Here is a 109,587-nt window from a genome sequence, read left to right as displayed (position 1 = left end):
CCTCATTCCCAGGGAAGCAAAATGAAGGCTCTCTCTGCCCTCTGTTGGGCAGTTCTTGGTGGGAGGGGATGGTACCATTACAGCAGTAGGACCTGGCATGGTGCAGAAGCCTTTACTGAGGACAGGGTGGGAGAAAGTCAGCTGCAGTAAAACTGTATGTATGTGTAAAAATTAGTATCATGGGGAAAATCGTATAATCATCATGATGCAAACACTTGCTACAGTAATAGAAACTTTTCTGTGGATGGAGACTGTATTATAACTGCACTGGATCCCAGCCATTCTGTATTGCTGGCTGGGGCCCTCACAAGTGTGAGGCTAGAGACTTTGCTTAGAAGACATCACTGGTGATGTCACTAGGCACCTCGTGATGTTTGCCATGGTGTGATCTAACTGGATCATCAAACAGTCCGTATGTCCCTCTGCACAGGACAGCTGTGCTGGCTGGAGCAGCAGTTAGACACCTCCTCTTTCATCTGCATCAATCACCATGGGGATTCTTCCTCACTCCTCACCAAACCACTATGCAGGGTAGAAGGATACTGATTTCCTAACCAGGGTCTCCTGAAGGCCACCACCACAATATTGTAGTGCCTAAAAGGCAGAACTGAATTTGTGTTTGCAAATGTGCATCTGAGTTTGTGGAAGGGTGAAGTCATTGCAGTTTGCATGCAAGGGCAACCTGACATACAGAATATAACACTAAGTGATCTTTTTCTCTGTGGGTACCACTTTGAGACATGCAGAGAATATTTTTCAGATTATTTAGCATTGTGCTACATTTATTAAGGTCAGTGATATACTCTGGACTTTGGTTCATGCAGCCTGACAGATATTGATCAAGAAATAGAAAAGAACAGAGGATACTTGTCATGGACACCTAGAAAATGAGGATGCAATTAAGGATCACTGCAAAGCCTGTCCCAGGGGCTGAGGCAGCACCACAAGGGGATGATGTGCTGCAGGGGGATAGAACCCTGTTCTCCATGCTCACACACCACTGTGTTGTCAGACCATCCTTGCCACTCTTCGGTGTCCATCTTCTACCTGCTGTGACAAATGAAATCCTGTGAACAACAGCCTCATTTTCTGTGTTTCTGATTCACACTCATACAGATCCTCCCAGTGTCCTGTCAAGTGAAAATTTTGTTGGACGAGTTATTCTTTTTATAATAAAAAAATCAGATTGCACAAAATCCTTCTCATGTTTATAGCATACAAATCGTCCCAGTCATGCCACTAGGTGGCTTTGCATGGAGCACCTGTGTCAATATCACCTGCATTACAGAGGCTCAACTGATGTTTTCCTCTTGGTCTTGACGTGTGCAGCACTTCCTAGCCATACCAGTAAGCCCAGGGGTTTGGGTTTTTGGTTTTTTTTTTAATATACTTCTGAAGAAATGTCATAATTTTAAAGCAGTGGGACTTTCCCCCCTGAGTTCCACAGCATTTCAGTGACTGTGAAATATGTAAATTTACATCCCAGAACTTCCCTGCCTGAACTCCTACAGTAAATGACACAGTCACAGGATATATAACATGAATAACATTCTTTATTGTGTCATGGATTCTCTTGGGTAATAGGGTTTTGTCCTCTTCTTTTTCCTGTCCTTCTTTTTCACTACATCCTATTCTCTTCCCTTCATGACAATCTTGTGCCACCTGGTGTCCAAGATTCACCAGTGACAGCAAAAATGAAAGGACCAGGGTGTATAGGAGCAGAAAGGCATGAGATACATGAAAATGTAGTAAATACTGTGTGCTGTGATGTATTAATCTCTTAAATTAGAGGGTCAGGATGAACCACGCACTAGAGTGGTTTCTCCTTAAGCATTCCTTATGCACCCAGAAACCACTGAGAATGTTTTGTCACAGGAGCACCTTCACAGCATGTGGAGCCGATCTGTCCTCATTTAATAAAACAAGTGATTGTGAATGTAAGAGAAATAACCTGTAAATGCCAAAGGAGAGCATGACCCAATATCACTGTTGGCAAAAAGATTGTTTGCTGTAGTTTTTCCACTGCCTGTAGTGCATCCAGTGGGATCTGAGGAGCTGGCAGGGCTCCAGATCCCCTGTTCCCTGTGCACTGTAGAGCACAAACCCCACTAGTTCCAGCTACCTGTGCAGCACAGAGCTCCAGCAGCATCCTTAAAACACAGACTACCTTGGCTGTCCAATATTATTGCTGTGGTTTTTTAACATACCCAGAAAATTCTTGCAAATATTTCTCTATTTCAGATACTTGCATGTTTGTACCGAAGCTGCAAAACTAACAATGCTCTGAGCCACAAAGGAGACAAGGCGAGACTGTGCTGATGAGCAAGAGCAAGGACAAAGAACTTCTGCTGTGCTGTTGTCTCTACAACAAATTTTAATACTCTGGAATTACACATTCTCCCCACAGAGGTGCCTACAGGTACTTTGGGGAAAGCTTCAAAGCAGAAGAGTTGCTATAAATCCCTTTTGTTCTGCTAACTTGACAACACCCCCTCTCCCCCCAAATATTTTTGACCTGTATCTCCTTAGAAAAGGGATTTACACATAACATAGGAATTACTCAGGGATCCAGATGTGTGCAAGAGAAGTAGTCATGCAACTTTGATTATTCTTCAGCTGGGGTTTCACCGTGTCCTCAAAGAAAATAGCCCAGTGCAGGGTGGTAAGGTCTCCTCTCAGTCTGTGACAGGACAGACATAATCCCTTGCAGCTCAAAGAACAGTGCTAAAAATGCCCATTTATTTTCAGTACTTAAATCAAACACTTGGAGAATTGATCTGTTATGCAAATAAATAGGTTTCCTTCCAGTAGCTATGAAAGAGTGCAAAAGAGTCTAGCATTCATAATTTTTCTAGAATTTATAATTTTTCCACAAATCCTCTGCCCTGTATCTACAAATTCCCAAATTCTCCAGACTGTCAGACTTGTTCCTTCAGCCCTCAGCATCAGACATCCTGAGCATTCCACATGGGTGGGAAACAAAAGCCCACCATGTCTCATTTATCACTTTCTTCAGGCTTTCTCCAAGCAAAGTTAAGGGCAAATAGGAGCACAAAACACAGAGAGGTACAAGAATTCTGACAGAAAACTGCATCTTTAACTGAGGTATGGGCAAGGCAAGAGGAGTTATCCACTGTGTTCTCATTAGATTCATTCCCATTCATCTGCTGGGTACCACCTGGACAAGTAGAAACTGTTCAGTGGAAAGAGGCTTTTGGGACCACCAAAGAAAAACCAAAGACAGGCAAAGAAAACCCACAGTTCTGTGGGAATAAACCAGGAGCCTCTCATTGAACACACAACTGGCTGCTTCCCCTGCAGACAATAATTTGGATTTTATTTTCTCTTTCAGATCCAGAGCTAGGACATGGCAAGAAAAACCCCACCAGAAGTGGTGCTGAAAACCACACCCCAGGAGAAGACTCTCTCAGGAAGAGCACAGTGACAAAACATCCCACCCATCCTCACACACTGGGGCCAGCTCCATGGGATGACCCCATGCTACATTTACCCAGAGTAGTATCCAGCTGACAAGGCTTTATCCCTTCTCTGAGCACCTGCCTTATATTTGGTGAGCAGTGTGGTGGCCCTGAAGAAGCTGTTTTTCAGCTGTTTCCAGCGAACTCCCTGCTGAACATGTCAGGCTGAGGAGAGAGGGCTGTACTCCAGCTGTGTGGGGACCAGGACAGCCTGGGCCATGGCCCTCTGTGTGGTGGAGGAGGACCAGAACAAGCACCCCACCTGTTTGCATTTTTGACTGTTGATTATGGGAGGCCTAGATGCTACCATAGTCCCCAAACCCACTGTAGGTGCTGCTCTGGGACAGAGAGTGCACCCAGACTCTGGCAGATTCTGTATCCTCCTGAACATATCTGTAAGTCACAACACAGCTTAGTTCACAGCTGAAGTCTCTTTTTTGTAGGTACAAACACAGAAAATAAAATGGCAGGAGCTCAAATCGTAGCAAATGCCACAAAAAACTCCAAAACAGAAATTTCCCCAAGGGATGGATAAGGCTCTGTGCCACACTTGCCACTAACCTTCCACTGTGACTTATTTCTAACAGAGTTATCTCATATCTGAAAGCTGTGAAAGGTAAATCTCAGATGCAATGCATGCCCTGACACCTGACACCAGGGAAAGGCAGGGAGTAGCCACAGGCAGCAACCCAAGACCCAGCACCATGTCACAAAGGGCCCTTGCACACCCCGCCACCTGCCCTGGGGCTGCCCCCAGCCCCCCCAAAGTGGCCGAGGTTGGAAGGAATGCCTTGCCCCAAGTGTCTCAGACAGCCCAACAGGATCTTTAGGAATGACTCAAACATAAGCAGACGCTGCCCTGCTCTGCAGGCTCAGGGCAGATGAAGGAGCCCCCGTGACTGCCGAGGCAGCCGCAGCGGGAAGGGCAGGGGCCTTCTGCAGCAGCTGGCACGGCCTCCTCGGGACATGTCCCACATGGTGGCCACGCTGAGCGCGGCCGTGTGACACAGACAAGGAACGTGTGGGCCAGGGCACGAATGCTGCTCTGAGCCCTGGGGCCCGGGGAGCACTGTCATCAGCAGGTGTGCCAGAGTCCCCACTGAAGCAGAGTCCCCCCGAGCCCTGGCAGTGCTGGTGCCCATCTCCTGCCCCAGAGACCTCTGCCTCCAGAGGGCTTCTCTGCCAGAGGGCAGCCAAGGCCAACGTGCATTAGGGGCTGTGCTCCATCCTACAGGGCTCTTGGTAGGAGCACCTGGAGGAACTGTTGGCAACACTTGGTATGTGCCAGATGATGTTGTTCCTTCCTGGAATGATTTTTTCATGGAAGGGCTTAGCAGTAGCACAGAAACACCAACAGCTACTGAATTTCACAGGACAAAGAGACTCCACCAAAACACTGTCAGGTTTCCTTGTGCTTTTCTGTCTTTCTTGCACTCTGAAAGAAAAAGAACTGGCCCAGCCTCTGCTATTCAACCCTCCACTTGCTGTGTGTCTTCCTGTGGCAGCTGACACGCAAACACAACTGGCTGCCGGCTGACCATGGCAATGGAGGCCATAAACAGGGAGGTCCCCAGTGAACATCAAGGCAGACACGTGGGGAAGTGCAGAGGATAGGGATAACTCTGGGAGGAGAAGCTGTTCTGTGTCTCTGATGATGGTGCCAGCCCCCTGAAGGAGTGGCCATGACAAGTGCTGGAAGCAGCCATGTCCTGCTCTTTTCTGCTGTCACACTCACACAGGACAGACTTGTTGCCCACAGGTCCACCGCTGGCGCCGGGCTCGGGAGGGGGCAGCGGGCCGGCTGCTGCCCCAGGAGCCGCGGTGCCACCCCACTCCACAGCCCAGCTGGGCCGGGGCTCCATCGGCACCCGGCTCGGTGCCACAGGAGCCTGGAGCAGAGCTTGTGGTGAAAGAAGTTGATGAAGAGGTAACTCATATATGCATGATTCAAGTATTAATGGACAGCAAATACTGTTATCTTTTTTTTTTTAAGGTTGCAGAGTTAAAACAAGTTGGACCAGTGCTCTTAAGTTAGCTTCATTGTTAAGAGTTCTTCTTCAATTACCTGTTAATGGTTGGTGATTAACCATTGTCCCCCTGATGCTTGCCAGGGACCCTGCAGGTACCAGGAGAATGGGAGTGGAATCAGAGCTAGTATGCAGATGAGAAATGCATTGCACTAATTTTTGCAGTTTTCCAGGAAAACCCCTAAAAATAATGAGCCAACATAGAACTGAGTGACCTAAGTGATGTCTAAGGATGGGACCGTAGTCCAGTACCTGCTTGGATCCTTTTTTGCTTCTCACCCTAACCTGAAAAGATGTTGACTAGAGAGACGACCCGAGGTGTTGGACCAAAAAGGCAGAATCTCCTAATCTCTCGTGAGGACGGAATCCCCAGCTCTGCCTGCAGATCTGCGGACAAAGCCGCATCACCCTCCTCCTCCGTGCCACTCCTGGGAGCAATGGCGGCGTAGGCGCGACCCGTCGATTTCTCCCCACCTGAGCTGATTCTTTTTAATAAAGGCATTTAAAAGGAGAAAGATCTCCTGCCCATTTATTTCAATACCAAGCAGAATCCTAAGAAACAAGATGTGCTTTAGGCATTTTAAGATTACAGAAACAGATTGCACCATGCTAAGAGGAACAGAATGTGTTGAAACCACTGGACCAGCCCAGAAAGGACTGCACATGCTTCAGAAAGAAAGCTGCTAGTGCAGACTGGATAAGACTGCTGGCCTTCATTGGAATGACCCCAGTGTAAGACTTGGAGCCTTCCTCAGTGGCACCACCAGAGTACACTGAACTTGCTGTCACATAGGCTAATGATATTAATGATTAATAAATATGCTTGAAATGTAACCATATATTGTGCTGTGAAAAGTGCTGAGTGTGCCTGTTGGGAGATCCCAGCTCTACAGAGACGGGGTAACTGAGAGGCATTTTAAATGATTTTATTCCATTACCAGTCTCATAGAAGGATGAGACACAAGAGATGTAAAACTTAACACCATTCTATCAGATGCCACCCTATTTCCTGGTTATAATACCATATAAATATTTTTCAGCCTGTTAGCTTTTGCCACACAGTGCTGCTAATACTTCTAACACCAATCACCTATTATTTTACCCCACATGGTCTTGCTACAATGCATTTTTCACAGTTCTAGTTTTCAAAAATATCTGTTCTTTTTGCAAGGCCATAATTTGAAACTTGTTTACAGTTCAGTCTCTCAACAGAGTGTTGACACTGGTTTGGAGCTGTATTTTCTGTGGCTTGATTGTTTGTTCTGTCATCCTCCACCCTAAACATTTCCAGGGTGGGATTTCTTGTATTTTTGATGTAGAAATTTCTAATCCAGTGTTTTGAACTTCAGTGATGTGCTGTCTTGAGTCTGTTCCATTTCCTTTTTAGTTGGTGCTGCAATGAGTAAATCACCCATGTAATGTAAAATCCTTGACTGTAGGGTGTTTTTGTTGGGCTGGAGACAAGGCTCATGCCACAAAATATTGACAAATTGTAGGAGAATTTTCCATCCTTTGTGGTAAAAATGTCCAGTGATATCTTTGCAATGATTGTCCTCTACTGATGGCTGCAACTGATCAGGCAAATCAAGGAGCATCTTCTGGAAGCAGTGGAATGTTGAAAAAACAGTCTTTTAAGTCAATGACAACAAGAGGCCAGTCTCTTGGAATCATTGAAAGAGAAGGCAGTCCAGGTTGCAGGGGTCCCGTGTCTTCTACCACTTTGTTGATCTTTCTCAAGTCGTGGAGTAATCTCCAGGAATAAGAAGTTTTCTTGTGAATGACAAACATTGGGGAATTCCAAGGGCTATTTGTGGGCTTGATGTGACCTTTTTTTAATTGTTCATTTACTAATTTTCTGAGGGCGTTTAGTTTTTTCTCTGCTGGAGGCCACTGACTCACCCAAACAGGGTTGTCAGTTTTCCATGAGAACTTTAGAGTGGCAGGTGCTGCCGTGGCACCCATCAAAAACTCACTTTTATTTTGGTTCCCACTGGGACAGTACATCTCTCCCCATACTCTGATGGGTCTCTGCACCACGAAGGGACGGATGATTCCCTTCAGGACCTCTAACAGCAATCATGAATTCACTTTGCAGACACAGTGTGACTCCTCTAATTCCTCTGAGAGCACCCATGGCTGCCACAAAATTCCAATCACTTGGCCAAAACACGAGATATTATAGTGACATCTGTGCCAGTGTCCAGCATGGCTGTGAGGTGAACTCTTTTACCACCATGTGTTAGACTGCAAGTCAGCTGTGGCTGCTGGCATGTTGTAGCCAAAGGACATCAGGTGTCAGGCTGAACTCTCAAGTGGCATCTCTTGGTATACAGCTCGCTTAGTTAAAAGCGGAGTTCCTCCATATATGTCTTGCTTAGCTATAGTCATTGGCAATGTAACAGCAATAGCTGTTAGTGGTTTATGTTGAATTACCACTGGAGCACTAGAAGCAAGAGCTAAATCCATCAGCTCTCCATTACAATGTACTGAAACAACAGCAGGAAAAATGGAAAATCCAAGAAATATGTTCCTGTCTTTGCATATAATTAAAAAGTTTTGTCTCTGTTGTAAAGTACCAGTAAATCCTATGGGTATGAATTCATGGTTAAAGTCTTTTAAAAAGTATGTTAATTTAGAAGTTGCCAGTTCACATCGTGCCCCTGGAGGTAATAAGTGGGGAGGATCACTTGGGAGGTGACTGATGATTACACAAATTGGTTTGGGTTGCCTAACTTTCTTGAAATTGAGCTGTCATTATTTGTTTTTTCATGTGGTGGTGCTGCATGCTCTTTTTGAAGTTTCTGACAGACTTCCCTTCTATGTCAAATTTGGAGTGACAGTGGTTTGCATAATGCCTCCCTTTTCTGCACCAAGGGCAAGTATCAGGTAATTTTGCATTTTTCACTGCCTCATAAGAGTCCTTTTTCAAATGACCAGGTTTTCCACAGTTAAAGCATAGCCCTTTAATGGGCTCCACTTGTGAAGCAGCGAGGGTTTTCTCAATAGTTTTTGTCTGAGCCTCAATAGATCTTTTTAATTTACCATGCACCACTTGGACTTTATCTCCTCCTTATTATATGCAGAGACTCAGACTGGGCAGGACCTGCTCGGTTGGTGGAACCTCGGGTGTTAACTAACCAGGTGGCCTTTGCTAAATGCTGCTTCCAATTTTAGAAAGATCCCCCACCCAGTGCTTTCAGCTGCGTTTTTAATAGTCTGTTGTGCATCTCCACTTTGCCTGCAGCTGGTGCATGGTAGGGGATATGGTACACCCACTCAATGCCATGGTCCCTAGCCCGGGTGTTGATAAGGCTGTTCTTGAAATGAGTCCATTGTCTGACTCAATCCTCTCAGGGGTATTGTATTTGTGGGGTGCCCTGAAGAAGGAATCCTGGATTCTCACAATCCTGGGTAACCTGGGAGATGCTGTCCATGCTTAGATCCACCCCTGGGTCTCGTGCCCACCTATAGCAGGTGTCTCTGCCCTGATGGCCTGAGGCATCATGGGCCCATGGAGCTGTGAGCAACTGTCCCTTGTGTTGCCAATCCAAACCTATCTGTAACACCTGGATTTCTGCAGCCTCATCCACCTGTTCATTCTTTCAGTGCTCCTCATGAGCCCAACTCTTGGGCATGTGGGCACCCACATGACAGGCTTGCACAGGCAGCTTCTCTTCCCGAGTGGCAATGTCTTGCCATTTGTCTGTAGCCCAAATTGCTTTTCCCTTATGCTGCCATTTGGCCTTTTTCCACCTTTCCAGCCAGGAAAGGCCTCCACAGAGCATTGTCTACCATCCATGAGTCAGGGCAGAGAGAGAGTTCTGGCCACTTCTCTCCCTCAGCAATGTTCAGGGCCAACTGGATGGCTTTGAGTTCAGCAAGTTGGCTCGATCCACCTTCTCCTTCAGCAGCTTCTGCAAGCTGTCACGGGGGGCTCCATTCAGCTGCTTTGCACTTTCAGTTCATCCTTACAATGCGACAGGAACTGTCAGTGGAAAGAGCGTAGCTTGTTTCTCCTTGTGGTAGTTGGCTGTAAGGTGGAGCTTCCTCAACACCTGTTCCTGCTCCTTTTTTTCCAGTAGACCAAAGTTCTCACCTTCAGGCCAATTCATAATTATCTCCAACATGCCAGAGCAGTTTGTGTTTCCAGTACTGGTGTGCTGTGTGATGAGGGCAATCCATTTCTCCATGTGGCATCGGGGGCATGGTGGCTACAGGGAACCTTTCCTTTTAACATCCACCCCAGCACTGGCAGTCATGGTGCCAGGAGAAGTTGTACCTCTATGACAGTCACCTCTGATGCAGCTTGAACTCCTTCATAGGCTGCCAGGATCTCCTTCTCTGTGGGAGTGTAGTTGGCTTCAGATCCTCTAACTTCAGCTCCAGAATCCAAGTGGTCAACCCCAAATCTCCCCAGGCACCTTCTGCCAAAGGCTCCATGGCAAGCCATTGTTCCCAGCTGCAGAGTAAAGCACATTCTGCACCTCTTGTCCCATCCTGACTGGGCCAAGGGCTACTGCATGAGTCATCTCCTGCTTGATCTGGGCGAAGGCTTGTTGCTGTTCAGGGCCCTGGTGGAAATCGTTCTTCCTGCGGGTGACCAGGTAGAGAGGGCTCACAGTCTGGCTGCACTTAGGAACATGCATTCTCCAAAGGCCTATGGTGCCTAGGAAAGCTTGGGTTTTCTTCTTGATGGTCAGTGGAGACAATGCTGTGATCTTGTTGATTACCTCAGTGGTGTCTGGCATTGTCTGCCCAATTTATTCCCAGGAAGTGGATCTCTTGGGCAGGCCTTTTGACTTTGCTCTTTTTGATGGTGAAGCTGGCTTCCAGCAGAATCTGGATGATTTTTCTCCTTTCTCAAACACTTCCATTTCCGAGTTCCCCCACACAGTGATATTACCGATGTACTGCAGATGTTCCTGTGCTTCCCCCTTTTCCAGTGCAGCCTGGATCTGTCCATGGCAGACAGTGGGGCTATGTTTCCCCCCCTGGGGCAGCTGGTTCCAGGTGTACTGCACATCCCTCCAGGTGAAAGCAAACTGAGGCCTGCATTCTGCTGCCTCCAGAGGAATGGATAAAAATGCCTTGGCAATGTCAGTAGTGGGGTACCACTCTGCTGCCTTGCACTCCAGCTCGTACTGGAGCTCCAGCGTGTCCGGCACAGCAGCGCTCAGCAGGGGAGTCTCTTCATTCAAGGCACAATTGTCCACAGTCAATCTCCATTCTCCATCAGACTCATGCACAGGCCAAGTGGGGCTGTTGAAGGGTGAGTGGGTTTTGCTGATCAACCCTTGGCTCTCCAGCTCTCAGATCATTTTGTGATCACAGCATCTCAAGTGGTTCTGTACTGTCGACGATGCACTGTGGAAGTGGCTATTGGTACCTGTTGCTCTTCCACCTTCAGAAGCCCTACTGTAGATGGATTCTTGGACAGTCCAGGCAAGGTGTTCAATTGCGTGACGCCCTCTGTCACTACAGCTGCTATCCCAAAAGCCCACCTGAGTCCTTTTGTGTCTTTAAAATACCCACTGCAGAGGAAATCAGTGCCCAAAATACATGGGGCCTCTTGCCCAGGCACAATAAGATGTTTCTTCCACTCATTTCCAGTCAGGCTCACATGTGCTTCCACCAAAAGCAAAATTCCTCTCACACTAGCAATAGAAACAGATTCTGCCCCCACATGTCTTGATGGGATTAGTGTGCATTGTGCACCAGTATCGACCAAAGCTTTATGTTTTTGTGGTTCAGATGTGCCAGGCCAATGAATCCATGCAGTCCAAAAACCACAGTTTTCCCTAGCCTCTACCTGGCTAGAGGCAGGGCCCCTCTAAGCCTGATTATCCTTCTTTCCTTGGGCATATGTCCTGGAGGTTCCTTCAAGGAGATTGAACCTGTCATCATCATCATCATACCTGGCAGCTTGGTTATGGGCCACTGGGGCTGCTTTCCTTTTGGTGAACTTCCTCTCTGAGCCTTGTCTTCCTTCAATTCACACACCCTGAGCACCAGTAGATTTCCATCCCACAGCCTCATGTTTTCTCCACAATCACGCAGAAAGAACCACAGCTCAGCTCGTGGGGTGTACCTTCTCTCTCCATCTGGGGAACGTCTGCGTTGGGTACCAGAACCTCTGATCTGTACTGCTGAGATTTGGAGAAGGTCTTCTTTAATCTCCTCCCTGAGTTTCTTATGATTCTCCTCTACCTTCTCTTCTAATTTCTGCAGACGTGTTTCCACCGCTGTGATTCTGGCATGTGTGGGGCCATGTACAGCATCTGCATAAGCTCGGAGCTTCTTTGCCATATCAAGCAGTCTCTTCACTGTCATCCCGCTTCAAGATGGCTAAAGCAGAAGTGTATTCTTGTGGCCCAAGTCGTAAAAGTTTTCGCCACATCACAGATATACATGGTACCAATTCTGGATTTACAGTGTTTATGTCATCTGAGAAGACAATCTCTGCCACTGCCATTTCTCTCAGGCATTGGATCCCTTGTTCTATGGACTTCCACTGGGTTTTCTACATAGAGAGACCACCTGCACACAAATATCTTTGTGCTACACTTTCCAGGACCCATGCCCAGAGGCTGTGAAGGTTAGCCCCCCCTCATCATTCCTTGGTCGATGGTGGGGTCATGTGACAGGGATCCCAAATGCTTTGCTTCAGTGCCGTCCAGAATTGTAGCTTCACCTGCAGCATCCCAAAGATGGACTAACCAAGTAATTATAGATTGATCAGGTTGTCAAGTGTAATCCTTTATTAGGCCACGAAGGTCCTACAAGGAGTAGGACTCAGTGGTGGCTTCTGATCTCTTTGACTCCTGATTTTATGTTAGGAAGCGTTGAGGGTCCTTCTCCTGCATCATCATCCACTGGTGGATTGGTCTTGTCTGTGCACTTTCTGCTTCTCATGCTAGTAGCAACAGCCGTTGGTTGAGGCTCACTGTCTGGTTTAGCTACTGGCTTTGAGCCTGGGGTGTTGGCTGCAGCCTGACTGGGGTAGTAGCTGCTGATTTATCTCCCTGCTCCCCTTCCTCTGTCTGCTGCCTTACAGTATCTAGCAGTGTGCAATAAGCATATGCCAGGGCCCAGCTTACTGCAATGAGGTTTTTCTCCTTAGAGTCATCATGGCACTTCTCTTTCAGGTATTTCGCCACCTCAGCTGGGTTCTGAATTTGTTCAGGTGGAAAATGCCAGTCTACAGGGTCAGAGAATTCCTTCAGGGTTTGGCCCATATCCTCCCATTTCCCACACAACTCAGGATTTTCCACACCTGGGTCTACTTCTGGGTCAGCAGTCTCATCAGCCCCTCTAGAAATCTCAGCCCTCATTCTACAGAAGCTGCAGACTGTACAGAGGAAGCTTACCAGGTTAAATACCAGAAAGATGGTCTCTTTAACATTCAGGGGAAACTGAACATTCTCCAATAGTGATGTAACAGATTCAGAGGAGAAGAAGGAAAGCAAAGGCTAAAAAGCCTCATCCCCTGTTCCTCCTCCAACAAACTGGGTGCATAACCATAACCATGAACCACGCACACCTGGAACAGACCCCAGCACCTTTATAAACAGCCCAGAAGTCATTATCACCAAGCCCAGCCCAATAGCTATTCTAGTTGGTGCCCTTCTTCTGCAAAAACTACATATTAAGGACAATACCTGCCGCTCCTCCCGGCTAGCTGATGACAAGAGGCAGGCAGCAGATCCCCCCTCGAGCCCCATTGAATCCCAGCTACCAGTGACAGCGCAGTGTAAAACACAGAGCAGCACACCTGTCCTGGGGTAACTTTATTTGATGGTAAAACTTCCCCTCTTCTGCGTCCCAGGACCCCAAACAGGGGGCAGACAGGAGCTTATATGTGGGGGCAGATCCAAGGGGAGGATGCAATCTTTAACAAATCAGGAGAATTGGGAGTAAGAAACCAGGTGGGGAATACAATGTATAAACCAATAAAATTCCCAAGGGAGGAGAACAATTTCAGTGAACTAATAAAGTTTGGAGAAATACAAAAGTGACAGGGAAGTTTCTCGAAAGAAGGCAGGCTCAAAAAGAAACTGGCATCTAATAAAAAAAAAAGACAAAAGTTCTGAGAAAAGGGCAGAAACAAAAAGGAAACAAAAGAAGGACTACAAAATTACAAATCAAACAATAAACCTACTAATAAAACAAAAAACACACCACAACAAATACCATGATGGTTTTCTCCTCGAGCTAGGTCTTATGGGCTCTTAGAGAACCTATCACACTTGAGATAGCTCAGCTACCTCAAATGGCATAAAATTAGCAGGATGGCTTCTGAAGTAGTGTTGGAAACAGAAAAGTTTTAATAAAAGGCAAAATAACAAAGCTCTTACAGAGAAAAACTGAGCCAGGGGCTAGAGGTTCTTGCTCCTGCTAAAACACCCCACAAAAGCGATTAGTTCCTTTGTTCTCTTCTTTTTCTAGTGAATTACCTAGGTGGGACCTTTTGGCCTCTGTCCGGTTGGGTAGCCCTAGGTTTGAGGTGAAGTCCCAAAGGTCCTATGATGTGTCTCTTTACCAAATTGAGGAGAGAAACCTCTGGGCTTTTTGCCTTTTTAAGGAGACAAAGGATGATTTGGTCACTCCATCAACAGGGGGCACATTCCTGCAATACCAGAGCTATTTCTGAATAAGAAAATAAACCTAGAGACCATAGAGATGTTAAGACCTCAAAAAAACCTTGGGACCAGAAACACATTCCAGCCTCCACCCCAAGAGACATCATGAATTCAAACAACATGGCTACTAACTGCTTTATCCCAATACAGAGTAACTGCAACCAAAATGCAATCAGAACAGGGTTTTTTTCCACTCTTTTGAGCCACATGTTGGTTGCCAAAAATTTGTCCTGGTTTAGGGTAAATTTGGGAGAAAACCTCCAAAAGGGGGCCCCCCAAGAAAGCAAACCCACACACCCAATTGGTTCAGGAAAAATTTCCTCAGAGAGAAGTGGAAAAAACCTGTTTATTTAATAGGCAAAGCACTCCCCAGCACAAAAAATGAACAATACCAGATGACAAAACTTATTCACCGCTCTGAAGAGATGACAAATTCAGAAAGTCTCTCCTGTGGGTGGTTGCTCTGTTATCAATCCCTCTGGCACTGGGAAAGGCTTCTGCCCCAAGTAAGCCCTGGTGGGCCACAAAGTGCAAGCTCTTGGTGCTCCCCAGGTCCCAGTCCGGAGGGGGTTCCAACAGTTCCCAGCAAAGGGAAAGAAAAAAAAACAGTCCAGGGAGAACTCTGCCTCAGCTAGCTAAACTAGCTAAAAAGCAAAGTTGTGCTCTGTTCTGCGCTGTCCGTGCCCAGACAACACAGTCCCAGGGCAGAATGTGGAGGAGTGAGTGCAGTCTCTGATAACAAACTCCGTGCTTCTTCTTCTCCCTGCCTTTGCTCTCAGAACCAGTCTTGAAGGCACAGAATATAATATCCAATATAAACAGAACACACAATTCGGGATACAAGCATCATAACGTCACCCTAGGACAGAAAGTTAAACAGTGCAATGGAATAATTAAGACTACCCTGAAGGCACTTGGCAGGGGAACATTCAGAAATTAAGAAATTAACTTAACAAAAACCACCTGGATGGTCAACACCCGAGAGTCCACCAGTCAAACTGGTCCTGCCCAGTCTGAACCCTTGCACACAGTAGATTAAGTCCCTGTGATACACGTGAAAGATGTTTTAGGAAAGACTGTTGGATTAGTCCTACCTCAGGCAAAGACAAACCCATCCGTGGGATTGTTTTTGCTCAAAGACCTGGTTACACTTGGTAGGTAATGCCGAAAAATAGAGAAGCCCATTGTGTACCACAGCAAAACCTAGTCTTAAGTGACAACTGTGTGTAAAGTTTCATCCCATAGAGTTTATTGATTTGGGTATGATACAGATAGCGATAGAATAAAGGGTGAATAATATCTTAGGTTGGAAATGCAAGATGTGGCTGAGGGTGTATATTCTATTGCCATCTGTTAGATGTGGGGCAGTTATATTCTGTTAATTAGGCCACCTGTTAAAACCAGGTGGGGCAGTTTTCTTTATCTCTTCCACAACCAATCCTCCCTCCAGAAAATATCTTCTGTTAATGGGCTAGTGAGTGTCACTACATGACTGATAAAATTACATCATCCCATCATGAGGTGCTCAACCCAAGAGGAGGAGCCAAACATTCCTACCTAGATATAATCTGAAACTTGGAACACCACAGCAGCCTTCTCCCACTGAATTCCCAGAGGACCAGCTTACTTCTCCACTGGACACATAGAGGAAGACCAGGCCCGTCTACACCACCACTAGACCTTCAGAGGAAAACTCCACCCTTCTACAGGATCACTGCTCCAACAGAACCACACCTGCCATTCCAGGAGGGCTGCAGCCACCATTTAATCAGACTGCAACCAACGGCCTGACTAACAGGGTGTCAGGTTGTATTCTGGCTCTCTCAGTGTTGTTTTGTGTTGCTGCATTTTTATTTTTCTATTTTCTTTTAATTGTTTTATTTTTTCCTAAAAAAGAACTGTTATTCCTACTCCCATATCTTTGCCTGAGAGCCCCTTAATTTCAAAATTATAATAATTTGGAGGGAGGGGGTTTGCATTTTCCGTTTCAGGAAGGCTCCTGCCTTCCTTAACAGACACCTGTCTTTTCAAACCAGACAGAAACAAAATAGTATAGATTACGAGTCAATGTAATTTACCACCAAATGATGATGGTGCTCACAGAGTTCTTTCACTCAACCCTTGAAGGAGTAACTGCAAGGCAGCATCCCAAATCTGGGTAGAGACCCCCACATATTTTCAGGGAATGTGCAGAAAACTTCTGCTTTGTGCAAGTTTGATGTAGCTTACATAGTTTGTAAAACAGAGTCAGTCACTAATTGCAGCTCATCTTTCCACAGCAAGAAGTTTACTGTCAGCTACAAGTGTCAGTTCCATGGTGCCTGATGAGACAAGTGGTCTTTAGAGAGTTATCCCACCAATTAGCAAGAACAAACAATAGATAAGCTCTCGTGGCAGGGGAGATGCCCTGCCACAACAGGGCACTCTGATGCATCTTGCCCGGTTTCTTACGGGCAGAGCCCAGCAGGTGCACGGCCTGGGCTCTGCTCCAGCTCTCAGGCAGCCCTGTTGTTAAGGAAACTTCCCTGTCTGAGCATCCCCGAGGCACTCTGGCAGTCACACTCCCACCACCAGACTGTTCCTGATGGGACCAAATCCCCTTTGCAGTGGGTGGCTCAGGTGAGCCAAAGGGTGCCCCCATTGACTCCCTGCACTCCCCCCACTCTCACACCATCAGACCAGGTTTCCCACAGCAGTCTCACATGTCTGGTTCCACAAAACAATTTATTTGCGGTGCAGGAACACAGACACAGCTCGAGCCAGTGCCTCCAGGGAGGGACCTTGAACCCCTGGGCTGTTACACCTTCACAGTCCGAGCAGAGCAAAGTCTCAGCTCTCCCTGCCAAGGCTTGGCATCTGCCCTGTCTCTGAGTGGCCACTGACCTGGCTGTGCCACAGGTCCTGGGGCTCTTTGTCCTGCCCAGAGTCAGCAGCTCATGGGCTCTTGCCTGGGGCTCCACCAGCCAGGGCTCAGCCTGGAGCTGGCAGTGCAGCTGCAGCCTGAGCTGCCTGCACCAGGTGCATTCCTCAGCTCCTGTGCTTCGCAGCAGCCGAGGAGCTGCACACAGGGTGTCCTGCTCGGCCTCCGGGAGCTGGAGCTGCCCGAGCACTGCCCAGGCTGGGTGTGCGTGAACGCGCTGCGGGGCTCACGGCCCTCGTGGCTGAGCAGCACCTGTGGCACAGGGAAGCTGGGGCACAGCCGATGCTGCTCCTCCCCTGGCCGAGATGGAGAAGAGCTGCAGCTGGAGCGTGTGCCAGAAACTGCTTTGGGAGCAGAGGAACGCCGACCCTGGGCTGCGCCCCTCGCTGTTGCCCAAGAGCCCCATGGTGATCAGTCACTGCACCTGCAACAGATTGCTCTGCCTGTCTCCTGCCTTTGTGCAAAAAGCGAGGCTGCCAGGGCTCTGCAGTGCAAAAGCTGCCCCAAGGAACCCGACAGGCTGGAGGAACGGGCACCAGAGACCTCACCAAATCCAGCCAAGAAGGGGCAGGAAGTGAGAGTGTCACCAAACAGGAAAAAAACTTATCCAGTACCAAGATGTGACCAAGCAGATGTGACTAAGCAGACACTTCTTTATTCAGCCACTAAGAACACAGGGACAACTCCTCTGGAAATGTGTTCCACTTAACAAACAAAACCCATCCATTTTAAATACTTTTTCTGCTGAATCATCATTACGTGCATTCTTTTACATACTGTGCATACTATGTCCACTCTTAAATTTAACCTTTACATTGATTGGTTCTAATAGTTAATGACTTCATCAATATTCTTATTCTAAAACAATCATTGGTCATCTCTCCTGAGGTCTACTGACTGGAATCCTTAATATTAAAATCAAGACGGGAGGGATAGTGGTTTTCCAAGCAGTGTTACTGGTAAGCATGACTGCAACAGAAGGGGCCGGTAACTTCCTGGGGAGGTTTCTACAGTTACATTCCAAACACAGCACTCTTGATATTTCTAAACTTATATTTTACAATGGTCTATTTATAATCATAGCTAACCCTTTTATATTATCTGACTATTTGATCAAAACATTCATAACAAAATCAGACAGGAGCAGCAGAAGCCAGGGCAGGGGAGATTGGGAAGGCGGCAGAGGGATGTCTGGGCTGAAGGGGATCCTGAGGAAAGGGGAGGAGAGGGCTTTCCCTCAGCCTGTGCTTTTCTTCTGTTTCTCAAAACACAACCAAGGAATCTCATGTTGCCAGGGATGGGCCAAATATCCAGTTCGCTGCAATTTCCCCAGTTGTGGCTGCTTGGCCATGACAGGGAAGAAGGTCTAAAAAGGGAAAGGGGGAAAAGCAGCCCCCAAACTGGGCATCTTTGGAGTGGCAATTCCTCCCATTCCTTCCTGTTGGTGAGGAAGGTTTACCTGACAGAATGACATGACAGGGAAGGGGGAAGGGGCCTGTGGACAGGAGCTCTGACAGGTGGGTCACACGGACGGGGTGGCCCACAGGGCTGTCCCAAGAGGCCTTCAGGTGGGCCCCCCTCCCCCCAGGTGTGGTGGGCAGTTTCTGTGTGACACAATGTCAGCGTGGTGATGTGACAATGCAGTGATGTGACATCACCATGATGTAACAATGCCCCATCGCTGGGAAACCTCTGGAGCACGAGGAGTCAGCGTGGGATTGCAGCACCACGAGAGCTCTTGGAAGGAGCTGTAGAGCACTGCTCAGCATCACAGCACCATGAGAGCTCTTGGAAGGAGCTGTGGAGCTCCATCTCACTGCTGGTGTCATGTCAAAAAGCAGAGGCACTGCTGAGTTCACTGAGAATTACAGAGAGGAGAGCAGTGGGCTGATAGAGCTTAGCTGGGAGGCCTGGGGCTTGGAGGTCTGCTCCAGTGCCTCAGGACCCTCAAGACCCTCAGCTCCTTCTCTTGCACCTGCTGTGCAGGGGGCTTATTGAGCTACTGCCCAAGTGTCTGTGTCTTCCCAGCTCAGCCCCAGAACTCTGCACCTGGGACACTGAGCGACCAGGCTGATGGATTACCTGCTGGACCTCCCACTTGGAGTCAAGATCTATGTGAAGCCCAAGTCTGTCTTCTGCAGGGAAAAGCTGGGGGAAAAGGTAAAGGAAGTAAAAGAGTGCAGAAAAGCTCTCCTCTTTCATGGGGTCCCCATCATGCACAGAAGTTCTTGTGGCCACCTCCTCTACAGCAGGAGCTGCAGCCCTACAGTCAGGCAGGACTGGGCAGCAGAGGGAAGCTCCAGACTCCCTGGAACACAGAGCAGAAGCGCTTGTCAGTCTCCTCACGGATTTCAGGCCCTGTGCATGTGTGTGGCCACGTCCCTGCCTACAGCAGGCAGCTGTGTTTGTCCTGGTGCCAGGGCAATGAGCCCCTCCAGCTCATCCTGCCATGTGGAGCCAGGCTCTGGTGCACCTTTGAGGGAAACTTCCACCTTCTCCTGCTGATTCTGTTGGCATATTTGGATGAGCTTGGGTTTCTCTGGTTGGGGAATGCACACACTGCCTCCTCCTCCTCCAGCTTGCACTGTACCTTCCCAAGGCAGAGACTCGCCAGAGGCCAAGGCAGAGGCAGCTGACACAGCCCACGAGCCTGCCTAGCCCAAGGAGACTGATTTCATCCGCTCTCCACTGGCTGCATTTGAAGCACTGGGCCTGACCTTTTCAGTTGGAAGGTTCACTTGTGGGTGGGTCAGCAGTTCTTCCTGATGGCCTAAGGTGTCTATTTGCTGCTGGGGTTTGTCTTCTCTCCCTCAGCCCATCCCATCACAGCCCAGCCTGGCCCAGCACGGCCCCACAGTCTTTCTGTGAGGGTCTCTGTGTCTTCAGAAGGATGGAGAAGAGTGTTGGTTTTCAAAGTACCTTGCTCTTCTCACAAGTACCGCATGGCATCTCTTTGCTGCTCTCCTGCCTTCTTCATACTCTGAGAAATGTCTCTTACAGCTTCACTGGCAATGTCCTTCTTTCAATCTGGACGATCCGTACGTCCACCACCTGAACCTGCAATACAACTGCCTGCATGACCCCCACCTTCAGGACTACCACAAGCGCAAGGACATCCTGCGGATGCTGAAGAGACAGGGCTGCATCACCAGTGACAACAGTGTAGGTTTGGACATCAGGCTGATCAAGAACAGCCCTCTTCAAGCGGGGCTCCCTCAGCCCTGGCTGCAGCCGCCTGCTGCTGCCAGAGGACAGGGCTGTGCGCTGGTGTCCCTGGGAGCAGAAGCAGTGCCACCATCCCCCGGGCAAGCCCCAGTCCTGCCCTTCTCAGCCTGCCCCACGCTGCCTGTTCAGCCCTGGCTGGGGGGACAGCAGTGGCCCCAACACCAGGGTATGGGGGAGGGCTTGGGGGCAGCCCCTCTCCCACTGGGGTCAGGCTGTTTTAGGGAAGGCCGACTGCATGGCTTGACAGTTTTTGGGGGATTCTGCCCTTGTCCCTCCATAGGTGATTTGCTCTGTGAAGGAGTTCAATGAGTACAGGCAGTACCTGACCTGGACCAAGCAACAGTCAGAGCAGATCTTGGGGCAGCAAGAGGTAGGCAAAGCGTTGTGTTTAGAGGCATGGGACTGTGCAGGGCTGTGCTGCTGGGCCAGGCACTGTGGCAGGGAAAGGACTCCACGGCTGGGAGCTGAGCCAGCGCAGGGCACTGAGCTGGGCACGGGCAGCAGGGCCATGTGCAGCACACACCGTGCTGAGGGAAGCCCTTCTCTCCTGCCCTCGTGGCCTGGCTGAAGCAGAGTGCTGGCCTGGGCCCACGGGAACCCTCAGCATGCAGGGGCTGAGTGCTTGTCCAGGCACCATGACCCACAACCTGGTGTCACCTTTCAGGAAGGGCTTCCGCCACTTTTGGCCAAATTAAAGGCTGGTCCCAAACTGCCAGGAACCACTGACACTTCCTGCTGGGCAGAGTGGCAGCCACAGCCTCAGAAACCTTCTTGCCCACCTCCACAGAAGAGCAAAGAGACCCCCCTGAAATCGAGGAGATTTAGAAGAGGGAAAGTAGCTTTAGATGAGGGCCAAACCTACGCCACAGCTGAGCTGGGTCAGGAAGATGCCAGCAGTGCCACTGACTCCCAGAGGAAGCCGGACAACGCTGCTGACGGCCTCTTTAAAGCTGTCTTTGAGCAGCTGACCACAGCAGAAGCCCAGAGGGTCCAAGAGCTGGTTGAGACTGTTGTGTACAAGGTGTTTGCGAGGCTGAAGGTTCCTCAGGACCAGCGTGTCAACTTTTTACGGAAAACTGCTCAGGGGATCAGAGAAAGCTTTTTTGGCAGCTCTGTGAGAACAGAACCTGCAGAGACACCTCTAGACCGCCGACAGGAGATAGAACTGGTGGCCAAGGAGCTTCTAGCAATGGTGTTGGAGATCTTGGGGGACCATCTGGAGTCCAAAGCTTCCGAGCCAGGGAGGGCCGCCAGGAGGAAGGAGCAGCCTGTTGATGGAGAAACCACCCAAGCAGACAAATCCAAGGACGCTGAAACAGACAGAGCACGTTTACACGCTTGCCTTGACAATCTCACCACCCAAGTTGTTAAGAATGTTCACTGCCTCTTGAAATCCATGATAGCTTTTCAGTTTGGAGGAGATTCCAGCTGTGAGTACACCGAAATCCTGAAGCTTTCCAAGGGTAAGGTCTCCAACAGACAAATGCAGCCAGGATTCCCTGGGGCATCCAAAGAAGAGAGCCAGGAATCAAGCACAGGAGTAAAGCTGCCTGCCTTAGGACCACAGCTCCATGCAAAACCGACTGGATATGCCAAAACCATGGAGCCTGAGAATCCTGCAATGGTGAAGGGGAGCTTTGTGAGAGAAAGGAATCCAGCAACCTCAGGCAACACTTTGGACATAGGGACCATGGCAAATTGGATTGTTCAGTCTGTGTTGGGGCATGTTGTTCGGCATAGGCATGCACCAACCTGCAGACAGCATTTTCAATGACCTGTCCCAAACCCAGCCACATCCAAAGGCGGAGAGGAGAGCTGTGCTGCTGAGGACACTCTCCCCTCCTTGGACCCACAGTTTTCCCGACAGCCCATCCCTCCAGAGGATCCGAAGCCTCCTGCCCAGGCCAGAGCATGGTGCAGATCAGTGCGCCTAAAGTTCATCTGAGGCGAGTGAGGCATGTGGCAGGAGAGCTAAAGGGCCTCTAGACAGCAAACCTCACACCTCTGTTCCATCAATAAAGTGTTTACTCCTAAGGCCTTGCTTGTGCTTCCTCCAAACCAGGCCAAACTGCATCCATGCATTTTCCCTGTTCTGCCATATCTCCCCTCCCAATCTCCTCCCACAACCTGCCCAAAAGTCCCCAGGGTGCCCCAGGACATCCCCAGAGCCACCCAGGACCCACCCAGGACCATCTACTCTCCTATATCTCCCACCCAGGTCTCTGTACTACCCCTACGCCTCCCATATATCTCTTCCCAGACCCTCCAGGACTGCCTGAAACCCCCCAAGGAGTCCTCAGCTCCCTGTGCCTGTCATATCTGTCCCATACCTCCCCTCCATGACACCCCCAGTATCAACCCCCATTTCCCCACCCATATATCCACTCGGGACCCCCTAGCTTCCTGTATCCCCTCATATTCCCCCCCATATCTCCCCTTATTTCCCCTACCAGACCCCTGAAGGACCCCCTCAGCCCCCTCCAGACAGTCCCATATTCCCCTAGCCCTGCCCCAGGACTGCCCCAGGATGACTTGTACCTGATGGTGGAGAGCCAGTGTTCCCCATATCTCCCCTCACAGAGCCCCCAGGATCCTCCCCAGCAGTGGAGTGCCACCCACAGAGGACGAGGGTGTGGGAGGGGGGTGGAAGACCATGGAGTAGCTGGTGGTGGGCAAGGGGCTTCCCCCTCCCCCAAGCCCCAACCAGTCCCAAGGGCTCCCCCCTCACAGCGGGAACTGGAACAGCTCTGAGGAGAAAACTTCTTCAGATGTGCAGCCTGGGGAGGCTACCCCAAAATCAGGGGGTCTCCAAAATCAGGAAGGGACCCTGGACCCTAAGAAGCTGGGACTCCTAAAGCCCTCACCCAGATGAGAGGAGAAAATGGCCTCAGCTCTGTGGTCCCCCCACCAAAAAATCAGGAGGGCCCTCAAAACCAGCCCCCTCCCCACCTCCAAAGATATAGAGAAAGTCACCCACCAGCCACCTCAGCCCATATCTCCCCTATTCCAAATTTTCTCCAGCCCCCCAAATTCCCCTGAAGGTCTCCCGGTCCATTCAGCCCTCCCCAAAGCTCCCCAGACCTCCCCTCAGACTCTCTGAAGCTCCTCCCCATCTCCAAACAAGTAGACCCAGTTGTCTCCCAGCCCCTCAAAACTACCCAACCACCCCCCCAAATTCCTCCAGCACCTCCACCCCCCCAGCCCCCTCTGTTCTGTAGAACCCCAAACTTTCCCTAAATGCCCCTAGAACTCCCCTCAGTGCTCCTCCTGACCTCAGTGCTCCTCCTGACCTCTTCAGTGCTCCTCACTGCCAACCCCAGCCCCTGGACTGTGGCAGTGTGTTTTTCTGAGTTATTTCAATGTTAATGGTTTGATCCTTGTACCCCCGTTCTGTCCCCTCACAATGCTTTCTCCCAAGTTGTTTACCCCTAAGTTTCCCGCCGCTGGGCTGCCACTCAGGAGGCCTGTCCCACTGCTCCACCCTTTCTTCCCTTATAAGAAGTTGTCAATCCCAGTTGTGCTGTCTCCTATCCCTGCCTGTCAACTCAGGTGCACCCTTTTTATTCTCGAAAGTTCGATGTCACTCACCCTGAGTATAACACTTGGTTGGTCCCAGCAGCTTCCCCCCTCCCCTGTGGTGATTTCACTGGTCCTGCTAAGCTCCTTGCTCCTCCCTGTGTGTGATCCTGTTGGCTACTTTATGTTCTCCACCCTCTGGGCAAGCCCCCTTTAAAAACCTCTGACACACCACTGCCGTCTTGTCACTCGTTCCTGACCCATCCGCTGAATAAAACTTCTTTGGATAGCACACGAGTGTCCTCTCCCTCGCCTCTTTGCCTCGGGATCCTTGTGGTATCCTGCCACAGCGTCACCCACGCCACTGCTCCAACAGCCACCTGAAAGGCCTCGGCTGAGGCTCAGGGGCAGCCCCTCTCGTGTGTCCCTTCGGTCACACAGGGAGCTTGCTGGCTGGCTTTTCGAACGCTCCGTGGCCGCAGGAGAACCGCACTAGACACCACCATCTTGCCCCCATTCTGAATTTTCCCTGACTCCCCCAAACTCCTCAGGCCCCTGGTCTTGTAGCTGCCCCAAATCCCCCTACAATTCACCCAGGACCCCCTGAGCCCCCTCCCCACCTCCAAAGATATAGAGCCACTCATCCACCAGTGCAGCAAAGGTTGGGGGTCTCTGGGGAGGTTTTGGGGGTCTGGGGAAGGTGACACAAGAGTTTGGGGGGCTCTAATTAGCTTTAAGCAGACTCTGGGTGGAGAAGTTGTTATAGATAGATAACGTGATGGATTGGCTTTTGCGACTAAGGGATGAAAATTGTATATATGTTAAAACATATGCAGTTATATTATCATAGTCTTGTTTAGACATCCTCTGTTCTCCCCATAGTCCACTTCCCCCCGCAGTATTATTGCTGCCAGACAGCCTTGGTTGTGAAGTTCTTGTGAAGGGAGGCCATGTATGTGTCCCTTGCATGGGATGGGAAAAGCTTGTTGCTAGTGGGCACAGCATGACAGCACCTCACCTCCAGTCTAGTTGCAAGAAAGTCTCCACCAACAGACGGTGAAGAAGAGTTGACAGACAGACTTCGGGAGGGGCCAGGACTGGCTGACGCAACCCCCAGGAACTGAAATATTTATTGATGAGCACATGGCAGTTTGGTTCCTGGCTCACAGCTCTGCAATTTTTCCTTATTCAGTCTTGTGAGAAACGGAGTCAAAGAATTTTTTCTAAAGTTTAATAACGGATAAAATAAGAGACAAAAATCCAGTGCTGAGGTGCTCCTGGCCAACAGCTAAAGAATACACTGGTATATACAGACAGTATTATTTTTTTACAGTTACATCACTGAGATACATGCATATTCATGTGTTCTGTACATTATTCAAACATTCCTTCGAACTTTCTGATGTTTTGGGAACTCCTTTGTTTGATTTCTTCTCACTCTGGCTTATCTGCATGACATCCTGGGTATCAGGACAATATATTTTATTTCTTCTTGTGTCTACATCCTGCTGTTTTACATCCTCTGATAAGGATTTAGTATGTCCTCCTTAAATTTAACATGGTATTCTCTAGTTGTCCTCCGGTGCTCTGGTTTGTGTCACGGTTATCTTATAACTTGGACGGGTTGTCAGTGGATGGCCTTACACTGTTGTTCTTAGTTACACAAAAGCCTTTTCTGTTGTACAATACGTTGATCACACTATTATTTCCATAAGCGATATATATTCATTAGACTACTGTTTCTATGAGCACTACAGTCCATACTTAAACTGATAGATTATATTATATTCACAAGCAGCTAAAAAGAGATACAATTGGTATAATTTCTAAATAGTTATAATCACTGACAACATACAAAAGCTAATTCATAAATGCAACAGCTAATATTATGCAGTCATTTTACACAGTCTTTTATTGTAATTTTGTTAAGGTTTATTAAACCTTTAAAATTTTAAAAGTGAGCATAATTTCTCACAAAGTTACTATTCAAAATCCTATTAAGTCTTTAACCTTCTTCCCTGAAAAGAAGTCCATGTCAATTAGTAAAGGTTTCTAAAATAAATTAATGCGTTCAGCTGATTGAAATGATGATGGCTTGTGCATCTTAACACAGGGCACATACTAAAGGGGACATGGATAGGCGGATGGGGAAGTGCCGAGTACCTCCCAAGCAGCTCGGCCAAGGGGGAAAGGCAGTGAGGAGAAAATGTATCCAGGAAAGGAGCAAAGCAGGCTACATGCTGCAAGGAATTGAGAGAGACCCCGTTGGACACACACGCCTGATGGGTTCTCTCCCTGTATTCCAATCAAGGCACTTTTACAGGACTCCGGTGCCTCCTTTTGGACACAACCCTCTAGCGACGTGAATTTTACACTCTGGGGGGTGGGGGGCTCTGCAGCTGCACTACCTGGGGAAGGGGGAGAATAAAGCAGTACAAACCAGTCCAGACTGGGGCAGCTGGGGAAAGCTCAGAGGCACAAGGGGCCGCTGGCAGCGAGGCAGGGCAGGGGTGGGAGGGATCGGCGAGGGGAGGGTGGGGAGAAGTTCCCGCTCAAGCAGAAGAGTCCTCCAGGAGCTCAGGGAAGCAGCAGCCCTCGTGCTGATGCACAGCCTGGGGAGAAAGGGGTTGGTGGACCAAATGTGTGCTTTGGAAAGCAGAGCTGGGTTCCTAAATCCCATTGGAAGTCTCTGTAACAGACCTGTGGTGGCTGAGGGATGGTCATGGAAAGGGTTTGCCAGCCTTGAACTGGACTTGTTGATCTTCTGAGCTGTGTTGTGTCTGGGAGCCTGTTCCTTTCCCCTTGCCCAAGGGCAGAGTGTTGCTGAGGGCTGGAGTTGGAGGCTGTGTGTGCCCCCAAGAGCCGGTACCGTGGGGCTGCAGGTGCTCCTGGCAGCGTGGGCTTGTCTGAGCCGGGCCTTGTGCCTCTTTCAGGTGTCCCTGCTGCAGTCACAGCTGGCCCAAGACCGACAGCACCACCTGGAGAGCTGTGCAGGGAGCAGGCAGGAGACACAAGGTGCAGAAGGGACCTCCTTGCTTCCTGAACATCTCAGAGAGGAGCCACGGTGCAGCTGGATGCAGTCTTAGACTTAGTCAATAGTTTATGTTTAAAGAATAGTATAGGTGTAATTGAACCTTTATGCCCTGCATCATGCGAGCAAGAATGCTGAGAAATGGGGAAGAAAGCTGAGTACCACACAATCTGAAAACTGGAAAGGCATCCTGTTTGTCAAGCCTGTAAACGTTGAGAGAAGAATAACAAGCTGTCAAAAAGATTAATTTATTATAGGCCTGCAACTGTTTTTGAGCAAACTGCTGAACACAGTTTCTCACACTAAAATACATAAATAATATCTTAAATTTGCAATAAACCAGATTCACTTGCTTCTAGCTTGTGTCTCTCACATTCATATGCCACAGCAGTAGGGAAGGGGGAGAACGGTTAGGGAGCTCTTGAGCCAGGCATACACCAGGTCTAAGGACTGAAGAAAGCTACAGCAGCTGTCCATTGTCTTCAGAAGAGGCTGGCCAGTGAAGGTGGTTCCTGAGAACTTCAGAGAGCATTACACCAGTCTTACAGGTGGGCACAAAGGAGGGCGTGAAGAATTACAGGTTAATCGGCTGCTTTGAAATCCCTGCAAAAGTGATGGAGCAATTCCTCCTGGACACCCTTTCAAGCAACTGAGAGAGAAGGGCATTGAGAACAGCCAGCAGAGATTTACCAGGGGGATATGATGCCTGGTAAACCTGATTGACTCTGCAAATAATGGGAGACCAGGAATGGTGTTGCTGGACATTGCAAAACATTCAACAGCCACATAGTCTCCTTACAGCCAGACTGGTGAGATATGGACTGAGTGAATGGCCAAGGGGAAACTGCCCAAACCAGCGGGCTCAGTGCTGCTTGATCAGGTGTATGAAGTGGCCAGGCTGTGGTGACACCACTCACTCCAGATCATCCCTGGAGCCAGTATTACTGTTGATCAATGACTAATATTTATATACAGAGAATGTCTTGTCTAAGTGAAGAAACTTTACAACAGGGATTTATTCCACCATGATCATATGTATCATATGTAGTTCCTAGCTCATACACCAACATTTCTTTTCCTAGAACTACTTTACCCACCTCTTCCCTGTGGGATCGCGTTGGTTCGCTCTCCGCACCCCCAAGCTTATGTTTGGTATGGTCTTGGGATGTACACTCCTCCTCTCCATCATCCCTTACCCCTCCCAGTTATAGGAATGTATCTATTTAACCTCCTCCCAGACCCCTGTTCATCACTCAGTGGCCAGACCCACCTTCTAGAATCTTCCATCAGATCTGTCAAGTTATTGGTTCAAGGGCCAAGGCCACTCCTTTTCCCTAGTTCTATTGGTTGCACAAGTTGTCAGTAGGTTGTAGGTTACACCCCCCCGAACCTCTGATTGGTTGCTGTTCTCGCTTTAAAAAGCGCTGTCGAGCAGTGTTCAAGGTCTTCAGTTGGTTTCTCCCCTAGTGAATAAACTGGACTGTGTTACCCCTGGAGACCGTCTCCGTTTATTTCTGCGGATTGCAGTTCCTGCCTCTTCGCTGGGAGTCCTCGTCACCTCAAGGCTGAAAAGCCTTAAGCGCTCTCCCAACCCCGTGTGGGCATAGGAGTGCGCCCCTGTGCTGCCGGTGTCGCTGGCCACAGCCAGCCGGGATTTCAGTTGAGGCCAGCCGCCGCTGCAGTCTGGCGCCCAACGTGGGGCAGCTGTGAACACCTCCGGAGCCCACGGACGAGGATTCCAGAATCCCAGGACGCAGTCCGTTGGATTTGGATTTATATCCTCTTGGTCGTCAAACTACCTCTGGGTGAGCAGACCCCGTTTTAGTGGGTGGCGCTCCCCGAGGATTGGGATTGGCAGCTCCTAGCACCCCAGGAGTCGGTCCCGCCGCAGAATCCACCCTCCTCGGACCCTTCCCTGGACCTACCACCGAGTGTGAGTTTTCTTTCTTTCTCTTCTTTCCTTTTCTTCTCACCCCCGTCTTTTTACATTTCTGTTGTATTTTAGTTGACGGTTTCGTCCGTCCGGACCCTTTAGATTAAAATCCTGCAGGTCATTTTCACCAGCTGGCGGTGTCCGGTGACGGGGTTCGGTTTGGTGGTCCCTCCTTTTTTCTTTCCATAGTTCTATTTCCCGAGGTTGGGCAGTTTGGGTTGTGATTTTAACATTCTGAAATGGGTGCCAAGGTTTCCACAACCCACAGGAGACTTGTTGAAAGAGTTAAAGGGGTTCTTGTTGTGGGGGGTTTTGAAAATATCAACAAAAAAGAAATAAAAAGGTTAGTTGCTTGGCTACTCTCCCAATTCCCGGCGACCACCCCTGAGCAGATTGTTAGTCATGTATTTTGGTCCCATGTTTGTCTTAAAGCAGAAAGTATGTGCCGCTCAGGGGATTCGCAAATGCTCAAAATCGCGTTTTTATGTTCCCAACTTCGGGACCTTTTAAAATCACGGACAGAATTGAGGGAGCAGTCGAATACAAGTTGTCCACCCGGTTTTTGCGGTTCTCCTTCCCCAAGCCCTCACTCCTTACCCTCTACCCCGAAATCTGGAATTTTGAAGAGAGCATCTCGTAAAGGCAGCACGCAGGGTTCATACCATCCCCCTGGCTCTCTTCAAAACGTCCACTCCCCCCGCCGGAGGAGTCCTGGCCAGACTCCTCGGGATTCGTCCTACCCTCCTTTTTCCCCAGTTCGCGTTCTCCGAAGTTCGAAACGTTCTGTTCGGTTTTACCCTCCTCCTTCTCCTTCCCCCTCAGATGATTCACTGGCCCAAGATGGCGTCAGTGAATCACAAAATGGCGGGTGCCGCATGGCGTCTCCCGCCAATCCTCCTTCTTCTTCCCATAATCCCTTTTTCTCTCCCCGAAATCCTTTCAATCATTTTGACTCCTCCCTTTCTCCTCCTTCCACTCCGCCCCTGCCTTCTCCTCCTACTCCTCCCACTGTAGCGCCGCCCTCGGAACCAGCCCCTCCCATGTGCCACGCCTCAAAGGCGGGGACATCTCCATCCGTCTCCGCCCCCGTCCTTGGCCCCTCCTCCTCCGCTCCAAGTTCCGGTTCCCACGGTATCCCTTCCGGTTCCCACAGTTCGGCGGGAGCCGGGAGGGGGGTTGGGAGCCGGAACCCGGGGCCGCTGCCCACCCTGTCCGCGGCTCCGGTCACTTACCACCCGGGGGCGGACGGGAGAGTCCAGGCCCAGTGGACCCCTTTCCCAAATTCGACAATCAAGGAACTGTGCAAGGCCCAGAAGGATTACTCACGGGAGAGTGAATTCTTCCGGGGTATCCTGAGGGCCACACTCACAGATGCGGTGGTCATCCCTGCCGATCTACGGCGGATTTTTTCGTGCTTGTTGAATCCCACTGAATTCCTCATTTGGGAGTCGAAATGGAAAAAGGAAATTAGTAAAACGTTACCATCGCTGTGGGACAATACAAGCACCGCCGTAGACTCGGAGGGGGGAATTTTGACCACCGACCACCTGAGTGGGGAGGGGGCCTGGGCGGACGGGAATTATCAAGCATGGTACATCCCCTCAGATGCGTTGAAATCCACTACCTTAGCAGCACAGAAAGCCTTTTTTAGCCTAAAATCACCGTCTACTCCTTCAGTATCTTATTCCAAAATTACCCAGTCAGATAATGAACCTTTTCTTTTATTTGTTGAGAGGCTTCGAAAGGCCATTGACATTCAAGTTAAAGATGAGAATACTCGAGCAGGAATCTTAACAGAAATGGCGGCCGCCAACGCCAACGCCGCATGCAAAGCCGCCATTCTTAGCCTTCCTCTCGACCCACCACCGGAACTCCCTCAGATGCTGGAAGTTTGCGAGAGGAAGGTTGCCGTTCTCCCAGAAGAACCTGGCCCAGCCCTTCGGCCTCCTGCTCGTCGTGTTGCTGCTGCCAATTCCGAGGACATTGCCGCTGCTGTCACTCCCGCCTTCCGACACACTCCACGACCAGTCCGTCGACCACCGTCTGGCACCGATGCACCGTGCCATCTTTGTCAACAAACTGGCCATTGGATGCCTGATTGTCCCTTGCGGCAAGAATTCATAAATTTCAAAAGCCATCAGAGGCCTCAGGGGACAAATCAGCGTCCAAAAAACTAATTGCTGAGCGCGCCTCCTCCCCGCGCTCCGAAACAAATAGGGTAGGCAGTTGTCCATCTGGCGGGGAGGGAGAGAGAGGGGAGAATTTCCATCAGGCTTCCCAACAGTGCCTGCCTGAGTCACAACACCTGTCTGGGTTGACCAAGCCGTTCTTTATGTCGCAACCGGTTTTGACCACTTTTTCGAATTTTTCTCCTTACAGACTTCAACTCACAAAATCACTTCACCTCACCGACTCGGACTTCCACGACGTCTCCGTTTGCCCAAACGTGCCAGGTACCTGGTGGCGGGTCAAAAGTAAGTACGTTGTCGTCGGAGACACAAAATACACGCCAGAGCATGTCACCATCCTACCTGGCCTCCTGACATCCAACATCCAACAGTTCTCCATTGCACTTTACTGCACTCGCCCCCCCGTCTTTCTGCCAAAAGGGCAGGTAATAGCACAAGCTATCCCTGTCCCCGATTTCAACCTACCTCACACTTTACCATCAGCACAGGAATCACACACCGTGGCTTGGTCCCAAGTCGTGTCCAGGGACAAGCCACGATTGACATGTTGCCTGCAGAAAGATGGGGATGTTACCACACTCAATGGGCTTTTAGACACTGGGGCAGACGTAACGATCATTCCCGCAAGGCAGTGGCCGTCACAGTGGGAACTGCAGGACGTGGCAGGACACATCCAGGGTGTTGGAGGGGTCCAATTAGCGAAACAGTCCAAGAACATCGTGCAAATTATGGGGCCCGACGGGCAATTGGCATCTGTCCGCCCGTTTGTTTTAGATTACGCGGAACCCCTGTGGGGAAGAGACCTCCTTGCCCAGTGGGGAGCCACAATTGATCTTCCATCGGCTCCCCAGGTTTTTCGGGCAGCGGCCACTGAGGAGCGCCCTACCCAAAAATTAGTTTGGAAAACAGATGTTCCAGTTTGGGTAGAGCAGTGGCCGCTTTCTAATAAAAAATTAAAGGCGCTCCAGGAGCTCGTGGAGGAGCAGCTGCAGAAAGGACACTTGGTTGAAACCACATCACCTTGGAATTCACCAGTGTTTGTTATTAAAAAACCTAATAAAGATAAGTGGCGGCTCCTTCACGACCTTCGCAAAATTAATGATGTCATCGAGAATATGGGGTCTCTTCAGCCAGGGATGCCGTCCCCAGCGATGCTCCCACAAAATTATCATCTGGCCGTCATCGACATAAAGGATTGTTTCTTTCAAATTCCCTTGCACCCGGATGATGCCCCACGTTTCGCCTTCTCGGTACCTACCATCAACCGAGAAGCCCCAAGGAAGAGATACCACTGGCGAGTTCTCCCGCAAGGGATGAAAAATAGTCCTGTCATCTGCCAGTGGTACGTCTCTTCCTTGCTGTCCCCGGTACGTGCAGCAACAACGGAGACAATCATCCATCACTATATGGATGACATTCTAGTCTGTGCTCCGACCGAAGACGTACTTACTCACGCGCTTGACCTGACAATCAATTCATTGGTTGCTGCAGGTTTCGAGCTTCAACAAGAAAAAATTCAACGGATGCCGCCCTGGAAGTACCTGGGCCTTGAAATTGGCAGACGCACAATTGTGCCCCAAAAAATATCAATTCGGCCTCACATTCGGACTTTAGCTGATGTTCAGCAGCTGTGTGGAGCCTTGAACTGGGTGAGACCTTGGCTGGGCATCTCTACGGAAGACCTGGCCCCCCTTTTCAATTTATTGAAAGGGGGAGAGGAGCTAAGTTCTCCAAGGACTCTCACTCCAGAGGCACGAACGGCATTGGAAAAGATTCAGGCGTCCATTTCTGAGCGGCAAGCTCATCGGTACATTCAAGAATTGCCATTCAAATTCATCATATTAGGAAAATTGCCACACCTCCACGGGGTGATTTTTCAATGGGACCAATCATTCAAAAAGGACCAAAAGGTTAAGGATCCCCTCTTAATCATAGAGTGGGTTTTTCTTAGCCATCATCGGTCCAAAAGAATGACACGGCCACAAGAACTGGTGGCAGAACTGATCCGCAAAGCTCGTCTGCGGATCAGGGAGCTGGCAGGTGTGGACTTCGAGTGCATCCACCTTCCAATCCAATTAAGTTCGGGCCATTTTACGAAAGCGATGCTGGAACACCTACTGCAGGAAAGTGAGTCATTGCAATTCGCGCTGGATAGCTACTCCGGGCAAATTTCCATTCACCGTCCGGCCCACAAAATTTTCAATTCGGATGTTCAATTTCATCTTTCATTAAAATCTGTTCAGAGTCGAACTCCTTTGGAGGCTTTGACCGTTTTCACTGACGCGTCTGGAGCATCCCACAAGTCAGTGATGACTTGGAAGGATCCTCAAACTCAGCGGTGGGAGGCTGATATTAGAGAGGTCAAGGGATCACCTCAAATAGCTGAGTTAGACGCAGTCGTCCGAGCCTTCGAGAAGTTCACTGAACCTTTCAATTTAGTCACTGATTCGGCATATGTAGCCGGAGTGGTGTCCCGTGCGGAGAATGCGATCCTGCAGGAGGTGTCCAACAGCACGCTGTTCGTCTTGCTCTCAAAACTTATTAGGTTAGTCTCCCACCGAGAGCAACCTTATTATGTGATGCACGTGAGGTCCCACACAGATTTGCCAGGGTTCATTATGGAAGGAAACAGGAGGACCGATGCCTTTGCTGCTCCTGCCCAAATGGCCCCGCTCCCGGATGTGTTCGAACAAGCTAAGATCAGCCACCAGTTGTTCCACCAAAATGCCCCCGGCCTGGTTCGTCAGTTTAAGATCACCCGAGAACAGGCCAGGGCAATCGTGGCCACATGTCCCCAGTGCCAAAATCACCAGCTTCCGTCCATCACCTTAGGCACCAACCCCCGTGGACTGAGTAGTTGTGAGGTGTGGCAGATGGACGTCACCCACCTTACTGAATTCGGACGACTCTCTTATGTCCATGTATCTGTAGACACCTTTTCCAATGCGATTTATGCCTCTTCCCACACAGGGGAGAAGGCCAATGATGTTAAGAAACACCTGTTGTTGGCTTTCTCCGTACTGGGCATCCCAAAGTGTATCAAAACAGATAACGGCCCGGCGTATAAATCCAGGGAAGTTCGAAGCTTCCTGCAACAATGGGGAATAGAACACAAGACTGGCATCCCCTATTCCCCGACAGGCCAAGCCGTGGTGGAAAGGGCCCATCAGAGCCTGAAAAGGGTCTTAAGTCAACAGTATTCGGCAATGAAGATGGACCCCCCACAGATCCGCCTGGCGAGAGCTTTGTATACCATCAACTTTTTAAATTGCTCTTTCGGTAACCTAAACCCTCCTATTGTGCGGCACTTTGGGCAAAATGACACCTTAAGACTCAAAGCCCGACCACCGGTTTTAGTTAAAGATCCCGAGACGTGGAAGACGGAAGGGCCCTTCGATTTAGTAACCTGGGGGAGAGGATACGCTTGTGTATCCACCCCCTCAGGATTGAAATGGGTCCCCTCCAAGTGGGTCAAACCTTTCGTCCCCAAAAAACAAACAGCTTTGGGTGTTGTGACACAGGTCGAAGAGGCCTGTTGGAGGCGGAAGCGGAAGCCCTTTTCCGGAGACCTTGATCTCTTCCCAGGACCAGACCAACTCTTTTAATATAATCAATCTCTTTTATATATATTTTTTACCGTTGTAGAGCCCAGAATATGATAACCCAGACAAGATCCATCCTGCCACCGGTCGCTATCACCATCATTGCCTTCTGGTGTGCGACCCTGCCAACATCACAGCCGTGGGTTGTTCCCCAACCCAAGAGGAATGTGTGGAAGACTCTTGCCAGCGCCCTCGGCCAAGACAGCATCTGCCTAACCACCGCGTCAGCAACAGACCCCTTGTCCACCTGCCTTGTGGGGATCCCAATCTCTCAAGATGAGTTACCCGATACCCTTTATCCTTCCCTTGAACCCTTCTTTAATAATAAAATCAATCGCCCCTCCAATCCTAACCCCAATGTCGCCTGGAGAAGGTTTTCCAATCGTTTAAATCAATCAAAGTCTGAACCAATTGAATTTACGTTACTCGGTTCCTCCACAGCCCATTTTTGTTTTCAGTTCTTCCCATTCCCGGGTCAGGACGAGAAGTCATATACACCAGTCATATCATCGAATTACACCGCCGGGAACTGGTGCTCTTCCCTGTCCCAAATTACCACCTCCATCACCTTCAATGATAAACCTAAGTCCCTTCCCAATGGTTTGTTTCTGATTTGTGGAAACCGAGCTTGGCAAGGCATCCCCTCTCGCCTTCTCGGAGGTCCGTGTACTATAGGCCGGTTGACGCTGTTTACACCCAGCAAAAACCAAATTGTTAATTGGCAAAAAATAAAGGTCGCACCAAATTCGAACCGCACCAAAAGAGATTTGAGAAATTTGGATGATACGTGCGACGAGGAAATTGTACATTGGAATAAACTAGAAGAAGTAGCATGGATCACCTTCCTTCCTTGGGTAGCCGTTGCTCAAGCTCTAGGTGAATTAGGCCACCTAGAGTGCTGGGTGGCGAAACAAGCAAATTTAACATCAACCGCGCTCAGTGACCTTTTAGAAGACGAGGAAATAACAAGGCAGGCAACATTGCAAAACAGGGCAGCGATAGATTTTTTGTTGCTGCTCCACGATCACAAATGTGACGAATTTGAAGGGCTCTGTTGCTTGAATCTGTCATCGAAGGCCGAAGATGTCCGAGTCTCCATCAGCAAAATGAAAGAAATGATAAATCAGATAAAAGAAGAGTCTGCAGACTGGTTGGGGAACTTGTTTGCAGGATGGGGGTTGTCTGGGTGGGTGTCTTCCGTTCTAAAAACTGTTGTCTTAGTCTTATTTATTCTATTATTAGTATCTGTTACGATATGCATTGTTTGGAATATCTTAAAAAGGCTTTTGTTGAAGTCCACGTCCCCTGTGGAGATCAACCGAGTAGTAGCAAAAGAAGAAGACGAACTATATGAAGAGGACTTTGAAATCCCGCAGGTGTTGGACTACCCCGGTTGGGACTCTTTTTCAGAGGACAGTTTTTGATTTATTACATTTCCTTCTTTCGATTTTCTTTTAAAACAGAAAAGGGGGAGATGTGGGATCGCGTTGGTTCGCTCTCCGCACCCCCAAGCTTATGTTTGGTATGGTCTTGGGATGTACACTCCTCCTCTCCATCATCCCTTACCCCTCCCAGTTATAGGAATGTATCTATTTAACCTCCTCCCAGACCCCTGTTCATCACTCAGTGGCCAGACCCACCTTCTAGAATCTTCCATCAGATCTGTCAAGTTATTGGTTCAAGGGCCAAGGCCACTCCTTTTCCCTAGTTCTATTGGTTGCACAAGTTGTCAGTAGGTTGTAGGTTACACCCCCCCGAACCTCTGATTGGTTGCTGTTCTCGCTTTAAAAAGCGCTGTCGAGCAGTGTTCAAGGTCTTCAGTTGGTTTCTCCCCTAGTGAATAAACTGGACTGTGTTACCCCTGGAGACTGTCTCCGTTTATTTCTGCGGATTGCAGTTCCTGCCTCTTCGCTGGGAGTCCTCGTCACCTCAAGGCTGAAAAGCCTTAAGCGCTCTCCCAACCCCGTGTGGGCATAGGAGTGCGCCCCTGTGCTGCCGGTGTCGCTGGCCACAGCCAGCCGGGATTTCAGTTGAGGCCAGCCGCCGCTGCACTTCCCCTTGCTGGAAGTCCTTTTATGGTCTTGGAGGGTCTTCTAAAGGGGTCTCTGGTGGTCATATTCACTGTGAGCCCCCAAATTTGGAAATGCTCTTGCCTTGAACTTCTCTTAGGGCATGCACTGTTGTTTCTTGTTACATAACTTTGCAAAAAAACCCACTTAGGTGCCTTACAATCTGTTTTTCCACTGCTTCCAGCTCTATTTAACATCCTGTGTGTCTACTTTACATTATTTTATCTAACTTGCTAGTTGGTCTTTAAGCTGTGTTTTGCAACTAAACGTTCTATTTTCCATGTTTTCTGTCACAGTGAGTGGCAGCAATGCATCTTCCTGGTGGCTGAAGCCACCCCCATTTCCATGGTCCCTGAGGCTGACAGACATGCCACACACTGATGTCATGTCCAGCCTCAGGTCAGCTTGCCCAGACAGGGGAGAAACACAGGCAGGAGAGGCAGAAGCCCTGTGCCTAGGCTGCCCCGCCTTGAAGGCACAAAAGCCTTCACCTTCTACTGGTCAAGGGTCAGGGCACCTGACAGTGAGCCTTCAGCACTGAGTGATGGCATCCCACTCCTGCAGCCTTGGCCCAGTCAGATGACCTGGTCTCCTCAGGAGCTGCCCTTTGACCTTGTCAGGGACCACGCAATGGACATGATGCCATGGCAGCTTGGCAACCCCTGGATTCATCATCACTGTGGTGATGTTTACCTCAGCATAGAATCCCAGACTGGTTTGGGCTGGAGGGACCTCAAAGCTCATCCATTTCCACCCCCTGCCATGGGCAGGGACACCTCCACCAGACCAACTTGCTCCAAGCCCCCTCCAAGCTGGCCTCAGACACTTGCAGGGATGGGGCAGCCACAGCTGCTCTGGGCAACCTGTGCCAGGGTCTTACCATCCCCAGAGGGAAGTTTTTTCTAACCCTGCCCTCTGCCAGTGGAAATCCATTTCCCGTGTCCTGGCATTCCAAGCCCTTGTCCAAAGTCACCCCTCAGCTCTCTTAGAGCCCCTTTAGGCATTGGAAATGTCTCTAAATTCTCCCTAAAGCCTTCTCTTCTCCAGGCTGGACACCCCCAGCTCTCCCAACCTGGTTCAGAGCAGAGGGGCCCCAGCCCTTGGAGTATCTCTTTGGCCTCTCTGGACTCCCTCCAGCAGCTCCACATCCTTCTGATGCAGGACCCAAGGGCTGGCGGCAGCTCTGCAGGTGGGGTCTCACCTGAGCAGGGCAGAGGGGCAGAATCTCTCTTGTCCCCTGCTGCCCACAATGTGGAGTCAGCCCAGGACATGGGGTTTCTGGGTGGTAGCACAAGAGGCTGGGGCACACTGAGATTTTTGTCTGCCAACATGCCCAAGTCCTTCTCCTCAGGGCTGCTCTCAATCCCTGCTCTGCCCAACCCAAATCTGTGCTTGGGATTGCCCTGACCCAGGGGCAGGCCGTGTACTTGGTCTCATACCAGCAGAGTCACACTGGGACTTTGGTGATGGTCTCTGGGCCTGTGGCAGTGACTCCAGCTCGTTTCAATTTGAGCTCCTCTTGTTGCTTCCCCTACCTCATGCCTCCCCTTCCCCATGCTCCCCTTGGTATTACCTCATCATCCTTGTCACAGGTTTGCATGGCCAGGTCTGGGTAGCAGGGGCCTGCAGGGTGACCCTCTATGAGGAGACACCAGCAGCTGCCCCTGTGCTGGGCAGGGCCGGCTCCAGAGAGCTCCAGGACAGACCTGCCACTGGCTAAGGCTGAGCCAACCACTGATGCCAGGAGGGCCTCTGTGATTAGATACTAAATAAGGGGTAAACACTGCTGTGCAACAGCAGCTGGCAGGGAGGAAGGAGAGGATGTAGAGTGACAGCCCTGCAGCAACCAAGGCTGGGGAAGAAGGAGGTGCTGGAGCAGATTCCCTTGCAGCCCATGGTGCAGCCCATGGGGAGGAAGATTTTTGACCCATAGCCCATGTAGGTGAGGAACATATCCCAACAGCACCCCATGTAAGGACCCCACAGCACAGCAGGTGGGAGATGTGAAGGGAGCTGCAGCCTGGGAGGAGACCATGCTCAAGTGGGCTCCTGGCAGGGGCTGTGCTCTGTGGAGAGGAGTCTATGCAGGAGCTGTCAGAACACTGGAGCAGTCTGTTCCTGAAGGACTGTACCCCATGGAAAGGGACCTTGCTGGAGCAGTTCTTAGAGAACTGCAGCCCGTGGGAAGGACCCACATTGGAAAAGTTGGTGCAGGACTGTCTCCCATGGAGAGGGGAATCTGTGAGGAGAAAGGAGCAGCAGAGACAAGTGTTATGAGCTGACAGCAATCCACATTCCCCATCTTGCACACTGCTCAAGGGAAGGAGGTAAAAGAGTTGGGAGTGAAGCTGAGTCTGGAAAGAAGGGAGGGTAGGGGGAGGTGTTTTAAGGTTTATTCTTCTTTCTCATTTTCCTACTCTGTTTAATTGGTTATAAAATAATTTCCCCAAGGTGAGTCTGCTTTGACTGTGACAGTAATTAGTGAGTGATCTCCCTGACCCATGGGATTTTTATCACATTTTCTTCTCCTTTTCAGTCAAAGAGGGGAAGTAACAGAGTGGCTCAGTGAGCACCTGGCTAGCCAAAATTGACTCACCACAGTTCTCCAATCTCCTTCATCACCACCTCCACCTTCAACACCCATTGCCCATGACTTCTTCATGTCCCTGATTCCACTGTCAGTGAAACGCCTACCAGCACTGCACCATGTATTTTGCACTTTATTTACTGCACACTCAAGACATGCCAATGACTCAGGCTACTCTGTGATGTTCAGTGGTCTAGGCCCTTATCTGCTACCAAAACTCCCCTCCCAAGGCTGGACAGTCTGGTATTGCCTGTGGCAGGTCTGTGGCAAGTCCACGGTGCGTCCACTACAGGTCCATGGTGGGTCTCTAATGGGCACCTGGTGGTCCCTTGGCCCAGGTGCTATGTCCCTTGGTAGGGACTTCTCACTTTCTGCCCACATGGTCCTTCAGTGTCACCAGCACTTTTTGTGCCCGCTTCAGGACCTCCTCCTCATCCACAGTGGGAAAGGCCTCACTGGGGGTCATGGGAAAGGGATGGTAGCTTGGGTACTGTGTGGCCTTGCCATCCACACCGCAGTCACACAACCACTGCACATCCAGGACAAGGCCCCTCAGCTCTGGCTCCTCCACCTCCAGCCTTTGGGCCATACCCAAGAGTCCCCTATGGCCCACAAAGGCTTCACCACGGCAAAGCCCAGCCGCCACCAGCGCCTTCTCCAGGGCCTGGTGCACTTTGAAGAGCACCCAGTTGGGGCAGCAGTGCCGGATGTCATTGCGGGCTGCCTGCAGGTCACTTGTGGCTTGACACAGCCAACGCAAGGCCTCGGGGACGGACGGAGTCAGGACCATGAGCTCCTCACTGCTCAGCAAGGAGCCACCGCCTCCCTGTCCATGGTGCTGGGCGATGCTCACAGGTTTGTGCTGGCCCCACACCTTTGGCCCCCTGACACCATGCAGAGGCCTCATGGTTGCCAAGCTGGGATCCTTCCATGGCCCCTCTTCTGCCACAGCTTCAGCCTCCTCCTGAAGCCTCTCCTCTGGCTCTGGTGCAGCCCCCACCAGTGCCACGTTGTTCTCCTCCAAAACCAAGGCAATGTCCTGTGGCTCCTGGCAGACCAGCATTTCACGCAGGACAGACAAAGCACGTGCCTCCAGCTGCCCACCCAGGATGTTATTGATCTCCTGTGCCAGCGTCTCCACCACCCTCAGCTGCTGCCGGTTCAGCGCCATCTCTGCATGCTGGATGTAGAGGAGCCGCTGGGCACCCCCAGATGGGCACACATAGATAACCTGTGACTGGGAGCTGCCCTCCACCTTTGCCCCACTGTGCACCAGCACAGTGCAGATGTCCTTGCAGCACTGCACTTTCACCTGCTCCACTGTAAAGCCACCATCCCACTCCATTCCCATCATAGCCTTGTGGGTCTGCCACTGCAGCAGGGACTCCAGCCCCAGCCTAAACCATGGGGATACCAGCAGGGTCTGCAGACGCCTCTGCGCGGCGCACTGAGAGCCGTAGTGACATGGCTGTGGACCCCCCTCCTCCAGCTGCTTCTCTGTCACCTCTGAGAGCGCCCGTGGCCGCAGGTGTGGTGGCAGCCTTTGCAGCAGCCACCCGGCATTACACCCAGACACTGGCAGTGCAGCCATGAACACAAAGGTCTTCTCCAGGGCCCGAGCGGTCTCTGAGGGCACACAGTCATTGAAGCACAGGCTGTGGGACAGCTCCAGGCAGCCAGCAGTGCTCAGCAAGTACAGCTCAACCACAGCAGAGCAATCGGGGGGCTCCGGTTCCTCCCTCAGCAGCTGGAAGAAATGCCGTGTGGCCAGCAGGACTGCCTTCTTCTGGCTACTGGAAAGAGTCCCACTGCCATGGCTCTCCTGGTAGATTTGGGCCAGGACATGGCTGTAGTGAGTCAGTGTGGGGACCAGGACAACGCCAAGATGTCGCAGGAGCTCTCCAAAGGAAGCCACATGGGGGTGAGGCGTGACGAGGTAGGGATGAAAGTCAGCCTCGTCCGGGAGTGATGTCACCACCTGCCGTGGCCTGGCCATGTCCCGTGACTTGGCCAGAACCACGGGGAGCTCAGTGAGGTGCTCTGCGTCCACCTCCTCCAGATGGGTCTGCAGGAAGCTGTACATGCTGTGGAGCACCTTGGTCCGTGTGCTTACCTGCAGTTCTGTCGAGCAAGCTGCCCTGCACACATGCTCCAGATTGGCCACCACCAGGGCAGTGGGTATCTCTACAAGGACTCCCATGGCCTTCAGGGACGTCTCCTCAAGTCCAAGGCATTCTGGCAGGATGGTGGCTGATGTCCACAGGAGCTCAGCCACATCTTTGCAGTAGGAAACGCTGCCTTTCAGAGCCACAGCCTTAGTGCAGTCTGCAAAAGGAGGGTGAAGGTCCATCAAGTTTGGAGGAATATCCAGTGGAGGCAGGAATTGGATTGAGGCAATTTTGCTCAGGAAACTCTTTGACTCAGGATCTTTCAACAGGTTTGCAAGTTGCCTGAGCATCTCCTGCTGTCGCTCCAGCAGTTCTGCAGCATGGCATGTAGCCTGAGTGGTTTCACGCTCTATCTCCTCAGCCAGTGCCACAAAATCCTCTATGGAAAGGCTGGTGCGGACACCAGCCTCAAGGAAGAAACCCACAGTTTCTTTCCAGTTCAAATGTAGCTCCTTAAAGAAAGATTCAGGCACAAAGCGGTTTTGGAGACGCAGGGTGCAGAAGCAGGGCATGTCATAGTAGAAGTAGGAGGCCAGGCGCAGTGTTCCGTGGGCATCTGGTATAAAGGCCACCTTCTGAAAAGCTGCCACAATGTCCTTCATGCTCTGAGTGTCGCAGATGGGTTTCACAACAAAGAACAAGCGTACAGCTTCCATGAGGTTTTGCCGTGTGAGCTGTGACAGGCGGGGAAGTACCACATCCATGAAGAGCTTTTGGTCATCTGTGAACTCCCACTTCAAACACTCGGCTAGCTGTTTGTGGACCAGGCTTGGTGTGAGAAGCAGCATGTCTTTGTCCAAGTCATACAGGGCTTGGGCACTCAAGGGCACTTTCAGGAACTGTCTGCGGAGTAACAGCACCTTGCGGTAGGGAGCCACAGCCACATAGCCCCCCCCAAACTTCTGGAAGAGAGGCAGGTGCCGGAGCTGCTCCAGTGCATGTGAATCCAGCTTTCCCTGCTGGACAAACTTCAGCAGGGCTGACACATCCTGCTCCCCTAAATCCCCCCAGCAGAGATCAGCTCTTGTGTCTGCCAGATGGGCCACTACAGCCCTGGGATCTGTGACCTTCAGTGCCTTTGGCTTCAGGCAGTGGCAGGCAATACTCCAGGGCAGCAGGGATCGCTGGAGCACAGGGATGCCCAGTTTGTGCAGCACCTTTTCCACTTCAGAGTGACACTCAAAAAGAACCCTGGAGAGGGAGGATAGTGGCAGTAGTTGCTTTGAGTCTGTCTTACTCCCCTGAATAGGCAGCACTGCCATATTCTGGAAATGATTCATGAATAACTGCATGTCCACATCTGAGGAGACCACACTGTCAAAGAAGGTCCACAGTCCCTCGAGCCACTCTTCCCCCTCTGTGGTCCACTTAAAATGACCCAATGTCTCCTGGATGAGTGGTGCGGCCTGTGGGAGGTCAAGCTCCTTCACAAAGCAAGGTGGGATCCATGCAGGAATACACTTTTGGGCAAAACGGTGGCTGTGCTTGGGGAAGAGGTGGGCAAAGGAGTTCTTGAAGACAGGGTAGTGGATGCTGAAAGCATTCAGAAGACCATCTGCTGTGGCCAGCAAGGGCAGGCCTTCCAGGTCTACCTTGTTCCCATCCTTCTGAGTACCTTTAGAGTGCCTGTTCCATCCTGTTAAGTATTGCAGCAGGTAGGAGCAGCTCTCTGGGGTCCTCAGGGGTGTCTCAGCCAGCTTGCAGGGCACAGGCAGAGCCAGGGCCTTGAGGAAGCACCGGAGAGAGGCTGGCTCTAAGACAACAGCATTCACCTGGGCTTCAATGAACTCCTCACGGACCTGCTGCAGGTGGGGGAATGCTGGAACCAGTTTCATGTTCAGTTCCTCCAGCACTTTCTGGACTTTTGGCTCAGGTATCTCTTTGAGGAAGTATGGCTCTGTTACCATGTCCTCTCCACCTGGAGATGCCCAGGTTATTGTCACCGTGTCAAGTGACTTCCTGTATACAGGCACGAGGGGCAGGCGTGCATGACTGAGGTGCTTGTAGACCTCCCTCACCATGTCCTGGAAGATAGGTAACACATCTTTCCTAACAGGGAAAAACTGGAGGAAGTGGGAGTCCAGGTGCTGCTGGCAGAGATTCAGGGACCAATACTTTTCAGGGACCAATAGCTTTTCTGGCTCCAGGGCTTTCCACTGACTGGTGAGAAAATAACAGTATAGTGGAACCACCAAGCACCGGAGCAAGAAGTCATTCCAGGTTGCCCCTGTGCCACCTTTGTCCCAGTGGAGACTGCACCTGGCTGCATCCACAGAGAAGTTGGCGTTGATGTGCACAGGCAGCCCAGTGACCAAGGGCAGTGGGAGGGTGCAGAAGGCTCTGCCCATGACTCGGTTCAGAGGCTCCAGGCGGGCAGCCACAGCCCCATAGGGCAGCTGTTTAGGCAATGGAGACTCCTCAGCCCCACCCTGCACCCCAATTTGGGAGATCACCTTCCATAAACTTGTGGTCTTGGCCCTGCTATTTTTGACTTTCATAGTATAGGAGAGAGGGGTGGGGCTGTTCCCATCCATGGCTTGGCTTAATCTTGCTTGAAAATCCCGTCTCAACTTTGCATCATCCTCTGTGAGCTCCGTGGTTACCCGCAACTTCTCCACCAACTCTTTCCCATCTGGGGGGATCTCAGAGAAGACGATAGTGTGGACATGCCGGAGGAAGAGCACCAAGTCCTCACCTTCCTTAGCCAGCGTTTCTTCCATGTTCTTGAGGTCTTGGTCTCGCACGACCATGTCAGACACCCTGGACATGGCAGCCTCAGCTGCAGTGCGGAGCGGCAGCCGGAAAAGGACACCCTCTTTCAGGTTGAAGAAGGATGGTAGGAAGGTGTCATAAATGTCTGTAAAATTCTTCTTGAAGTCAGTGTTGACAGCAAACATGCTACCAGGCTTCTCAGTTGTGGCTGTGGGCATGTAGTAGAGATGAGGATCAGAGACACACAGGATACTGTCTCCGGTCAGGAAGGCTGGGCAGTCAGTATAGTGGTAGACAGTGTTGAAGCCAAGGCCATACTTGCCTGTGACATCCTGCCGGTCTTGCTTGCCACCCACCCCCAGACGCTGAATGCCTTGAATGTCCTGCTCCTGGAAGGGGCGGTCATTGTAGATGCAGAGGGCAGGGCCCTGCAGGATATTCCATTTCTCACTAAAAGTGGCCTTTGCTGGGTGCTTCCGGCGGTCCCACACGAAGTGCAAAAGCCCTGCACCAGCATCATCTGCATTCTGGAGCACCTCCTTCACCATATCAGGAGCCGACGCAGAGTACTCCTTCAAGATGTTCTTCAGTCGTGTTGGCAAATCTTCATGGGCACCAAATGGCTGTGCCCAGAGGCTCAGGTGATTAGTGATGAGTTCACTCTTCTCCAGTGCTCGGTGGCGTGTGGTGGTCACCCCACAGTGCAGGGCTACCTCTCGGGACAGCTGTTTATGGCACAGCAGGACATCTTTGTCCAATGGCATCCATGGTGCATCATTGAAGTAGAGCTTGTCCCGTGGGTGCAAAATGCCCTCCTCATCAGGCAGAAAGAGTTGCTGGGTCTGGCAGGCATCTGGCTGGTTGCTATTTTCCATCAAGCCACAAGACACCAGCCGCAGGGCCAGATCCAGCTCTGCGGCAGGCAGTGGCTTTCCAGCATGTATCTCTGACAGGGTGCAGAGCACTCGGGCATAATCATCCCAGGCGAATGTGTGGCGCAGCCCCACACACTCCCAGAGCTCTCTGTAGGGCTTGTACTGCTCTTGGAGCTGATGAAGGTATGGGGCAGCCTCAAATGACAGTGTCTCAGCCACAGCTGTGACTGGCACAAAACGGGAGCCCGCCAAGATGAAGGGCTCCCCTGGGGCTACTGCAGAAGCCACCTCATCCCGGCTGGAGGGATGTTCCCGGAGCAGCATGTCCAGGTGCTTGTAGCAGCAGTTGGTGCTGTACTGCAGGGTCTCCAAAGGGAGAGTGTTGGAGAAGCGGCGGAGTGCTCGCAGCTGCTCAAGCACCTGAGCTGATGGTATCTGCCGGTCCAGTCCCAAGAAGGATGCTACCTCCTCAGAGAGGCTGAAGTTTTTCCCCAGCATTTTAGGAGCCAAGATAGGCTGGATGAGTCCCACTAGTGGGTAATGGAGGTGATGGTAGAGCTGGGCAGCTGGCAGCAGCACAGGGTCACCATTGTGCAGTGCAGCAGGGAGGAAAGGCACAGTCTGGAAAGCAGCCTGCAGGGTGTCGTTTGTTCCCTTCTTCACTGCATCCTGAAGTAACTCAAGGATGCAGGCAGCCCTCTGGCAGCCCTGGGCATGATCCTTGGTCCAGACAAGCTGCACAGTCTTTGCCCTCTCCAGCAGCTCTGGCAGAGCCACGGTGTTCTTCACCATGCCCAGCCTCTCCAGCTGGCTTAGTCTCTCCAGGGAAAGGAAGTCATTCCCAGTGGGGAAGCGCCCATCCTCAGGGTTGTATAAACGGGCAGCGCGGCCTCTGGGATGCACCAGGTGACTGATGAGCTGCAGGTGGCCATGAGGGGTGACAGGGATGCAGGGCACTGTCTGCAGCATTTTGTCCACATCCTCATGAGACATATCCAGTGCATGGAGCAGCAGCAGGTTCCGGTCAACTTCAGGGAGATTTTCTAAGTTGGGAAGCACAAGTTCACAGAGAAAGCGGTTCCAGTCATAGGTTCCAGCATCCAGCGCCTTCCCGAGGCCCTCCTGCACCTTCCCAGGCAAGGCCACAGCCAACAGGGGACGGGGCACGGTGATGGCAAAGACTCGCTGCGCCACAGTACCCAGCTTAGGGTGTCTCTCCACAGCCTGGTGCAGGAAGCGGGCATCCTGCAATGAGCACCAGGAGTGGCCATCGGAAAAGAGCCTTGGGCCACCCCTGGCTGCCAGAGCGTGGTAGAAACCAGACACAGCCTCCGTAAAGGGGTAATGGGCAGTGCTAATGTCTGGCCAGAAGAGATGATACTCATAGTTCTTCAACTCGCCTGCCTCGTGCATGGCACGGAGATGGTCCAGTGCCCGGAGCCAGGCCATCGGCACGGCATTGTGGAGCAGCACCCGGTTCCACTTGCCCCGCTCTGCTGTGTTCCACAGCCCCTTGCGATTCGAGAGGACGCTGAAGGCCCCATGAAGGTGGATTGGCAGCCCAGACATGACCGGCATGGGAAGGTGGCAGAAAACTTGTCCCTTCTCAGTGTCCAGACGTGGCACCCACTTGCCATCTTCAGTAGGGGCAAGGGGAAGGGCCACACCAGCCATGGGAAGTGGAGGATGGAGTCCTGCCTGTGTGTTCTGGTGAAACAGTTCCATCAACTCCCCATCACCCTGACACACCAAAACCAGGTAGTGCCAGGCGGTCCTGGATTCCTCCTCATAGGCTGAGAGCTGCTCAATGGCTGCCCAACTTGGGGGATCCCCAGGGGCCCCCAAGTCTCGGATCTCCTTTCGATGCAGCGTGGCCAGAGGCACAGTATTCTCTGCAGAAGTGGCCGTATCTGGCAGCATCTCCAGGGACAGCTCCCTCACCTTCTTCAGGAAGAGCAGCAGGAGCCGGTTAGAGCCAAGGAAAGCAGTCCCAAGGGACTGGATGCGCTCTGTACCAAAGGCCTCAGAGCAAATCTGTGATGTCACAGCTTCCTCTTCAGTGCGAAAAGGCAAGCGGAAAAGGCTCCCTGGAAAGGGTCCTGGCTCAGGCAGACAGCACCCAAAGATACCGCGGTAGGGCTGGAACTGCTCAGCAAAGACACGGAGAATGCGTGGTCGGCTGGAGAAGTCCAGGCGGATGCCAGGGGAACTGGCCCTGAGGATGTGCTTGCCCAGATGGGTGCCATTGGGATCAAAGATGAGCAGTGTCTCCCCACTCAGCACTGCCGGCACATCCGTGACACGATACACAGAACTGAAGCCCAGTCCAAAGCGCCCGATCCGGCCTGCCTGGCCCTCCTTTGTGGCAGCCCCAATCCGAGTGATGTTCTGGAGGTCATCCTCTGTGAACAGCGCATTGTTGTAGGCCCAGAGGGCTGGGCCATGGCAGGCAGCCATGCCTGGGTCTAGCAGCCCAGAGGTGGCCTTTCTGCGGCTCCGCAGGTCCAGGAGGAAGCGGCACACGGTAGCGCTGGCATCCTCTGCATTCTGGACCATCTCTGTGAAGAGGTCGCTCTCCTCACCGTACTCCTGGAGGATGTTGCGGAGGCGTCGGGTGATGGGCTCCGAGGGGCCACAGGCTGTGAATGGCTCTGGGCCCAGCACTTGCGTACTGAGACGTTCTGTGCCCAGGAACATGGCTGTGCTGGAGGGCACTGCCTCGTGCACCACCTCTTGAACATCCTCCTCTTCCTCCAGCTCCATGTCCAGGTACACGGCAGAGGCAGCTGGACGGAGGGCAAAGCCTGAGCCCTGCGGGATCCTCACAGGAACCGGCACAGTGCCCTTGCCCTGGTGGCCCCGCCTCTCCAGCCACTCCAGGACAGCTACAACCACCTGCAACTCTGCGGCAGTGCCTGCTCTGGAGCTGCGCCTGTCTATGTCCTGCCCCAGGGAGCGCAGGGCTGACACCGCCCTCTCCTCACTCACCCCATCCGCCACCCCCCAAGCCCTGAAGAGGCAGCCATAGGGCAGGAAGTCAGGGGGCACCCGGGGCACCAGCATCCCCAGCTCCAGCTTCTCAGGATAGCCCAGCACAGCGTCACATGGCAGGACAAGTCCAGAGCCAGTCCACACAACAGCACCATCCGGAGCAGTCCCAAAGGCCTTCAGGTTTTCCTGCATGTGCCAATAGATGGGCTGGAGAGCAGGACCCACCTCATCCATGTTCCTGCACCTCGCCAGCTTTCTCAGCTGCTCCCACACTCTCTCTGGCGGTGGGGTCTGGTTCAGCCCCAGCTTCTTCTCTGCCTCTGGCACAAAGGCATCAGTCAGGGGCATGGCAAGCCCCACCAGGGACTGGTACTGCATGGATCGCAACTCCTTGGGGGGCAGGAAGGGCTGCCCGGGCTCTCCTGTGCACTTGGAGCGAGGCACCCACGGCAGGGCCTGGAGCTGCCCGAGCTCTGCAGCGCTGAAGCCATCCAGTGCCTTGGGGTGGTTGCAGACTGTGATCAGTGCCTCAGCCCTGTCCAGAGCTGCCGGGCCACCCTGACTGACTTTTGCTGCAGCTGCCAGGATGTCTGAGGGCAGCAGGCACCCCTGACCATGCCGCAAACCCACGGCCCTCAAGGCACGGAGGACAGACGGATCGTGGAAGGCAGCAGGAGGAAAGCGCTCAGGTCCCAGCAGCGCCTGCAGGGTGCTGTCACCGGGGTCATAGAGGTCTTGCGGGCATGCGGGGCCATCAGGGGTCTCCAGGAAGGCCAGGGTGCTGCAGGCCTGCCGGAGAGGGGGGCTCTGTGCAAAGACAGTGTCTCCGTGCTGCAGTACCCAGAGCAGCAGAGCCTGTGTCTCAGCTGCTCGCCCCGCATAGGCGCCTTGGGCCACGGCTCTGACGGCCTTCAGCATCACACAGGCTGCACTGATGAGGGGCCTCTGGAGCCTTCCAAGTAGCCGCCGGTCAACTTCATCCTGGCACCGCAACATCACCTCTGGCAGCACCACACCTTGGGGCAGCTCCAGCTCTGGCTCCAGCACCGGGGTGGCAGCGGCTGGCACCAGCTCTGTGGGCTGTGGGGTGGCCAAGCAGGGCAGTGGCAGAAAGAGAGGCAGAGCAGCCAGAGTGGCCATGTCCTGCGTTGTCAGGGATGGGACGTCTGCCAGGTAGCGCCGGAGGGTGACCACACCTGCATCAGGCAGTGAGGCCATGCGGGAGGCCAGTGCTGCAGCCCCCTGCCTCCCCAGGGCCCGCAGGGCATTGAGGGGGGATGGAGGCAGGACATAGTAGGACAGGGAGCGGTGCCACTTGCATGGTGGCACCACAGGGCAACCCAGGACCTCCAGCACCGAGGCCACAGCAAGTGGCAGGAACTGGTCCTCCCATGCCTGAAAGATAAGACTGGATTCAGGTATCAGTGGAGCCAGACTGACAGTGGGGGCATCCAATGAGGACAGGGCTATGAGAGGAAGCCCCTCCAGAGGGCCCAGGTCTTCTATGTGGTGGGCCAGGAATTGCCACAGGGCTGGGAACCAGGAGGCTGGGGGCTGGGGGGGGCCTTGGGCTGGGCACCACGTCACTGGGGTTGAAGACTGGGATGTCCAGGTGGGGGGCAGAGCCAAGCGTAGGGTCTGTACAGTCATGGCTGGATCCAGCAGAACCAGGTTGGGGAAGAGACCTGTGTACAAGAGACAGAGGCTGGACTTAGAAACACGTGGGACCTGGGACCTGGCAGGGGGAGACACAGGATGGGCAAGAAAGAACTTGCAGGGGATGGGTGGCCCCCATATGGGATATGGGAGGATCTGGGCTCTGGAGGGATGGTGGATACCCTTAATAGGGGCACAGAGAACCCAGAAACCCCAGGTGGGTGGGGATATAAGAAAGAGATATGGGAGGTAAAAAGGTGTTAGGGGGACCAGTATTGGGGAGCACAAAGGTCTTCAGAGGAGGAACACAGCGAGACCCAGGACCTCAGGGAGCACAGAGGGGACAGGGGAATGTGGGAAGAACAGCAAGGACATGGATCCCCAGAGAGACAGGGACGTACAGGGAGATACTGGGGCTGTAGAGGAACCCCAAGGTATACAAGACTGCCTGGGGATGTTGGGGTTTGGGGGGCAACCAGGGGACCTAAAGGTAGTTCAGGGACGCCCATCTCTTACCCTTCTTGGCAATGCCTCGCAGGAGGCTGTCCAAGTCTGGCTCCAGGTCTGAGGGCAGGAAGGACCCGGCCAAGCCAGGTAGGAGCTCCCTGTGGGGACAAACAGAGGTGCTGGAGGACCAGAGGGGTAATGGGGAGCAGTTTTCTGGGCACCTGCCTCAGCTCCCACTTGGTGACACTAGGTAAGAGAAGGAGGGCAGTGAGGAGCCTAAATATCCAGGGTCAAATATCCAGGTTTGGACATGCCTCCCCTTCCCAGCTCAGAGCAAGAGCTGTGACCATGGGCAAGTGGCTGTCCTGCCCACTCTGCAAGGAATGGAGCTGCCAGGGGCCGCGGGCTCACCTGGGGCAGTCGGATGTGTCCACGTAGACAACGGCTGACGCAGTTCCAAAGGCCACGAAGGTTCCATCGGCGCGGGGCAGGAGGGGGAGGCCGTGGAGCTCAGCATGGCACCCATCCCCGGCCACATAGCGCAGCAGGGAGAGGCGGGCGGCAGCCGGGAGCTCTGCGGCCCCATGGTGCCGCAGCACTTCCCGCACGTGTCCCGCTGTGGCCTCCCGCAGGCCCTTCGGCGTCCCCAAAGTCAGCGCCCTCCACACGTGGGGTGGGACCTCGGCCACCGGCTCCCCGGCTGCCACCAGCAAGGCCTGGACCGCGCACCGTGTGGCCACATCGCCCGCGGCCTGTGGCAGCAGCACAGCCTCGAGGGCCCGCAGCCGCCCCGCCGCCCCGTCTGCGGCCGGCGGCAGGACGGGAGCGGCCGCCAGCTCCTGGCACACACGGCTCACCAGGCTGTGGATCCGGCCGGAGCTCGGCGTGCGCTCGGGGTCTGGCCACAGGCTGTAGGCATCCGCACCGGGCAGAGCCACGGCCACAGTGGCCAGGTGGCGGTAGACCCGGGGCAGGAGGTCGAGCAGCAGAAGAGCATTCCAGCGGGCATCTTCCTCACCCTCCTCGCCCTCCTGGGGCCAGCGCAGGTGGCGGCGATCATCGGAGAGGGCAAAGGGAGCGCTGGCATGGACGGGCAGCCCTGTGGCCGTCTCGTCAGTGGCTGGCAGTGGCAGGAAGCAGCAGAGCCGCCCTTGGCAGGCCCCACGGAGGGGGTGTGCCAGGCTCAGCTCAGGGCAGCACCCCAGCCGTGTGCCCAGAGCCACAGCTGGTCCCTCAGTGGCCCTGCCCGTGGCCACCAGCCACTCGCTCCCAGCACCGACCCCATCTCCGTGCAGGGCCACCAGGCACCACGTCAGACTCAGCCCCTCATCCCCTGATGGCACTGGGACAGGGAGAGGCTGAGGGGATGCCACAAGCGTTCCCATGAGTGTCTGGACCCCGTCAGGGGCCACACGGTGCAGGGCCACGGAGCGGACATGGCGGAGGAAGAGGAGGGCAAGAGGGGCCTCTGTGAGGAAGGCCTGGATGAGGTTGCAGATGCGCTCAGGACTGGAGACCCCTTCAGCGATTTCTGAGGGTTTCCGGCGAAGGGGGAAGCGGAAGAGGGTGCCCTGGGCTGAGGCACGGTGTTTTCCCACAGCTTCCAGCCCAGCCCAGAAGGGCTCAAAAAGGCCAGGAAGGTCCTGGGCTTCAGAGATGTCCCAGCGCTTGCCAGCACCAGGCAGCACCTGGCATTCAGGATCCAGCACCCCCAAGTATGGGGGGCTCAGCACACCTGGTAAGTCTGGAGACATGGGAACCATGAGGCCACAGAGATGACATGGACCCCACTGCCTTCCCAGAACATCCCAACCCATCAATGCCCCAAATGCCCACCCAATGGCCTCCAGTTTATCCCCATGGTGCCTCCCATGATCCAAAGCTTAATTCCAATTCACCAGTCCTCCCTCAGTTTGTCTCCCTAGTCCTACTCTCCATTGCCAGCCAGCCTTCCTCCAGCCTCCCGATATGCTTCAGGTTTCCTCACTTTGGACACAGCCCTCAGGTTTGCACACCCCTGGTGCTCCCCAGTTCTCCCCAGCACCTGTAGTTCAGTGCCTCCAGTAAAACCCACATCCCCAGTTCAGTCCCAGCTGAGGCTGCCAGTGCCACTCACCGGTGAGGTGGTAGACAGAGGTGAAGCCCAAGCCGAAGCGCCCCACGCTGCGGGGATCCTCCCGTTTGTGTGACACCCCTGGGCGCTGAATCCCTCTCCAGTCCCGGGGAGACATCACGGCGTCGTTATAGGCCAAGAGAGCTGGGCCTGGCGGTCAGCACCATCCATGGGTTAGGGGGAATTGGGACATGGAGCAGGAATTGTCATTCACACTCAATGTCCCCACAAGCTCCAGTCCCACAAAACCCCCCCTCAGTAGCACTGAGTACCCTCAGTGCCCCCAGCACATCCCAGAACCCCTCACCACTTCCAGTTCCCCCAGTCCCTCCCAGCACCAGCCAGTGCCACCCCAAGGCTTCATCTGGTTTCTCCCAGTGCCCACAGTGCCTCTCACCCTGGGTGCCCTCCAGTCCCCCTCCACTGATGTTGAATTCCCGCTCATCAGACACAAACACGACCTCGTTAGCGCCGGCATCGTCTGCATTCTGCACCAGCTCCTGGAATTAGAGATCAGTGCGTGATCACCTGGGCCCTCCAGGCCCTGAGAAAAGCATCAACCCTCTCTCTCAGCTGGGCACCAAGGTCCTGGGGCTGGTGCTGGGAGCAGCCCCACTGCCTGCGGTAACTCTGCCCCACTGGGCAGGAGATCCCAGACAGGTGATGGGGTCTGACCTTGAGGATCTGCCCTCCATCCGGGTACTTCTGCAGGATGCTGTGCAGGTAGTCAAGGAAGCTGGGTGCCCGCTGGCAGAAGGTGTCCCTGTAAAGCAGAGAGAGGGAGAGAAGGTGTGGGGGAGGTTCTGTAACCAGGACGCCCACATCCTCCTTGGATCCCTCAGGATGTGCCTCTCTTTGGAAGGGTCAAGAACTCCATGTCCTTCCAGGACCCACTGAAACAACCACCTCCAAGGACGACACCTACACTTCCCCGAACCCCTGTCTCTTCCTGGGATGCTCCAGCGCACTGGTTTTGGCTGGGATAGAGTTAATTTTCTTCCCAGAAGTGTGTCCAGAGCTACGTTCAGGATTTAGCATGAGAGCAGTGTTGGTTGCATGCTGATGTTTGAGTTGGAGCCAAGTCAAGGACTTTTCAGTGTCCCATGCTCTGCCATCAGGGGGGAGCAGGGAGAGAAGACCTGACCCCAACTGGCCAGAGGGATATTCCGGACCACTGAACCTCTTGCCCAGTCCAGAAACTGGGAGGGGGTTGGCCAGGAGTAACCAATCTCTGCTGTGGGATGGGTGGGGCATTGGTCAGTGGGGCATGAGCAGCTATTGGGCATTGCTGGTTTCTCTTGGGTTTTATTCCATTCTCTCTCCTTCCCATTATTATTAGTTTTGTTTTAATTATTTAACTGTTCTTGTGTCAGTTCAGAGGTTTTACCTTATCTTTTTGATTCTTCCCCACTGAGAACAGCAAGTGGCTTTATGGGATGAGCTGCAGGAGGGGTTGAACTATCCTGAGAGTCTGGGTAACCACAGAGGAAGGGGAAAGGGAAGGGGAAGGCTAAAATGGAAGGTTTGTCTCATGGCTTGGCTCTCGCAGGAGAAAAGCCTAAAGGTGCAATTATTGACAGTTCCCACTGGATGGCTCCCAAAGCCCAGCGGGGACGGCAATGCTGAGCACCACCGGCAGCTTCGATTCAGCTCCAGCCGCCCTCTCGTACCACAGCCCCGTGTTCCCAACCACAACAGAATGATAACCTTAGCCCAGAGCCAGGGAGGGTGAGCATTCCCACGGGACCACACGCACCAGGAAGGGTTTTATAAAATGCACATCTGGGCGCACGGGCAGAAACTCCGAGAGCAAACTGTGACCCACAGCTATTAAATAAATACGAGAGATGCTCACAACAACTTTGTTTTAACACACGCTCCTTAGATCTGTTGTTAACTCTTTGTGCCCCAGTTGAGCACCAATAAGGACTGTCGTGGTTTAACCCCAGGCAGGAACGCAGTCCCACACAGCTGCTCGCTGCTCTGGAGAGATGGGGGAGAGAATCCAGAAAAGGTAAAATCCATGAGTGGAGATAAGAATAGTTAAATAACTGAAACAAGGCTAAATATATTGACATCACTGCTGCTACTATTATTAAGAATAGCAATGGGAAGGAGAGAGAACAGAATAAAACCTGAGAGAAATCAGCAGTGCCCAGTAGTCGCTCATCACCCACTGACCAATGCTCAGCCTGCTCCCCAGTAGCAGTCAGTGGCTCCTGGCCAGCCCCCTCCCAGTTTCTGCACTGGGCAAGAGGTTCTGTGGTGCATTTGGGGGTCGGGTCTCCTGGCCATGCTCCCCCTTGCTGGCAGAGCATGAGACACTGAAAAGTCCTTGACTCGGAGTGAGCTCAACGGGGCTCCAATTCAGTGTATTACCAACGTTGCTCTCACTTTGAATACCAAAAACAGCACTGAAGCAGCTTCTGGGGAGAAAATGATCTCTCTCCCAGTCAAAACCAAGACATCCTGCAGCCCCTGAAAACCCCTCCTGTGAGCCCTGACTGCTGCAGTCTCACCTCCCTCAGTCACCCTTCAGTTCTCCCCAGCACCCCTTGAGCCCCCTGCCCCACCAACAGCCCCCCTGGGCCTCCAGGACACTCCAGCCATGCCCTGTGTCCCCCCCAAACCCGCAGTGACACTCCCAGCCCCACTCACGCCTCTGGCTGCCTGAGGGCCATGGTGGGCACTGCGGGGACGCTGCCCACTCCCGGAGCTGCCGCTGCCGCTGCTGCCCGGTGCCGCGGTGAGCCCGCAGCTCCGCTCCGCCCCGGCCCGGCCCCCCGGCCCCGCGTCCCGCACCGACAGTTTCGTTTCTCCGTTGCACACGCCCACTCGGGGAAATGTGCTTTTCCCCAAGGTTTTGTTGTTTTCTTTTTCGAAAATACCGGCGGGGAGCAAGGACACATGAAAGGCGGTGGGGGGGACGGGGGTGGGAACTTGCCTATGGGGCAGGGATATGGGAATGTGGGTATGTGGATGGGGTGTGGGAATACGTGGCTGTTGGATAATATTTTTTCTGATTTAGAGATAGGGTAACTGAGAGGTGTTTTAAAATCTTTTATTCCATTTTCAGTCTCATGAGAAGGGTGAGATATACAGATGTTATAATTCATGCTATCACAATCAGAAGCCAACTATTTCCTAATTACAAGACACTATTAAGTGTTTCTTGGCCTATCAGGTTTAGCCACACCATGTTGTAGATGCTTTAAAGCCAATCATCTAAAATGACCCCTCGTGGGCCCCACTACAATGCATCTTTCATAGTTCTATTTCTCTGAAGTATTTAGTCTTATTTGCAAGGCCATCTTTTGAAACTTGTTTCTAGCTGCATTTCTCTCTCAATAGTATGTCTTATTCTATGGCATTTCTAAGTCAGCATTTCTTATCTCAAAGTTTGCATATGGATGCATACAGTGTGGGCCTTCTGTCAGGCCCCAAAAACTCTATAAATCTATTTCCCACACGTGGGATATGGCTACAGGGATATGGAAATATGAAGGGACATGCTTAGAGGGATGTGGTATGGGAATACATGGGGATATGGCTGCAGGGGTGTAGTCTGTGACGATGCAGGGACACTGCTGTGGGCCCAGGGCCATCAGGGCCTGGTCTCCTGCCTCAGACTGGCCTGCAGAAACATCCCAAATGTCCTGGCTGAAGGGGCTGTATCTAATGCATCACAGCACCATATGGGGATCACTTGCACTGCAGAGATCACATAAGACAAATTCCACCCCCATGGACTGTTACAGACCATGTGGGACCACAGGACATCACAAGGACACATTGAGGCTACTTGGACTGCAGGCTGTGGGCAAAAAGACCACAAAGACATGAGACCACTTGGAATGTGTGAAGAAGGAACCAGTAGGCACGGTGACTTGGGGCAAATGCAGGACAAGTTTCAGGGGACGCAGTGAGGCACGCCACACACAACAATTCCTCTCCAGGCCTGGGAATCAAGGACACCTCACTACCTCAGGCCCTGAGAGATGGAAACAAAAGTGAGTTGGGGGGAGCAAACTGGGGGTAAATGACTTCATTACCTGAAGCTGTAATTGGAAGATTAACCCCAATATGCAGAAGAACCAAACTTCTAAAAGTTATAAAAGTATGAAATCCTGTGAACCGTTGTCCATTTTGGGTGTAGCCCCTGGGGGACTTTGTCTGCCTGAAATGAACCTGAAGGACCTTCAATAAATATAACTGCTTATTATGCCCTTAATTTTGTCTGGTCTCTGTTTTTAGGTAGCTCCAAAAAGGCATCAGCATCTCCTTGGAGAACCTCCTTTCAGCCCCACAGCCCCCACTGCAGGCACCTCTGAGGCACCTCTTCCTTCTTTCTCCTTGCTGCTGAGTGCGATGGTGTGCAGGTCAGTGCTCCACGGCTTTGACCCCTCTCCAGGCAGATTCCCATTCCTCCGAGACCCCCATCCCTGTGACCCTCAGAGCTGTGGTGGGACTGCAGATAGCCACGGGCCTGTGCTCCGTGTTCCCCTCTGCAGGGGTGGGGATGGGTCCTGCAGTGCTGCCAGGAGCTCTGGCCAGCCGGGGACAGAGGGACACAGCTGCTGCTGCGCCCGAGGATGGCCTTGTGCTCCCAGGGAAGGCTGGGGAAGAGACAAGGGGATGTTTGGGTGATGAATTAGTCCTCACAAGACGCTGTAACAGTGATGGAGCCAGGCTGTCCTGGAGATGGCTGAACCTGCCAGTGGGAGGTGGGGAATGAACCCCTTGGTTTGCTTTTCTTCCATGTGCAACTTTTTATTCCCTTATCTCACCTTTATTTGAGATAAACACCTTTATCTCAAACCACAAGGGTTTTTTTTTCACTTTGACCATTTGATTCTCTCTGCCATCCCACCAGGTATCATGTGTGAGGCTCAGTTGTTGTCCAGGATTATACCATAACAGAAGGCAAGTAAAATTAGTCCTTCCCTTTATAGGTGCAATAAAACTGACCCTTCTCTTCCCTGCTTTTTCTCATGTGCTGGGCTGAGAGGTGGACAGAGCAAGCTGAGGCACCTCCTGGGCTGTCTGGAGCAGTTTTGCATGTCTGGAGCAAAGTCTTCCTTGTGGTTCTCGCTGGATGTAGTACAGCCAGGACAAACAACAATGTTCAGAGACGAGGGACAGGGAGGGATCTAACTAGATATTTATTCTCCAGCATCTTGGCTCTCAGAATTAAGGCAACATTTGAAAAATTGAAACTGAAAATGAAGGGCAAAAATAGGCAGATCATAAGAAAAGGAAGTAAAACCCAAAACAAGTCTGATACTATAATTTTTTTTTTCTTTTTTGGAAAATACAGGTTCACTGAAAAACCAATAACACCTGCTTGTAAGAAAGAATCACTTCTTATTATTCTGAACTGATCTGAAACAACTCAGGTGGAAAAAACATTTTCCTGGTGATATTTTCAATAATATTTTACTGTTTTATAATTCAAGATGATGCTTTTATTGCAGTATTTGAATTAATGCATAGTTTAAAGTGTGAAAAATTGACCAAAAAAAGAAGATAAAAATATAATTTACATAAAATATTTTTAAAATGCGGCCTCTGGGGAGGGAGGCTGCAGCCCCCTGCAAGGTGCAGGGGTGGAGGAGACCTGGGATGTTTGGGCAGAGAGTGAAAGAGACTGTGCTGGCTTGTAATTTGATATCCTGTGCTGGCACCATGGCCAGGAGAAGAAGGAGGGAGCAAGGTACCCGGCTTCGGGCAGACCGGGCTGAGGTTTTAACTCCGTTGGTACTGAGATAATGGAAGCTGTAAAAACACTGATCCTCCCCGGCTGAGAATTGAGAGGGGATGGAGGATGGGCAAATGAGAAGAAGGCTTGAGTGGGTGAAGAAATGCCAGCAGATAAGAAGCGCCCTAGATGGAGGAGATGATTTGGAGTGGCCTTTGGCTGGACTTCCCTCTTACATGGCCACGGGACGGAACCAATTTCTTCCTGTAATGCAGAGACTGCACCTTGAGGGAGGCGGCTGGCCAGAAGCCAGGAGTGACAAAGCTGTTGTGAGAAGCAGAGGGAGCAGAGACTGATGGGGAGGGTGTGCTGGAGCCCTCTGCCTTCAGTGAAGGATCTCTGTTCATGAGACCCCCAGGCCCCAGGGGTGAAATATGGGGGGGACAGGTGTCCCAAATGGTGAGAGGCAGCCACTTCTTGGAACTGGGCAAGGCATTCTTAAAAGGACCTAAGGAGCAGTTTGGATCCATGGGCAGTGGTGAAAGCACTGGACATGGAGGGAAGATGGTCACCACGGCAGATTCTCTCCGCGCGGCTGCCACGTGTGACACGGAAGCACAGGAGGTTCCAACTGTGTTTCCTGGGGAGGCCCATGGTGCAAGAGGGAGACTCCTCTGTCCTGATGAACTGGGGGGAGCTTGTGTGAAGGAGAGTACTGGACTGAGAATTGAGTGTTAGAGGGGTGGGGGGAAGAGGAGTGTTTTGGAGGTGTTCCATTGTGGATTGTTGTGTGTCAGTTTGTTTTTTTTTCTCCTTTTTCCCCCCCTTTTTTTTCCTTTTGTCTCTATGTTGTAGATTAATAAAGTGTTGTCTTTTTCCCTCCATTCCCAAGTTGGAGCCTGCTTTGTTCTGTTTCCGGGTCACATCTCACAGTAACCATTTTGGAAATATACCTTTCATGGGGGCCCTGGCACTGTGCCAGGGTCAAACCATGACATTTGTCTTCTTGAACAGCATTATTTCCCAAGTTTTTGGCTTTTTTAAATCACAGTTCTAAAATTTGTGTGACAAGTAAAAAACATTTGTGGCTTAGCTTAATAGTTAAAATCTAAAAATATCTGTGGCACAAATTATAGTCACCATTGCACGTTGTGTGTCGAATTTTGGGTGTACTTCAGTGAACTGTGGGTTGATGCTGCTTACCTTGGGAGCCCAAGTTTGCTGCCTCTCTTCAGCAGAGGCAGGTCTAGAAGGCTGTGAGGTCTGCCTTGACATTTCTAAAGCCACCTTTCCTGGGAAGTCTGCTGCAGGCTGGTTCTTGCTGCTCTCTGGCCTCGGCACTGGGAGCACGGCTGCACGCTCACCTGGTGGTGTGTGAACAGGCAGACAGAGTTTGTTTCATGCTTGGCTTGTCTGAAGATGTTTCTGCATTGTTGAGAGGTTGTGATTAAGACCTCCGCTGACAGCCAGGGAGAATCCAGGTGGGAAGAGGCAGCCAAGGCCTGCAGGGCTGTCAGGAGACATGGCTCAGGTGTTACAAACAGGCTGGTCCCACCAATGAGCAGGTGGAAGATCATTGCTAGAGTCTGCTTTGCTGACTGGGGCCACTGCAGCAGTTGCTGGATTTTGGCAGCAGGGGTGGTTTCTCGTGATATTTGCATGGTTTGGAACCAGCTTGTATTTTTTATCCTTCCCTGTTTTTTTTTTCTAGTATGGACATACTTCTGCTCTAGCCAGTGACTTGAGGTTGCAGAATTAAACTGGAGAAGGTTTAAACTGAAAGGAAAATGTTATGTGACAATGGTTTCCTTCAGGGCCAAAAAAAGAAGAACCTACTGATTCACATATTTGTGCTGTAGCCTTGATGATCCTGATGGCTCCCTTCCAAGTCAGCATATTCTGTGATTCTGAGGTGAGAATGTCCAATGGTAGAAAGGGCTAAACTGGCTGGGATCATGAGTGCTGGGGATATTGACTCCTGTCAGAGGGTGACATCCTCATCTTGTAGGCAATGCAGTTGCTGAGGAGCCACCTTTGGGCAGTAGAGGGAGGTGTAGCTGCAGCTGGGAGTGAACCCCAGATCACAGGGGATTGCTTTGCAGTTGCTGAAATGGATATGAGGAATTGTCTCCAGCCACATCTTTCCATACTGCCTGTAGAACTGTTTATGGTAGTGGGACTCTGACAGTACATTGTTCATTAAAGCTTTTACTATTTAAGCTCAAATGTGCTTGCAGGGATACAATAAGGGGCACATCCTGTTGGTGCTGTTTGTGGGAGGCCCTGTGTGCCTGTCCAGACCTGTGGGACTGGCTGTGTCTGTGTGTGACCCACGTGTCCTCTGGGGACTCACAACTGCTTGGACTTGGGGCCTTGGAGCTGTGGCAGCCTCCTCTCTCTCAGGCTGCTGGATCAGGCAGCTCCCAACAGTGGTGATGGAGGGGGAAAGCTCTTTCCATGGTCCCATGCTCTGGATGTGAACCCCAAGGTTGGTCTCAGGCCGAGGGATGTGAGAAAAGGCTCTGGAGAGAGGGCAAGAATTCCAGCATGCCCGTGGATGGGCCCATGGTGATGCCACCACATCATCCTGAACAGTGGGAGCCAGGCCAGAGCCACAGAATGGCCAGGGCTTGTTCTCCACTGGCCACTGGTGAGCCCAGAGCAGTTTGGTGTGGCCAGTGGGGGCTGTGGGGCTGAAAGGAGGTTCTCCAAGGAGATGCTGATGCCTTTTTGGAGCTACCTAAAAACAGAGACCAGACAAAATTAAGGGAATAATAAGCAGTTATATTTATTGAAGGTCCTTCAGGTTCATTTCAGGCAGACAAAGTCCCCCAGGGGCTACACCCAAAATGCACAATGGTTCACAGGATTTCATACTTTTATAACTTTTAGAAGTTTGGTCCTTTTGCATATTGGGGTTAATCTTCCAATTACAGCTTCAGGTAATGAAGTCATTTACCCCCAGTTTGCTCCCCCCAACTCACTTTTGTTTCCATCTCTCAGGGCCTGAGGTAGTGAGGTGTCCTTGATTCCCAGGCCTGGAGAGGAATTGTTGTGTGTGCCCAAAATGGGAAAGCAGCAGCTCACACTGTGTATGGAGTTTAGAGTTATACACTAAAGAATTGCAGGATTACAAATATATGAAAAATATAAAAGTTAAAATACTAAGTCATCAATGCCTAGAATCAGCTGAGGCTGGGGGAAGCAAAGGGTGGTTAGACATGGTTAGACAGGAGAGAGAGCCAGAGAAGGTGCCCAGAACAGGAAGAGGCCATAGGGTACCCTGCTGGCAAAACTTCTCCTTGCCCATGGAATCTCCAAGGGAGACCAAAAAGGCTGAAGGGGGAAGAAAGAAAAGGGTAGAAAAGGGTCTGGAAGAAGTATAGCTTTGCCTTTTTCCCCTGGTTTACACCCATATAACCCCCCCACCCAGCCCTGAGCCTTCCCTGTTTTTCCTGAGGGGCCAGTTGTGGCAGAGGTTGCAGACAGAGGGGACAGGATGTGCTGCCTGCAGCCCACAGGAGGGCAGGGAGCTACCAACGCTGCCACCTTCAGAGCAGGACCCCTGGACAAGCTGTACATGTCCCACACAGCCCCAGTGCCAGAACTCATCCATTCCCTTCTCCCACATCCAGAGGTGCAAGTGACTTTCTCTGTTTCATTAGCCCTTCATTATTGTCAAAGGGAGCTCTGTCTATGTCTCTGGCCAACCCGGAGAAGATGCAGCTGAGGTGCGCCCGGGTCCAGGTGTGGGTGGAAGGGAGCAGCTGTCTGCAGTAAGGACCGTCAGTTGCTCCAGTGTGGGACTGGGGGGTTTGGATGGATGAGGAGTGGCACCAGCCCTGTGGGGTGCACCCAGACCTGCAGGTAGGAGGTGTTGCTGCCCCTCCGGCAAAGACAGACCCTGTAGCCCAGGAAAAGGCCAAAAAGGAAGTTAGGTTCCTTCCCTCTTATTTAATTCTGCTGAGCCACCAAACTTGTGGGCTTGTGGTTGCAAAACAACTCCCAGTTTCATAAGACCGAGAAGAAGTCATTTCACCATCAAGTGACCGGATCTAAGAAAGAGAAACAAAAAGTCCTGATAGCCTTTCCCCCAAGGTCTGCCAGACCCTAGGACCTAAGTTGTCACAGGGGCCCAGCCCTGGGCATGTGACTGGACATTGTGGTTCCAGTTCAACCATCCCAGCCCTGCAGTCGTGCTGCAGAAACCCAAGCCGAGGGACAGAAGGCGGCTTGTGACAACGAGTTTGTCTCAGGAGCCACAAGAAGCCACGCAGCTGCTCGGTGCCTCTGGACAACGCTTCCCTCTGAAGAAGCCCTGCTTGAGCCAAATACGGAGGGAGCCAAGAGGGACGTGATGCTGCCTGTGACCCATGTGCTGGCCTTGGGTGAGTGCCAGAGGCTGTGGGGATTCCCAGAGGGCGACAGGAGGTGTCCAGACACTCCACGGAGATGTTACACAGCTGCTTCTCTTGCAGGCACTTGGCTGGTGTCACAGGGCGAGGCTACACCGAGTGAGTATCTTGAGGAGGTAGATGGGGAGTTTGGACACATTTCTGGGCCCACCCATCTCCCTCCACACCCCTCTGGAATAAAATTCACCCTTGTGTGGAGACAGGGCCTGGAGACAGCCCCGGGCTCATGGCAGGGCAGCTGGTGGGGGCTCTCTGTCTGGCTGGCAGCATCTCCCTTCCTGTGCAGGTGCCCCCACAATCTCCATCTTCCTGAAGCCACCTGGGGTGATCCCACCTGGAGGCTCCACCACCATCTGCTGCGTTTGCCAGTGCAGCTATGGGACCTTTGTGCTGTACAAGGGCAGCCGCCAGCTCCACACCCTGGAGCAGAGTGGCAGCAGGGCCGAGTTCTCCATCTCTAATGCCACCTACGAGGACAGAGGTAGCTACAACTGCCATTACCTGGAGGGAGACACTGTGCTGGCTCGAAGTACCGAACTGGAAGTCTTTGTGGAAGGTGAGGGATGTGCTGTTTTCCCTCCTGGGCAGTCACACACCCCAGGGGCACACCAGGATGCCCGTGGCCATTTCCATGATGGACAGGGTTTTTCTCTTCTTCTCTGGCTTGAAGGGGTGGGGACCATCTTCACCTCTGCCTGAGCCAGCTGGTGGCTTCACAGAGATCCCGGTGCTCCTGGCACCACATCAAAGCCCTCTGCAACTTCTCATTCCCTCTCCTGTCCCCGCAGAGCTCCGTCTGCCCAGCCCCGAGCTCTCTGTCCTGCCTGGGCACGAGGTGACGGCGGGAGCTGAGGTGATGTTCCGCTGCACCCCCACACACCCCATCACCGGCTGCTTCCTCTACCTGGAGGGCCAGATCCGAGCCCAGCTGCTCCCCAGGGAACGAGGTGACTACAACCTCTCCCTGGTGCAGAAAGGTGACAGCGGCCGCTACAGCTGCCAGTGCTACACCCTCAATGCTTCCAGAGAATGGTCTGCTGTCAGCAACAGCCTGGACTTGGTGGTGAGAGGTGAGACATGCCCCCAGCCACATCCTGCTCCACTCTTCCTCCCAGCAATCTGTCACACCCTGGGGGGAGCTAGAAAATTATTTAGGGCAGGAAAGCAGCTGTATGAGGGGACCAAGTGAGGAGTTCCAGCTTCCTTCACCTGTGTTTGAGCCTGGCCAGCTCCTCAGAGAACCTATAGATGACCTAGAGACCAAGGTTGCTGGGCTGACAGGTGGGGATAAGAGGGTATAAGGGATGCAGAGGACACCTCTCCCTGCACCTCCCAGCCCCAGAGACAGTCATATGTGCTGTCACAGCTCAGTGTCACCATCTCACTGGCAGTGGCATCTGAGGGCCCGCTCCGTGTTTCTTCCCTCCTTTCCATCTTTGGGGCCATTTGGTGGGGTCACAGGTGAGAGGCTGTGAGTAGGGGGTGTACCAGGGGACAGGGATGTGGGAGGTGCAGCTGGGGGCCTCCTCGGGGCTCCCTTTGCTCCCTATGAATTCCCCTTTGTGTTTCTTTCGCCGAGGGCCTCCCTGGGTGCCCCCTTGCCCTGGGTGTCCCCTTGGATCCCCTGTTGCCCCTGTGGGATCTCGCGGTGGGTTCCTCGCAGTGACGGTCCCTTCTGTCCCTGCAGATTACACGCTGTGCAACACCGTGCGGCTGGCGGGGGCGGCCGGGCTGCTGCTGCTGCTGGGGCTGCTCGGGGCCGAGGCGGCGCGGAGCCGCCGGGGCGGCCGGAGCCGCTTACTGCCCTGCAGCCACCCGCGCTGCCAGGAATAAACCGTGCCTGTCGCCATCCCTGGCCTGCTTCCTGTCCCAGTCGCGGTCCCGGTCCGGTCCCGGCTGCCTCGGGGGTCCCGCGGGGCGGGCGGGCGGCGCAACACCCAGGAACAGGCAGAGAGAGGGCTTGCACCCCCGGGGGGGGGGGATGACCACTGTGACCACTGCACTGACCGCTGCACTGACCATTGCACGGACCACTGCACTGACCATTGCACTGACCCTGCACTGGCCCTGCACTGGCCCTGCACTGACTGCTGCACTTACCACTGCACTGACCGCTGCACTGACCATGCTTTGACCACTGCACTGACCACTGCACTGACCACTGCACTGACTGCTGCACTGACCGCTGCACTGACTGCTCCTGCTGTGCACTGACCGCTGCATCGATCCCCTGGCCATGCAGTGACTGCTGCACTGACTGCTCTTTCTGCACAGTGACCACTCCACTGACCACTCCTGCCACGCAGCAATTGCTCCAGCCGCGTTGTGCCCACTCCTGCTGCACACTCACCACCCCACTGACCTCACCTGCTGCACAGTGCCCATGCTGGCCATGCAGCGAGTGCACCCATGCAGTGACCAGCACACTGACCTCTCCCAGCACGCAGTGACTGCTCCTGCTACCCCCTGCACACTGATTGCTCCCACTGCCCTGCAGCAGTGACTGCTCCAGCCCTGCCGTGACTGCTCCCACAGCACAGTGACCACTCCTGCTTCACAGGCCTCTGTTGCTCACATTCGTTTATTATTTTAAAACACTGACAAAACACATCACACCATCATCTATATATATAAATTTACCTTTGTACCAATATAAATTTATATATATAGAGCCTTTAAATCTCTGTACATTCAGGACACACAGTTCCAGAATAGCTGCACTGGCTACAACAGAAGGATTTTCATTATGAAAACACAGAGAGGAGGCGCCGATATCAAAAACACACAAAAAAAAAGAAATTAAGAAAGAGTGCAAAATGAATGAAAGTGCAAAAAAGCTTTTGTTGTCATAATCACACTCCCTCCACAATATGGTCCCCATTCCCCCTCCGAGTACAGTGAGCCTCAAGCCCCAGAGGGAAGGGCTAGGCTGGAGGAAGGGAGCCAAGCTGCAGCCCTGTCTTTCCCTCTCTGCATCGAGGAGCCCTCCTGGAGGATGGAGTGAGGAACCCGAGCGGCAAAGTCACACTCCTCTCCTGGCTCCCTCTTCCAACCTCATCGCACCCACGGGCCCAGATGTGTCCCTGTGGGCAGCAGCTGCCAAAAGCCCCCAGCCCTCCCAGACCAGTGCAGGGTGCTTTTCTCTTCTGACAATGCTTGTGATTGCCACGGAGAGCAGCAGAGGCAGGCGAGGGCGGGCAGCTGTGCTCTGGTGGGGCAGGCACAGCCGCCCTCCCTGCTAAGCTCCAGGCTCTCATGGAAATGGAGACCTTGGCTCACATTGTCCCAGTGCTGCCCATTTCCACTGGCAGGAGGAAACAGTTTCCCAAGAGGCTGCAACTGCTCCCACACACCCAGAGTCAGCCACAGACCAGCCCCCCAAGGGGACACCCCATAGCTGAGGCTGGAGCACGTAGTGGGACTTCTCTCATGTCTCAACACCAGCTGCAGGGGCAGGAATGGCAGAAACACAGACTTGGGGACCTCCACTCAGAAAAACATTCAACTTGAAGAATTCTTCATTGACTTAGAAAAGCTGGCTGCAGCCACAACCCTCAGAAAGGCTCCAGAGAACCTGTGAGCCAGACCCAGCCCACTGTCCTCTCTGGCTTCTTAGTGACACAGCAGTAAATGTCCCTGTGAGGAATCTGGTCAGGCAGCAGGGGAAGGACAGAAAACTTTGGTGCTTCTGCCTCGGTCACAGCTGTCCTTAACAGTCCCTGAGGGGGGACTTCCACTCAGTGCTCTGTGGGGTTGGAGGACCTACCAAGGCCAGGGGTGCCGCAAACTCCTTCTTGCTGCGACCAGGGCCTCCTTGCTGGGATCAGGGACAACTGCTCACAGAGGACACGTCACATGAAACCCTGGGATGGGTGTCTGCTGCCTCCACAGCCCCAGAGACCCCCATCCTAAAACAGCAACACATCAACAGCAGGGGAATGGTATCATGGTACTCCCACAATCACCCATCCACACGTACACGATGCTTTGGGTTTGGTTTTAAAGGACACAGAAGGTTATAAGTTTTAACAGTAAATAGCCCTTGACCACCTACAAACCCTGTAACTCCCTCACCCAGATAAATCCAGCAGCTGTGTGCCCTACAGGTACATCAGCCAGAGAGGCTGAGGAAGTGATGCTCAATCCAGCAGGTGTGACAGCCTGCCATCTCCCCCCCCCCTTCCAGTGGGACTGGTGCTCCTGACAGCTGCTCCCAGTGGGGAGCTGGGCTCCAGCTCTGCAGCCAGACCCCCCAGACAAGGGGCAGCACCCTGGCAGTCCAGTCCAGGTCATGTCTGTTTCCAAGAGGGAGGTGAGGAGAGGCCAGGGCAGGTGGTGCCGTGGCTGGCACAGTGTGGGGATGCACCTCAGCCTGTGGGGCTGGTGCCCAGGCAGAGCACGGCTTGGCTGCACCCAGCAGCACAGCCAGAGCCAGTGGTGCTGGTTGTACCCAGCCCTGGAGGGCAGCCAGGGCTTGGCTCATGGCTCCTCTTCCCTTTCTGAGCTCCTCACCACCTCTGCTCTCATAGACAGCCCTGTGAGACACAAGGCTCTCCCTCCTTCACAGTAGCTTCAGATCTGATGCCTGGGCAGCAGCTCCTCTCCTAGGACCCTGGAATGGTGCTCATTCCCTTCCCCAGCAGGAGAAATGATTTCACATCTGGCAATACAGCAGATGAGAACAGGATACTTCCTAAGATGGGTCCTTGCAATCTCAAGGGCTGTGTCCAGTGTGAGAGAGCCTTTTCATTCCAGACCACACCTGGAAAAGTCTCAGCACCATTCACAGCCTGGGCTGAAGGTCCCAGGCCTCGTCCTCTTCTGCCCCAGCACACAGTTGCCCAGAAAGAGACTGTCCATCAGCTGAAGAGACCAACCTCCACACCACTTCCTGCACATGAAGGGTGGCTCGGAGAGTGACTCTGGGACCCAGGGACACAGCTGCTCCTTCCCACTCCCTCTCTCCACAGCTGGCCACACTGCAGCGCTTGAAAAGATACAAGGACATTAAAAAAGAAAGGAGAAAGAAAGCTGCCTAGATCAAACCCAAGCAATGACAAAACGAAGGCATGGACAAGTTGCAAGTCCTGTGGGAAGAGCAAGCAGCAGACGTTTCAAGGGCAGGTCAAACCTGACCCCAAATATTGAATAACAGAGTCAAAATGCTACATTTCCATGGGAAGCCTCAAACAGGTTGACCCAGATGTGACAGTAGCTCCCAAGGCAGCGCAGCTCCAGGACACATTGCTGGTGCACTTGCTCACACCTCTGCATCCCTGTCTTTGGGCACTGGGAAAGGGGGGAAGTTGTTTTATTACTGGAATGTCATTGTTGGGAATGGGAAATGAAGTGGACCTGGGACTGGGTCCCTGGGCAGATGGCCATCTGGGCAGGTGGCCATCCTCCAGCACTGCATGGCCAGCCCCTGCTCCGACAGCTCCCACAGAGGTGTGCCAGGGTGATGGACCACGGAGAGCAGTGTGGGGACTGCCAGGAGGCACAGGGGCCTATCAGAAGCTGCTGGGCTCTGCCAGGACCCCCAGGAATGTTGGTTTTTCTGGCTCTGCAGCCCTTTGGTCCCTCCTCCATCACAAGGGACAGTGTTACATGAGCATTCCCAAACTGCCTGTGGCCCTGTTGGAAAGGTGCTGTGCTCTGAAAAGGACAGAAACAAACCAGCTAAGTGCTGGATTTCTTTGAGCTCTGCAAGTAAGGGATCCAGGGACAGCAGAAGATCCTGCTCTTCAGACAGCAAAACCCAGGCGCCTCGTGAGGGCAAAGAGTGGGGAGAAGGCAGCTTGGCAGAATTGACTCAGCCAACTCAGGAACCCCTTGCGAAGCAACTGTGGATCTGCCTATTGGAGCAATGGATGCTTCTTGTCCTTGGCAGCTGTCCCCACCCTAGAGAGGGCCTTGCTCCTAATACAAGGACCAAAGAGGGCACAACTTCCTTTGTAGAGGACTCTTTAATAGGTGGAAGGGGAACAAGCTATCCAAGGATCCTTTCTCCCAGAGAAGTGCTGGACAAAACAGTCTGAAGTGCAAGAAGAAATGGAGCCTTTTCTGCACCCAGCCAGCCCTGGCCTGGCAGGGCCCTGGGGCTGCTGAATTCCAGGAAAGAGGAAGAAAGCACAGACGCTGGTCATGGGCAGAGCAGCTGTCAGAACAGCTGCTCCCTGAAGGGGCAAGAGGTGGCCACTGGTTTGCAGTGCAGTGCAGGGGCAAAGCAGTCATCAACTGGCCTTAAAAAGGGAAAAAGAATTCAGAGATAAAGGCAAAATGAGCAGAAGCTCCTCAAGAATGTCCCTTGGAAATGGTGTTAGCACAAGTACCCCCAGAGGATCACAGAGAGGGAAAAACCCCAGATCTCTCCCAGCTGCTGAGCAAGGGCGAGAGCAGCCTTTAAGTGGGTGTGAGCATGGACGCAGGCAGGCAGTCCCTCCCCTGCCTGGGTGACTCGAGCAGCTGCCAGCCCCCACTGTGACACCCTCCACAGTGCTCCCCAGCCCTCAGCACCCCTGACCCGGGGCACAGGGTCACAGGGACCCAGGCACAGCAGCACACAGTGGGGGCAGCTGTGGCACCAAGATGGGCCAGTGCCACCCCCACCCTCCTTCCCTGCAACCGCCCCCGAGGCCTGCGGCTGCACAGGGCAGCGTGCAAGGAACAGGATGGGAGGTGGACTGGTGGGACAGGGATGTGTGGCACCCGGGAGGACACGAGCAGGACGTGACAAGCTGCGTTTGGCTGGGGGAATCTCTGTCCTGACCAGACAGTTTGGCAGCACCAGTGATGAGGGAGGGTCCCAGCTGGGCCAAGAGAAGTCACTTTAAGGTGTCATCGGCGTTCTTGAACATGAGGATGGCATTGTAGATCTTGAGTGCTGGGCCCAGCTTGACACTCATAATCTTGACGATGTCAGCCTGCGTCAGCAAGAGGAACGCCTCGCCGTCGATCATCTGGGAAGGAGAGCAGGGACAAAGGCACTACTGCAAATCTGGGCTGGCACTCCTGGGGACGGCCAGCACCAGCACGACCGGGGCAGAAGCCACAGGTGACCCCAGAGACCAGGGCTGGGCCTCCCCAAAGCACTCCCTAGGGAAACCCCAGCTGGCAGTTCATGTGCCCAGGGCAGAGGGGGAGAAACCCTTCCAGGGGCCATCCCAGGAGCCCACACTGCAGCCAGGTTGGGATTCTGTGCTGGAGCCTCACCGGCACAGCACAGAGCCACCACAACCTGCTCTGGGCAAGCAGCCATCCATTCCCTGCTCCAAGGACCAGCACTCATGGACACTGCCCTGGCTCAGCTGTGCCTGCCCAAGCACCCTTAAAGCACAGAGGCCCTTCCTGGACAGGCTGTGACCGTGGCTGTAGCCAGGGTGCCCAGGATCAGCCCTGGGTGTCAGAGCCACCCCCACCACATCTGCCCACAGAGGGTCCAAAAACGCTGACCCTGACAGGCAGCAGTGCTGGTGAGAGGGGCAGAGGGGGAAGGATGAAAGGGTGAGGAGGAGCAGCTCCCCACAGGAGGCAATGGTGCTCATCAGGCTGCAGCACCATCCTCCTCCTGCCCCCCTCCGCATCCCCTCAAAGGATGCCCCCCATGCTGGGAGAACAGGGCAGCACAGCTCCCTGGGTCTCAGCACTCCCTCCTGCCCCACAGGGACACAGCCATGGCTGCACCCCCCCATGCACTGGGGCTGCAGGGCAGGACCACTGCCAGGTGCTGGATGTGCCCTCAGCATCCAGCAGCAAGCCACTGCAGGAAGGCCACTGGCCAATTCCTCCCAGCCTTGGTGGCAAACAGCTGTCCTTGAGCACCTGCTCTTGTCCGCCAGCCCTTCTCACCTCATCCTTGAAGAGCTTGGCTTGGTCCTCACAACCCGTCAGAGTCTGCACAAAGCTAAAAACCTTGGAATAAATGAGAGAAATGTCAAGACAGAGCAATGTTTCTGGCTGCAGACCCCCCTGAGCCCACATCCTCACATCTGGAGCCCTGCAAGGTGCCACAGGGCTCTTGGGGCAGAGGGTGCAGTTGCTTTGCCCTGCCATGCCACAGCCTGCCCCGGGCCCCAGGCACAGGCACTAGCCTGAGAGGGGCACCCAGGGGTCACGGGGACACCAGGGGATTGTTAAGATTGGCTGAGCCCTCTGAGATCATTGAAGCCAACCACTGATCAGCACTGCCAAGGCCACCACTAAGCCATGTCCCCACATGCCACATCCACACAGCTTTTGAACACTTCCAGGGGTGGTGACTCCACCACTGCCCTGGGCAGCTGTGCCAGTGCCTGAGAGCAGGCAGGGGCTGCTGGGGCTGGTGCCAGAGCTCCTCTACCTATCAGGCCTCAACAGGGGTCACCATGGCTGCCCAAGGAAGTGAACAAAGGTAACAATGTCTGCAGCAGACCCCTCCTCTCCAGCCCAGGGACGTGGCCACTGAAGTGCCTGGTGGTGTGCCACAGTGCTGCACAGCCAGCAGCGTGCTCCCAGCCACGCTGGCACATCGGGGCCAGCACAGAGCTGTCCAAAGCACCTCACCTCATCGATGGTCCACTTGGCCACCGTGGCCGCTGTGATGCCAGCCACCCCTGGCAGCAGCTTGCAGTGCTGCTCCCAGCACAGGGACAGGGAGCGGTCGGGGTGGGCGGACAGGGCGGACATGAAGAGCGACTGGTGCACATTGTCTGAAGAAATAGCTGGGGATAAAGCACAACGTGTGACACGAGGTAAGAGATGAGAACATCTCTTGCAGGTATCAAGAGCTAGTGGCTGTCCCTTGAGTCAACAGGGTGTCAGAGTATCCAAGTGTTTGCTTAGATGAGATTAGGGATCCTGGGAAAAGAAGTTGAGACAAGCTTGGCTTTGACTTGTTCTCATGACCTTTAATCATTCATTTTCCACTCACTCCCAGCAGTGAGGTAGGTGGCAGGACAGCCCATGGTGAAAGGGATGCTGGATGGAATACACATCAGGCATCTGCTTGTCTGCATCAGAACTAAATGCCAAGCCAATATCCAGCATCAGTTTCTGTGTGGCAGCAATAATTTGGCAGTTCACAACCACACTGAAATTTTGGGCACAACTTCCCACCATCCCTGTCTGAACAGGACAAAGCACCACAGAAAATAAGTGCCATAGAGAGGATCCTAATTCCATGCTCTAAATCACTCAAAGACTCCCAGGCATAACCCCAGAGCCAAACTGAGGGAGCTTTGTGAGGCCTGGCACAAGGCGGGCACGTCCCTTATCCATGGTCAGCTCTGGCAGCTGACCACAAGCCCCTCACTGGGGCAGACCAAGGGAGACCTGTCCCCAGCACCGCCCCCCAACCCAGCTCCTCCAGCCTTGCCCTGCAGACACCATGGCAGAGGATGGCACTTACTCTGGAAGTCTTCCTGCTGGATCTTCCGGTACTTGGGAGGTCTCCCTCTAAAGAGACAGGAAGACTGATGTCCGGCTGGGCTGGGACCAGCCCCAGGGCCCTCCTCCCCAGAGCCCAGAGCAACACCTCAGCAGTGGGAGCAGGGACCCCTTGGGCCCTCACCCGAAGGGCTGACAGCCAAAGCCAGAAACCGTGGCAAGAGAAAGCGAGAGAGGTGCCGGCAGAGCTGCAGCACCAAGGCCGAGGAGCCCCTGTGGCCTGGTGACCCCTCCAGGGCGGGCGGCAGTGGCACAGGGGCCCTCCCCACGCGGGGCTCGCTGGCCGTGCCCCTACCTCCCGTGGTGCCGAGATTTCTTTCGCTGAGGGAAACCCATGGGGCTCCTCTTGCGCGTCGAGGCCTCGGTGTCAGACAAGTCGGCCTTCAGCCTGCCCTGGTTCTTCTCTGCCAGCGGGCACCCTGAGAGGCAGTAATGGGCTGTGAACCTCCCCGTCACATGGCCTGAGCCATCGCAGCCCGGCGTGGGGCACTTCCTAGAGAACAGAGGGGACACAAGCGTTGGGCCCAGCTTGGAGCAGCACCGGGGGACGAGCCAGCAGGGCCACCCTTCTGCCCTCGACCACAGGCAGCCATTGCCCTGGCCATGGAAGGCAGAGGAAAGATGTGCTGAGCCAATTCCTGTGGCCAGGCTGCTGGGGGCAGGAGCAGGGCACAGACAGTCCCTCCAGGTAAAAATCTTGGCCCTTTGCCATCCCTGCAACCCTGGGCAAGGAGCCTGTGTGCTGATTGAGCAGCTCATGGGGGCTCCCAGAGTCTCCATCTTCCCTTGCCCCCACAGGCATCCAGACCAGCCTCACAGCAAGCAGTAAGTGTGTGCCAGGATTGTGGCCAGCAGAGAAACCCCCAGGAGGCACACCTGCCCTCCCCATCCTCACGGATACTCCACCATACTGGCTCTTCCTGACACCAGCCTAGTGCTGGGGCTGGCACTAGACCCAGCCTGACTTCCCTTGGAAAAGACCCCTCAAGTGACTGCCTGAGCTGGAACCATGCACAGTTCCTTCTTGGGACTTCCCAGCTCCAAGCCTGACAGGGAAAGGCATCCAGGAGGGGTGGGGGGAGCAGCGTTCTCACAGCTGGTGTCAGTGAACAGCATCTCTCCATAGCCCACAGGTGCCCGTGGTGGGTGGGCACACAGGACACCTCCAGGGGCTCTGGGGCTGCAGGACAGGCACAGGAGGGGCTCACAGGGGTTACTCCAGCTGGGGTCCTGCTGCTGCCCCAGGGCCTGGCCAGGTGTGGGTGAGTGCAGGGAAAGCCTGGGTGCTGGTGGGGGTGGCAGGAGAGGAGGAGCAGAGGAAGAGCTGGCCTGGCCCGGCAGGGAAGAAGCTGTGCCCCTCCAGGCTGTGCCAGGGAGCTCACCTGTGATGAAAGCTGTACTTGGAGCTCTTGGAGTGAGGGATACTCTTGCAGCCCAGGCTTGGGCAGCCCCCATGGGCAGAGGAGGCTGGTTCCTTTGGCCCTGCAGCCAGGGGAGAGGAACAGGAGAAAGGCTGTCACGGCTGCAAGCCCAGGCAGAGCCAGGGCTCTGGGCTCCCTGCCTGCACCAAACAGGGAGGGCTTTTCCAACTGACAAATCCATGGAGTGGCCTCTCCTCTCTGCCCATTCTCAGGGCACAGGAGGAGCTGACACAGGTGCAGCACTTACTGAGAGGAGGCTGCAATGGGTGTCCTGTTTTTGAGCACCAGCCCATGGGATGGATGTCCGGATGATCTGCATCAATCCAGAAATCATACACGTGGCTCCAGCCATCAAAATGGACCTGGGGAAGCAAGCAGAGGGGTCACCCTTCAAACGCCAGCACACCTCTCTGAGGAGCTCTGGAGCCCTCCTAGTTGAGAGCAAACAGCAGGGTAGAGCTGAAGTGCAGCACAAGGCTCTCTCCACCCCTGGAGCCAGGCACTGGGACCTGCCCACACCTGCACACTGCCAGTGAGCTGGGAAGGGCAGGAGTGAGCCACCACCGTGCCTGGACACAGGCTCAGCACTGATGCTCCAGCACTCACCTTTATCCTGTGATCTTCCACGTCCTCCACACTGGCCACTCGGATGAAGGAAGGAGTCCTCCTGTCCACTGCCTCCAGCTTCATGTTGACCAGGAAGCCGTGGGGTGGGCGCTGGAAGAGCCCAGTCAGGGGGAGCAGGGAGCTTCAGGCTGCTGCCCCCTCAGCAGCTTTCCCAGCACTGGGTCCTCCATGAGCCCAGCTCCCAACCCTCGCCTGGCCAGGGAAGAGCCATCCCAGCTCACAGTGGCAACAGCAGAAAGCAGAAACAGTCTCCCTGCATTTGAGCTGTCTTTAACAAGATGTGCCCCAGGGAAGAAGGTCTCTAAGAGACACATTTTGGGGATCTATATTGCAATTACACTTGGCTGGACATGGCTGCTGGTTGTACAGTTTGAGACAAAAACTAATCAAGCAAACCTAAATTATTTTCCATCACTCAGCTCCTGTTTAGCTGAGGGCACAGTCATACTCCTCATTTTTCCCAATTTTGAACTATTTGCCCAGGACAGCCCTGACTTCTGAACCCTGAGTGTAGATCCAAAGCCTAGGCCTGTGGCAGGAGAATACAGAGCATCACTGGACGTGTTACAAAAACAAAGACCTGACAAAGAAGAAAACCAAAATTCCTGCCCAGGTGGGGTAGAGCAGATGACGAGACACTCACCACTTTAAAGGCCCAAGCTGGGACAGCAGATGCTCCAGTTTCTTTCAAATACTTTTCCCAGGTGAAGTTGTCAGGATCAGGATAATCTGGAAGGGGGAAGATGCAGAAGGTGAGACATGCCTGCAGGAAGTCAGAAAATACCCCAGAATGCCCCACTGCCTTCGAGGGCCAACCAAGTCTGCTGGGCACACGGGAACCTGAGAGACACCAAGAAGTGCTGCTATTTCCTCATGGACCATGAAACCCACAGTACAAGGAAGCAGAAACAGCTGGGTGTGCACAGACAGCTGGAGTCTCCTCGTATCTCTGAGTGGAGACTTGGCCTAACACAAGCACCATGCTGCACCTGAACATGTGTACAGGAGCCTTGGCAGGAAGTTTGTGTCCCCAGGACCCCCATGCCACCCTGGGAAGCCTGTTCCCAAGGGGATACACTCCCAGGCTGCACCTGACTGATGACTGACTCACCTTGAGGAGGTGTGAGGGGTTTGCCGTGCTCATGACACCATCCAACTGGGTGGATGTATGGACTGCTGGGATCACACCTAGAAAACATACCCAAGCTCTTACACAGGGCCCTCTGTGGGTGTCTCCCCAGCAGTGGCCTCCCAAGAGCCTCTGTGCACTTACCAGTAGTCATAAGTATCATCCCAGTTGTCAAAGTGCACCAGAAAGCGATTGTCCACCACGTCAGTCACTGTGGCAACACAGATCAGGGAAGGGTTCATGCGGTCCACGGCTTCGAGCTTCATGCCCACCTTGAAGCCTGGAGAAGCCTCGTGCTGGCAGGAGAGAGGAGCAGGGCTTTTTCAGAGCTGCAGCCCCAGCTCCTTCCTCACCACTGCCTGTGCCTGCTGCCTGCCCAAACCCTCCCGAAACCAGACCCTGTCAGGCTCCAGACAGGCCTGGGACCACTCAGGCTCCCAGCTGGGCAGTGTGCTGCCGTGCAAGGAAAGAGGAAGTGGGCAAGTAACTCAGCTGGACCACACAAAGAAAGAGGAAAAGTGATCTTCAGACCCTTAGGATCTTCTATAACCAGTAAATTCCAAGAAAAAAATCCTCCAACTGATACTACTCCTGCTTTGTCCCAAAACACTTGTTTGTGGGCACAGTCAGCAGTGGCCAATGCCTGAGGCATGGCAGGAGGAGCTGGGATGGGGCACTTCTCCCCTCCTTGCTTTTATTTCTCAGATCCAGATTCTGTGCAAAACATTGCATCACACACACCGGTGGGGTTGTTGCAGCAATGAACAGCAGGGTTTAGACACAATAAATAACTAGGAGAGGCTGATTTGCCAGTAGGGTGAGTTTCCTCTGCAGCTGACAAAGGAACAATCAGCATTTTCATTCTCCTATATTCCCACTTTCTTTACCTAAGTTTCCGTGTGAAAAAAAATAGGCAGACAAATAAACAACAAAGATACAAAGATTATACTTATGAAACATGAAGTGATATATTTTAATCAAATAATTATTGAGAATAGCAGTTACTTCTCCTCATCAATACTTCACATTTAATTGCCCATGAGATCAACCTGGTTGAAATAGAATCAGACCACGACCAAGTCTGGGCATATCAAATGAGTGCCCAAGCTACAGATCCTGAGCAACAAAGTGTGCCACAAACTCCTGACTCTTGAGCACTGTGGGCTTGAGGGATCTGGGATGGACAAAGCAAAGCCCAGTGTTGCTCAGCTGGAGGGGAAGGATCGCATTTGAACCTGTAGGCTCTGGCAGGAAGGAGATGCTGCTACTCACAGTGTTTCGGACCATGAAGAGGTGCTTAGGAGCTGCCTGAGCCTTTGTTAACTTCAGGTAGTTTGTCCAGCTGAATTCTTCTTCCTTATAACCTACAACCCCTCAGGAAGAGAAATGAGAGAGTGAGTTCACAGCCAGGAGGACATGAGGGTGAGCCTGGCCATCTCTGACCCCCTGTCACCCTGCCAGCACATCCTGCTGTGGGCAGACAGGATCTGCAGCAGCCCTGGGATGCCCAAAGCCCATGGCTGAGGGCTGATGGGTGGTTTTGAAGGGGTGTTAGGAAACATGAGCAGTGCAGTGGAAATGCAGAGCACAGCTCCTCCTGCCTGCCCTGGGGCACAGCTGGTGGCTCTGGGAGGTCCAGAGCATCAGGGCTTTGCTGCAAAATGTGAGCAAGCAGCGAAGGCTGCCTGAAATGTTGTCCTGTGGAACTCCACCAGTACAGCAGCATCCCTCCATGGCCCCATGGAGGAGATGGGGAGGAGATGGCACTAGGGGAGCCACCCTGTCCCCACCTCAAGCTTGACACTTGGCCCACTCTTCATCCCCCTCCTTCAGCAGGACCCACCACCCGAGCTGAATTAACTCCTTACCTTTGGGGGGCTGGAGTTTGTGCCCTGTCTCCTCAAACCAGCCAGCAGGGTGGATGTCAGGGGAGTCAGCATTCAGCCAGAAGTCGTGGCACTCAGAGTAGCCATCGAAGTGGAGCCGCATCCGGTAGCCACACACCTGCCAGCGGGGAGGGAGGAGCAGGAAAGGGCCATGGAGACCTGCTGCTGTCCCCGGCTGAGCATCACACCTCCTCCCACACACCAGCTCAGCATGGGCCACTTTGGGAAGCCAAAAGTTAACCACAGGCCAGTGCCCAAACTGGGAGGCACAAACCAGTCCCAAAGGGTGACCAGCATGGGATAAGGTCAGTGCAAAGGCTCCACAAGCTAGCCCAAAAAAAGGATGTTCAGGCTAGTGCATTAAATGTCATGGTGGAGCACCTTGCTGGATCCAGCAAGTGCACAGACTCCTTTTTCTGCAGCCTAGGAAGCTGCTGATGCAGGGATTTTGGCTAAATGCCACACTGGGGAGCTCTGCAAGGCAAGGCTGGTTCAGCTGCCACGTGGCTGAATGGAAAGTGGATCTGCATGGACACAAGAAGAGCAGTGGGATGCCTCCACACCCTCCATCTCAAGGGCTCAGACCTATCTCAGGGACATTAGCTGTTGCCATCACCACAATCCCTCCCTCCCCTGCTGTGTCAGGGTGACAGAGACCAACACAGCTCCACAGTGCTGTGTCCTGTCACTCCAAGCTGGCAGGGAACTCCCTGCTTGTTTGCCTGAGGTGCTGGAGCAGCAGCTCATCTCCTGCAGTGACAGGCCCTGTCTCCTCCAGGGGCCAGCTGCCCCAGAGCCTGTGGCTGAGCATGAGCCAGGAGGAACCAAGGAACACAGGCACTGGAGGCTCCTTACCTCAGCCACTGTCAGGATGAAGTACATGGATGGGTGCTGTGGGTCAATCCCCTCCAGCTTCATCCCCACTTTAAAGCCATTCTTGTGCTGGGAAGCTACTTGGTACTGGAAACAAAAATTAAACTACAATGTAAAACCAACACAGGGAGTTGGGTCTAGAACCCACCAGGGGGACAACCACCAGGCAATGGCAGCTGCTGGGACCAAGAGGCTGTGGGCCACAGGTTATGTTGTCATCCAAATTTTAATTTTTTCCCATAGAAAAAAAAAAAAACCAAAACAGTGTTATTCCTCCTTATGGATTTACATCTCTTGCTATTGGCATGGTAAGGTGTCCCTGGGGTAAAAGCTGCAGCAGGGGGAGCAGGACACAGGCCTGACTTGTTTGCAGCACAGCCTCAGGAGAACCCACCTGGCTTCCAGGAAGGGCTGGAAAGGCTCCACCACCCTGCCAGAGTCACAGCAGTGTCCTAGGCAAAGGTGGGGTGTTTGGGATGGGGCCAGCACCTGCTGGGGAGTGGGACCCTGGGCAAATCAAAACTGGAGGCTGCCCTGTCACTTCCAGCTGACAATGGGAGCTTGGCTATTGCTCAGAGTCCCGCAAAACAGGGAAGCAAGGAAGAGAGGAGAAGGAGAAGGGGTGGGAAAAAAAGGGAAAGAAAAGAGAAGATGAAAGAGGGAAAAAGACAGGAAAATCCCAACTCACATCCTGGAAGAGATCTAAAGGGGCAGCGACAGCTTTCTGCTCCTCCAAGTAGGACGCCCAAGACCAGCCTTCTTTCTTCTCCTCACTGGCACCTGAGCGCAGCACAAACGCACACAAACGCTGCTGAGGGGCTGCTCCAGCCCCGCCCCACTCTCACACAGGGTCCTGCATCCCTGCACAGCTCAGCGCCATCCTGCCAGAGCCCCTTCTCCAGCAAACCCGGCTGGGGCAGAGCCAGGAGCCCCCATGACCCCAATGTCCTGAACCATGTCCTAGTAAGGCACCTGGGCTAGTGGAACCATGACAGGGCGTGGAACCAGGTGGGCTTCAAGGTCCCTTCCAATGAATCTGGGATTCCAGGGAGCATGAGGGACAAGCCATCAGGACACCAGACCTGACCAGCCCCTCTTCCAGCCAGAACACCTCCCATGTCCACACAGGATGAATTTGTGGAAGCCAGGATCCATGCACAGGTCTGGGAATCATTCCCAGCTGCAAGGGGCTCCTGGACAGTCAAACCAGCAGCAGGTTCACATGCCAGCTCTGCCATCCTCTGCTCTGAGACAGCCACCTGAGCCCCCGTGGGACAGCCACTCTGATGTGGAAAGGCCACTCTGATGCCCTACAGCTGTGTTTACCCACAGGACAAAGACAGCACTGTCACTTCATAGGCAGGGAGGTGACCCTTCATGCCTTTGAGAAGGCTACAAAGGCCTTGCCCAAGACCTCTGAGACACAGCCCAAGCCTCTTGCTCTCCAGCTTCGTCTTCCTAATTTGCAACAGGTGAAGGGATTCCAGGGGTGCTGTGCCTATTCCAGTGCTGAGGAATTCCCACATACAGATTAGCTATGGCAGACAGCCTCAGGCAGGGCAGGCTAGAAATGCAGGGGAAAACCAGACCAACTCCTTCCTCCTTTGGGCTTAGGGGAAGAGGAGATGGAAAAAAACCAGAAACTTAGGGAAGAAATTAAAGGTGAACTTCTGTGAGTAAGGTGACTGACCTTGCTTTGCTGGCATGTTCAGAGTGAAAAACATTTTTACTATTCCTTAGGACACAGAAAAAGTGCCAGGCATGGCTGGGGAATCTGTGAGTACAAGTTCTGCACTTCTGGGAAATGAAAAATACACCAAGAGTCAGAGGATACACTGACTGCTGCACTGAGGCATCCAGGTGTGTATTTTGTTTGCTGAAGTACTTCTAAAATAAGAGAAAATAAAATGCTGAACTAACAAAGCTCATCACTGCTTACTTGTATGCAGCAGGGAAGGTTACAGGCTCAGGGCTCAGAGTGAGAAGCAGGTATAAGACCTGAGATTCCTTTTTAACTGTAACATCAGGGGTTAATGACACCTGGCCCCTGCCACTGTCCCTGCACTTGATTATGGAGAGGAGTATGAAGTTGGAACAGTTTAATTTTAAAATTATTTTGAGTATGACTTTCAGTACTCAAAGACAAAAGGTTTCCCACAAATGTTTATTTTCAGTGTTTCCCAAAGTCTTCCTTGACACTGCAGGGAAAAAACCAACCAAGCAAACACTGCATCCCTCAGCTTGTCTCCTTTCCTTCCATGTTGACAGCTCTGCTTTTGAGATCTCTGATACAGTTCCAGAATAGATCCCCATGGGATGAGAAAACCCCAATTCACATGGCCTCAGTGGCACTGCACCTGCATGAGCAGCTCCCAAACTTGTGAGCTCCTGATGCCACGAGGGAAGTTCCCCGTGAGCCCATCCCAAGGAGGGCAAAGCCACACGTGGTGCAGTCCTGTTAGTGCTCAGGACAGTGTCCCTGGGAGCAAACACAGTGTCCATGAGCCAGTAACAAACTGAGCTCCCGAGGGGAGGGACAGGAAGCTCTGTCCAACACGGGCCAGTGCTGTGTCCGTAGGAGTGCCCCCTTCCCATGGAGAGAGAGAGAGGAAAGGAGAGAAACAGAAAGAGACAGAGAGAGCAGGATCAAGCAAGCAGAGGAGCTCACAAGCCTTCAGGACCACGTGCCAGCACATTGCAGTGGGTGTTTGACCCTGCAGCAGCACCCAAAGGGCCCATCCCTGCAGGGGGACCCCCCAGCCACAGGAGCAGTGCTCAGCCCACAGCCCACCCCGCTCTCCGTACCGTGCTGGCTCCCATTCCACGCCTCAGCCTCCAGATTGCTCATGGCAGAGTCTTCCACTGAGCTTTTCCTCTCTTCCTGCTTTTCCTCCTAGACATGAGAGCAGACAGAACAGAACCCAGAGGTTTTTGGCTGTGTGTTGCATCCTCACACTGCTGCCCAGGGCCATGGTGCACCCTGACAAGGTCCACAGTGTGGCCAGTGCCTGGCCCAGAGATGGACTGCCAGAGAACCTGGTGATGGGAGCTTGCAGGGGCTTCAGTGCTGACTGGCAGCAATCACACCTCGACTCAACCTGCTCCTGTCAGGGCTGGCAAGCAGAGCTTCCTTACCTTGTCAAACTCTCTCCCTTCCCCAGGACACCCAGCACACAGACAGACACTCCCCTACTTCAACCCTTTGGTGGTCTGGACTCAAGAGAGCCACTGAGAGCTGTCAGTACCCACAGCTGAGCCTGGACACTGGCACTGCCCAGGCCTCAGTGCTCCACATGCCAAACAACCAGCCCAGTGCCAGGAGCCCTCACCTCCACACATTCAAGTCTTTTTGGCATTTTGGCCAACCTGTTTCCCTTTTGACCTGCAGCTGACAGAGCCCTAAGCAGCACACAGGGCTGGCCTCCAGCCCCCTGGACACTGGCTGCGCCCACCCCCTCCCTGTCTTTGTCCTACCATTTGCTCAGATTCATATTCTTCCTCCGAGGGACTCTGATAGTCCTTCCTCTTTCGTTTCTTCACAGGCTTGAGGATTTCAGTGGCATTGGTGCTGCTGGCAGAGTTTTCCACAATGACAGACCTGCACAGAGGGAGGGAGGGCCAAGCACTGCAGCCAGTGCAGCACGGTGACACTGCCTGGGGTGTCAGTAGGGGAGGGGCTGCTGGACAATGACTGTCCCCCCATTTCTTATTCACACCACCCACCCCCCCTGGGGGGGATGTACACATACAAGTTGCAAGAGTCAGAGTCAGGTACAGGCCAGAGTCACCCTCACACACTTGGGTGTTAGAAACCTGAAGTCAGGGATTAATCAAAAGGGATCTAGTTTAGTAGCAGGGCTCTAAGCTGCACCAGAGATGCTGGAGAACAAGTCCTCAGAGTCCCACACTGGTCAGGAGTAGGGCTGGAAATGCCCCTGTGAGCTGTGGCCTTCCACTGCTGCTCAGCCTGGAAGCCCCCACTGCAGCAAGCTCCTACTCCAGCACATATGTGTTGATGAGGCCACAAACTGGGCAGGAGAAATTCTGGCTCCCATGCTTGGTGCTGTTCCCTCGGGCAGTTTTCCTTCCCCAGCCTGCTTCCAGAACAAGCAGAACACGCGGACCCCCAGCACCTGCCGGAGGCAGAGGCGCTCCCACCCCGCGCTGGAGCACGTGGAGCAGGGCAGGGAGGGAGGGCAGAGGCATGGACGGTGCACAGACCCCCCTTCCTTTACCTCTCCTTGAACTGCTGGTGGCAGTGCTCGCTGCAGAAGCCCCTGCCCTGGCGGGCGCCGTCCCACGCGTGTCTGCGGCCGCAGGTGTCGCAGTGGCACAGCCCTTCTGCCGCGGGCTGCTCCGGCACGTCTGCGGCAACAGCAGCAGCAGTGAGGCACACGGAGGGACAGCAGGCACGGGAGACATTCGCCTCGCCCACAGAGACACCAGGCAGCGTGGCACTTGTACCCACCCCACAAGTGCCACCACGGTGTCCTTACCCTGAGCCGCAGTGGGATTGTCTCTGCTGGGGGGTGCCACCTCGGAGTCCCCATCTTTCTCTGAGTGACCCTCCTTCACAGCTTCCACAGGAGGCATCTTATCAGCACTCACCACCTTCAGCGTGCCGTACTCATTTATCCGGAACTGGCATTGAATGAAAAGCAAGGAAAAAGAGCTCAGCAGGACAGACATGCAGCTGGTGGTTGTTCTGAAAACGAGGGACAGGGATGGCCATCAGTGCATCTGACAAGAGGACAACTCTTCTGAGCACAGAGGTGAGCCAGCACCTCAGGCCCTGTGAAGGCGCCCTGCCTGCAGCCTGTGCTGGGCACTCAGCTGGAGCTGGCAGGGGGGGCTGGAGGATGAGGTGTCCTGAGGCTGAGCAGCAGCTGAGAAATGGGTGAATCTTCTGCAAGCTGTCATGCACTGAGGGTACCCCTGAGGCACCTGCTGCCAGAGCACCACAAGGCTGCTGCTCCCAAGGCGAGGGCAGGAACTGGGGCAGAGCCAAGTCCACAGCACAGTTTGGAAGGGAAGATGTCCTGCATAGCATGTGGCACCCCTGTGCCTCCTTGCTCAGGGCAGAGCTGCTGCAGCCCCACAGGAACCTCTGTGAGCTCTGTGCTAAGCTCCCAGGATGGCAGGGCCACAGGGATGGGGCAGGAGAAGAGCTGGAGCAGCTGAGGGGTGCAGGGGGGCCATGGCACATCCTGGTGCTCCCTGCCTGGCACAGGCTGAGGGATTTACAAGCACAAGCAGCTCAAGTGGCGACAGGCAGAGGGCTCAAACCCAGTGGCCCAGGACTACACTTACCCGCAGGTTACTCCCAGGCAAAGTTGCCACCCCATCTTTCCACTCCAGCACACGGACTGTGCTGCAGGTCTGCACCCCACTGATCTGGGGAATGACAGCAGCTGTGATGGGCTCGTTCCCTGCTCCCCTGTCTGGCCTCTCAGCCCCCGTGCTCCTCTGGGGCTCCCGGGGGAATCGCTGGATTTCTAAGGTGCTCGTGGGAAGGTTGATGGCAGTGGCGTTTGCTTGAGAAAGGAAGAAAGGAGACAAACAACCAGAGGCAGACACAGAACACTTCACTGATGCAAACAAGGCTCAAAGGCAGCCCAGGATCCCAGAGGACATGATCTCCCACGTGAGGGCTCTGCTGTGGGCCAAAGCACAAAGGAAGCAGAGTGATGCAAAAAAATCTGCAGTCAGTAATGGCTCATGCTGGGGGTGGCACCAACACTATCCACATTCAAGGGTTTCTACTTCAGCCTGATCTCAGACTGTTTCTGTGCCTAGCATGCCCTGATGTGACAGGAGTTTGCTCCTGGACTGCAACTTCCAGTTTAGTTACATTTCAAAGGAACACATTGTGCAGCCCAGGGCCTCTGCAGTGAGAACTGAGACACCAGGAAAAATTGGGAGATCTGCTTCTAGAGAACACCCCTGATCTCACCTAACACACAACCATGCTTTGCTCAAACCTCCTAGAAGACACCAGTCAGCTGCACTCAAAATTGTCCCAATTTTCAAGAAGGGTAAGAAGAACCACCCTGATAATTACAGGCCTGTCAGTCTCACTACAGTGCTTGGTAAAATTACGGAGAAGGTTATTCTGGGAGTTACTGAAAAACACTGGAGAGACAACACAGTCCTTGGTCGCAGCCAACACAGGTTCACAAGGGGAAGTCCTGGTTAACCAACTGAATTTCCCTTTATGGAAAGGTCACCCCACTAAGCTGCCCAAGCAAAGCCAATAGATGTGATTTTTTAGGATTTTAGCAAAGCCTTGAGGGTACTGCCTCTCACAGTACCCTTCTGGACAAAGAGCCCAGTACAGAGCTCATCCAGTCCTGTCCACTGGCTCTCCTGCAGTTGGGCTCAAAGCCTTACAGGAACTGGGTGCACATCAGACTCGTGGCCATCACCAGTGGGGTTCCCCAGGGTTTAGGGTCAGTGCTCCTCAATTTTTGATAAATAATCTGGATGCAGGGATTGAATGTCCATTAAGTAATTTTATCAATGACACTAAATTAGGAGGAGCAGTGGACACCATTGAGGGTAGAGAGGCCTTACACAGAGATCTGGAAAAACCAGAGAGCTGGGCAATCCAATCACCACGTGCATGAAACAAGAGTAAGACCTGGATTCTGCACCTAGGATGGGGTAATCTTGAAAAATTGCATGCCTTGGGGAACAAGACTGGGGAGCTACCGCGGGGAAGAGGCTCAGGGGCTTTGGGCTGAGGGCAAGTGGAACAGGAACCAGCAGTGCCCTGGCAGCCCCAAGGCCAGCCCTGCCCAGGGGACATCAGGGGGTGACTGTCCTGCTCTGCTGTGGGGCAGCCTCACCTCCAGTCCTGGGGACAGTTTGGGCCCCTCAGCACACAAAGGACAGCTGAGAGCTGGACTTGTGTCTGGAGGAGGGGACCAGGATGGTGAAAGGTTCAAGGGCAGGACTTGGGAGGAGCAGCTGAGGCCACCTGGCCCGTGAAGCTGGGGGGAGAGAAGCTGAGGGGTGACCCCACTGCTGTCTGCACCTTCCTCTCAGGGAGCAGGTGCTGATCTCCCCCTTCTGGGAGCAGCAATGGACCCCAGGAGATGGAACAAAGCTGCCTCAGGGGAGGTTCAGGTGGGACATTAGGAAAAGGTTCCTCTCCCAGGGGCTGCTCCGTGCCTGAAGAGGCTCCCCAGGGAAGCACCATGTTCAGGGAGTGTCTGGGACAACATTTGGTCCTTATGGTTTCATTTTAGGAGGTCCTGCCAGGAGCAGGGTTTTGGACTCATTGATCTTTAGGGATCCTCTCCAGCTTGAGCTATTCTGGGATTCCCTGCTAATGCAGCAGTGCAAGAGCCCACAGCCCTGCAGAGCAGGCACCAGCACACTGTGCTGCCCTGGCTCAGGGCCCCTCTCTCTCACATCAGGGCTTCAGTTTAAAGCTCAGGAAGATTTGATTGACCACAAACAGTCCAAGTGATGTGTGATAGCCACAGAGAACATCCAAGATGGCAACAGCAGCTTGGCTTTGCCTCCCAAGGTTTGGGAGGAGCACAGCTCCACAAGGAGCGTGGGCTATCCAGGCTGGGGAGGCAGCAGTTGGAGGGGGCTGCTCCACATACCTGGTATGATGAAGGCAGTGGTGGGCAGGTGGGTGCTCTGCACCGTGCTCTCAGTGGTGACCACGTGGACACTGACCTCCCCAGCAGCACTGCCCTTGGTGCTCCTCACCACCTCCATCTCCCCCCTGCTGTCCATCACCTTGCCCGGGCACACAGCGAGGCCCTGCAGGGCAGCAGGGAAGAAATCAAGTTTGGGTACCAGTATAAACACAACAAATGAGTGAGAATGTGACTGCACAGGATGGTCTCTTCCAGCACAAACCCCTGCAAGATGCATTAAAGGTCCACTGAACCCACATGAAGGTCACAGCTGGCACCCATGAAAGCCCCTGTTGTGAGGTCCCAGCTCAGAGCCTGCAGATGCTGAGGGCTTTTTCTCACCTGGCACCACCATAAGATGGCAGGAGCACAACAGGTCCACCACAAGCTGCTCCTGGCTCCCACGGGGGCCCACAATGCTCCGACAGACTGTGACTGAGGGCTGCCAAATCCCACCCTGGAGCAGGCAGAGCTCCCTGTAGGTCTCCTTCCTGTTCTCCTGCTGGAGCGGCACCCTTGATCTTCTAACTGGCTGCAAGAGAATTTCACAAGAGACAGGAGTTACTGGGGGTGTGAGGGGGGGAACTTGATGTCCCTGTATCCCTGAGATTCTCACAGAGATGCTCAAACTGTCTAGCCATGAATCTCAAGGAGGAAGCAAAGTGTCAGGGCCTCAAGGGCACGACTGGCCCCCTCTGGCTGTGACCATGGGCCCAGGGGCTCCAGGATGCAGCAGCACCCTCTCCAAAGCACCTGCTGCCAGGATGGAGGCAGGGCTAGAGAGGACCATGGCCATGTCTTGGCCCCTCCTGATGCAATTTGAATTTGAAAGGAAAGACATCCATGCGGAAAACAGGATACTCATTTTGGTGAAGCAGGGTTAGCTAAGAACTGGGCTATAAAGGACAAAGTCTGGAATTTTAAAACCTGAGACATTCAGATAAAGGTGTTACAATCAGAGGGCACAGAGTGGGATGGTGTGATCACATTGAGGGGAAGATCTACTCCCAGTTCTGTCTGGTTTGTGACCAGAAACACCAGATGGTCAGCTGGCAAACAGCACAGACCTTTCAGGCTCTCCAGGTGCAGAAAAGCACTGTTAAGTGTCAGGACAGCTGAAGGAACTGAGAAACTAATCTGGACAACAGACTCCAAGTGAAAGCCAAAATGAATTTAACATCCAACCTGTTTCAGTGCTTCCTAATATCCAGTAGGAATCTATCTGCTTTTTTTGGCATTTAAAACCAGTCAATCCTTGATTTATCATTGGGTCAAATATTTAAAGCTCAGCTCCTCATTTTGTGGGAACTTTTGCCTTTTTTTTACAATTCAAACAGAATTTGGGACTGGAAATGCCTGGAAAGGAAGAGATATAACTAAGCAGTGCTCAGGCTGGTGATGCTCCACCTGAGTTTCTCACAGTCTGATGTGAACACAAAAGCAAATATTTGCTCAGGAAATGCGAAGCAGTAGTCAACACTATGGTTTGATTTTGGGTGCCAGGAGCAGGGACTTGGACTTGATGGTCCTTAGGTGTCCCTTCTAGCTTGAGATATTCTGTGATTATGGTTTGCTCTCCACATCCTTACAGGACTAGGCTGATGCTGTGGACACTGTGAGCTCAGGGTGAACAGAATGAATTTGGATTATAGACTGTGGTGCTTGTCCTTAAACTGGAAAAGCTAAACAACTTTAGATTGAGGCCTTAACCTCCAGACAAGCCTTCCTCAGCAGCCTCCTGGGAAAGGCCTCACTGCAGCCAAGGGCATGTCCCAGCACGGGGCAGCCCAGCTCAGAGGGCTGAGAGCTCTCCAGGAGGCAGAGGAGCCCATCCAGCGCACAGCCCTGCCCCGCTGTTGGCTCAGTGATCTTACAGATCCTCTACAACCTTAACAATGCCACCATTCCACCACAAACTGTGCCTCCTGTTCCCCTCTCCCATCCCTCAGCAGCAGTGAGTGCTTTCCCCAGCACCTCTGGCTGGAGCAGCTTCTGTCCTGCTGGTGGAAACCTCTCCCTAACTCTTTGTCCCAGCTCCTGCCCTTTGAGCACACATGGAGCACAAATTCTATTCCAAGCCCAAAACTGTTTGAAGGCCACACATGAGCAGCAAGAACGCTGTTGGTGTGAACTTGTAAGCACACTCTTGCCACAGCAGAAATTCAGCAGCTCCCAGGGCTCTCCCACTCTTGGCAGGGGCTTCCATGGTGTCAGACAACAATTTACCACCAACACCGCTCCCGTCAGCCAGAGCACACTCCGGTAAACGTTCAACTCAGCATGCCTGGGGTGACCCCCACAGCCCCTGGACCATGGCACAACACCCAGAGCTCCATCCCCACCTGGGGGACTGAGCATCAGGATTGGAGGTGTTGTTTGCAGCTCAGAGTTTTTTAAATCCTGGTATAAAACCCCCTGGAAGGACACTAGACGAATCAGTACTATTCCAAATATAACATAAACACAAATCTTTTGCTGTAAAAAGTGTTTCCCAACGAGTGAAACCACCATATAAAGATACAAGTATTAGTAATAATCCAACTACCAAAAATCTTTCTAAAAACAAAACATTTAAAAAACTTCAATCAAATCCTATCTACAAATCATCAGCTGATTCCCCAATAATTCAAAGTTTTAGAAATTGTTAGTAATAAACTCATAACCTCTGTTGTTTGTTTTCTATAAGTAATACCAATAAACAGTAACTATTGTTAATATTACATAAATGTTTAAAAAATATTAACCCCTTCAAACACTTACTACTAATATATTAATTATATAATGTAAATTCATTAGTTTTTGTAATAAAAACAACCTGCTGTGAAGTATCTCAGGTCAGGTGTGCTACACAAGGAAAAGGGGCTCAGCCACAGCCACGACCTGCCCTAGCACCCCTGCCACAGCAGGAGAAAGGCACCTTGATAACCCTGCTCCTCCTGGGAGCAGAAAAGAGGTCATGGAGGGGATGCCCACAGCTCAGACAACTCTGGTGGCCTCAGCCCCTGGAGCCAGAGCCCGGGCAGGTACCAGTGCCCTAGGGATCCCTCCAGGGGGATCCTGCAAGCCCTGGAGCAACCCCTATCATCACAGGGTAATTCAGGAACCTCGGAGGTCTGTAATTCCACCTTCTGCTCCCAGCAGGGTGGGATCACATCAGGCTGCTCAGGGCTTTACCCAGCCTGGTCCCTATCCAGCCTACGAGCATGCAAATCTGCAAATTAGCACAACAAATAGGAAACCAAACTCACACTTTTCCTTGGGTGTTAGGAAAAGGTTTTAACTCCAGAGGGTGGTCAGGCATTGAACAGGCTCCCCAGGATAGCTCCAGGAGCATTTGGACAATGCTCTCAGGCACGGGGTGGGATTGCTGGGGTGTCTGTGCAGGGCCAGGAGTTGCAGCAGGATCCTTATGTTCAGGTTATTCTATGATTTGTTCTGCTGATTGCCCTGGATATTGAACAAAAGCCTTTATTTATCTTTTTTTTTTTTTTCAGCTGCTGTCTTTAAAAGCTTTTGGTCTACACATGTCCCAGTAACATCTGATAAAGCTCTGCCCACCCAGACAAACCAGAATCAGGCTGCTCAGCAGCCTTCAACCCCCCTTCCCCAAGCCAGCTTTTAAGAGAGTAACAGTGGAGCTGCAGCTGTTTTGGCCTTAACAGTGAGGCCCTGACCTCTCAATTTTTCCTGATATTGGGTGTAACTCCACATCTTACAGAGGGTGCAGGTGAGCCCCACTCCTCAGCCAGCAGCCCATCCAATCCACAAGGACTCCTCACATTCATTCCTTACTTCTGCCTTCTGCTGAGGGACAGCCAAGGATCCCCAGCTGGAAAAGCCAGGAAGGAGGAAAGCCACCCCAAGAAACCCCCACACACATACACGCGGTCCCTCCAGAGAACACCACAATGTGTTGGCTGGAAGGTGGAATTTTTCAAGACAATTCTCATCTGGGAGTGCTTTGCTCGCTCCTGGAATCCCGTGCTCCATGTAAGGGGAGGGCTGTGCACACGGAGAATGTCTGCAGCCAGACCCCACCAGCCCACTCCAACCAGTTCTGACAGCAGGATCAGTCTCTGAACAGGAGTCTCTGTCAGAGATAAACCTTCAGGCTCAGGAAACAAAGCATGAGCACAGAGGAGGGGTCCATGCATGGCCCAGCAGGGAAGGACATCAGCACAGGATACCTGAGTGTGACCACCCTGAGCACCTGAGAGAGCTGGGGACACCAGGCTGGGCACACAGCCACACGGAGCAGGGACACAGGCACAAAACACACACTTAGAGGCAACCAGGATCACTGGCCCTGCTGCTCACAGAGGTTTAGCTGGTCCAGCAGGGATTGCTGGGTGTTGGCACAGCCACATTCTGGAGCAGTAACCCTGGGGCTGGCAGAGCATCTCCAGGGCTGCTGTACACTCGAATTTCCAGCTCTGCCACAGCCTCACACTCACCCTCACATTCACCCTCACCAAACCACAGCAGAGCCAGGGAGTGATCCATTCCTTGGGAAGAGGAGAGACATGCTACGTGCGACAGGCCACAGAGGAGCATGGAGAGAGCAGCTCCCGGCACGGAGCCACTGCACAGCCCCTACAGCGTTTACAAAGCATGGTCTGCTCGAGAGAGGTGCTTCTGTTCATCACAAAATTGGCTTGAAGTACTCTAATTCAAACAATATTGATGGGTATTCACTTAGTGGTTTCTCAGAATTTTAAATATTCCTAAAACCTGCACGGTACATGCTGGGGGCTGCCCAGCTGGGATGAAAGGTCCAACTGGACACCAGGATGCCCATGGGCCAGCAGTGTGCTCCTGCAGCAGTGCAGAACAGCGTCCTGGGCTGCACTGGGAGCTGTGTCTCAGCTGGCAGAGGGAGGGGATCCTTTCCCTCTGCTCCACAGCAGAGAGGCCAGCCCTGGAGTGCTGGGCCCAGAGCTGGGCTGCCCAGTACAGGAGAGGGACAGGCTGGACAGAGTCCAGCACAGGGCCGTGAAGGCAATGGAGGGACTGGAGCATCTGTGCCATGAGGAGAGGCTGAGAGAGCTGGCACTGGCCAGCCTGGAGCAGAGCAGGCTCAGGGCATCTCATCCCTGGGGATAAAAACCTGGGGAGAGGCTGCAGAGGAGACAGGGCCAGGGACAGCTCCAGGGGCCTCGGGCACAAAGTGACACACAGGAGGGGCCCTGCGAGCTCAGGAGACACTTGTGCACTGGGAGGGTGGCCGAGCACTGGTGCAGGTGCCTGGGGAGGTGGGGGAGTCTCCATCCCTGGAGAGACTGAAAAGCCACCTGGACACATCCTGGGCAGCCGGCTCTGGGTGGCCCTGATGGAGCAGGGGCTGGGCAAGGTGACCTCCAGAGGTGCCTCCAGCCTCCCCCAGCCTGAGATTCTGTAAATTATTTTTTTCAGGATTTTCCTCAGCCATAACAGAGAATTTCCCAACCTTGCCATCAGCTGAGATATGGATTTTTAATTACCTCCAGTGGCAAAACTGAGCGTTTAAGAAAGACCACCAGCTGGGATCATGTTAAAACTGCAAGTGGCATACCAGAGCACTCAGAGACCTGCGGGGCTGAGAGCTGCTCCTTTAGATCTTCCCCTGTCTTCTGGCATTGTCCAGGGCAGGAATTTAGGAGACTAATGGCACTGCAGAAAATATCTGCTTTGTAAATACACAGGAGCACTCAGGAACACCCTTGGCACAGGTAGGTGGCCCAGTGGAGAAAGATGATCACACACTTCTTCCCTTCCAAATTTGACTGCTGCTTCAAAGCCAGGAGCAAATGCCTCCTCTAAAACAAACCAGGGGCCACAAAGTTCTGCACCTGGGTTCTTGAGCAGCATGGTGAGGTTTGGAGTGGGCCACGGTATTCATCAACACCTCAAAACCAGATGAAATGTCCTTCTGTGCAGTAAGAGGCTGTTACACATTTCAAAAGAGCAAACAGATTCTGTGGAAATGGAGGTCAGAGAGAGAAGGGCAGTAAAGCAGCAAGCTGCCTTCAGCTTTAGGTTCAGAAATGGACAACAAAGGAGAGACACTCAGGCTGGGTGTCACCTGCTGTCCCCAGGAGTTTCACTGTCACCAGGACCAGCTTTCAGGCCTGTGGATCTGCTCAGACCCACAGATGGGGAGGATGAGCAGTCATCAGCGATCCCATGTGCCACTCCAAAGGGGTGGAGGTGGCACCATCCAAGGCCAGCAGGCAGCCTGAATCCTGGGCACTTCTGAGGGGGACAACCGGGACTGTCACACCCACCTCCCACTGCCCCCGAGAGCACCAGCCCCACTCACCACCCAGACCTGCACACTTCGATATTCTTTCACACTTATAAGGAGATGGAAACATCTAAACAGGATGGATACCTGACCTCAAAATATTTCCAATTGCCCAGTGCTTTATTTTCTTTTATAACTACTAAAGAAATCCAGGTAAAAACTAGTAAAATCAATCCAGGACCTGTCCTGGACCATGTGGAGCACCCTGCGCACAGCCCGGGCTGTTTGTGCACTGCTAGGCTGGCCCAAAGCGCAGCACGCTGCAGGGCCCCGTGCAGGGCTGCAGCGCTGTCACCGCAGGCTCGGGACAGCACCTGCTCGCCCGCTGTTTGACAACACCCCAAGAGGCGCGGCCCGCGAGGCTCCCGGGGCAGCGCGGTCCCTGCGGGCCGGGCCGGGCCGGGCCGGGCAGCGCCGGGCAGCGCCTCGCAGCTCGCAGCGCGGGCGGGACGCGAGCCCGGCCCGGGCCCGCAGCGTGGCGGTGTCCGGGGGGCAGCGGCGGCCCGGCCCGAGCCGGCACACCGCTCCCGCAGCCCCGGCCCCCCGCTCCCCCCGCGCCGCTCCAGCCCCGGGGATGTGGGCGCTGTCCCCCCAGCGCCGGGCCCGGCCCCGCTGGCCCGACCGGGGCCTCGCCCGTGCGGGCAGCGAGCTGCGGCGGTGCCGGGCGGGGCCGCGGCGAGGGGCCGGCGCTGCCCGGCCGCGCTCCTTACCTGCACCCGGGCGGGCGCTGCTGCGAGCCCCGGCGGCGCGGCCCGGCCCGGCCCGGCCCGGCCCGGGGTGCGGGGGGCGCGGAGCGGGAGGGGCGCGGGGCCGGTCCGAGTGTGCGCGGGGAGCGCGGGGAGGGGGCGGCTCAGCCGCGGCGTCGCCGTGGAAACGCGCGGGGCCGCATCCGCAGGGCCGCGCTCAGCCCCGCCGCAGCTTTTCGGGGGGATGCGGGAAAGGGGGGCGTCGTCATGGCAACCGCGGGAGCCCCCCGGACCGGCCGGGACGGGGAGCACAGAGCCACGGGGCGCTGCTCCGCTGGGCACGGGTGCTGCGGGTGGGCTGGAGCCCCTCTGCTCTGGGACAGGCTGGAGAGCTGGGGGTGCTCACCTGCAGAGGAGCGGGCTCCAGGGAGAGCTCAGAGCCCCATGCAGGGCCTAAAGGGGCTCCAGGAGAGCTGGAGAGGGACTGGGGACGAGGGGTGGAGGAACAGGACACAGGGAATGGCTTCCACTGCCAGCAGGCAGGGTCAGGTGGGATATTGGGAAGGAATTGTTCCCTGGGAGGGTGGGCAGGGCTGGCACAGGGTGCCCAGAGCAGCTGTGGCTGCCCCTGGATCCCTGGCAGTGCCCAAGGCCAGGCTGGACACTGGGGCTTGGAGCCAGCCTGGGATGGCGTAAGATGTCCTAGCCCATAGCAGGGGATGGAATGGGATGAGCCTTCAAGGTCCCTCCCAATCCAACCCATTCTAAGACTGTGTGATTAACCAAACACCCCTCTGAGAGGAATCAGACAGGACCAGTGGGGACGTGACCTCCACAACAGCCAAGGAGACCATAGCAGCTCCCCAGGCCTTGTCTGGCTTCGGTACCAGGGCAGAATCCTCTCCCCAGCGCTCCAGCCTCAGCCCCAAAGAGGGACCAGGGGATGTTAAGGTGACATCCCCAAGATCCCTGGGAAGTGAAAGGATCACTCTGACTGGTCCTGAGGTGGAAAAGCAGGATGGACACACTGCAGTAGCGCTTCCAAACAGCTCTGCTCAAAGCCAGGGCTGCTCACCAGCCCACCCTTCAGTGTGCTGTGGCCACACAAGAAGTGTCTTGGCACACAAGGTCTGTCCTGCTTACCCGCAGAAAGTGGGAGTGGAAGGAACCAAGGCTGGAAGGACAAGGGCCAAATGTACAAAAAGCTTCTGAGAAGAGCCCTCGCTGTATTTTGGATGGGCTGGGGAGAGGTGTCTGCCTGCTCACCCTGACAGCCAGCTCTGGCTGCTCCAAAGCCAGGGCACGGAGCGTTCCTGCTCACTTTGGAGACTGTAGGAACAACCTCACAGTTGTAGTGTATCTGCAGGTTCCTTGCCACCTTGAGTTTTGTACTCCAAAATTTTTACCACATTAAAAATATTAAGTCATAGTCTGATGAAGCAACAGATCCTGCAAATCAGGAGGGAAGTAACAATATATTTCCTTTGCTGCAACTGCCTTCTTCCCCATTTTCAAATAAAATTTCAGTGGCACAATGAAGAAAAAGATCTTCCCATGTCAATCCCTTTGTGCTGCAGAGGGAAGGTCAAACAGATTTGAATCAGGCACAGAGTGAAACTCAGTCACTTGAAAAGCAACCCATCAGTTCCCTGTTCTTGGCTGAGCTTGCTGCAAAAAAACCCCCGAAAAACAGGAATTCAGAATGATGAATTCCTAGGGAACATTAGGTAGAAAAGAGGAAACAGCCTTGACTTCCTAGCGAGCCCTCTGGATGTAACATCAGACCATTACCCTCTCTGTGCCTCAACTTCCATTCCCATGACCTCTGTTGGAAGGGATCTGAACTGATACCTCGGGGCTTGGGGAGCTGTCCTGGGGAAGAGGCTCAGGGGCTTTGGGCTGAGGGCAAGTGGAACAGGAACCAGCAGTGCCCTGGCAGCCCCAAGGCCAGCCCTGCCCAGGGGACATCAGGGGGTGACTGTCCTGCTCTGCTGTGGGGCAGCCTCACCTCCAGTCCTGGGGACAGTTTGGGCCCCTCAGCACACAAAGGACAGCTGAGAGCTGGACTTGTGTCTGGAGGAGGGGACCAGGATGGTGAAAGGTTCAAGGGCAGGACTTGGGAGGAGCAGCTGAGGCCACCTGGCCCGTGAAGCTGGGGGGAGAGAAGCTGAGGGGTGACCCCACTGCTGTCTGCACCTTCCTCCTGGCAGGCAGGTGCTGATCTCCCCCTTCTGGGAGCAGCAATGGACCCAGGAGATGGAACAAAGCTGCCTCAGGGGAGGTTCAGGTGGGACATTAGGAAAAGGCTCCTCTCCCAGGGCTGCTCAGTGCCTGGAAGAGGCTCCCCAGGGAAGCACCACGTTCAGGGAGTGTCAGGGACAACACCTGGTCCTTATGGTTTCATTTTAGGAGGTCCTGCCAGGAGCAGGGTTTTGGACTCATTGATCTTTAGGGATCCCCTCCAGCTTGAGCTATTCTGGGATTCTGTGAACTTTTTTACTTAAACCTATCTCTTTGTAATGCTTTTATGACTTAATTTATTCTGACATAGTTTTTTCAACTCTGCTGGTCCATTAGTCCAATATGTGCAGGACTGTGCTGCTCTGGGACTTGTTTTGCTGGGATTCATCCCCACATCATCCTGATATTGGCAGGATGACAGCACACACAGGGAAATCACTGTTACTCCTGTCCTCACCCACGGTCACGTCCCAAAGCCTGACACAGACCTCACAAAACGTGAAGCACCAGTAAGCTGCTGCCATCCACAGCTTTTACTTCCACTGGGAAGGTCAATGCAATGCTGTGTATCAGTTTCATGCTTTCTAGGGGGATGTTGTGTGTGGAGAACTACAGAACAATTCTGGTACACAGCTGACACCTGAATGATGGCAAGTGGTGGATTACACTTTCAGTGTCACAGAGCAACTGCTTTTAATTGTCAGCAAATAGACCCAGACAAGGTAATTGTAGAGATTCTTTCAGAAATACTTTTCTTGTGTCTCCTGTTACTGTTAGCACGTGCTCCATGCTGGAACCAGAGCTGAGCAGAACAGGAGCTGCTGTGGCACCCCCCAGGTGAATTGTACAGCATCCCTGCCACCACTGTGATCACAAGAGACTCTGCTCTTCTCCTCTTGTGCCGACGCTGAGCAGAACAAGGAGCACAAGAGCTGTGCAGGGGAAAGCACTTTGCACCTTACCCCATTCTGCTCCAGTTGTGCACTGTGGTCACACCAGCCCCATGAGCTGTGACCCACTGAACACCTGCTGGCTTAACAGCACTAATTTCTTATTCCCATTTGCAGGGTGATCCTGTTCCAGGAGCTGCACACACCAGTAATAAATCTACAGCACCCCCAACTCCATCCACATGCCAGCACAGGCTGTCACATCCAACCCTTGTGTCACCTGCAGCTTTCCTCCACTGTTTTTGGTATTTTGGACCAAAATTACTGTACACAGTTCTTACCCAAAGGAAAAACACTGGAGCAAGACTTAAGTGTCTGCTTTTAAAATGAATAAAAAGAGTATTTACGATATTCTAAATTAGACTTCCACAAAAGCCACTTTCTGTGAGCTAGAGTTCAAATTGCCCTTTAGTCAGAGAATCACCCAGAATCATGCCCAAAAGTTTAGTCTTGGTATGAGCTGGTGTGAACTACACTCTGAGTCACACATTAGCTGCAGACATCTCCTGTGGTCAGCACTCTTTTCCATGGTGTGGATCACACCAACAGCTCTGCCATTCCTTCTCCCACAGGAACACACCCATGTGCTTCCAACCCAGCCTGGTAAAGACAGATGTTGCTAAAAGGGTGGAAGTTTATGAGCCACTCCAGAGCAGTTTGTTTATTGCAAATTTTTAGTGGATTATGAAACAGCGGAAACTTCCCCCCCGACACCTACACACACATTCAGCAAACTAACAAAGTGTGAGGGAGCTGTGAGAGTTGAGCCCATATTCTGGTATTTCACCTAACCGCAAAAAAAGGGGGGTGAGGGGGGTGGGAAAGGGCTGATCACGGTGTAAAAGTGACCATTATGATCCTAAGGACACATAGATAAAATTCCTGAACTGCTGCCACTACATAGAGCACTATTTGTGTTGGTTGTGCTTCTCATCTTTTAAAGTAACATGTTCCAGTTTGCTTTAAAGAGACCTGACAAAGCCAGGACACAGCAAAATGTTGCTGAGGGCGTTGTAGGCTTAACAGCACTAACTTCTTATTCCCATTTGCAGGGTAATCCTGTTCCAGGAGCTGCACACACCAGTAATAAATCTACAACCTCCCCACTCCATCCACATGCCAGCACAGGCTGTCAGTTCCAACCCTTGTGTCACCTGCAGCTTTCCCTCCACTGCTTTTGGTATTTTGGACTGAAATCACTGTACTCAGCTCTTACCCAAAGGAAAAACTTGATCACCAACCACATCCAAATGATGCATCTTTCAAATGACCCCAGGGTTTGCATCACCTCTTAAAGACATTCCCAGCAGCTCAGCTATTTGCTGGGATTTCCAGGCTCCTCAGCCAAGTTCCTGCTTTCATGACTTTTCCTCTTTGATGTATGAAATTGCTCTGTGGATCTTACAATGCCAACCTAAACTAGACTTCAGTAGGAATTGGAAATAGTTCAAGTTATTCCATGTTGGAAGAAGAAATCCAAGAATTGTTTTAAATGCTCCTCCCCATTGCTCATCTAAACGTGGTTACAATCAGGATTGGGACAGTCATCTCCCGATTGTAAACAGTCTGAAACTATGGAATTTAGAGGTAGAAATGTTATATTAGGAAAAAGGAAGGTCACTTACTCGTGCCCCTCGGCTCTGCTAAAAGCAGTGATATTGCAAGGTGAGAGACTTTAGTGTACATCAGACACAGAAGCTGTGCCCTTCCTTACAGCAACACAGCTCTTCCTGAAACAGAGTCAAATAAAAAGTGAATCAAATAGAATTTGTGGAAATGTCCCAGGCCAGGCTGGAGGAGGCTTGGAGTAACCTGGTATGGTGGCAAGTGTTCCCATCCATGGCAGGGGGTGGGACTGGATAGGCAATAAGGTCCCTCCAGCCCAAACCAGTCTGGGATTCTATGATTTAAGGACAAAACTTGCATTTATGTCAAAAAACAAAACACAGGGAGGGATGCTTTTTCATATACAGGAAAAGGCCAGGACCAGACTGCAAATACAGTCCCAGATTCTAAGTTTCACTTTTAACTGTATTGTTTTATTTTTCTTGCACAATTTGCTACAGGACACTTAAATTTGGTCAATCCTGCACCCCACATTTGATGAGAAGGCAAGTTTCTCTTTTGTCTTTTTAAAGAAAAATTAATATTGAGTATACCAAAGGGGGGAAAAATAATCACAAAAAACAACAAAAAAGTCAGGTAGCCCAATTCTGAAGCACACTCCCAAAAGGTTGTATCCAGGGTCAGGTAAAATCTGAGTTATGACAATGTTAGGTGGTTTCCCCATCAAAATATTGCTGCTACTGCAGGCAAAGCAAAGCACATTGCAGCCAGCATGCAGGTCCTGTAGCCTTTTACTCTTGTATGAAGATTTATCTCAACACCTTTCATCACACCCAGAAGAGATCTCGGGAATAATCACACTTGTGATGACCACCACACACCAGCCTCAGTGTTCCACTCCCACAAAAAGTGCTGCTGGCAGAGCTGGAACACTGAGGGTTGTTTGGGTTTTGCTGGTTCCTGACAGCATTATCACAAGCCATGCATTTCACTGTCTGGCTCAGGATCTGGCACTACCAAAATCCTCCTGGCTTTCCAGAGGAAACCCACCCAGCAGGATGTCATGCCAAGGAATCCCTGCTTCATGTGCACAGTGAAGGGCAGCAGGCAAAGGAGACAATGTGGCTCCAGTAACACAGAAAGGAATCTTGATATTTAAAGGAGTTCCAGGTAAATGGGTTAAATGCAATCTAGCCCCTCCCTGTAATTCATGAATAAGGAGGACTCAAAACACAGCCACTGTCACAGCAATCACAAAGCTGAGTGCAGCTGGTTCAAGCCTTCTCTGCTTTGCTGACCAAGGCTGGGGCATCCACAGCCTCAGGGTGGCCAGGACAGCTTCGGGCTGGCACTGGGGTCAGGTTTAAAAAGCAGGGAATGTATCTACAAAAAAGTAATGGTCAACATCTTGTTATCACACAAACTGGGAATATGCACATTCAACCTGCTGAGCTCCAAGCTTGATCCTTCTTTTGAGGAGTGTGATGTGTATTTTACCAAAGTTCTCTGTGAAGCTGCTTTTCAAAGAGCAGTTCCCTCTCAAGTCTGACCTACTCCATGATCAGAAATACAACCAAAGCAGCTTAACTCAAATATGTCCTCAAGTGTATCTTAGGCTGTAAACCAGAACTTAACGCTTTTTGTCCAGTGTGAATTCTGTAGGAAGACCCCAATACTCCCTTCCCATCCGAGATCCTGCAGGAATCAACACTGTGACACCATTTTTGTACTCATGCTAAAATACACCACCCTCAGCAAACAACTCCAGTTTAACCCAAGAACTCCTTATCACAACTTACCACCAGGGTCAGGTGCAGATAACACTGCAGCACCCAGGCTGATAACCTGATCTTATGGCAACACCAGGCATGGAACCACTCCACTTCAGGTTCCAGGAAGGTGAACTTAGACCTGACCACTCTTCCCTAGGACCCCCTCTGCCACCAGTATGGATACTGACCTGCAACAGGCAAAATGCAGCTTTGCAGACCATCAGGACATTGTGAGAAACTGACTTTCAGGAGAATTGTTTACAGCATAAAGAAATTCCAGGAAAGACAAGTTGGCATCAAGTCACATTTCACATGTGCCCCGTGCTGACCCAATTCCTCTGGGCAGGTGTGTAACTTGGAACCAGAGGTGCAGCTGTCACACCCAGCCACACCTGCAGAAAGGACAAAGTGACACTGGGACACAAAGAGCTTGTGCTCCTTTCAAGCACACCACCAAGAGCCTGTCAAGAACTACCAAGTCCCTCACAAAACCAAAGAAGTTGTTTCCATAAAAGCAGGCTACCTTGTGATTTCCCCAGCACAAGGCAGAGCAAGAATCCCATTTCACTGCAATGAACACAAGAGTTTGAGTCACCAATTTAATTTTATACAAGTCAAACTACACGTTGTATAAAGAGTACAAGGCAGTTCTAATCTTTGCTACTGCATGTTACAAAAATCAATTTAACTATAAAGGGGATTTTTTTGGGATGAGTCCTATTCCACAATTTAAGTGAACTGGCAACTGTGGTTTAGCAAAGCCTTTGTTTAAACTAGAACTCTAGCTCCAAGAGATTACATTTCCAATAAAGTTCGGACCTACACACAAGAGGATTATAGTTCTCCTAGTCTGAAGCAAAACGTTAACATAAGTGAGTCAAAGGGGAGGGAAGACAGATTTCTTTACCTGGGTTTCATGTCCAATGGGGATTCAGAGGCTGACAAACCATACAGCATACTAAGGACTTGGACCACAGCCAAGAGACACCTTCGTGTCTGACAACAGTGACACTTGAGATTCAAGCAAGAAACGTCAGAAAGCTTTTATTCTTTCAAGTCTGGAACAAAGGGATTTTCAACAATACTGTAAGATACAGGTTCCAGAGTACCTTTGTTACCTTTAATACAGCCTCAGTATGCGGGGAATGTTCTTTTGGCAAGTCAAGGTACAACATAAGTCCTCCAACTTGAGTTTATTGCTGGTCTAAAATCTTCCTAGTACTGTTACTGGTTTATACAGTTTGCTGACTCCTTCCAAAATTAAGATAAACTGTGTGACCTGCTCAGCAAGGCAATCCTGCCCTTGGCAGCAAGCTGAAACCTATGAAGCTAATGACACCCATAGTTCTAATGCCATGAAAAAAATAAGAAAAAAGGATACTTTCAAAACGCCCATATTTAAGCCTGTTTATATTCAGTTTATTTTTAATATAAAAACCACTTTGCATTTAAGAGTAATTAAGTTACTCCTGCAGAAATGCTATAAAATCAAACCTTCAGCTCAATTTCTAAAAAACGGGGACTCTTCCTGCTTTGTACCACCATTCCATCTGGCATTGTCAAATTTGGGATAGAAATTAAACCTTTACGCCTTATGCCTTAGTTCTTAGGCCATTCACTCCTGCAAGAGAAAAAACCAACTTCTGAAGTACTAACATAACACTAATGGCCTGACAGGTAGGAAAATGTTCCATAATAGTGTGCAAGGTGAGAGTTGTAGTCCTAATCTCTTGAACTGGATCTTGATCGTGAGCGGGACTTTGAGCGGGACCTGGAGCGGGACCTGGAGGCAGCTCTTTTGGGCGGTGACTCGGAGCGCGCCTTGGCAGACTGCTGCTGCTGCGGAGAGTTGGAGCGAGACCTGCTCCTGGACCTGGACTTAGATTTAGCATCCCCTTTACCATTTTCTTTGGGAGATCGAGATCTGGACCTGGATCTGGACCGGGACTTCTCAGACTTCTCCTTGGATCTGCTGTGCGAGCGTGAACCCCTGTCAGACTTGGGTTTGGATTTGCTCTTTGATCTGGACTTCCTGCTTTTGGATCGGGAACGGGAGCGGTCTTTGCTTCGTGACCTGGATTTAGATCTTTCAAAGAGAGAGTTTATTCTGCATGGCCTGCAGCGCACTTCCAGCAGCTGTAAACATCTGTCAGCGAGGGAGTTCCTGCACTGGCAGTGTTAACTCTGGGGCACTTACCGGGAGCGGCTTTTGGAGACACTACGGGATCTGCTGCGGCTGCTCCGACTCCTCCGACTTCTGCTTCTAGACCGTCTCCTGGATCGTGACCTGCACACATTTAAAATGTCATTCCCCTTCTCTCTGCCTGGTTGTGCTCTTCATCATAAAGTACAGGATCTTAAAAATCACCATGTTCCACCCCCTGCCATGGGCAGGGACACCTTCCACTATTCCAGGTTGCTCCAAGCCCCATCCAACCTGGCCTTGGATACCTCCAGGGATCTAAGGTCAGCCACAGCTGCTCTGGGAAATCCATCCTCACAGGGAAGAACCTTCCTGACTGCATCTAATACACTGTGCTATCTAGTAACATAACCTAACACAGAAAAGCTGCTACAGAACATCTCAAGAGCAAGGGTGGTCCCAGCAGGGTGGGTTTAACATACTGTCAGTGAATCAGTGAATCATATCTGAGGTTTCACACGTGAAGAACTGCTCAAACCTGGCTTTGCTGTTTGATGTAAAGTATTTCCTTCTACACTGAGGCCTCCTCCTATTCCTAAACCATCAACTGAAGGTAACTGCTGCAGGCAGGGCACCCATCCCCATACTGATTGTCACCAGTTTGCTGCAATGTGTCCCCTGAGTTACCTGGACCTGCTGCCAGAGTAGGATCGCCTGTGGCTGGAGCGTGGCTTGTCCTCCACCAGCCTGATCTTCCTGCCGTTTATCTCTGTGCCATCCAGCTTGTCCAGGGCACGCTTCATGTCCGAGTACGACCGGAACTCGATCACTCCTTCATTTGTACGTTCTTTGTGGGCATCTGCATAGGTCACCTCCCCAGCCTGCCTCATGAAATCCTGCAGGGAGCACAGGGCAGCTACAGAACGGGGGGCTCTGCAAGCAGCACTCATTGCACACAAACACTTTTAAATTATTCTACTGCAACAAAATCAACGTTGCTATTAAAGGAAGCTACTGCTTCCTGATATTCACAACAGACTCCACACAGAACATCAATACCTACTTTTAAATCCTGCCAACTACAGCGACTGGAAAGGTTCTCAACAATCAGCCTGAACTCTGTACGAACGGGCGGTCCGTATTTATCTCGTCCAGATTGTCTCCGACTGCTATATCCGCCACCACCCCCACCTTGATTGTACAAAGAAACAAAGTTAGGTTGTCTCCTAGCATGAAGGAGGCTCAATGTTCTGAAAAAGTTAGTTTAACAGTCATATTTACTGGAGTAGGACTTTATTTCGCTAAGCCTCCAATAAACTTTGCAATTTTGCCATGATCTATATTAATGGCAAATCAAACAGACTAACATCCTACAAGTCTGTGCTCCTAAGATCTGTTAGAGAGTGACTGCTCCTTATTAGATTCACCTTGCTAAGTTTTATTTTACAGAACATTGTAAAATATAAAACTTAACTGATTACATGCATTTCTACATTTTACAAAAACGTTTACTAGTTACACTAAGTACTTACATCACAGTATGAGGTTTTTGGTGGTGGTTTGGCCACAAAACACGCAAGGTAACAGTCACCTAGTTCAGTTTAACCAGTTTTGTCTAACCCTTGGAATCCTCACCATCACCCTGCGTCTAATGGCAAAAGGCTGCTGTCGTCATGGCTTCCGGTAAGGTCAGCCAAAGGGTCATAGGGCAAGGGTCACACAATGTATGGAAAAGCCATGGCCAGGAAAGGCAGTCATCTTAGCCTCAGTGGACACAGCCTCAGCCCCACTGGTCACTTTTAAATTGAAACATCAAGGACTTGTTAAAAAGTTTGAATTGAACATGCAACAATTTTAAAACAACATACATTTGATTTTTTTAAAAAGACAGAAACCCACCCACCCCAACACCACGATTTCAAACACCACCGAAAAAATCAACCTTAGTACTTTTCGTTACAGTACTAGGCCTTCAAGCTCTAGACAGCTCAGCTCAAGAAGCTACATGAGCGAGCTGAGCACAGAAATATTTACAATAACCCCCCCCTTCAGCACAACAGATTCCTGCTCCAAAACCTCCCCCCGCCCCTCCCATATATCCAACTGAATCAATCACATCAAAGCTCACAGCTGAGCGATTCTCCCCCAGTTACACAACGATATTTATACACTAACATTACTGATGCAACATCGCTGCCACATCTAAATGCTCCCAGGAATACTGGAGCCGTTAATTAGCACAGCAAACCCTTTCTAGAAGGCCACGATTTGGCAGCCACAACTGCTCCGGGATACCCGAGGGCGCCGCTGGTGCCGAAGAAAACGCTGCAGCGCCAGCGATGCACCGGGTACCCCCCGCTAACGACCTCCCCCACCCAGCCCCGGGGCTCGGTGCCAGCCGAGCCCTGCCCGCCCCCGGCCCTGCCCGCCGCCGCCCCGAGCCCCGCGGGGAGGGACGGGCCCGGACTCACTGCGGCTGCTGTAGCTGTAGCCGTCCCTGTCGCGGCGGGGGCCGCGGGCGTGCTCCACGATCACCCGCTCCCCGCACAAGTCCTTCCCGTTCAGCTCGTACACGGCATCGTCGGCGTCGCGGGAGTCCTCGAACTCCACGAAGCCGTAGCTGGGCAGAGGAGAAAGGCCCGGTCAGGCGGCGGCGGGGGCGCAGTGTCACAGGTCCCGGTCCGTGCCGCGTTCCCCGGTCCGTGCCGCGTTCCCCGGTCCGTGCCGCGGTCCCAGGGCCGATGTCGCGGTCCCCGGGCCGATGTCGCGGTCCCAGGGCCGATGCCGCGGTCCCGCTCCGTGCCGCGGCTCCCCCGCTCGCTCCCCCCGGCCGCCATCTTGCGCCGGCGCCACGCGGCAGCGGCCGCGACATGGACGGGCCCGGCCGGCCCGGGGCCCTCGGACGAACGACGCTCACCCGTTTTTGAGATCGACCTCGAGCAGGCGGCCGTAGCCGCTGAAGAAACGCTGGATGTCCTTCTCCCGGACGTGGTAGCTCAGGCGGCCGATGTAGACGCGCGGCATGTCCGCGGCCGGGGGGGGGGAGGAGGGGAAGGAGAGGAAAAGAGAGGAGGAGGAAGAAGAAGAAGAAAAAGGAAAAGAGACAGAAAGAGAGAAAGAGAAGGAGCAAGAGCGCTGGCGACGTGAAGGGCGGAGGCGCTGCTGGCCCGCTCCGCACGGCCGGGCCTGGCGCACCACAATGGCGCCCGCCACCCGCCGCCGCTTTTATAGCGGGAGGCGGGGCGCGCGCCAACGTCACCGCGCCGCCGCGCGTGCTCGGGAAGCGGCGGTTGAGCGCTGCGGGCGCGCGCCCGCGGGGGCGCGGTCCGGCGGGAGCTGCGCGCGGCTTTGCGCATGCGCCGCCAGCGCGCGGCGTCTCCCGCGCTCAGTCCCACAGAGCTGCTGCGGCGAGGCCGGCAGAGCCCCGGGGTCAGCGATCAGTCCCACAGAGCCCCGGGGTCAGCCCGAGAGGGCCCCGGAGTCAATCCCACAGAGCCCCGGAGTCAGACTCCTGCTGCAGGGGCAGGCACAGGCTGCCCCTCTCTCTCTCTCTGCCCCTCGGGATGCTGCAGACCTTTGCTGGGCCCCCTGGTGATGCTGCATCTTTCCCAGCTGGCTCAGCCCGTCCCAGCTTCCTTTCTGCCCTTCCCTGACCTCTTGCAGCTCCACTCCATTGCTCCTTTGGGGAGGAGCTGCCAGAACTGCAGCCAGGATTTCAAGTCCACGCTAAGCAGGATTCAGGCAGTGCCAGGAGGATGTGCTCTCCATCAGGGAGGAAGGGAAGAGCAAACAGCCCCATCCTTTCCTTCCCTGGGGCTGGGCTGACAGGAGAGGTTTTCCACCTCTCCTGTGCAGAGGTTCCATGGCTCCATCCCCGAGAGCCCCACTGCCCTCTCTGGGAGCAGCAATGGCCAGATCAGTCTGTCATTCTCTGCTGCCACTCAGGACGAGTTGTCCCCTTGCAGGTACATGTCCTGATGTGGATCAGCACTTGGCTTTCCTCTCTTCTCTCCCCACTGGCTGCTCTCAGATGGCCAAGGCCAAACACCTTTCTGTGAACAGCAAACTTGTGACTCTCCCCTCTCTTTCCAGATATTTAGAAATCCAAACATGGGTTTGGACACCGGGAATTCCCCAAACCATGCAATGTCAACAGAGACAGTGAGGACATTGAGAACTAAAGCTTCTTGGGCACAGAAGCCCAGCATGGAGGAAATTTAGCAGCCTCAGCATTAACTGGCTTTACATGATTACAACATTTTTCCTCCTTATTCAGAAGAATGCAATTAGAAAAGTTAAACAGGAAAAAGGTGCTCCTTAGAACTGGTAACACAAGTTCCAAACATAGCTGGGAAATGGCCCTTTGTGGCATCTGCCAACCTGAACATCGTTCCTTTCCTTCTCCAGGTTTTCCAATTTCCTCTTCAGAGATGCCACCTCCTGACGAAGAGTCACAGCCTCTTCCTGCCTTTCCGTGGCCTCTTTGTCCAGGAGAATTTGGTGAGAGATGTGCATGGCTTCTGCCTGCACCCACTCTGCAGCAGGGAAGGGGAAAGAAAAGGGGAGGGAAAGGGGACAAGCAAAGCAAAGGCAAACTGATGTGCATCCTGCAGAGACAACAGCACTGTCTTCTCTAGCAGCCTGTGTTTGCCAGGCCCTAAGCCCACAAAGGCTCCAAAGCTGAAAAGAAATGAAGGAAACTTCCCCCCAGAGAAAAAAGCAGGAATGAAAGGGGCAAGGTTGAGAGGGATAGGAATGTGTGTTTGCTCTTGGCCTTGTGCAGAGTGAGCAACCCAAGAGAGACAAAGGAGAGGGGATGCCTGTGCAGCCCTGCTCCAGAGAGGCCAATAGCCTGGAGGCTCTGGCAGGGCCTGGAGATTGGGGCAATGGAGCTGAGGCATCCAGCTACAGCTCCTCAGCACAGACACGGCACCTGAAAGGCACCAGCTGTGCACGGGATCAGCCCCAGCACAGCCAGATGGCACTGCCAGCCACAGCATCTTTCTCAAGAGAAAGCTTTCACTGGCACTTGGATGGATAAATCTCCTGCTGGTTGTTTTTCTCCCTCTCTGCCATTTCAGGGCAGTGCGGTTTTCCTCTGCATGGGATCAGAGATCCCCAGGGGTGAGACAGCATGGGGCACTGGGTGGGAGAGGTGAAGCTGTGCCTTGCTCACTTTGCTCCAGCTGTTTCAGCAGCTCCTTATTGCGAGCCCTGAGATTGTCTCTCTCAGCCTGTGTCTTCCTCAGCTCCAGCTCCATGGCCTGACACTGTGAGGCAATGGCCTCTGCTCTTTCCTCAGAGCTCTGGAGCCTCACACACAGCTCAGACTCCTCAGTTGCCAGCAGCTGCTTCTCTTGACTTGCCTGGTGATCTCTGTTCTCTATCTCTGCCCACAGCATGGCCTGCATCTGGAAGATGGACACACACAGCCTCAGGGACAGGGCTGCTCCTGAGGCAGCAGAGTGGGCAAGAGAGAGAGAGCAACAAAGAAGAAATTATGTCACACAAAAAACATGCCACAACTGGAAGGCACAGAAGCAAGGATTGCAATGGAGACCAATGGAGACAAAACAGGGAAAGGGAGGCAATGGGCATCCTTGGGCTGCAGCTCTGAACTGGCTGTGCTGGAAGTGCCCTGCCCAGCCTGCCACAGCCACGGCTGTGTCCCCACATTGCTCAGAGTCCGGCACAGGCACCAACTCTGTGTGGGACAACACTGCTAAGAGAGGGACAGAGAAGCTCCAGAGGAGTCTGCTGCTGCTTCTCCTGCCAGATCTCCTGATGGGACCCAGGAGAGGATGGGGGAAATCTTCTGCAGCAGACACCAGATTCAGCCTTGGCCTCAGAGTGCAGCAGCAGCCCTGGGCAGAACAGGGCAGCTGTGGATGCTGCTGGGAGGGGAAAGGGGTTGGGGCCTCCAAGGCAAAGGTGCGTCCCTGTGTGTCCCTGGAGAAGGGGATGCCAGTGCGCAGCTTACCTGGTCATTGACCTCCTGCATTTCTCTTCTCTGCTGAGAACAGAGCTGCTCTGCCTGCTTAAGGGCAGAAAAGAACCGAGACTCACGGTTTTTCAGTGTCAGACTCTGTTTTTCCAGCGTTCTGAGGCACTGGTTCTTCTCCTCCAGAGACAGGATCAGACTAGAAAGAAAGTCCCAGAGGGCCCCGGGGTCAGTCCCTCAGAGTCCTGTCACAGCCCCTGAGAGCTGGGGATGCCCCAAGGGCTCTGTCTTTGGAGTCCCCTCCAGGCTGCGCAGGAGAATCCCAAACATCTGCCTGGAGTCACCAAGAATGTGTCCTGACTTCCCTTTAATGGTCTGAATTAGGAAAATTCTCCCAATCTGTTGATGAAAATCCTCTCAAAAAGTAGATAAATGCACTGTTATGGTCTGTTGGGCTTTAGATTCAAAGTATTCATGGTGTACACTATAATTTGAATATTTGAGACAAACTTCTATATATCTAATTATATTGTATTACATTAAATATTTAGATTTTATATAAGCATTTCTATTCTAATGCAGATAACATTTTTATGTTGCATACTACATAATCAAAATAGTAAAAAGGCCACATTTAGTTCTGCTTCAGGATTTTTCCCAGCTGCTTTAAAAGCAGCTTGTATTCACCTCATGCTTCCATGCTGGAAAATCTCTGTCTGTGACAGCCCAGGGCACCACCACTGCCTTCCCTTTCCAGGGTGTTGCCCTGAGTGAATCTGCAACAAAGCAACTGCTGAGTTTGAGTTAAAGAACTGGGAGAATCTCTCAAGTTTTTTTCATTTACTAAGCGCTTGATTCACAAGTGCAACAGGCAGTGTTACAGTGGAAAGGGCTTGTATGATTTCACAAATTCATGGAGTGTTTTCTGTGTGCAGTTGCAGCAACTAATTTACAAATTGCTGTATTATTTTTTTCATGCAATATACAGATATTTTGACTTAAAGTTAGCCATTACACATCTCTGTGTAGAAAGTTCAAAAAGCCTTTTTTAAATCCTTAATAGCCCAACACAGAGAGGAACAGTACAAGAGATGTTGTATCTTGTCCCTGAGCCTACTAAAATAAAAGCTCTCCTGGAAGTGTTGGGATGTAGCTCACAGTCAGGATTTTCCACTTTAGCTGTTCTGTTGGAGAACAAGCTCTGAAGCACCAGAGCTTTCTCAGAAACTGGTAAGTAGGAAAACTGTTTATTACTAAAGTGTCACAGTGTCTCTGAGCCTCTCCTGTGGGCAGCAACACCATTGCACTGAGTGGGACATACACAGAACTAAGGATGAATTCTACCAAAGACTTAAAATGTAAAAAAATCCCATTATTTAAGTAATTTGTATCTCATTTGGGATAACTGCAGCTTGTAGTGCCTAGTGCCAAAGCTCCTCTCCCCACCATAGCTGGATTCTGTTATTTTCCATTCCTGGTCTCCCCAGAAAGTGACTCCCTAGCACAAATTTAAAAACCCTTGATGGGGCATTCACCTGGAATTGTCTGTGCTGACACCTATGGAGCTGCCTGTATGACCCACTGGAAACAGCCCCAGGTGCAGCTAAACCATCCTGTGCCCAGTGAAGGCAGTGTGAAAGCCTGGACTAAAGTCCAGGGATAAGGAGGAAAATTCAGCCTGGTTTTAAGGGCTTCCCTGCAGATGGGTGCTCTTCAGGACCAAAGCCCTGAGGAACTGCCTTTCTCCAAATATCTGCCCTCCAGTGCTGTTTTCACTGCCCATAAAAGCTGCTCTCTCATAGATGATGATGCTCATTTCAACATCTCTGCCACTCAGTATAAGGAATTCCTTTCCCTGTTCCAACAGGAAAAAATAAATTCTTGATGGCAAAAGTGCTGTCCATGCAACCTCTGAGCTCTAAGCCCTCAGCTGGTGTTAACATCAGCACCTTTTCTGGGGAGAACGTCCCTGTGCTGTGCCCTGGAGGTGGATGAAATGCAGCCTGTTCAGCTCAGGGCTGTACAGAGTGGGAATGATCACAGCCGTGTGCTTCCAGGCTGGCTTTTGTGCACACAGACAGCTGCCCAGGGTCCTGCCCACCCTGGGGCCACAGGTGGTGGCAAACAGAAGTACACAAGGGAGTTGGTTCTCCTGTAATGAGACAACCAGACAAACCCGCTCCCAAAAGCAAAGTCAGGTTAGAAAAATCCCCAAACTGGTCAGCACCAAAGCAGGACTAGAGTGAGACAGATCAGGAGAGGGACAAACAGCACTAGGAGTGCATTTGCTGGGTCAGGGAGTGCCTAGATGAGAAAAGGAGACACAGTTCCCTGCTTTCTGCTCATGTGTGAGCAGATGCAGTGGGATCTCACACAGGCACCTCCCTGTGGCTGAGCCAGCACTGCCCTCAGAGCAGCTCCACAGCCAGAGCCCTTTTCTCCAAAGCATCAGTGCCTGGGGGCCGTGTGCTCTTTGGGATAGGCAGAGGATGTGACACACAGGATGAGGAGTCCCGTGTCCCATGGATGCTGATACACCAGCACTGGCTGCTGTGTCTTTCAGACTTCAGGGGCCCTGATAATGTGATGGCTCTCTGATGGAACAGCTCAGGGCCCCTGGCAGGTGGCAGCAGAGTGAGATTTGCTGAGGCCACAAGGAAAGGGACAGAGGATTCATGTTAGGATTGCATCCTTTTGGT

General features: G+C 52.7%; 5 protein-coding genes and 2 long non-coding RNA genes across 10 annotated transcripts; 4 read left to right on the top strand and 3 right to left on the bottom strand.

Annotated features, from left to right (window-relative positions):
• The first annotated feature begins 18,750 nt into the window (after window positions 1-18,750).
• On the top strand, window positions 18,751-22,324 carry LOC135282200 (uncharacterized). The gene is made up of 5 exons (XM_064391750.1): window positions 18,751-18,988; window positions 19,094-19,225; window positions 20,066-20,227; window positions 20,571-20,660; window positions 20,955-22,324. The coding sequence occupies exons 2-5, from the start codon at window positions 19,139-19,141 to the stop codon at window positions 22,062-22,064; spliced, it is 1,449 nt and encodes a 482-aa protein (XP_064247820.1). The 5' UTR covers window positions 18,751-18,988; window positions 19,094-19,138; the 3' UTR covers window positions 22,065-22,324.
• A 17,013-nt stretch (window positions 22,325-39,337) lies between these two features.
• On the bottom strand, window positions 39,338-54,925 carry LOC135281984 (sacsin-like). Its single transcript, XM_064391394.1, has 7 exons — window positions 54,838-54,925; window positions 52,855-52,942; window positions 52,577-52,679; window positions 52,183-52,329; window positions 50,478-51,810; window positions 50,136-50,224; window positions 39,338-49,648 (listed from the first exon to the last, which is right to left on the bottom strand). Exons 1-7 carry the CDS (start codon window positions 54,858-54,860, stop codon window positions 39,582-39,584), a joined length of 11,850 nt encoding a protein of 3,949 aa, XP_064247464.1. The 5' UTR covers window positions 54,861-54,925; the 3' UTR covers window positions 39,338-39,581.
• A 71-nt stretch (window positions 54,926-54,996) lies between these two features.
• LOC135282082 (uncharacterized) lies at window positions 54,997-58,537 on the top strand. Of its 2 annotated transcripts, XR_010348412.1 has the most exons (4): window positions 54,997-55,039; window positions 55,938-56,189; window positions 56,434-56,558; window positions 57,053-58,537. It is a non-coding gene; the product is annotated as an uncharacterized LOC135282082 (long non-coding RNA). The 2 variants fall into 2 exon arrangements; XR_010348411.1 differs by lacking the exon at window positions 54,997-55,039 and having other exon boundaries at window positions 55,083-56,189.
• Window positions 58,538-60,998: 2,461 nt separating this feature from the next.
• LOC135281817 (T-cell-interacting, activating receptor on myeloid cells protein 1-like) lies at window positions 60,999-64,808 on the top strand. Of its 2 annotated transcripts, XM_064391031.1 has the most exons (5): window positions 60,999-62,265; window positions 62,356-62,391; window positions 62,579-62,848; window positions 63,081-63,362; window positions 63,980-64,808. In XM_064391031.1, the coding sequence occupies exons 1-5, from the start codon at window positions 62,235-62,237 to the stop codon at window positions 64,123-64,125; spliced, it is 765 nt and encodes a 254-aa protein (XP_064247101.1). In that variant the 5' UTR covers window positions 60,999-62,234; the 3' UTR covers window positions 64,126-64,808. The 2 variants fall into 2 exon arrangements, with proteins under 2 accessions (XP_064247101.1, XP_064247100.1); XM_064391030.1 differs by having other exon boundaries at window positions 60,999-62,391.
• A 49-nt stretch (window positions 64,809-64,857) lies between these two features.
• On the bottom strand, window positions 64,858-92,439 carry L3MBTL1 (L3MBTL histone methyl-lysine binding protein 1). 2 transcript variants are annotated; one of them, XM_064391027.1, is made up of 23 exons: window positions 92,300-92,439; window positions 85,649-85,838; window positions 85,268-85,430; window positions 82,962-83,185; window positions 82,148-82,292; window positions 81,887-82,016; window positions 81,126-81,249; window positions 80,457-80,544; window positions 78,340-78,431; window positions 77,634-77,738; window positions 76,761-76,896; window positions 76,165-76,265; window positions 75,037-75,188; window positions 74,875-74,951; window positions 74,407-74,492; window positions 73,743-73,853; window positions 73,384-73,498; window positions 73,098-73,197; window positions 72,011-72,208; window positions 71,678-71,724; window positions 70,834-70,991; window positions 70,141-70,203; window positions 64,858-69,251 (listed from the first exon to the last, which is right to left on the bottom strand). In XM_064391027.1, exons 3-23 carry the CDS (start codon window positions 85,401-85,403, stop codon window positions 69,117-69,119), a joined length of 2,523 nt encoding a protein of 840 aa, XP_064247097.1. In that variant the 5' UTR covers window positions 85,404-85,430; window positions 85,649-85,838; window positions 92,300-92,439; the 3' UTR covers window positions 64,858-69,116. The 2 variants fall into 2 exon arrangements, with proteins under 2 accessions (XP_064247097.1, XP_064247096.1); XM_064391026.1 differs by lacking the exon at window positions 92,300-92,439 and having other exon boundaries at window positions 76,165-76,256.
• A 6,950-nt stretch (window positions 92,440-99,389) lies between these two features.
• SRSF6 (serine and arginine rich splicing factor 6) lies at window positions 99,390-104,171 on the bottom strand. Its single transcript, XM_064391029.1, has 6 exons — window positions 103,865-104,171; window positions 103,419-103,567; window positions 102,011-102,138; window positions 101,635-101,843; window positions 101,002-101,091; window positions 99,390-100,890 (listed from the first exon to the last, which is right to left on the bottom strand). Exons 1-6 carry the CDS (start codon window positions 103,969-103,971, stop codon window positions 100,527-100,529), a joined length of 1,047 nt encoding a protein of 348 aa, XP_064247099.1. The 5' UTR covers window positions 103,972-104,171; the 3' UTR covers window positions 99,390-100,526.
• Window positions 104,172-104,320: 149 nt separating this feature from the next.
• Window positions 104,321-106,601, top strand: LOC135281856 (uncharacterized). The gene is made up of 3 exons (XR_010348316.1): window positions 104,321-104,376; window positions 105,355-105,447; window positions 106,347-106,601. It is a non-coding gene; the product is annotated as an uncharacterized LOC135281856 (long non-coding RNA).
• The last annotated feature ends 2,986 nt before the right edge of the window (window positions 106,602-109,587 follow it).

Source organism: Passer domesticus, chromosome 16 (genome assembly GCF_036417665.1).
Source record: "Passer domesticus isolate bPasDom1 chromosome 16, bPasDom1.hap1, whole genome shotgun sequence".
Classification (NCBI taxonomy): Eukaryota; Metazoa; Chordata; class Aves; order Passeriformes; family Passeridae; genus Passer; species Passer domesticus.
Note: the sequence above shows the minus strand (reverse complement) of the source record. Positions and strands in the feature narration are given on the sequence as shown.

Bases quoted from the DNA above. Each gene is read 5' to 3' on its own strand.
- LOC135282200 (XM_064391750.1), top strand. From the start codon at position 19,139: ATGGATTACCTGCTGGACCTCCCACTTGGAGTCAAGATCTATGTGAAG. The intron at 19,226-20,065 runs GTAAAGGAAGTA...TGTCTCTTACAG, and splicing joins GGGAAAAGCTGGGGGAAAAG to CTTCACTGGCAATGTCCTTC. The intron at 20,661-20,954 runs GTAGGCAAAGCG...GTCACCTTTCAG, and splicing joins AGATCTTGGGGCAGCAAGAG to GAAGGGCTTCCGCCACTTTT.
- LOC135281984 (XM_064391394.1), bottom strand. From the start codon at position 54,860: ATGGCCCTCAGGCAGCCAGAGGC. The intron at 52,943-54,837 runs GTGAGTGGGGCT...TCTGCTTTACAG, and splicing joins GCCCTCAGGCAGCCAGAGGC to GGACACCTTCTGCCAGCGGG. The intron at 49,649-50,135 runs GTAAGAGATGGG...TCTTGTACACAG, and splicing joins GCGAGGCATTGCCAAGAAGG to GTCTCTTCCCCAACCTGGTT.
- LOC135281817 (XM_064391030.1), top strand. From the start codon at position 62,235: ATGCTGCCTGTGACCCATGTGCTGGCCTTGGGTGAGTGCCAGAGGCTG. The intron at 62,392-62,578 runs GTGAGTATCTTG...CTTCCTGTGCAG, and splicing joins ACAGGGCGAGGCTACACCGA to GTGCCCCCACAATCTCCATC. The intron at 62,849-63,080 runs GTGAGGGATGTG...CTGTCCCCGCAG, and splicing joins ACTGGAAGTCTTTGTGGAAG to AGCTCCGTCTGCCCAGCCCC.
- L3MBTL1 (XM_064391027.1), bottom strand. From the start codon at position 85,403: ATGGACAGCAGGGGGGAGATGGAGGTGGTGAGGAGCACCAAGGGCAGT. The intron at 81,250-81,886 runs GTAAAGGAAGGG...CCCTCTGTGCAG, and splicing joins CACCAGCAGTTCAAGGAGAG to GTCTGTCATTGTGGAAAACT. The intron at 73,198-73,383 runs GTAAGTGCTGCA...CCCTGGCTGCAG, and splicing joins CCCATTGCAGCCTCCTCTCA to GGCCAAAGGAACCAGCCTCC.
- SRSF6 (XM_064391029.1), bottom strand. From the start codon at position 103,971: ATGCCGCGCGTCTACATCGGCCGCCTGAGCTACCACGTCCGGGAGAAG. The intron at 103,568-103,864 runs GTGAGCGTCGTT...TCCTCTGCCCAG, and splicing joins GAGGTCGATCTCAAAAACGG to CTACGGCTTCGTGGAGTTCG. The intron at 100,891-101,001 runs GTAAGTGCCCCA...TCTCTTTGAAAG, and splicing joins GTCTCCAAAAGCCGCTCCCG to ATCTAAATCCAGGTCACGAA.